Here is a 144,179-nt window from a genome sequence, read left to right as displayed (position 1 = left end):
GGGCGTCCCAGCTCTGGGGCCAATGCCATGGCATTATGGACCCGGCGAATATTATGACGGGTGGTCCGTTGTGGCATAAAACCAGAGTGATCTGGGTGGATGAGATCTTGGATGCAGGTCGGCAAGCGATCTGCAAGATCTTTTCCCAGTAGTTTGGGTTCGACATTAATTAGGGAAATAAGAAGGTATGAGGATGGATCTTCCGGGGGGCGACCGGGCTTTAAAAAGAAGACTATCTCGGCCTGGCGCCAGTTCCGGGGTAATATGTGCCTGTCAAGGGCCTTGTGTATTGTGGTCAGTAAGTGTGGGCCCAATGTGGACATATGGGCGCGGAGGAATTCTATGGGGATCCCGTTGGGGCCTGTGGCCTGGCCAGGTCGCATTGAGGTTAGTGCCGTTGTTAATTCATCTACCGTAATGGGGACGTCTAAGTGGTGTCTTGTCTGATCAGCTAATCTCTGGGGGGGAATGTCCTGAAGGAACTCCGCTATGAGGTCCTCTGAGAGCTGTTCCCTCCAGGTATATAGTGTGGAGAAGTGCTGTGCAAATTCTGTGACAACTTCTGCGGGAGATGTAAGTAAGACGCACTCGCTACCCATGGTGGTTGGGACTGTGGCTGGGGCACGCGCTGTTTGGCAGAGTCTGTGTAACATTTTACTCAATTTATCCCCCCACTGGTATATTCCATCTTGAAATGCCAGCCAGATATCTTTTGCCTCCTCCATAAGGTATTGGTGTAACTGTTGTTGCGTGAGGGATAGGTTTCGTTGAAGGGTTGGACTTGGATCCTGCGTGTACTGCGCTTCTAGGGATAGGCACTGGGTTTCCAGCTCTGCCTGCTGAGAGGAGCGTTTACATTTATCATTTGCCCTGTAGCTGATATCTACCCCTCTAATTGTGGATTTCAAGGTTTCCCAGAGGGACTCTTTGGATAGAGCGGAATCAGTATTCAGAGTAAGATACTCTTGGATCGCCGTGCTCAGGCATTCTTGATAGTCAGGGTCTCTGAGGTGCCAGGTGGACAAGCGCCACCTGAAGGGGGGCTTCTGGAAATGCAAGAGAAGGGACACTGTGACTGGAGAGTGGGCAGAGAACCCCCTGGGAAGATGGGAGACTTGGGAAAACCTATGGATATGGTTTTGTGGTGTAAACATGTAATCCAGACGAGACATGGAACCATGGACCGTGGACATGTATGTGTAGCCTATCTCAGCGGGGTGATTTTCTCACCATAGGTCAGTCCAACCCAGTGCACTAGCAAGTAAAGACAATTTAGAGGCCGCGGCGGAGGAACTCACACCCGATGCCCACTTCCTATCGAGCGATGACATAGTATCGTTCCAATCGCCTCCCAGGAGAGATAAACCCTCTGAAGCTCACTCCAGTGACGAGTGATGCTTTCTACGAATTTGTTCCCTAGAGGAGGGGTGCATAAACACTACCTATATTAAGTGATTCCCCATAGAGTGTGCCTGACAAGAGGACATATCTACCCCCAGGATCTATCCAGTGCTTGATATGGATGACGGGGACACGACGATGGATGAGGATGGCTGTTCCTGGGAACCCCTAGTGAAACCCGCATGATACACCTGCTGATACCCAAACCTGGCTAGGCAGGGAGCCTGGTTACACAATAAATAAGTCTCCTGTAGGAGAAGAATGTCTGCACCATATCGCTTCGCTTGCCAAAGAACTGCACCTCGTTTGACTTTATTAAGCAGTCCTCGGACATTCCACGTTACTAGTTACTACTGTTAGATCACCCACATGGGGTACAGCCGGCAGAGTGGCCATGAATCGATTTGGGGGTTAGTATTACTGCTCTGCCTAATGAAGAGTGGGATGTGTGTCTGCGCGTGTGAAAACTCAAAACAACATAACTCTAAACCCCCAAAACACCCCTCCCGTCCATCCCCCAAACCCCCAATACTGCCAAGAACTAGGAGCATCTGTCGTGGTGAGGAACCCCCCAGGACCCCAACCGGAGATCCCAGGGCTCCCCCTCCAATAGATCCCAACATTCCCATTGAACTTTAACATTGGGGTATAAGTGTCCGGGTCAGGTCAGCCACAATGTACATTGTCCACCTCTACTCGGTGCAGAGTAGATGGAGTAGTTCCCAACTACGGACAGTAAAATAAGGTCAAATGGAAGCGACGCCAACCGTGGATTGATCAAGATGCGCGCTCAGGACTGGAGGAGCGCCGATAGGAACCGGAGAGATGTCTTTGTTATGATTTCATCCTGCGCGATCTATTCGTTTGTGAGCCCCTGGAGGAGTCAGATTCCAATGGCTGCGGGGAGTGAGGTTTCAGTTGGGCCCTTTCATCTGACCAGGTGAAAACCACTTCACGTGAGTCAAATAAGTGAGTTTTAGAGTTATACACAACACGGAGCCTGGTAGGATAAAGCAACATATATGAAATATTAAGGTCTCGCATTCGCCGTTTCGCTACCGTGAAGGACTGTCTCTGCTGCTACGCCAGACGGGTGTAATCTGGGAAAATCATTATGGGCCTGGAGTCAAAGATGAGTGTATCCCTATGTGACCGAGCAAACTGCAACACTGCGTCCCTGTCTGCATAGTTGAGGAGCTTGGCAATGACCGGCCGTGGATTTTCCCCAGAGGGTGGTTTTCTCGTAAGTGGCCGGTGGGCCCTCTCGACCACAAAGCACGCAGAGATCATTTCGGCTGGTAGCAAGTCTTTGAGCCACAAGGGGAGGAAGCGGTTCTTGGAGTTACCCTTACATCCCTCCAGGAACCCAACAAAGCGGAGGTTGTTGCGCCTAGCGAGGCTTTCGGCATCTTCGACCCGGAGGATGTTAGTTTGTTGACACGCTGTTGCAGAGTCGCCATATTATCCTCAATGGAGGACACTTGCATCTTGGCTTCTGTAATACGGTCGATGGCTTTCCTCAGGTCTTGTCGCAGAAAAGAAACTTTGGTGCCCAATGCGCCAATCTTGGCATCCAGCGTGTCTCTTGCTTCCGTGATGGCCGCCAACAGACCCGCGTTGTCTGGTACGGGGCCGGGTGTAGAGCCGCCACTCGCTGTTGTGGCGTACTGGTCCAAGGTGTTTTGCTTCGAGCCCACAGTGCCAGGTTTATCTTTCTCCATTGTGGCACAACAAATCAATTACATCGAGTATGTCGGAGGAACTCTGTTCGGGGTTCAACGTGCCTCGCTGTAATGACAAACATTAGATCTCCCCTGGACCAAGGAATGTACCGTCACTTTCCCAGGGAGAGAATATCAGTTCCAAACTTATGGAATATAACATATACACAGCACTTCCTAAGGTGGGCAAACTTTCAACACTCCCCCAAAGGCAAGGCAAGAAAACAATATATACACAGACTTTGCACATCACTTGCCAGGATTAGACCAACTTCCTATAACACAATTACCTGCTAGAAGGGAATTCACCCATCCTTCTACAACAGAATACTTGGCCAAGAAGAGTCCACACCTCCTGCTACAAGGAAAAGACAAATTGGTATATCTGGGATGTATTTATTAGTAAATAGCACCACACAGTAAGCCAAATGCACCTAACATAGCAGACTCTAACATACCAATAGTATGATTGAAACACAATCAATGCAAATATATATATGTAGAAATATATATGTATGGATATAAGAATCAGAAATAAGAAGGAAAGGAGAGAATCAGTAAAGAATCAAGAGACCGTTAGTAGCAGAGACACCTCACCTAATGCTCCATCATTTCACCCCACTTTGTTCAAGGGGAGTCCATTGCTTGAACCGGGCGAAAGCTCAGAGGTGACACCACTTTCCGTGACAACACGTCTGCTCCACGGATGAACTCCCACCAGGCCAGTGTAGACTCCCCTTTTTAATACACATTCAAAGACAGCGAAGCTTCTAGCAAGCTCCGCCCCTATTTCTCATGAGAGCCCATACCAGCTTGCTCCAAGGTCACAGCAATGGTTGATCAGGCCCTTGCTATGGCTACGAGTCAAACCATGTACATTCCTCTGATAAGAACCAGTTCTCTCTAGTCAGAAAAATGCGAAAAACAGGAGAGAGCAGAACATGCCCTCTTCTTCGTGCAGGCACAGAAAATGGCTTCAGCATAAAAATGGAGTTAGTTAAGCCATGCACACAAAGGCCCAAAGCAAGATGGAATCAGAAAAGCAAGGATGACATAAAACCATGTCAAAGGCAGTAGTTAGCACCTATAATTCTCATCCACACAACTTACAAGCACCACTGTGCACACAGAAAAGTTTGAAGCAAGGTAAAGTCAGAAGGCAGAATGACATTAGACCACGTCAAAGCCAATAGGTCAAAGTCATAATTCACCTAACCCAAATAACATTATACACTTAATCCCTCAGTATGCAACATTGAGCACATGTGTGCACCACCACCCACAACACTGCACCTCAACATCCCATAACTTCTATTTTTGGAAAGACTATTCCACTAAAAGACAGAAGAAAAGCAGGCATATGCAAACCCATCCTACATTAAGGCTAAGGTAACATAACACACTTATGTCAGTACAAAATGGTGGTGGTTGAGGGTCATCATAGGGTGTCAGACCACAAAAGTGGCTCATTCACTACATTGCACCCCATGACCCTCGATCATCACCATTCACATATGTCAAAAACAAAATCCCTTAACTAAAGGCACAACTGTGAATGAAGCACTGCATCTCTTAACTGCAAAAATGAAATCATTGCAAAGCAAATAGCAACTGTATATCATAACTGAAAAACAAAGCTATCATTGAAGCACTGCATATCTCAATGGAAGCAAAACCATTTAAAACCACATTTCTAAATTAAAAGTCACAACTACTAAAAAGCACATGTTGAAACAGCAACTCATGTGTTGAAGTGGCTACACAAAAATACATAATTCAAAACAAATCATGACTAAAAAGCAACTATTATCGAAATGCTCCATTGCAAAACTGAAAAACTCATCAAAAGTATATGATAATCACTTTATAGCAAATAAAGTCTGCATTCTCTAAATACATGTAGAAGCAATAACTCAGGTGCATCTAGAAATAGCTCATAGATATCTGGATACATGTTGAATGGATACACAAAATAAATGAATCAAGCTTTTGAATGCTCCTAATGCCTCGTATGGTTAAACTGGAAACTCCACTGCCAAACTCATACATTGTAGCAACAGAAAATATGTACGCCGATTGCAGCAAAGAGTCTCTATTGGTCTCCATCCCTAAAAACAAAAACAGTCCTTCTGTGTGAAAAACCACACAGCCGTCTCCCATTGCATCTGAACTTCACGTTGATAAAACAGTTCTGGCAAAGCACATCCTGTAGTTCCTTCTTCTTCACTTTCACTTGTACATAAGGAGTTCCCTGTGTGAAAGACACACAGCTTTAAAGTCGGCCTCACGTGAAGGAAACAGTTCCACACTCTGCTGATCCCTCTTTGCTTGGAAAGAAGCAGTCCATCATTGGAAAGAAGCAGTCCATCATGCTCTCTGGCATATATCTGCATCTGTATCTCCTTGACAAGGGAGGACCCCATCCAGTCTGGTGAGTCACAGGCATCAGCCGCCACCGTCTGGCCTAGCGATCACTCCAGGCTTGGGGAAGGGGGAGGGGAGGGGGAAGGGGAGGGGGGAGAGGGAGGGCCCTACTCACACGGGAGAAGGGAGTCCCACACACACGGGGGGATTGGGCGAATCTGAAAAAGAAACAAGCATCACTCTTCTTGCAAAAAACATTTTTCAAAAGCACACTTTTTCCGTCTTGCATTTCTACATAGCTCTCCTCTAGCTCTGGGGAATTATCAAAGAATTCTACCAAAGCTTTAGCCTCTTAATTCTTGGTAAAATCTCTCTTTTTCTTTACACAGCAAGAAGGGCTGGGGCAGTCTCCTTCTCTCACTTCTCTCACTGCACCCCTCACAGGTGCTGCCCCCCTTCACAAGTCTCTGCGGACACCAAATGGCACCTCGCCAAACATAACAAGCAGAGACTTCTCTGCTGTCTCTAGCTCGCACCTTATCTCCCCCAAGGCCGAAGTGAACTGCACTCCTGCCAACTTTCGTCTGCTCCTATCTGCTCTGCGACTCTCCTCATGGGGGGGAGGAGAACCTGCGCCTTTGCAAGCCTCCCAGACATCTATCTCCAAGAAGCTGTCTCTGTCTACTGGGGAGAGGAGCTGGGATGACCCCTCCCGTAGGAATTCCTCCTCAGACTTCACAGAAAGCCTGAGCTCTTCTCAGCGTTGCTGGATGATCTCACTGCAAGCCTCCCAAACATCAATCTCAAAGACGCTTTCAAATGAAGCACCAACAGTGTATTTCATTTCTTCCCGTGTGCCAGATTTCTACGTAACAACTCTTTACATGTCTGAGAGGAAAAACAGCTTTAACCTCTCCTGACCTCCATCAAGACTTCACATTCTTTAATCTTAAAATGCTCCCCCATTCTGTCTAACTAATTCAAACACATTTTTAACTGTCATTAGTCTATCACCTCATGAAAAAAATAAAAAATAAACTGCTCTTGACATATCAAAAAGAAAAAAGCATTGGCAATATCAGAAGTCACATACCAAGTCCCATGCTACTGCTGTAACAACATCTGGGACAGCATCAGTCAAAGAAGGTATATATTTGTCCAATTCACAATAATCAACTGTCATGCGCCAAGAATTATCACATTTGTGCACAGGCTACACAATTAGGGTCACCACATCTGTCAAGCCCTGCATGATCCCACTGATCCCTTCACGCCCATCTGGCATTCTGTACTGTTTCAAATTAATTTCTTTTGTAACATGGGGCACCTTCACTGGGAAATCTTGTGTTTCAAACTCCACCTCTGGACCTTCTATTAAATCCTGTGCAAACTGTTTTTCTGTCTGTACATGCCACTTAATAACCATTGCAATTTCCCACAGGCAAACCACATTTTCTCTAACTCTGTTCTGTCCAGTATCTTTTGGTGCGCAAAAGCACAAAATCATCTGCATTTGTCTAGCATCTGAATTTAACAGTGGCCTTTTCTTTCCCTGCACTTTCCTGTAACTAAAAAGGGCACATTGCTCTTGAATTAACTCACCGTTGTTCTGTTTACTTTCCTGCACATTCCTTTCTGGCTGAAAAACCTCCTCAGAAGAATTAATTAAAACCGTCTGTGTAGGTTGTAGTCTGACTGCATTCTCTGTTATATTTATCACATCTGAATCATTCTGGCTGGTCAAAGTAAACAGCTTCACAGCCTGGTACACGTTTAATTCTGTCTTCAAAGATATATTTTCAAACTGGGCATCAACTAGCTCTGTTTTCAACTCACTACGTTCTTTTAGCAAATGCTCACATGTTTGATGCATATTAACCAACACATTTAAAATAACACCGCTGTCTCTGTCTAAAATGTCATAAACCTCCTGCTGATTAAAACACCCTTCATCGCAACTCCGGAGTCTGTAATCTCGAAGGAGTCCCACGCATCACTGTTATGCTCTGTTATTTTACATTCACTTTGCAACTGAAAACATTTTATATGCATTCCTTAACAAACACTTGAAAGGGATCCAGCCCTTTCTGCCTAACGTAGCAAGCTATTTATAAGCACTTTTTAAAAAACACACCTAAACACACACACACCAATTCTAACTCAGCACAATTAGCTCACTTCACGAGCCAGCACATCATATGGGCTACCCCCATGCAAATAAATCAATTGATATCTAAGAGTCTGCTTTCAATTTAAAAAAAAAAATAAACATATTTCTTCCCCTTTTAAATCAACATTCAGATCCTGCCGACTACGCCAACAATGTAATGACAAACTTTAGATCTCCCCTGGACCAAGGAATGTACCGTCACTTTCCCAGGGAGAGAATATCAGTTCCAAACTTATGGAATATAACATATACACAACACTTCCTAAGGTGGGCAAACTTTCAACACTCCCCCAAAGGCAAGGCAAGAAAACAATATATACACAGACTTTGCACATCACTTGCCAGGATTAGACCAACTTCCTATAACACAATTACCTTCTAGAAGGGTATTCACCCATCCTTCTACAACAGAATACTTGGCCAAGAAGAGTCCACACCTCCTGCTACAAGGAAAAGACGAATTGGTATATCTGGGATGTATTTATTAGTAAATAGCACCACACAGTAAGCCAAATGCACCTAACATAGCAGACTCTAACATATCAATAGTATGATTGAAACACAATCAATGCAAATATATATATGTAGAAATATATATGTATGGATATAAGAATCAGAAATAAGAAGGAAAGGAGAGAATCAGTAAAGAATCAAGAGACAGTTAGTTGCAGAGACACCTCACTTACTGCTCCATCATTTCACCCCACTTCGCTCAAGGGGAGTCCATTGCTTGAACCGGGCAAAAGCTCAGAGGTGACACCACTTTCCGTGACAACACGTCTGCTCCACGGATGAACTCCCACCAGGCCAGTGTAGACTCCCCTTTTTAATACACATTCAAAGACAGCGAAGCTTCAAGCAAGCTCCGCCCCTAGTTCTCATGAGAGCCCGTACCAGCTTGCTCCAAGGTCACAGCAATGGTTGATCAGGCCCTTGCTCTGGCTACGAGTCAAACCATGTACATTCCTCTGATAAGAACCAGTTCTCTCTAGTCAGAAAAATGTGAAAAACAGGAGAGAGCAGAACATGCCCTCTTCTTCGTGCAATGAAAGAACAGAAAGCAAGCCAATGCTGCGTGTCAATTTACCTACAATTCCCATGACCTGAATGAAACAAGAGCACTGACAACCGATTATTTCGTTGGATTTAATCCTGTGAAAAATCTTTTTAGTTCACGTTCAGAAACATTTAAAACTGAAACAGTACATATTCATTGCACAACACATAAAGAACTTATCTTGAAGGTGACAATATTGGAAACATTTAGACACCACTGTGTTCATTCATACACTCGCCCATAAGGCCAACATTCATACCGTTCATACTACTCATGCATCCACAAGAACATACAACATACAACAGAAATCTACAATTAATAATCTTTACACATAGGCCATCAAACCACTACTGTGCATAATGGTGGGGCTTAATGCTGTTTTTTACAAGATTGACCGTAGAAAAGACAAGGTCTACGCGTTTCGAATCCCTTAGTTGGCAGGGATTCTCATCAGGACCGACATTGGACTGCAAACAAAGCAGAGAAGAAAGATTTACTAAGCTGGCCCACTTTGTGAGTGAACAACCGCATGGTCAAAAAGGGAGTCTTACCTTAGTCTAAGGAACGGAGAACTCAGCCACAACTCTAAAGAAAAAGGAAAGCCAACTTGATTACCTATTTCTGTGAAGTCAAATCTAGATCGCCACCTTGTTAGTAATAGACACACCCATACGACATAAAGACGACACAAACACGTAGTCTAGTTATTATTAGAGAGGCTTACGGGTGTGTGGAGCGGTGTCTGGTTAACTGAAGGTGATTCTGTCTACAATCAAAAACAACCACGGGGTTTTTTTCGAGCGTTGATAGGTTCAGAACGATATCTGAAAGCAAGAGCAACATGAAATAAAGGCGCGTCCTATCGCCAACAAAGAGTGGATCCGAAATATTTTGAAAAAGGTCTTAGAACGCTTACCTCCGAAGGAGGGGAGAATGGAAGAAAGTACTGCTGCTCGGTCATCTGATGTCCCGAGCGAGGACTCGCACGGCGTGGGATTCGCCGGCCGTTTTAAGGTTCGGTCACAGTCAAGTTCTCTAAAAAAGAAGGGAAGGCTACATCAGGTAACTAATACCAGGGTAGTCCTACGGAGTTCGTAAGATCTGTTTGGAACGCGAGGAAATGTTACCTGGAGAACCGGCGTTGTCCGTGTCTCTGTTTCTCTGGGAGTAAATCACCCGTTAGGTAGCTGTAATCCTATTGGGGCATCTTTAACCCATACGCAAAAGGGCGTGATCAAAAGGCTTCTGGGAGTCGTAGTCTGACCAACGGTGTTTGAAGAATCGGTAGTTTGAAATGGGTTTTCAAATTGCAGAGGCGCCAAAGCTAGCGCGTATATTTGGTAAAGGGCGTTAGTCGGACTGTATCAAGTGCAAACGTGAGCGTGAACTGACTTGCTGCATAATGCCACCACTGCGCATATAACTAGAGTGTATTATAACAGAGGTGGAAGAGCGAAGTGGGAGGCGCTGGTTGGACTAAATCCAATCAAGTCGTTAATGTGGAGAATCTGCTACGTGGGGAACCCACTGCGCATATGCTTTTGAATGTTTCTCATCTGTGGTATAAGGACGAGATTTAGCTCAGTAACTGAATAGATGCCACTCATAAGTTGTATATCTCGGAGAGTTCATTCAGTCCGTCTACCGACGTATTAAATTTGATAATGAGCATGGCTTCTCTCTGTAGTAGTTTAGTGTCCAAGTCTCCACCTCTCTGGTCTTGTTCAACTTTTGATATCACTGACCATTTGAAATCCATTTCAGTATGTTTTTGCAGCACCCAATGATTCACTAAGGGTGCATTTAGAACATTTTTGCGAATCCGAGACTTGTGTTGCTGGATTCGGAACCTTATCTCCTGATTGGTCTTGCCAAAATAAAGTTTGTTGCATGGGCAGCTGATGCCATAGACTACGAACTTGGATTTACAATTGTAGAAACTATCATGTTTCCAATAGATCCCATTGTGGGCAAATAGATTTCCTTCAATGGTTGAGTTGCAGCAAATACATGTACCGCATCTGTGATGTCCTTTTATGGGCGGTAGGCACAACATATTTCTTATATCGGTGCTTTTGGTCTTAGGTAGTGCGGCTCGCACTACATGGTTGGCTATGTTTTTATCTTTCCTGAATGCAAATAGCGGTCTCTCATTGAATGTGTTGTCCAGGTTTTTGATCAGATGCCAATTTTGATTAATAGTTTTCTTAAACCAATTTGATGTTGGATTGAATGTCGAGACACAAACCATTCTCTCCGTTTGTGATTTTTCACGTCTTTCCAGTAATGTTTCTCTTGGAGTCCACCATGCTCTTTTGATAGCTCTTTTCAAAAGTTTTTTCGGGTAACCTCTAGCCAGAAGGTTTGCCTTAAGCTTCTCCGCATGTAAAAAATATTCGTCTTTGAATGAGCAATTCCTGCGGATGCGCAGGAATTGCCCATAGGGCAAGTTCTCTCTTAGGCTACGTGGGTGGTTGCTAGGATAATGTAGCGCTCGATTTCGGTCAGTTTCTTTCTTGTATAACGTCGTCATTAGACGTCCATTCGTAGGGTAAACCTCAACGTCCAGGAAAGGCATTTTGGTTTTGGAACAGTTCATACTGAATTTTATATCCGGAGTCCTGTTGTTGAGCCAATTGACAAAGGATTGTAGCTTTTGCTCATCACCTGACCATACCATGAAAACATCGTCGATGTATCGGACCCAGTTACTGATACAATCGGCGAATGGATTGTTATTATGGACAAATTTGTCTTCGTATTTGGACATATAGAGGACCGCTAGCTCGGGGGCGAATGGACAGCCCATCGCCACGCCTTTGATTTGGAAATAAAAGTCCTCTCTGAAGCAAAAATAGTTGTTCTTTAGAGCAAACGTGGCTAGCTCCATGATGAACTCTGTCGGGATTTTTTCAGGTTTGGGTCTGCTGTCTAAGAATGTTTTAATCACTGCTAATCCTTCATCTTGCGGGATCTCCGTGTACAATGATGTTACATCTAATGTCACTAGAAATTGTGTATTTTCTTCGAACTCCATTGTTTCCAATTTAATTAAGAAATCGGTGGTATCCTTCAGATAAGATTTTACTTCTGGCATGAAAGGTTTCAGGAAAAAGTCCACGAATTTTGAAATGGGTTCTGTTAGTGACTCGCACCCGGAGACAATTGGTCTCCCAGGTGGATGGTGTTGATCTTTGTGTAGTTTCGGGAGTAAATAAAAGACCGGGGTGCGGGGATAGATGTTTTTTAAGTACTCAAATTCTTTTTTACCTAAAAAGCCTTGATCAAACCCTTGTTGTAGTATGTGAAAGAGTTTATTCTGTAATTCACATGTGGGATCTTTTGTTATCCTTCTGTAGCAGAATTGGTTCGAAAGTTATCTATTAACTTCGGTGGTGTATCGTTCGGTTGCCCATACAACGATGGATCCCCCCTTATCAGCTTGTTTTATTATTATTGAAGGGTCACTTTTTAGGTCGAGTAATGCTTCTTTTTGAGCCTTGGTAATATTCGGTTTGACATATTTCCTTTTTTGTTTTTCCACTTCAGCTATTGCTGAAAGGATCACTTTTTCGAAGATTATAACCTCTTTGGGAACTTTTGACGCCGGGGGGCAGAACTTTGATTTCTTCTTTAATCCAGTTGTCTCAGTGCTTACTTGTATGGGGTTTTCAAGAAAGAAGGTTTTGAGCCGAATTTTGCGGCAGAATTCGATGAACTCTGTTTTAAGTTGTACAAAATTGGTCCCTTTAGTTGGTACAAAGGATAGTCCCATTTCTAAGATGCTAAGTTCTGCATCTGTTAAGACTTTTTCTGATAGATTAAAGATTGGTGAAACAGTTAGTTTTTGTAATTCTGACGTCTTGTTGACATTTCCCATGGTTGGTTTGTGTATCTGGATCTCCCTCGAGGTTTCCGTTGGCCTCTCCCTAAAAAAGGCGATTGTTGTTGATAGTTTTGTTGTAAATTGCCTCTTCTGTTGAAGTCTGAACGGTTATTCGAATTATCTACGTCACTGCCACTTGATGATGATGTTGTATCCGAAAAAGTGATGAAATTGTTTCTCGATCTACCCTGGTATTCGGGCAGGAATTTGCGTGACTCAGGTCGTGAATAGAAGTCAATCTGCAAATAAGGATAGACTTTATCCAAAGAAAAATTCCTTTTGTCCTTTTCGAATTTATTGCTCTTCTGGTTTACCGAATAGTCTTTAAACTCTAGAATTTCTTTATCGACTTTCTCTAGAAGGGATTTGGCATCCGAAATGAGTTGGTTTGTTTTAATTTCGCTTTCCAAAGTTGCGATTTCCTCTAGTTGATGTTTAGACAATCTTTGAGCCGTTTCTACTGTGAGAACCATGAGGTCCCTACTACATTTTGTTTCAATTAGACTGTATCCTTTTTTGTATATTGGATCGTCTGTAAAAATTACAGGGACGTTGCGAATCTGCAGCCCTCCTAGGATGGTTCCAGCTCTCAAGTGCTCGATTAGAAAATGGCCATGTAAGTCAGTCCTTATTTGTTTTTTCTTGAGCCTTATGAGTCTGTCAGATTCATTGTTGATTTTAGCTGTAGAACGCTCAGAGGTGACACCACTTTCCGTGACAACACGTCTGCTCCACGGATGAACTCCCACCAGGCCAGTGTAGACTCCCCTTTTTAATACACATTCAAAGACAGCGAAGCTTCTAGCAAGCTCCGCCCCTATTTCTCATGAGAGCCCATACCAGCTTGCTCCAAGGTCACAGCAATGGTTGATCAGGCCCTTGCTATGGCTACGAGTCAAACCATGTACATTCCTCTGATAAGAACCAGTTCTCTCTAGTCAGAAAAATGCGAAAAACAGGAGAGAGCAGAACATGCCCTCTTCTTCGTGCAGGCACAGAAAATGGCTTCAGCATGAAAATGGAGTTAGTTAAGCCATGTACACAAAGGCCCAAAGCAAGATGGAATCAGAAAAGCAAGGATGACATAAAGCCATGTCAAAGGCAGTAGTTAGCACCTATAATTCTCATTCACACAACTTACAAGCACCACTGTGCACACAGAAAAGTTTGAAGCAAGGTAAAGTCAGAAGGCAGAATGACATTAGACCACATCAAAGCCAATAGGTCAAAGTCATAATTCACCTAACCCAAATAACATTATACACTTAATCCCTCAGTATGTAACATTGAGCACATGTGTGCACCACCACCCACAACACTGCACCTCAACATACCATACCTTCTATTCTTGGAAAGACTATTCCACTAAAAGACAGAAGAAAAGCAGGCATATGCAAACCCATCCTACATTAAGGCTAAGGTAACATAACACACTTAAGTCAGTACAAAATGGTGGTGGTTGAGGGTCCTCATAGGGTGTTAGACCACAAAAGTGGCTCATTCACTACACTCGCGGGGTCGCGATCGGACCAAATCGCCACTCTGGGGGCTCACCAGGGAGAGCACCGCGAGCCAGCCCTCACGGAAACCCTCCACCGCCAGGCCACAAGCCACACTGCGCCTGGCTATGCCGACTCCACAGCCCGTGGTAGAGAGCCAAGCAGGCCCCTCTATCGGGACCTAGCTCGCCGGACCACCAGCTCGCCGCTCACCCCGACAACCCCCACACCGCAGGGCTATCTTTAAACATTGTGTGCGATTCAATTGCGCTGTGGGTCCCCCTGTCTGCATGGCACAGTATGGGGTCTCACTCCGTCTACCAACTAGGCGGTTCAAGGGTATTCCACATCGCCTCGGCCTTAGCAGCATAGCCCCTTGTCAATAGTAGGGAAGCACATGTTCGAGCCGCCATGTGGCCAAACCCAGCTCACAACGGTCCGTAGGGGTGCCCAGAAGATGTAGCAAGTACCACCTGAGTTAATGCAGAGGCATGAGCTGCTGCCTCAGGTCCGCTGGGTCCGATCTTGCCAAGGGCCGTGTTCAGCGCCACGAATCCTAAGGTAAATGCGGTGCTTCCCCTCCGCAGGCCTGGCAGCAATGCCTTGGTGCTATTCCCGATGAATTTAACCCAGGGGAGAGTTCGGCCAAGCTGCTAGGAAGACCCTGCGAGTACGGTGTGCCATGCCTCCCCTCCTGCAGCTGGAGACCCAGAGCAGTCACCCCCACCAGCCGCACCCAAGCCCGAGCGAGCCCCGCGACTCCAGCAGAGAACCAGGCTGGGCCGTCGGGGCTCCCCCGCTACCAGGACCGCGGCCAGAGGCCGAGATGCCACCCAGACAGGCCCCAGTGGGGGCAAGAAAACAGGCACACCGCTGCACCCGCCTTGGCTCCCTAGCACTACCTCACTCCTTACCCCAGCGCTCGATCACCGACCCAAGCCCGGCTGCATCTCTTCAGGGGACGGGCGGAAATCCGGCAGTGCCAGGCCCAATCCACGCTGCGCCCACGGCAGCTCTGGCATCCTCACCCGATCCGCCTCCGGCGATCGTAGCACGACACCTCACCAGGCGCCCTCGGCAAGCTAGTAGTTCTTGAGGCTTCGGATGAGCCGCACCGAGTTAGTGCAGGTAGGATTTACGGTGGATTATGGAGGTGGACGGGGGGAGCTCGTTCAAGTTGCGTCTGCCATGTTGGCTCGTAATCAATCTTTTTTAAATTAATTTTTGCTTCCAGTATCCAAGGAATTACAGAGTTATCTTCCTTTATTTCAAAGTTGCTCTTAGTTTAAATAAATGCAGCTCTGCCTCCTGCTGGTCTGCCTTTGGTTGTTTGAAGGGTTGTTAAAAGACTCAAAGCCAGGAGGGTTGATGGGTTCAAGTCTCCACATGACCTGGATACAAATATAGTTAAATCCACATAGTAGTTATATAAATAATTTTCCAGCCCTTCCTTTTCCATGAGCAGTCCCTCATTGTGGTGATTTTTTGTAATTTTTTTGGCTGCATTAAATTTTGGTATGTTGTTTAGTTAGGCTGGTAAGTTTCAAGTTTGAGTCCTTAAGCTGACCTCTCTATTTTTGTGAAGAGTTGAGGAGGGACAAGACCAGAAATTCATCTGACTGAGAAAAGGTTTATCGGCAAAACTACAATGGTGGAGTCCTTTAGATGTGATTATTGATAGATCTTCATTTGCATCAAAGATAGATGATTCAGGCCCTGGAGTTGCTCTCAATTCTTCCATGCGTTCCACCAGGTTTGCTAATTTCAGTGCATTCAGTGGTTCTCAATGAACAGGGTTCAGGTCAGGCTCCAGATTTGCTAATAATATGCCCCATTCTGTTAATTGGTGCTTGTCGCCCAAGAACAAATTTGCCTTCTTTTTGGTTGCTGAAGTTAATTTGGTGAGGTCATCCTTTTCTACTGGCATTGGCCTAACAATTGCAACACTAACAAGCAAGGAGATTGTTATTGCAGTTGACCGGGGAATGGCTTTTACCTGAAAGTTACATCTCTTTAGAATTTCTAAGGGGCCTTATGAGGTATGTTGTGGAGAAGATTGGGGTGCCACTCTGTTCTGTGGTGTGTATTGAGGCAATAGGGGTTTTGCTGGGGTTTCGATGTATGAAGTGTGAATTATAAATGGAAAAGTAGCCGTGCGATGTATATGGTTGTCTTACACTATTGTCGCTTGATTGAAAGGCTATTTCTGGGTCTTTATTGACACGTTCCAAATGCTAATTAAATTTATTTGTCAGATTTGTATAGCGCACGGCTACCCCAGCAATGGGGCGTTTGTTTGACTGCTGCCGCCTTCTTCTTCCTTTGAAGTAGGAGATCACTTAGAGTATGGCTTGCACCAGATGGTTAATTCATATGAACAGACATCAGTAGTGTAATTGACATTTGTGTTTGCACTTTAGGCATCAAGTGTGTAAGTGTTCTCTGTGGTCCTTGCAGGTTACCATCGTAATCAAGGAAGGTGGAACTGGTACACTGAGAGCCATACAGGTGGACTATTTTACAATTCTTCATGAGGCGTTCAACCGGCAAAGTATTGACGTCTTTAAAGTTTTTTAAAATTGCCCATATATATTGGAGTGATTCTATATGTCGCCGTCCCATCCCCCACGGATGACACCACCATGGCATATGGTCTGAAACGTCCGTTTGTTTGTTCTACTTTTTGCAACAATTCTTCTATACTTCCAAGCTGGCATGTTTTATCTCAATGTAGCATAGATGGTTCTTTGCTTCACACTTAATTTTTTTATAGCTGCCCCCTTCCTCACTTTCTCTTCTCCTGAAGGTGGTCTAATTTTTTATCTTAAGTTCTGTCACAACCAGCGTGATTGAAGACATTTTAATACCATGTGGGTCGGAAGCATTTCCATTGGAGTTAATAGATTTGTTTATCTTTTGTTGCTTTGAAATTACACTGCAGGGTTCAGAAATAGGGTAAATAGAGAGTCTGTTCAATACTTCCCAACTAGACCATGTTTTCTCGGCAACGTCCAAGTGTATGTTCAGTTTTCTCATTCTGTTCATATTTTTTTTTATAGATATGCCGCAAAATTGCAGACATTTTCTTGGTGGATGGTCCAAAGTAGCTACTGACTGCATTAACTTGCTTTCCTAGTCTGTTAAAGCTATCTTTTCCTTAAGGTGCCTGGGAATTTGTCATGGGAATGTGATAGATTTCTGCACTCACTAGGATGGTTTTGGGGACTTTGGGGGGGAAGTTTGATTCCTCTGATTGCTTTTAAGGGTTTGTTCAATTTTTCTACTTCATCATTTGATATTTGTTTCCTTGTTTGACTCTCTCTTAAGGTTTAAATATGTATTTAACGATTTATTTAAAAAAATCAACCTGTAATAACATTTGTATTTAATGTGTATTAAAATTAGTAAACTTTATTTATAAAATGAATTGCGAATAACAAGTTACATATATTTTTTAATTATACAAAGTTTAAGTAAATATATAATGACATTGTTTAAATTTGTTTACATATATATGTATATATACTTTTAATATTACATCAAATGTAATAAGTTAATGTAGTTTAATATTATTTTCTATGGAGTTTTAAGTCCCTTTCTCCATTATGTTCAAAGTAAGGGTGTTGCTATTCCAGTGGGTGGTCATATTTGTAAATATCAATGGGTTTACTCTTTCTTGGTGGGTTTCTGTCCCTCCCTCCTTAGCCTCCCTGAGAACCCGTTTACTCCTCCCAATACTCCTCCCTATACCCCTCCCATTTAGTAGTAGGTATTCCCCATTTTCCTGCAGCTCCCCTATGCTCCACCCACATGTACTTCTAAAATGTAGGCTTGCCTGTGGGGAGATCTCCACAGCCTGAGGAGAGATCTCCTCATGGAAATGATAGGAGCGGTGGAGGCAGAGATCCCTGTATGCAGGTTGGTGAATAGCATTTTGTAGAATGCGAGTAGTTCTATTGTAGTACTACCAAATGGACTACAAAGTGCAGTTTGTTAATAGGCCCCATATGTGTAACTATGTTCTGGTCAAAGCCCTATGAAGAAACAATACTCTCTTGTGCCGAACAGAGTACTGGCCACAGTTGGACTATATTAAATGAAAATCTATATTAACATTGCAAGTAAAGAGACACCAACACACCCTAAACACTATCAACAGCAGAAAAGGAATTCAATGTGTCACATTGGATTTCATATTAACATTTTTTGCTTCTGTAGCCTGCTATTAGAATCTCAAGATGGCTTACAAACCAATGGTTATTTTTAAATAGGCAGAAGATTTACTGCCGGTGTTCGTTTTCAGGCCCCTGGTATTTGTAATTGCAACCTTGGCTTTTGTTGACATTCAACAAGGTTGTTACAAGCAAATCCTAAATGCTGTGTAGTTCACATATAGCTTTATAAATGAACTAATGTGTGCTAAATCCGCAATTGTAAGTGTACCATTGACAGCTATTTAACAATAACACACTAAGCATTTGTCTTTCTTTATTATTACTTCCTTAAGATGGGAAACAGATGATGAAAGCATTTTGGGACCTGTCTTCAAAAGATTCACAGTTTACATCACAGTGTAGGAAATGAAAATATTTACAATGGTATAGAGCAGCAGAGCAATGAAAGTTAATTTGTACTTTATTATTGTCTCTAGAACTTACTTTTCAGCTCAAAATGAGTAGTAATCTGGTCATGATCAAACCCTTTATTAATGTTTCTGTATAACGCCTTAATAATAAAGTAAAAAAGATTTTGTTTTAAAGAAATATATATATATATATATGTATATATATATTATCTACTGGCATCAAATGAGTGTAAGTGTTTTTAAGAGTTTATGGGTGTTAAACATATATACTATCATACTACAAAAGGTAAATTTATATACTAGGTGCACAGCTACTGAGTGAAACCACTCACATATATTATGCGAGTGGCTGTGTGACTGTATGTATCCTTGTGTGTATGGGTGCATGAGTGGCTGCATGGGTGTATTAGTGGGTGTGTGAATAGCTATGTGCATGAGTGAGATGCTGTAGGATGGCTGCATTGGTGAGTGAGTGGTTGTGTCAGGGGCTGTATGGGTGAGTGAGTGGTGGTATGAGTGGCTCTATGTGTGGATACGTGGGGGTGTAGTGACTGTATGGGTGAGTGAGTGGGTGTCTGAATGGCTGTATGAGTGAGTGACTGGGTATATAATGTGGCTGTATGGGTAAGTAAGTGGCTGTCTCAGTGGCTGCATTAGAGAGTGTCTGTGTGAGTGGCAGCAGGAGTGAGTGAGTGGATATATGAGTGCTTGTATGGATGTGTGAATGGGTATGTAAGTGATTGTGTGGGTGTGCAAGTGAGTATACAAGTACTTGTATGAGTGAGTGAGTTGGTGGGTTGAGAGGCTGTATGGATGAGTGAGTGGGTGTGTGAGTAGCTGTATGGTTGAGTGTGTAGCTGTGTGAGTGGTTGTATGGGTGAGTGACTGGTTATATGAGTACCTGTATGCTTGAGTGAATGTTTGTGTGCGTGGCTGAACGAGTGAATGAGGGTGTGTGTGAGTACTGGTATGGGACTGTGAATGGATATGTGCATGGTTGCTTGGTTGAGTGAGTAGGCATATAAGAGGTTGTATGTGGATGTGAGTGGGCGTGTGAGTGGTTCTGTGGATGATGTCATCAGTGATGTCATTTGAGATGTCATCAGTGATGTCACTGACCACATCATGAGTAATGTAATATGTGATGTTATCAGTAATGCATTGCGGGGGCATACGTTATAGTTAGCTCAGATATCTATAACTGCTGAATTTCACGAATGAAATCTGACCTAACTATAATGTCCCTGTAACCTTTGTTTTTTTGCAGTGAATTTCTAAGGTTTTTTTAAGTTTATTTCCTAACTATGATGACCCTGTAACCTTTGGCTTTATAAGTGAATTTCTATGGTTTTCGAACTAGTAGTCACGCTTGCAGAGTGGTGGAGAAAAGTGGCAGGGCTTCCGACCAGCTCTCCGGAATCCTGCTGTGTTGGACTTACTGGAGTTAACAGGAGGGATATGTGCCGAAAGTGGGACCTTCCTGTACATGAACAATCATTGGCCTTTTGCTGTTTTCATGTGTGCTGCACAACGCAGCACACATGAAAACAGCAAAAACAAGGAGAAATGAAACATTTCTCCTCATTGCGCCAGGGTAAGACCAGGTTTTCCCTGGTCTTAATTCTGGTGCTGCCTCCAATTTATGCCTCCCTTGTAAATAGGAGGCAGCTTCAGAATCAATAGATGTTGCGGTGGAACGCCCACAGGAGCACCCATTGCCCTCCCCTTTCACACTAAGCATAGAGTGAAAGGGTGCGTTATTTACAATGCAGCAATAAGCAACATTAAATGGCTTAACGCTGCCTTGTAAATAAGGCGAGGCCCCTATTGCCAGCACAACGTCATTGAAAGTGACGTTGTGATGGCGATAGGGGCTTGTACATATACCCCTAATTGCGCAAATCACCCAAGCCTCATATGAAAGAAACATTGAAAGGCTTTAACACAAGCCTCTTTTTACAGCTCCGGATGGTTTTTACATCAAGGGAAAGCAATATCCCCAACGTCCTCAGTCTTGTAATAAAATCACATACATAAAGTTGCTAGCCCTTCCAGTCTTCAATGTTAATCCTCTATGGGCTTGCAGGGATGGCCAATCACATTGCAGGCTGTGTGATTATCACCTTGAGTCTTGGCTACACCTGCTGTGTTCCTGTCCCCACTTTGAAAATGATCATCGCCATTTTCTAACTCCTCTTTGCTGAAGTAATGATCTCAGACGCTGCAGGGAAGTATACGACTTGTGCTTTACCAATAATTCTGCACAAACTCTTGCAAGGTTAGGGAAATTCACCAACATCATCCAAGCCGTACTGCACACAGCCCATCCCTGCGAGAAGAAAATGGGCTGGAATCGTGACATTCTTGGAAAGATGATCCAAGTATTTACCAACAGACCCTGAGAGACGGCCACTGCAGAGCAAACCCACTAATTCAGCTAGCAGAAATACTGGGATGCACACAGCTCAGGTCAGCGTGCAGAAAATTAACAGGAACTTGACACCTTAGGTGAAGAACACTGAAGCACTGAGAATGGAAATCTTCACTGAATGAGTCATGCGAACTCCCGCCAACCTTATTTATTTTTGGCTTCATAACAAGATTTCTTCAAAATACCTTTCACCCTTATTCATCTTTGCAGTGGTGTCAAGTCACCGGTTCACTCGAGATCCATATCTTGATGTAGTTTGTCTGGTAAACTTCTCAAGACTCATAATTAAATAGGGGCTGCCCAGTCTGCACTTTGCACTTTCCATCTAATCCCTCTATTGATCTTAGTTGTTTTTATATCACAAGCCTGTAAACCTTTTATTAATTTTACTCTACTATCTTACTAAAATTACTTTCTGTCAACGGGCGTCGTGCTTCTTTAAAAAAACAATACATTAATGATTGTTTGTTATATTTTTAAAGGAAGTTTTTATCAATGGGTAACCGTCTAAGCCGGCCGCCCACACGTAATGATTTTAATTAATTGAACATGAATAAACAACTGCAACTAATCCTGCAGAGTCCCCATTGTTCCAGGCTACCTGTGTGCTGTTACCGAGCTGTGCAAGACAGTAGTCTCAGACGCTTAGCCCGCACACGTGTTCATGTGCCTTTTACCTTTGCTATGCCACAGCTGCCTTATCTTAACCCCTTCCCCGCTCATGACGGAGCCGCTCCGTCATGAGCCACGGTTGAGCTGTGCTCATGACGGAACGGTTCCGTCATGTCACGGCCGTTGGCGGCCGCTCCGCCTATGCGGCGCTGTTTCCCCGCCTGTGCGGGGGGACAACGCAAATGGGCGGAGTCATGACGGAACCGTTCCGTCATGAGCACAGCTCAACCGTGGCTCATGACGGAGCGGCTCCGTCATGAGCACAGCGCCACCGCGCTGCCCCCCCCGCACCCCCCAGCGCTGCGGCGGAATTCCCGCCGCAGCGAAAGGGTTAAAAGGCTGACACTTGTGGTAAACACATGCAGTCCGTTTGCCATGAGATTACAGTGGGTGAGACAAAAGTGGTGAGACTCACCCTCAGTAAAAGTTTAAAAAACGGGTTATCAGGAATGCAAAAAATCTGGGCGTACTGAGGAGACAGAGCTCAGTGCAACATCTAAGAACTAAGTTATAGAATTATAGCCTACTGACGATTGCTATACCAGTTGTTAAAGACTCTGAATCTGAGTTATATGTCTAAGCCACAGCAATCACAAGATGCGAACAGGAGACTGTAGGATTTTCTGCTCAAACAAGTATTCTTACGGTATCTTACAAAAGTTTTTTATACCAGGTGTGGGCTCCGATAAAAAGTAAGCGAAGTGAAATGACGACACATTTTATTACCAAAGCATAGTTTTTTGCAAATCTTCATGGATTTTCAGCAAATTTCGCAAGAATAAATTACACAAGTTCACCCAGCCACAGTAATAATTGGGCACAGAGGTGTCCCACCCAGGGATACAGCTCTGCCAATCTTGAAATTAGGATCTCAGAGCTAAACTGCAGGATCCCAGCCAGGGAAAGGCAGGATCTCGCGCCTAAAACAAAAATTATGTAATTAGACCAATGAACTAGCCAGAGTGATTCTCTCAGGTCAAAGAGCCATCATGTCACGTCAGCAATGTTGATGCATGTTCTGTCCCAAAAATAAGTAAAACATGCAGTGGGAGCTTCTATGTATATGTTGAATAATGCTTATTGATTTCCTTAATGATCCTTATGTGATTGAACATAAGGGATTAGTTGTAGAAACCAGGGCCCACTGATTCCTTGTATTGAGCAGAGTTGGAACCTTTGCTAAAGTTACATTATCCCTGTGACTAGTGAGTGTTTCCTACAAGAATGTCAAATAGATCACTGGGCAGTGTGCCAAGAACTTTAATTTTGATGATACCACAAGAAGATCAGGGACTCCCTCAGAAAGAGGACATTTAAGACTAACCCTAACCCTAAATAAGGCCCTGGAAGCAATATTTAGATTTAATTGTTAATGTGGTTTGAAACAGTTTTCTCTAGAGTAGTAATTTCACAGTTATTCTGTATTAATTTACTAAGATTTGTACAGCAGTTGTGCATTTTCAACACTTTTCCTATTTTATTTGTACATTTTTAAATTTTCTCATGACAAAATTGTTATTGCTCTTAAAAAAAAATGAGCACAATAGTGAAATAGCTAGGACGGTTCTATATCACTATGCTTTCTTTTTATAAACCTTTCTTTATTGCTATGAGCTCATAGTAAACAATACTATCAACGGACAGTGAAAGTCTATGGCTATACATAAGCATAACATTGACGTAATTTACGATTATCATGAGTAGTCAGTACCAGCAATAGTGAATATAAAAGATGGGTTAAATTGAAATAGGCCCCCCCTCCAGGTCTTGTTCTATGGGGTGGGTAGGCTTTGTGTAGCCATGGAATGTTGAGGTTGGAAATTAGTCGCGTGCCTCATTTCCTCATCTGTATTGTCTGTCCCTGAGGTTGAGGACATTTCATCTAGTTCGGAGTGTTGAAGAACTGATTGTCTGCAAGCTGGGCACCCCTTACATCTCTTTCCCTTTTTCAAATAATCGGATTGGAACAGAGCCCAAATTTTCCCGAATTTGAATGGAGTATCGTGTATTAGTGTCATAAGTTCTTTATGTGTGTAGACTGACCAAACCTTAGACCACCAAATATGAAGTGGGGGTTAGGGAAATGGCCCTTTTTGCAGGCTTATCCCAAACTTTGTTCTTCTACCTCCTATTTTTCCTGACCTGTTTTTGTTGGCTATAGAACTCTGAGCACTTTACCACTGCAGATCAGTGTTAAAGTGCATGTGCTCTCTGTGTAAATTGTTATAATTGTTTATCCATGATTGGCATATTTGATTTACTGGTAAGTCCCTAGTACAGTGCAATGTGTGTGCCCAGGGCCTGTAAATGCTGTAAATCAAATGCTACTAGTGGGCATGCAGCGCTGATTGTGCCTCCCACAGGAGTAACCCTGAAAAGGTATCTCAGACCTGCCACTGCAGTGTCTGTGCGCAGTTCTAAACTGCCATGTCGACCTGCAAGTGCACCCACTTGCCAGGCCTAACCTTCCCTTTATTTGCATGCAAGGCACCCCTCAGGTAGGCCTAAGGTACCCCCATGGGCAGGGTATAGTCTATGTGAAAGATAAGATGTATACTTGTGTGTGTGACATGTCCTGAAAGTGAAATATATTGTATTTTGTTTTTCACTATTGAAACACTATCTGCCCCTTAGGATAAAATAGGAGAGACTTTATAACATCTTACAAGCAGTGGTGGCTCGCAGAGAGAGTGCTGCGGGTGGTGGGGCGTGGTGGGGTAAGGGCAGGGTGGGGGTAATGGAGTCTAACATACGACGGACAGGAGTAAGGTAAGTAATTCAATAAATAAAAATATTTACTTTGCGCGTGATGCATCGCTGAGTTGGCGATGCAGCGAGCGTAAGGTAAATAGTTTTATTTATTTAATTACTTACCTTCCTCCTGTCCGTCGTATGTTGGACTCCACTACCCCCACTCTGCCCCTCCCCCGCCCCACAGCCCCGCAGCACTCCCTTGGCGAGCCACTACTGCGAGTATAACTTCCCATAGGGACAAGGTAGAGGAATAAAGTTTAGGCTCTCTGAACTCAGAATTTAATAACACATCTTTTAGTAAAGATGTTTTTTAAATTGTGTGTTTTGAAATGCCACTTTTAGAAAGTAAAAGACACACAGATGATGGACGGAATGCAGAGAAAATCAAACATTCACCCCCAGTCAATAGATCTGGGTTAAATCCATTGTCCACTCACTGTGCCACCCCAGTTTAGACCCAGCCATATGCAAATCAGTCTTGACCCTGTGCCTCATGGGAACAGTCCAGCCCAAACTGTCAAACCAGGTCCTCCCGGTACCTGAAACAAGCCTACTGGCACCAGTTTTAGGGCATCAACCCTCATCAGCCAGGCTAACTTGAATACAGTGGCACTATGAGACGGAGCTCACGTCTGGGCATACCCGGCGCACTTAGAGCGAGAAAGCAAAAGACGCACAGATGATGGATGGAATGCAGAAAAGATCAAACATTCACTGCAGTTAAGAGATCTGGGTTAAATCCATTGTTCTTTTGCTCACTATGCCACCCCAGTTTGGATCCAGCCACATGCAAATCAGTCTTGACCCTGTGCCTCATGGGGGCAGTCAAGCCCGAACTGCCGAGCTAGGTGGGATGGGTATGCCCAGACCTGGACCCCGTGCTCCTCTCCATGCCACTAGAGTCAAGCTAGCCTGGCTGACGAGGGGTCTAACCCCAAAATCATTCCCAGGATGCTTGTTTCCAGTCCAGGGAGGACCTGGCCTGGCAGTTCGGACTGGACTGTTCCCAAAGAGAGCAGGGTCAAGACTGCTTCTCATATGGCTGGGTTTAAACTGGAATGGCATGGGGAGCAAAAAATTATCGATTTAGGCCCGAATCTCTGTACTGGGGGAATTTATGATATTGTTCTGCATTCTGTCCATCAATCGTTCTTTTTGCATTTCTCTTTTTACTTTTAGAAAGTAGGCATTTTCTTGTTTAACCATTCTGTGTGCCTCTGCCTGTTTGTGGATTGACAGTCTTAGTTTTTGAGTGACAGGGGCTGGGGATGTCCATTCACTGTACACAGCCATTGGGAAGGGGTAGAGGTGTGCCTGGCCCTTCCTTGATGACTCAGAGCTAAGCTGAATAGACCTTTGCTGCGTTTACAGTAGTGGGAGGAGTTTCCCTTGCACCTGAATAGGGCCTGTCTCCCGTGCACAATGCTGTCTCCACCCCCTGCTGTGGTCATACTGCACCAGTGAGGACAGAACTGGTTTGGACTGGGCTCAGAGACCCAAAGAAGAACAAAGACAAAATAGTGTATAAGTAGTGGACCTTAAACCCAAGAACTTTAGATTACTTCTGGAATTAAGAAGAACCTATTCCAAGGAGAAGAGCTGGAGAGCTGTGAGGAGTACTACCCCTTGGCTGTGTGCTGTGTGCGTTGGCCTGCAGTTGATGATTCTGCCAAGGAAAGGACAATGGACTGGACTTTGCTGTGTATCCTGCTTGTGTAGTTTATCCAAGGGCTTCTGTGTGCTTGCCTCCTGTTAAGAAGTCTCAGAGACACAAAGGACTTCCTGCAAATCTGCTGGTGCTAATGGAATCTGCCATCTGTGAGTCCTAGCCTTGCGAGGTGCCTCCTTCCAGTTACAGGGCTTCAGAGGTAGGTTTTTGCACATAATCCCTGCAAGAACCAGCGAGAAGCATCGCAAAACCATGCAAAGTCTCTCTGAACCAACGCTGAATGATGTGAAGCCTCGTCGAGTCCCGCCGAACAGCTGCTAACCTCTCGGAACTGACGCCAGGCGAAGCGAAGCCTCGCCGATTCCTGCCGAGCAACGCAAATCTGCGCAGCCCCCAGCACCGACGCCGGACGGTGCAAAGGCTCACAAAGCTACGCATCACCTCCGGTGTGTCACGCATCGCACCTGTGCACCAAGTTTCTCTATGCATAACCCGCAGACCAGAATCGTCTTGGATTTTGACGCCTCACTTTCCCCTATAGTCCGGATTTGATCATCACTTCTCCTGCATGCAGCAGAACTGTTGCCTCGCCTCCCGAAAGACTCAGGAACTGACACATCTCTGTGTTTTGCAATGCTTCCTTTCTCTGCAGCTGTTTTGCCTTGTGAACTTTAAAACATCTACCAGTACTTTGGTGTAAGATCACGCATCCATAGTTTTCTATGGAACAAGTCGCTTAAAACCAGTCATATTTTGAATTATGTAGTTGGATTTTTGTTGTTTTGGTCTTGTTTTTTTTTTTAAAAGATACTTTATTTTTCTAAACTGGTGTGGTGTTAATTTGTGGTATTTTCACTGTGTTACTGTGTATTTGGGTGCAAATACTTTACACATTGCTTCGGGATAAGCCTGTCTGTTTGGGCCAAGCTACCAAGGGGGTGAGCAAGGCTTATCTAAAGTGTGTAATCCCCTTACCCTGACTAGAAGCAAGGGTCCCTACTTGGACAAAGGTACCTACCTCTGCCAATTAGAGACATCCCAGTTGTAACACGGCCTGTTTCCAGAATTGAGCCATTGTTAATCAAGCTGCTAAAAGCAAGTGAGTTATGAGTTTGCAAGACTTTGTTGACAATGGCTATACAAAGTTGTCCCCAAGAACCCCTAGCACAAGAATAGGGGATCCACTTGGAGTTTCATCTTCATGATCCCCTCTTTCTCTTGTATTATCTACTCTCAGAAATCGGGGTCTCTGATACATGACCACCACATGTGTATCAGTTCCCCTCTTTCCTGACATCCCCTCCAGCAGATATCCGATCCACCCATAATTACTTTTCGTCTAACATGCATGACATACCACCTAGCTAAACGTTTGTAGGCGTTTTCCCAACGTTACGCACATATAGATGATTTCACTGCCCTGGTCTATACCTTCCCCCATTTTTCTTCATATATTTCATAACCTAGGTCTCTATTCCACGTGGAAGTGTAGGTGGGGAGCTGTGTCACAGAAAGGTGGTTCAATGGCATGTATAGAAGTGAGGTCCTTTTTTCTTTTTTTTATTGTGAAACAGCTGTTCGAGCTGGATCTTCTCTCTAGGTGCTTTGTTTTGGACTACCCCAAACCACATCCAGTGCAGTATTTGAGTTCATCTATATTCATCATGTGGTTGAGGTTGCCATTTTTCCATTCAAGTGGGCTTATCCACTAATGTCCTATCTATATAAAACTCTTCTAGTCCTGGTGGGTTCTCTTCGTTCCATTGCAAAAAGCTAGGATCCAGTTGTTGTTGTGGTAACTCAGGTTTGTGAGTTAACGGAGTCATGGGAGACGGGAAGTAGGTCACCTCGTGATTCCCAATGGTTTAGAAGGATGGCTGTAGAGCGGATTTTAGTGTCCTCACTCCGTCTATGTTTATGTGATAGCCACATGATGGTGTGTGGTGAACTCAATGAAAGTCCAAAGCTGGGCGCATTTGTGCTGCCCATAATCAAGCAGCTATTTGGGTTACCCTGGACCTCCAAAAGCCTTTTTTTTCTTAAACATGTTTTACAACGGAATTAAGAAGTGAGTTAGTCCTAAAGTTTGTCCTTTAGTAAATATTTTGCTGTTGTTTGTTCAAAATTATAGCACCAATTGCTCCTACACCCGTTATCTGTAGACGAAAAAACAGAGTTCTGTAGAGAAAGGCAGGGCCACAGGAAGCCAGTGGAGAGGCAGATGAGTAAATTGCAAAAAGAAGGAAAAAAAAAAACTTCAGCTAATGCGTTAACCTGTTTAATGTGACTTTGCAACCAGTAATACTGCAGCTCATTCATGAAATACTGCAACTATGCAACAAAAGCCACAAAGCTGAGCGCCAACTTTTCAAACTTCGATCATTTTTGCATTTTTGTGTAACATATTCTTCAGTGGCGGCCGCTATTTACTGGGTGTGGCGGGCAGGGAATGGGTTCTAAATTAAAAAAAATACTTACCTTCAGGCCTGCCACCCAGCACGCCGTCGCCTCTCGATCCGCTCGCCGCTACCTCTCTCTACTGGAAGCAGGATTAAGTAGCACCCATAGTCCTGACTTCCCTAGCCAATCACAGCGCTGCTATGCAGCACTGTGATTGGTCTGAGCGCCGTGGATCGGCGCTCAGGCAGGGAATGGGATCCTGGGGCATGTTGTGTACCCAGGCTGCAATGCAGCCTGTGTGCAGAACATGCAAAGTGCGCATGGCGGTTTGGTCAGCTCGAGAGCGCCAGTCAAAGAGTCATTGCACACTTTGGAGTGGGCAAACCACTCCTCCCTTGCCCTGCTCTGGCAGCCCAGCCCCACCCCACCCTGCACCAGGAAAGGAAAACTGAAACGATAATAATGCCAGTTATTATCATCTTTAGTTTTCTTTAACTACTGCTCACAGAACGGTGGGGCGACGCTCATCCGCCTTATCGGAGGAGCCACCACTGATGTTCTTTACAAGTGACAATTGCACAACAGCCGCAATAACTCCGCCAGCAGCCCATCTGACCAGCCTCGTTGGGGGCCAAGCAAAAAGGAGAACGGGAGCCGGGAGGAAGACTAAACTCCCCAGCCTCCCTTGCCGTCACCTGAAGCTGCCGCCAACGCCTTCACTTCTCCCAGCGCCAGGAGGTGCCTACAAAAGCCAACAGGGGCTCCCGCAGCTCGGGCGAACCCCAGGCCAAGGGCGGGCGAAGGGCGCCTGTCAGTGGCCAAATGAGGCTGAGCTGGGTCCACCCACTTCGTTTGAGTTTCTACTGACTGAAGTAGACAATCATAGATGACAACAGATAATAGAAAGCCAAGGAGCGGAATAAGTTTGCCTTGCGCTTACATACCATTTTTGACTGGGGGGGAACATATCTAGTAAGATGGGAAAAAAGAAGTGGGAGGCACAAAGCAAGCAACCGAACAGCTTAGTACTCCCAAGCGCACCACCACCATTGACAGCTATCCGGCCCGTGCTGTTGGGGTTTTATCCAAAGAAATTGACATAGCGGAGCGGCGCCTGTCCATTACTTCACTAGGTCTTAATGGGGGGACTGGAGCTAGTCGGAGCGCCCAAAGCCCAACATCCGCACACCTATTGCTGGGCCTCGGTAATGACCAAGCTGATCAAGCAGGAGGCACAAGTGTATCTATTTGCCAGACTTCTACACCAATTAAATTAGAACAGAGACCAATACATACCATCCCGGATTCAACAACATCAAGGGCTGCTAAAGCCACAAATAAGGTCCACCACCCAGCAGCAAAATGGAAGAGAAAGTCCCCCGCCGATTCCCGAACCCCAGATTCACTTTTTCCAATGGGAGGGGGTGATGATGGACTCAGTTCTATGGACTCTCATATTTGGACACCATTTTGGAATAAATTAACATCTGTTATTAGTAATCTAGTAATCCCACTTAAAGAAAGGCTATGTAGGGTGGAGGAGGAATTGAAAAAAGCCAATGTGGGGACTCGAATGGAATAGGCTGAGAGCGTCTGACCAATAGGTACTGATACGTATAAGATCTCAGGTGGCCAGCCCCAAACTCCGAGGGCCCAAATTGCCCTAGACTAGATGTGACCCCGATTAGAAACATACCAGAGCCTAGTAGTAAAAACTTCTAGGATTGACCACAGGGTAGTACATAAAAGAGGTCCTAACCAACGCCCCTCTAATTCTGACATCGGTCTGCCCCCACAAGACATAGTCACCATCAATCTGCCACCCGCCAGCTGTCCATATGTGGTTGTTCTAGTCAATGTCCCCCCTCTGAAACTGGGGGTTAGGGAAACCACAGAATGCCTAATGAACAAGGTAGTTCACTGGCTTAGCAACATATATTTATTTTCCCCCACTAGAGCACATGAAATCTTGATCACAAGGAGGGTGGAGTGGGCCTCTGAAAAAGAACCTTGGGGGCGACTGTGTCATAATTAATTTTAAGAGCCCTAGAACTGCCAGAGTTATCCTCAAAAAGACAGAGGCACTACCGTTTGAGATATCAGATGTGAGTATACTCCCATTGGGCTTTTTTTATCGTCACTTGAGGGGCTTAGACTACTGTCACAGTGGTGTATTGAACTTTCAAACAGAGAGGGCCACCTTGTGGCCCAGAATTTGCAATGCCCAACAGATATGAAGTGCTGAGTAGACTAGACGACAACGAATGACTTAGCATTGAGTCATATCGTGTTGGGGATTCTAGGGATCACCAGTCCTGGTTTGACAAAGGCATCTTCTGCCAACCAGATAAATCAGCATTCTCCAAAAGTGTGTACTCTTACCGCGCAGGCACCCTCCATTCATGGGCTGGTAGTAGCCAATTGCGTCATAACTACTAGTGATGACAACCTTCGCATCCCTGAAAGTGTACAACCCACCAGGCAGAAAGCCCCCATATAGAAGGGTTTGAGTTTGCAACTTGGACCGTGAACGGACTAGCTAACAAGGCCTCAAAAAACGATTGGGTCAATCCCATCTCTAGCTATGATATCATATGTCTACAAGAGACCTGGTGTGTTAGCCTGGTACACGTGGAAGGATATTCCTCACATTTCCTAGCAGCTATAAGATCACAAGCTGGACGTGCAAAAGGGAGACTACGAATACTTATTTCCAGTACAATCCCCATTAGCGTTATAAAGGTTGCAACCGTGGGCCCCTACGCACAAATGCTGTGGTTAAGTAAAAAGGGGGGGAAAAACCAAACAATTGTACATTTTTACAATAATGTTTTTGACTCTTCACAAGGCAATGTAGTCGCAGCTCTTGACCATGGCCTAGAAACTTTTTTATCTCCAATTAATACGCAGTATGTTTTATTGTGGGCAGGAGATTTTAATATACAGGTATGTGGAGCACCCAACACCAAGGCATGTGGTTATATATATGAAAAGGGAGAGGAAAGGGATCACTTCTGTCATAACGATTATGGGGAAGCACTTAACCAGAGGATAGCCGAATACGATTTTCAACTTCTTAAGGGGTGCTGTGGACCGAACGGGAATTTAGACCCAACATTTATAGGGAGAAATTTATACTCCATTATAGACGATGTACTAGTATCTTCCCCTGCCATTTATATGTGAGGCCACCTTAGTGTTGTACCCTCTTTACTCAGTGATCATAATCTGTTAAAACTATCCTTTTTTTCTATGGGAAAAGGAATGATATATTTGATTTAGCAAACCACATTAATCCGGTTAGGACAAACGGTGTTAGAATTAAATGGTCGGGTGTTGACCCATGCTTTATAATGAGGAAAATAGTAGTTTCTAATCAAAGGGAAATAACATACTGCCTCCAGGATGAAATCATCCCACTATTAGTGACTGAAAATTTCTGTACCATCACAAAATTGATTAAATCACTTTTAACAAAGAACCCTGGGCCTTCATGTAATAAAAAGAAGGGGTGGTTCGACGGCGCTTGCACTAAAGCCCTACAGGGTTTGAAGCATGCCCTCTAAATCACCACAAGAGGATACTTAAGGATGAGGCATGGGAAAACTTGGTTATCTCTGCAAAAACCAAGATTAATAAACTTTTTGGGGAGACAGTAAATGCTACCTTTTCTGAAGAGTGATAACATCCCAGAATGTTGTTCTTTTGTCGCTTTAGATAACTGGGTGAAACATTTTTCCAAACTTTTTAACAGTAATGGGGAGATTATGATGGTGCCTGAAGGGTTGATAGAAGAGGGATGAAATCTCCCTCTGAATATCAGTTCAGTTCAGTTCAAAAACCTTTATTTCGGTCTTTAAGACCATAAAAGTTTGTGTACAATATAATCCAAATCGTGACAATATAATCCAAATCGTGACAATGTATATTTAAGACACATAGACCGGAGATATAAGAATCAAAGTGCTACATCTTCGGGTGCGGGAGAAGATTTGGCTGCACTGGCCAGTGGGCAAGCCAGTTGGTTCAGAAAAGTGCAAGTGCAATAATGAAGAAAAATAAAAAGCACAGGCATAAATACAATAGCAAACAAGTCAATTGCAAGGACCGACCAATGCGCAGGAAATTTGATAAAATCGGTAGAATTAAAAATATGCCTGGAGAGGGTTATACATTAAATACCTCAATTAAAAATAATCATCTCATGGTTAAAAATCTAAAACAATTTAAAATAATAAAAAACGTTTATTCCTCTCTCCTTATTATACGCAATAGAATAGTCTATACGCTAGCAGCTAGGGGGGTTATTATTATCTTTTTTTCTTTTTCTAAGACAGCCCAACGCCTGCGCCACATTGCGTTTAAAAAACGGGAAACAGCAAAGACAATGGGCTTAGAGGTATCGTACTTCAAAACTCTAAATGCCTCCTGGCAATGCACAAACCCCATGTTCCTACACAGCTGAATAAGCCAACACTGTCTTGCCGATTTATAACCTGGGCAGAAAAATAAAGCATGCAGCTCTGACTCCTCCTGATGGTTACAAGCTGGGCACCCACGATGGCCCGATACAGACCATTTGGAAGTGAAGGCCCGCAAAGGAAGGGTACTAAATCTAAACTGGATGTATAATTTTCTTGCTGAGAACGGTAGAATATCATCCAGAAAGGATTCTAATTTATACTCATCTTTCACAGTAAGAAATTCTACTGTCAGAACGCCTAGGTTCGGATTCCCATAGATGACTTCCGATTTGTGAGTTCGATAACTTCTCACCAGTTTAGTACGTGAAACTGTAGAACAAGTTTCTTCAGGGTTACTCGAGAGGGTTGGTTTGCCTATCCTTGTGCACTCTTCCCTTATATGTGCAAACCAAGCAATTTATTTTTCTGCCCCTGGAAGACCTAGTAGCTCTTTAGTTTCTGCCTGATAATCTACCAGTTCCGGGGTCACCCACATTCTGCGCCAGAAAGTTAGAGGTCTAAAGGTAACCTCATCTTCAATCGGCCTTATATCTAAATCTAGCCACAGGGGGGTTAACGGGGTGCTAGGGGGGAGACCCAGAATTTGTCTTAAAAAACTGTTCTCAACTTTACTCAAAAGGCTACAAGAACAATGTCCCCAAAGTTCAGCCCCATACAACGTGGCTCCCCTTGCTTGTGCCTTATATATTTCAATAATAGGCCCAGTTGGCTTGTAGGTGGATTCCCTCAGTAATTTAGCAATCCCACCGGTAGTCTGTGCCAGTTTAAGCTTAGCTTTGGCTATTTGTGGCCCCCAGTCCATATTTTCAGTAAGGGTGACACCCAAATAGTCAAATACAGGAAACCTTTCCAGTGCTATACCATCTAAGTGGGGATTTGGACGTGTTTTCTTGGCTGGGTTAACAACCATAACTTGGTTTTTGTGGTATTAATCTCCAGCCCCCTGTTATTGCAAAAGATGACAAAACTGTCCAATATCCTCTGGATTCCCATCGGTGACTTGGACATCAAAAGGGTGTCGTCAGCAAACATTAATGCTGGAACCTTTGAGTTTGCTAACTTGGGGGCATTGTTGTCCTTAACCTCAGTAAGTTGGGCAATAAGTGCGTTGACAAAGAGGCAAAACAGGGTTGGTGCAAGCACACAGCCCTGCCTCACTCCTCTGCCAACTGGGAGTCTTGGAGTTAATTCTCCCCCTTTTCCACATCTTACTCGAGCATAATTGGCTTCATGCAGCTTAATAAGCATGCTTAGAAGGTAAAAGGGAATACCCAGATCTCTTAATACCCCCCATAGTTTGTCTCTGGGCACCAAATCAAAAGCCGTTTTCAGGTCCACCAAAATTAAATAGAGGCTGCCACCCTCCATTGTCACCGTTTTCCAAAATATGAGTTGGAGTCTATATATTTGGTCAACGGTGGAAGTGTTCTTCCTGAATCTGGCTTGATAGGGGCTTATAATATCATTATCTTGCATCCATCCCTGGATTCGGTCTAGAAGTACCCGTGCAAACAATTTTTGGGTGACATCGATCAAACTGATCGGTCTATAGTTTGCAGGGAGTAGTGGAGAGCCCTTTTTAAAGACTGGGACAATTTCTGCCCCAGCCCAGGTATCAGGGATCGGCATGCCGTTCATTATAGCATTGAATAATACCCACAGGTAGGGACCCCAGATTGTTGGTTCTTCTCGAAACAAATCCACTGGTAGCCTGTCTAATCCAGGTGCTTTACCTGCAGGAAGTTTCTTAATTGCTTTGTAAACCTCCAGAAGGATGATCCCAACAGGCACTCCATCAGAATACCTAGGTGAGGGAGTAATCACCTCAACTACCAGGCCTCTGTCTACACACGAGACCCCTTGAGTGGCGATGTGGCTGCCAATATGGGTGCCAGGGTCGAATTCCATTGTGTATAGCGCCTGAAAATGGTCTGCCCATTTTTCTGCTGGAATATTCGGCTCTAAGGCTGAATTGCCTTCCCGAGTACCTGTTCTAACTATGGCCCAGAATTCCTTCATGTCCCAGTTCAATAGGGCAGTTTTTATGTCCTCCCATTTATTCACTTCCCAGGAGTGCTTTGCTTGGCAAACAGCCTCTTTATATAAAGCCCTCCTAGATTTCGTTAAAAGCTTATTTTTTGCTTTGATAGCCACTATCAATGCCCGTTTTGCCTTTCGGCATTTATCGCTAAACCATGACTGGGTTACAATTTTTGTTTTTTTGGGGCGCACTATCGGGTAAAATATATCAGCTAGTTTAGTTGAAAAGCTCTTATGGAGTTCTCTAACTTGGTTGATGGGGGCTAAGTTATCCCCGTCAGCAGAAATACTGCTAAGTTCTTGCAAAACTGGTATTACTACTTCATATAGAGCGCCCAGCTTCTCAGGTGTTTGCTTTATTACCCTCCACTTAATTCTTCTTCTGTTGTTAGTAAGTGATGGCCTGTTCTCGGGGGGGGGGGGGACTACTAACCAGGGCAATGCCTGAGTCCGGCACCTTCAATACCAATGCCAAGACGTTATGGTCACTATCATGCCGTGGTAAGACGGCAAGGTCAAGGACCCTGTGTCATGATCTGGTCTCCACTAGATATAATCCAGAAGAGAGGCTTGGCCAATTCTATTAAATGTTAATTTCCCTGGCCTATCAGAGATTGTGCGGCCATTACATGCTCTCAGCGAGTGGTTTAGCAGAGTGGCATTTATTTGGAGTACCAGGGGGGACCAGGACTTAATCGGCTGGATTTGCGGGTCAGGAATAGTCCACTGGGAGTCCTCCTCATTAAAAATTAGATCGTGAATGCCAGGAAGGGGCTCAAATTGGCTGTTAAAATCGCCCCCAACGATCAACCTCATATTGAACGGGACAGTGGGAATAAAGGAGTTTAATACATCAAGGGTTAGTGATTCCTTGCTCACACTTACAGGTCGGGAATAGACATTAATAAGGGCAAACTTCATCTTAGTAGGAAAACTAAGCGTTACACATTGCATATCACTGGAGGAAGTGTACAGGGGACTAGCTAGACAGCCCACATGTGAGCCGACCCAGATAGATAAACCCCCAGTTGGTCTACCCCTCTCTCTTGTAACAGCTGGTATATTAAATGTCGCAAATCCCACCCTTGTGCAGTCGTCCCTTGCCCATGTTTCCTGGAACATACAAATGTAATACAGGTCCACGAAAAGTCCCCAATCAGGGCAGGAGAGTTTACCCTTGATGCCAGCCACGTTCCAGGAGAGGATCTTCAGCTTACTACCTGTATACTGGATTTCTCTTGGGGGATCAATACAGTGTGCAGTTACAATTGGGGAGTTTGCCCCGTGTGCGATGTTATTGGGAGGGGCAGAAGGATTGGGAGATATGGGTCCAGGAAAATGACATGGACCCACAGGACCCTTAATCCCCTGAAAGGTGGCTACTGCCCGGGCCCGCAGGTCTGGGCCTAACTATGGGTGGGAGAGCTGGTTTATACCCCCATGATCTGGCTCCACTCGTCCTTTCGTGTGCATCATAGTGCTCTTTGAATGGCCCAGTCCCACTATCCCTGCTAGTCAGTCCACATCTTCCAGAGCCCAAAATCGGTTGTGTACATGCAAATTAAAAAAAAGAGGTCTAATAGTAGGGTGCCTGTAATCAGCGTTCTGGTGGTCAATCGGCTGCCTATCATACCCTGAGATTACCTCTACCCTACCAGGGTTATAACAGTGAGAGTAGAAATGGTCAAGCGAGAGAGCTCTCACCTCTCTCTGGGGCTCTGTGGGGCTGGATTTATGGGTTTTAAGCCTGCGTACAGTCTGAGGATTTTTAAAGTTGATAACCACACAATCCCCTTGGATTGTTTTTTTACTAGGTCTCACCCAATCAACTTTCCGCACCATTAAGATTTCCCCAGCCCTTTCATAGGGGAACTGCCTATGCTTTGCTAACCAAAACAAACTCTTGTTCCTCAGTTCTAGTTGTGACTCCCTATGGGTATTATTAAGTAGTGGGACCCCTGTCAAGATAATTATGTAGGGTGATGATGCTGGTGGAAGGTTTATGGTTGGCTGGGTAGCTGCTTCCAGCATACCCACTGGACACTCTTCCCTCCTCAACTCTTCTCTGCTTGTGCTTGGCCCTGATACGCTATTGGTGGTTTGGTGGGTTCTCCGCATGGTATCGATTGTGGCATTATTCTCAACCGCACAGTGAGGTATCCTCATCGTTGTGTTCACTGTCCGTTCTTGTGCTCACTGTACGTCAGGGTGCTGAAGGGTACGACTGGTGTCTTGGCTAGTGATCGGCTGTGTATTGGGGTCGTGAGTCCTAGATGTCACCTGATTGTCTAGAGGAGCCCGGCTGTTAGAATCTATCTGGCAATTGGGACCACCCCCCCTCGATGTAGCTTGTGTTGTATTGGCGCTGACTTGCATTTGCCTTGGATCCCCCAAAGATGTCAAATTATTTAATTGGGTGACTTCTTCCTTTAGAATAACTCTAAATTGAGTCAGCAGGTCTGCCAATAGAGTCTGAGCCCAGGGTGGATATTTTGGATCTATACTAGTCGTACCAGTGCATTCTAATGTTGGGTTTAGCATGGGTGTACATTCTACACTTGCCTCGTTCCCTACTTTTGCTTTCTTACTATTAGGTGCCCTCCCAACTGTTTGCTTACATTTCCCATTTTTACGAGTGCCTACACCCTCATCCCCCTTTCTAGTTACAATTGTCGAGACATTTGCTTTTTGTGAGGGGGCGGGGGGCGGGGAAGCATTTCCAGTAGATAAAGGTACTGCGGGAGTGATGTTGGGAATAGGCAAATCTACTATTGGAAAGGAGAGTTCAGGGGTAATTGACAACCGCCTTTCAGTGCGTTCAATTTCGGTTGTGACGGCACCTATGGCCCTTTGTAACATTTTATCAATTGAAGTTGGAAGGGGCGGGGAAGAGGGGTTGACTTGGGCTCGGGTCTTTTTATTAGCACAAGTGCGTTTCCCCATAGTGTATTTTTAAGAGACAATCCGCACTATAACCGCCCTTTGGATAAATCTAACGATCCGACGGGCAATAGGCAAACAGACAAACCTTTTAGCAATATAATAATGACCCAGAAGAGTTTGGTATACTAATAGGTAGAGATGACCGTAAGGCTAAACCCCTTAAAGTCCACATAAGTATAGTCAATCGACCATGAGCATGCAGCATATACAGTTTATAATGATGAGGGGGGCGCCCAAAGGGAACCAGTCTACTTCCCGAGGCGGGGTGATTTTCACAGTGATCCTACAATAAGATATTGGGTACCACTCTGCCGCATTCTCTGGAGAAGATCTTTAAAGTCCACTGCTGGGTGGTTAGAATCAAGTGGGGTGGCCCTGCCCTGTCTCTTCCTGTCAATGACGGGCAAGGACGGGCCTGCCCTTGGCCCGGGCTTCACCCGGGTGCGGCCCGCGCGTGGCCCGTGCCGCGGGAAAGAGGGCAGCGCTTTTGAGTGCGAGTTAGGCTCCTCCCCCACACCTGAGGCCGCCGGATTGGATTGTAGGGCACCCTGGGACTTGAAGTCCCACCAGGGTCTGCAAGGGATGAAGGTTGCAGGGCTGGAGGGAGGTGAAGGTCAGGATACTACACCCTGGGACAGAATTCCCACCAGGGTGTTACTGGAACCACAGGCTGACCCCCGCAAACAAGAGAACGGCTTCACAGGACCCGCTATCACTAATGAGGCAGTCACCCAGGCAATTCGGGTGAGTGCCGGGGGGCAGACCGGCTGGTGTCCCAGCTGATGCGTTTAAATCAGTCCCTGTTTTATGGGGACCCATCCTAACTAGAGTGTTTCATTCAGCTGCTACTGATACAATTCCAAAGACATGAGGAGAATCGATCATCATACCCATATTTAAAAAAGGGGATAAAACGGATCCTAGAAATTATCCCCCAATTTCACTCTTAGACACTGCCTTGAAAGTGATGAGCTGGGTCCTGCTGTTAAGACTTGAGGAATGGGCATTTGAAAATTTGGTTTTAACCCCGGCGCAGTTTGGGTTTAGAAAACGAATAGGGACCATTGAGCAATGCACAAACTTAGAGCTACTTATCGTCAAGTATACCAGGGCAAAGACGGGCACCATATATCTATGCTTTGCCGATCTAAGTAGTGCATTTGATCTGGTGGATCATAATTTACTCTGGCCAACCCTAATCTCTATGGGAGCACCAAGGGCGCTTGTCGGGTTTCTCTCTCGTCTGTACGAGAACCTAACTAGCCAAGTTTGGTTTTGCCCTGTGGGGGAATGTTTGTCTAAATTAAAAGTGAGACGGGTGATATGGCAAGGATGCGTGCTAGCACCAATATTATTCTCCCTCTTTATTAATGGGATAGATATTCATTTGCAGACAATACAGGCCGATGCCCCCATGGTGGCAGGTCGTCCGATACCCGTCGTATTATATGCTAGAACTTTGGTAGGCCTCCAGAGATTGATGGACGTATTCTCAGTTTTCATGACACAAAGGAAAATGGTTATAAATAAATCTAAAAAATATACTATGATCTGTGGGCACAAACCTAAATCCCCAAAAACTTTTTTTATTGAGAATAGCCCTATCAATACCGTTAATTCCTTTTGCTATCTTGGCATTTTATTCACGGATAACGGCTCTTGGTCCCAACATATTTTGAACACCAGAGCCAAAATGAGCAGGGAATTTTATAATTTTATAATTTTATAATTTTATTCAAAATTGGGGAATCAGCCAACCAATGAGATGGTAGCTATATATAAAGCTAGAGGAGCAAGTATAGCTCTTTACGGGGCAGGGCTATGGGGCCATGCAAAAAGCAAGGCCCTGCAAATGCAAGAAAATTCTTTCCCGAAACGTTTGTTAAATGTGCCGCCATCTGCTTCAAACACTATTGCACACTACATGGTGGGTCTCCAGTTTTTAGAAGATCTACTACTGGTCAGACCACTGTTATTGTGGGACTCAATTTGGAAAAGGGAAGAAACCGCTTTTACTAAATCAATTATTTTAGATTGTCTTAAACTGCACGATGCATAAACAATTCCGTGGCTACTATAGATCAATTCCTCTTTAGAAAATCTGTATAAAATATCAGTATGGTCAGAGACATCTAAAATATTGTCCCACACAAAGAAGGAGATCAGAGACACCGATCTACAATGTAGGTTGGATCTGAGATCTAAGGCTGAGAGGGGTAAATCTACTGTTGCTTTGTACATATCGTATAGCCTAGAGGCGAGCGCTAATAATTATTTGTCATATGTGACCTATGCCCAGCACCGCTTTGTGCTATTAAGACTGAGATGTGGCATCGCTCATCACCTTGTAGCCTTCCCAAAAACGAGGACTCATCTGTCTGATGAGGTATCATGCCCATGTGATAACAAAAGTAAACAGAGCACATTGCACTTTATGTTGTTTTGTAATTTTTATAAGAATTTTAGATGTTTTTATCTCAAACCATTGTATGTCACCCATAATATTAGTTGAGAAAAAATAGTAGCAATGACATTATTGTTGACAATAGGTGACCACCTGATATGTTACAGCGTTGCCCTGTTCAATCAATTAACGTGAGGGAAAATATCCGAGTATGGTAGAAAATAATTTATTTTATTTTATTAATCTCGTACTTGATTTTTATCTAAGCAATAATAATGCTATGTCTATTTTGAAGCCTATTAATGTGAGAATGTGTTCTGATATAATATAAGAAATGAAATGATTTTAACAATTGTGATTGTATCTGCCTTTTTTACTCATTTGTTAAATGTAATACGATTGTACTTTTATGGCTACCTCTTTTGATAGTCGAAAAAAATGTAAACTAAACTAAATTCCGCCGGCATTGTACTAGAGTACTGATTCTACTCATGTCGGTCACATCCCCGCAATTGCAAGGGAGTGAATTGTCAGCCACTGAAGAATTATTGACCCGCTCATTGATTTTGCAAATGGTTTGCAATTTTGACCTCACCTTTAAACATTTTTGTGTTAATTAAGTTGGATCTGAGCATGATGACTTGGTCATGCCTGGTAGCACGCTAGGAATAAAGCAGTGTGAGTGCATCTAGATGTTGGCTAAGAATGTATGACGTTACAATGCATACATTTACAACGCATGCCTTTACAACGCAGTTTTTACATTGCAAAATCCTTTACAATGCATTCTTTTACATCGCATGCCATTACATCAGATTTTTAGAAACTACCTTTACAACGCATTCCATTACATCGCATTATACCATTGCAACGCATACCATTACAATGCATACCATTACAGCGCATTTAAGGTAAGTGTTGGATAGTGTAGAGGTAATAATTACTATTCTAACTCCAGTGAGTGCAACAGTAGGGTAAGTGTTGAATAGTGTAGGGGTAAAAATTACTATTCTAACTCCAGTGAGTGCAACAGGAGGGTAAGTGTTGGATAGTGTAGGGGTAAAAATTATTATTCTAACTCCAGTGAGTGCAACAGTAGGGTAAGTGTTGGATAGTGTAAGGGTACTATGCATTGTAATGGTATGCGTTGTAATGACTTGCGATTTAATGCCTGCGTTGTAGTGACATGCGTTGTAATGACATGCGTTGTAGTGATATGCGATGTAATGGCTACGTTGTAATGACATGCGATGTAAAGGATGTTGCAATGTAATGACTGCGTTGTAAAGGTAGTGCGATGTAATTACTGCGTTGTAAAGGTTGTTTCCCGTTGGCTAAGTGTCACTAAGAAACCCTGCCATGTTATGCTACATGTTATTGTAAAGGAACAAAGAAGAGGCGCCCTGACCTTCACCCAATTTGTTTACACCCTCCCTTCCCACCTTTCTCCATTATTTCACGACAGACAAGGAAGTTGTGGCGGCACGACCTTGGGTAGAGCGTGGATCGTACCTTTTCATTCCAGTCAGACTGCATTGATTTAAGTTGTGTTTTTTTATCTTAGTGACTATGTGAACAGCTGTATAAATGCAGCCCCACATCCTATTGTGATTTTTAATTTAATTGGGAAACAATCTGTACATCTAGCGATCATATATGTCAACAATGTATGCGGTATAACATACCCGACAGGACATTTAGTGTGGCAGCATCATGTAGATCGCTTAAATGAAACCTCAGAATATTCCCAGTACTCATGCCCGTCCATTAAAGAAAGGAAATAAATTAATCCATTACCCGAACCATTACTGTTCTGTGGATTATTCATGCTTCCAAAAATCACTTTTTTATAGTCAGGTTAGATGGTGACTATTGGTTGCACAGTTCCATGTGACAGTCCATCTCAAATGGCTGCCCTGCTGCATCAGTTCTTCTGCTGTCCACCTCTCCTTTGCCTGATGTCTCTTCTTCAACCACCTCCTTCATCAAAACCACAATGCTCATGAAGGGAGGAGTCATATTTGAAACAGACCAGTTGTAATAACTGGCACATTAACATTGCCTTACAATAGACCACATATTATTTTTACATCAGGACCACCCACTAACTTTCTACATCTCCTGCAGTGTTACATTTTGGAGACCCTTAGCTGACTCTATGTCCATGGAAGCCAGCATCTTCTCCTGGAAAACCATAAATCCTAAATCAAGAGGGGGGTCCCATCAGCAGCAGGGCTTTGTGTATTGCCTCCTACTTTTTTTCTTTAACATTTATTTATGGAAAGAGGAACAACAAATGGTCAGCAGGAAACAGTACAGGGCATGAATCAGTCACATCAACTGAAAGAGCAGATATTTTACCAACACTTGAGATATGAAAGCATTTCATAAAATTATGATGGGAGCTGCACATGAATGCCCAGTGTAATTAATATCAGAAAGAAGAAAGCCCTCTTCAATCTTGTAATTGTGACATCAGTTCTCGGGGCGCTCCGCTCCTCATCACATCTTTTAACACTCACTTTGGCATTGGGTTTTACGAAGACCGTGGATCAGATCTCATTTTCAGCATTCAAAAAGCGATTTTTAGGTCTCGCCTGAGCCAGCGCTTTAGCGCTGCTCTGGTGAGAGCTTTAGTAAATAGGGGATTTGGAAGTGCAAACTAGTGCTTTTCAGGCCTCCAAATACAGTGCATGTGCGACGGGCGCGTGCACCATTTGGCAGCCTGCCTGATCACTTTCGCGGCCGCTTTGATGTTCTCAGTGAGCCGCGCGGCCACTGAGAACATCAAAGCGGCCGCGAAAGTGATCACCATTTGCCACCCCCTCCCTTATCCCACTTCCTGCTTGTCTTTTATTGGAGTGCTTGATAGCTTCAGTTTGTTACTGCGCCTCTCATTTTACTTTAATCCACTTTTGCACGTGTTATTTAAATGTATTGCTTGCTTCAAGATAGGCATTGGCCATCTTGCCTATGCATGGTAAATAAAGTTTAGACACATATATGCCATCATGCTGCGGTGGCTTGTTTTCTAAAGTTACCGATTTGCACGCTGCAGACACTACGCCAGAAACATGGAGGTTTCGCAAATTAGCCATCCTGCTGTTTGTTTCTCTCAAGTTACTTATCTGCATTTCACACATGCTGCTGAAGAAAAGATCTGGATCTTTACAACTACGAGCCTAACAATTCACTCATTTTGGTTTCCTTTCACAACTGTGGGGGGGGGGTATGGAGAATTCTAACACTAGTGCAGACTTATAGGCTCCCTTACTTTCAACAAAGCAAAGGCCACTGATTTAACTACATGAGTTAGCGTACAAACTACGTACTTATTAACAAAATTATAAGACTATTTTTATTATGTCCATTTTGGTTAACACCAAAAATTACGAGTAACGTGGCTACAGCTGCATTCTTAATACTTAATTGGTACATATTTAACTGCTGCGGCTCTCATTACGCGTGAGTTTTAAATACCCTTTTATTTACTCTTGCACTGTTAGAACTCTTTTATTATAATCCTGTTTGTAGGCAATTTCTACCCAGTGCCACTTTTCAGTCAGTCAGTCAGTGATAACTTTATTTCGGTCATAAGACCATAAAAGTACACATAAGTACATCAACAATTACAATAAGACAATAAATAAGCATAAAAGATTAAAAATAAAATAAAAAAGAATTAAACTACAAGTTATCAGTGAGAAGGAGATAAATACAAAAATTAATTTAAAAAAGTTCGTCTCCTACGCCACATGCTATGTAGATAACGAGATACTGCGAAGATAATAGGGGGATGGGTGTCATAAATTAAAGACCTACAAGCCTGCATAAAATAACGAAATCCCAGGTTCCTGCAAATGGGAATCAACCAACGTTTTCTAATTACATAATAGGCAGGACAGAAGAACAACACATGTACAACAGTCTCTGTTTTATAATTGCATGCAGGACAAATTTCCTGGTTCTGCGTCTGCCACTTAGATGAGAAGGACCTAACCGGTAGGGTGCCATGTCTTAACTGAATGTATAATTTTCGGGCAAGTGGAGGTTCAATTTTGTCCATAAATTCCTCTAGTTTTGGGTCTGGTTTAACTATGAGGAACTCTGAAGTCAACCTGCCCACCACTATAGAACTCAAAAGTTATAAAGAATTCTGTGTACATATCAGAGAGAGAAGTTCTTTCTTTGATAACCCGGGACAATAAGTTTCCGGGGTTGCCCACAATTCCGGCAGTCCTAAACGAATACTAGCTGCTTTGATATGCAGGAGCCAAGGGATCTTTTTATATTTAAGGGCAGGCCAAATCTCAGCAAATTCTGCTCTATATGAGGCCAGTTCAGGGACTGACCATAACCTCTTCCAATACAAAATTGGTCTGGCACTTATGATCTCCTCTATTGCGACTAAACCAAGGTCGAGTCTACTTTTCAATTACACGGGAGGCATTGCTTTTTCACTTTGGTAACCCGTTGATATTTATCGGCTATAAATGCTGTTTGTTTTGTTACTAAACAACACATCGCACGCGAACCATGCGGGTTTAAAATGCTTATGCTTTACTTTCGTTTTTATGGCTTATTTCGGCTATGGCAATTTTCAACAATAATGGAAGGATTTCAGTACCAAAACTTTACTATCCCGTAACTATTGATCGGGTATCTATGCAGTTCACTTTGCTTACTCAACAACTAATTTCATGTGAAGGGAACGGTCTTAACATGCTTCAAGCCTAATCACGGGTGAAGTGCAATTGGAGCTTGGGTCGCATTTACTTAAAGTGAAGGCTTCCAGTACCAGGACAGTGGTAACCCGTAAATATTAGTTGGCAAATGAATGTTAATACTTTGGTTTTTTAAATGCACTTTTACGTTTTATTATGGAAAAAAAAAAAATGTAATCAGGCCCCCATTTTGTTCTACATGGTATGTAGGTTCAGTGTTCTCTCCAACATTTTTTATTAAAGCGACACGTTTACAAATTCATATAACCTCTGGGCAATCTGCCTGCTTTTGGGGCCCCGCGTTTTACACTACCATGAAAATGGCATGTCAAATAATCAGGCTTCTGAGAATTAATCAACCTTCACAGTATTAAGTCCGACACACTGCTTATTGTGGAGATAAAGTTGAAACGTTAACATTGCACACCGTTTTCTGCAGTATCTGCTCAATTCACTGAGCTATCTTACACATGCTTCCTGATGTCCGCTGTACTGTGGGGCTTTAGGTTTTATCTCTCAGTAGGATTTAAAGCTATTTTGATCAGTAGAATGCATATTCTCTTTTGGGCCCTAAACACACAGGAGTAGGGTGAACTATGGGTTTGCGCAGCAAATAATTACAGTTCTACTGTTATATACAATCCACTGTATTATGGAGGGAAAACTAAATTAGAACCTCAGACACTGGATAGCTTTTTTAACACTATTTATTAGCTTTTATAAAGGACATTTAACCAGTCGAGTTTCAAATAATTTCAATATTTTCACCATTAAAAAGGATTTGCTATTACTACTATGGCACTTATTATCAGTGGTCTAGTAAATTGGGCCACAATATTTTCACTTTTCCATTCTCTCACTTACATAACTGTACGCTAAAGTTGAGAAATCACTATTACTGTAGATATATGTGTAAGATCACCATCGCTGCAGATATAGGTGTGAGATCAGTATCACTGCGAAATAAGTGTGAGGTCACCATTACTTCAGCTATATGTGTGACATCACTATCACTGCACATACAGATGTGAAATAACCATCACTGCAGATATTGGTATAAAACACTATCACTACACATATACGTGTGAGGTAACTATCACTGCAAATATAGGTGTGAAATCACCATTACTTCACATATAGGTGTGAAATCAGTATCAGTGCAGCTGTGATTGTCTGCTGCTCAGGGAAACTTTGACCTAGTTCACATTTTATTCTCCAACATTACTCTGTGCCAGGGGCTAAAAAGGTTGCACCACCTTAATCACATTGATTTTTTTTAGTCATTAAATCTGCATGTAACTTTGTAGCTTATTGTGCCTGTTGCAAATCAGTGTGTGTCTCATATTTTTTTTCTTTTTGTGCATAGGTTTAAACAGTCGTTGGGGGTCAACTTCTAATTTCTCCTGGTTAAATATTTATAATAGCTCTGGTAACAGCCCATAAACAACCTGTGTTGTTACTGGGGGCTTATTCTCGCGTTTCAGCTAGTTTTCAAAGAGCCTTTGAGGAAGGCGCTTCCTCGAGATAAGCACAAGTTTCATAAGATCCCTTTGTTCCACCGTAAACATTCCTTGTGTTCACTTTAGAAGTTAAGTGGGGGCGTGGGTTTTATCACTCTTCTGTCCGTTTGTCTACAAACCTTTTGCAGAGGTTAGCTGCATCTGGTGCTGTGTTACTAATGTTGTGGTCAAAGATTTACTGTGTGCGATAAATCTAGGGTTTGTTTTACTGTGTCTTTTAATAATTGTGTATGCTTGTTAATTTAGTATAATATGGCTATTAGTGCTTTAAATGTAAAAAAAAAGTGTTACAACTTAAAAAAAGCATTTGCAATGTAATAGGTCTCGCATTTACGCGAGTTTGAGCTATTGGCATTGCAAATGACAATGCCTTTTATTTTTGTTTTCATTTTTACAGCATAAATAAAAGGCATTGTCATTTACAATGCCAATAGCTTAAACTCGCGTAAATGCGAGACCTATTGCATTACAAATGCTTGTTGATCTTTTGGTTCAAAGAGTGGTGGCAGGTTTGGTCTGATTTCATTATTATTATTATTATTAAGAAACTTGTAGTGCACGCAGCTGCCCTTGGGGGTTTCCGGCGCAGACCGGAAGTAGGGGGAAATCAGAAAGGAGATCTGAATAGCAAGTAAGAAGAGCCAGGTCTTTAAACTCCTACGGAACGCCAGAAGGGATGTCGAGTCTCTTAAAGAGGCAGGAAGGGAATTCCAAAGTTCGGGTCCTAAATAGGGGAAAGAGCGGCCTTTCGTGCGGGACAGTGTGAAATATGGTAAACTGAACCGAGTCTGCAGAGAAGATATTATTATTATTAAGAAACTATTTAATTGAGACATATCTCAAGGTCATGACACAAGAACTATGACTTCCACTCCTGCCCAGCCAAGGTGCAGAACCAGCATTGGGAAATACCTCAAAAACCACAAGACCCCCTTGCACTCTGGTTGCACTCGTTGGTCCCATGCACTCCTGCAACTTTTATGGAAAGCACATAATTGCTCAATGTGGTGTCATTGTGCAATTTGTGGAATTCCACAAAACAAGCAGATTGAAAAATTGTGCAAGATTATGCTGAACTAATGAAAATTTCATTCAGGCCAGGTACAGAAAATAAATACCCTGAAACTTGCTGAGTTACCCCAAGTAAATTAACATCATCACTCCATACATTCTCATACGTGCACAATCTTTACACTCTGTTTGATGTCTTATGTCTCAAAGATGAAACACAATCATTTTCCCAACATATATTTGAATTGATAACTTACGTATCCACTTCAACACCAACCTTATCTGCTCATGTGATCCTAATTTTTGTAGCATTACCCACATATTTCTTTTAAAAACTTCCCAGAGAGGTAAGAATGATGTAGCCCACCCTCACACAATTCCTCGAATAAAAGTCCCATTGTTTACCGTTCCCAATCCCTACTCCTAATCACAATAAAACTGCATTTTTTTTCTTACCTTTTACCCCTCCTGTCTGTATCCCTCTTTGGCTTCCTTAATTAGTGAAGGTCAGAATCTGTGTCATAAATATAGCGGGCTATATCAGTGGTGTGTGACATTTGCATAATTTGCTTTTGCGTGCTGGCACAAAATTTTGGCAAAAATGTGCAAAATAACCCTTAATTATGTGAAAACGAAATCCAGCATTTACACTAGGCCTGGGCAGTAAATTCCGTTCCACTCGCGGAATTTGGGTAATTTCGCGGTCCGCGGAGAACGCGGAATTGCCCAAAATTCCGCGATCCGCGGCTTCACGGAATGTTTTGCTTGTTCGCGCTTTCAAAATGCGTGTTCGCAAGATATTTCTTGCCGAACACGCAAACAGTGTTCACGAACAGGAAAAGAGCATTGCGAACGGGCAGAACAAGCAATTCCGCGTGTAGAGATTTTTTACCGTTTCGCGGAGCATTGCATAGCGCAACTACGCAAATTCTGCCCACCGCTAATTTACACCATATGTCAGCGCAAAATGCTCCCTCGCATCTATTTTGGGAGCGACGATTCGTTTCATAGCAAAAAAAGTTCTAAAAACAAAGGGACAGATTTACAAAAAAGTGCAGCAGCGTGGCATCACAAGCCCTTTGGCTGCGCCACGCTGCGGCACTTTCAGAGCACAGGAATGCAACATATTTCCAATGATATGTCACATTCCTGTGCTCTCCCCTGCGCTGGTGCACAAACAGCTGCCATGCGCCAGCGTAGGCACCCTTGCACCATGGTGCAAGGATGCCTGCGTCATGGGGAGATTGCTTTTGTGCAGTAAGGGGCACCTTCCTGAGCGAAAACAATCACTACAGGCATTTTCCTCTTTCAATGCATGCTGTAGAATGCAGCACACATTGAAAGAGGAAAAAAAATAGGAGCAATGAAAACATTTCTCCTCGTTGCACCTGGCTGCGCCACCTTTATGATGACGTAGCATTCTGATGCATTTCCAGGTTTACGATTAAATATGGAAATGTGTCTGGTTCCATGGGTGTTGCGCGGGAACACCCACAGCAACACCCATGGAACGCCCCTTTCACGCAAAGTTCTGCGTGTAAAGGGGCTGTATTTACAAGGACCGGAAAAGCCACACAGGGTGGCTTTTCTTGTCCTTGTAAATATAGGGCAGAAAAATGCGCTGCTGGTGCGTCACAATAAGTGACGTACTGGCAGCGCAAGGGGCTTGTACATTTGCCCCAAAATTGGTATGGATAACTGCCACTCGTGTTATGGTCGTTCATTATTCCCACACTCCTATGCTAGAATTTTGTACTATCTCAGGGGCTTATTTAGAAGTCCCTGGCGCCGCCAGTGCAATACTTTTTCCCAATTTAAAAGTGAGGCAGCAACGGCGCAAGGAGCTTGTAAATAAGCCCCTCAGTGTAATTACATGATGCAGCGTAATGGCGTCATTTTGGGAATTTAACTTAACAAGTGTGGAGGCGAAATTCAGAAATTGATGTGTACTAAGCAGTCCTTATTGAAATTTTGCCTGGGCCTAGACCAGAGGTCTTCAAACTTTTGGATGCCAAGACCCTCCTGTCAACATTTTCAGGTGTAAGGACCCCCCTCCTGACAAATATTTCTAAACCTGTAGGCAGGGCTACTGGAATTATGAGGCAGGTGAGGACCAAATTACGCGGCAAGCTTGACTAAATAGTGTGGGAAGAATATTGTAATAATGTTATGTTATGCCGCGTATTTTGGGATAGCATTGCTTCATTATTTTGACAGTTTTTACACACAGTCACACTGAGGAAAGATTTCACCCCATCAGTACCAGTTTATAACCAAAATACAGCAATTAACATCAGAATGATATCTAGTCATCCTTTGTGAAGAGCATTCCACTCTGCAGGAATACGTGCTGCCACATTAGAAGCTCACCTGGCCCTGGCCATGAGCAGCAGGGGTCCCTTAAAACCTTGGCAGTCTTGTGCAGAGTTAAGCAGTTCACCCATGCTGCTTTCCTCTCACCCCCTCCCTTCCATCCCTCTTTTCTCTCGTTTCCTAACCCTGGTTCCCTCTCTCACCTTGCAGGCCATTTTCTTTCACCCCTTTTTACAACTTCGGAACTCTCCCCATGCAACCTCTCACTTCACCTTCAATCACCTCTTGCCAACCTGTCTTTTCACTGCCCTCATCTCTAACAGACTCTCACATTTATCTCATGGCCTCTCTGGCCCCGTCACCTCCCGTGTCCCTCAGCACTTCTCATTCACCTCAAGTCTCTCCATTCAATTTTTGTCAATTTGTATCTTACATCTCTCCATTCCCCTATTCATCTTTCACATCTCCCCTTTGTTCTTCCACACCTTCTTGAACCAACGTCCCTCTCCCCTGTTACTTCAGCAACAGTGCCTAATTTGAGCAGGTGGTTTCCGGTGCTCCGCACTGGCACCTAACTGTGCACACTGGCACTATGACAGACTTCCACATGGTGGCTCTATCTGTGTAATTTAGAGATCAGCAGAACAGCTGTTTATTAGTTCAATATACATTAATAACAATACATTCCTGAAACCCATGCCATTCTTATAGCTTTGGGGGCTTGAAATAGTCAAACTTGTACAAGTGTTATGGTTGGTAGTTGCATAGGTATTGTCATTGGCTGCACAGGCAAGGCAATGGGTGGGTGGTTAAAGTTGCAGTGGCCTACTGGTGAGGGCCCTGGCACATGTTTTATTACAAATTATTCACTGCTCAGCACCCGCCCCAGTACTCCCTCTCTTCCCCTATCGCTGCTGTCTCTCACCCATGTTGCATCAAATTATCTTTTTAGGTCACAGATCATCTCTCAGCTATTTTCTCTCACAGTTTAACAGTAGCCCTCACCTTTAGCTCACACTCACTTCTTGTGTGTCAGCACTTCCCTTCGGCACTTCACATTTCTCCTCATCCCTAACCTCTTCAATCAAATTCTCTCACTCCCTTGCTGTCCTCTCTCATCCTCTCATCTCTCCTCACCGGAGCATACGGGTTGGACCCGTATGCTCCTCTCAGCCTGTGCCACTCTGCTTATTGTTCCCTAGTTCAGGAAGGCATAAATTGTCTGTCTCGCTGTTTTGGTGCAGGCCACGCAGTTATGGAACTTGCACCCTCCGTTGATTCGCTCCACCAAGAATTTATTATCCTTTAGGAAGATATAAAAACCTGGCTCTCTGCTCTGTAGGTTACCCCATTTGGCTGGTTCTCCTTCCCCTTCAGTGTGTTTCTCATTTGTCTTCAGGCAGCAGATGGTTATTAGCCCCAGGACACCTTTGGGTAACAGTAGCGCACTACAAATGTAAATAATAATAATAATAGGCAGAAGCAGGGGAGCCACTAGATCTGAACTTTGGGGGATGGGGGGCGCTAACACTCCCAGCCAGGGCTGGCCCTAGCACTGGTCGCACACGGTGCAACAGTCGTTTTTTGGTGCCCCCCCCCCGTTTCCTCCTTCTCCATGAATTCCCTCACTACCACTCACCAACAATGCGTCTCATCTCTCTATAACACCTTTCTGAAAGACATTTCATTTTTTTAATAGCGGTACTCATAGTTTACTCACAATCAGTTCTGTGATCTACATGATACATGTTCTTTGTAGCAGGCACATTAACCCTCGGCACTGTGTGGGTGACAAGAGTGCACATGTGAGTGCACGGTGAGTGATGCAACAGTGTGAGTGTAGGGTAAGAGGAGTGACTGCAGGGTGAGTGAGATGACAATATGAATTTGGGTGCAGATGTAAGTGCAGAGTGGGACGAATTAATGCATGGTTAGTGATGGGCTTGTTTGAGTGAGTTGCAGATTGAGCAGTAAGGGGGCAGGTGAGTGAAGTGTCACATGAATGCAGGGTGAGCAGTGTGCGCATGTGACTGCAGGGTGAGGTATAGGGTGAACAGCGCAAGTGTATTGTGAGTGCAGAGTGATCACTGTGAGTACAGGGTGAGCATGAAAGTGAAGGGCGAGAATGAGGAGTGAGTTGTCTGAATGCAGGGTGCATTCCCAGACACTTAAAGTAACTAAGCATGTTACTGATGGTGGTGTAGGGCTTAAAATATAAGTTAAATTATTGTTATTATGGCATTAATCAGGGATCGAGGGTGGAGGAAATAAATCATGTGCTGATCCTGCAACAAACTTCCAGATGTCACAGACGGTACAAAAATAAGCAGTCACCTAAAGCCGTATTTTCAGCTCTTATGTGTGCATACTTAGAACAGCAAGTATAAATAGAAATCACTTTTAATTGTGTTATAGGGTTGCCTTAATGATTCATGACTGATAATTAAAGAGAACAAAGACAGAAAAGTCACATAACGAATGAATAAATACTTTTTTATTAATAACTCTATTTAATGTCAAGAGGAGTTCTTTGCAGGTTCTTTAAACAACACATGGCTGGCATTTTTCTTTTAGCAACGTTACTTTATATTCCTTTTCATGAAATGCATCCTTACACTACAACAGTAAATATAAAATACAAATGTAAGGAAGTGGACTTCTTTGACACAGAGAGTGCACCTAATCTCCAGAAGAACAAGGCTTCTGTGGTCAGCCATGTATCCCAATGGGAAGAAATGGTGAAAAGGTGTTTGGGAGAGCTTACTGAACTTTGCAAACGCCTTGGTAAAGTCTTCAATGTCCACTTCTTCAACACAGCAACCATCAAAAGAATTGCATAGAGCCTTTCTGCTGAACCTGAGGTTTTGCTTCAGATTGATGGTGTTACTGAAGACAAACTGGGAAAATATGGAGCAGGGCTGATTGACGTCTTTCAAAACTACTTGGAATACACACTACCAGCAGAAGATGACACTCGGAAATCATCTGGGACTGCCGTCAGCGCTTCGAGTCAAAATGCAAGTGAAAGTGAAGAGGAAAGCAGAACCTCTAGCTACTTCAGGGCTGGAACCAACAAGGGCACCAGGAGGAAGAACATCCAGTTCTACAGGAAGTCGAAAAAGAGGAAAACGAGTGCAACAAACCAGCAAACCCAATCCAAAGGCGGATACAGTTCCAATTATTCCAGGACTTCATCTACATCTAAATCTGCAAATTTATCAAACTCCAGCTCTGGCCCAGGCAGCACAACAAGTTTTGGTTTTAGAGCAGGAGTGGGCAAAAAGCCCGGATTCATGGCTCTGCCAATGCCGCAGGTTAACAAACGGTTCCCTAAGCCTACATACTCAGCGCTTTAAAATTTTTACAACTCCAGCACATCCACAGGACCAAATTCTCACGAGTTGGAGTGCCGAGATGCAATGGGACTTGTATATAATGTTTTTATAAGATAAATTATTCTTATAATAGAATTTGGCAAAAGTGATAAACACTTTGTGTACAGAAAAAAACCTTTTAAGATGTATGAATGTTTTTTATGTTCTTGGTTAATTTTATTTGTTGTTGAACTGTGACATTCTTTTCTTCCTGGAGTTTTATTCACAGCTGTGTTTCATAGAACAAATGTAAGTTATAGGCAGAGTGGGTCCTGGAACCAGAAAAAAACTAAGCCTCGGTAACCTGTTTACCAAGGCATGTAAATATGCAAATAGTCTTTAACAACCTGTGAAAACCTCGAGCGTGCCGGAAACAAGACTCCAGACACTGCCGAGCCGAGCCCACAGCTGCAGCAGCCCGGGTTGAGACACACGACGGGAAGGAGGGGGGGGCTGAAGCCCTTGTAGTTCTATGGGTCTGGGCAGAAGCGTGACTTGGAATGCGCGACCCCCTTTGTATCACTCCATGCCCCCCGAGGGGTTACGCCCCACAATTTGAAGACCCCTGGCCTAGACTCATAAAACTATGTCTCCATTGTGTGCAGAGCTTCTATTATTAACGCGTAAGATATTTTTTGCAATAATGTTTAGGACACAATCTTTCTATCACACGATACTTGGCCATGATATTCTGGAAGTTATCCCATATTTGGCAGTTCCCTGCCGGCCTACTTTGCTCCCTTTTTATTAGTCTTTTGCACTTGTTCCTGGAGTCCTCTTTTACTCCTTGTTTATTTCCTTATCATGTGTTTGCGACCATCACTCTGCTTACTAGCTCCCATCATGTAACATCCATAAAATCTGTGCTTCCATTGTCTTTCACAAAACAAACTCCTGAGCCTTATCATCTTTTTTTGTTATAATGTCTGCAGGCCGCCCCTCTTTATTTGCATTCTTCTATTTGCTTCACAAATCTCGTCCAGCCTCAGCACACTAACTTGACTACACAGTTATGACTGTGCTTGAGACATTCTGATGTCTTTTCTTTCTGTCTTTATACATTTTGATTTGCACGTGCAATAACCTTAAATAAAAGATTTAAAAAACAGACATTATAATGCGGTTTAAAACCCTTGGGGCTTAATTACAAGCCCCTTGCACTGCTGATGCATCACTTTTTTTGACGCACTGTTGGCGCAGTGTTCTGGCCCACATTTGCAAGGCCATGCAAGTGGCTTTTTATGGCCTTGTATATGTGGCATGAAAGTATTAAAGGGGTGAGCAGTTCCTTGTGGGAACAAGGGAGGGGGTAGACACGTCTGTCTTCGTAATGCCCTCACACACCCCGAGAGGTGTCATGCTTCATCATTTGGGCATTTGCCCCTCGTCAGGCTGGCGCTGCAATGCCTGACGGGCTCCTGAGACCGGGGCTCTTTATCGGGGATCTTTTGAAGAAGCCGTAGGGTGCGTGCGGGTGTGAGGGCTAGGTAGTGCACAGGTGAGCTGGTTAAAAAGGTTTTGAGCAATCCTACTGAGTGAAGTTTAATTTTTAAGGTAGCTCTCGCCTGGTTAAAAATGTGAAAACACCCTTATGTTGGAGCAATGTTCCTAAAGGGTTGGTGTGGTGTCAAAGGTCAACATGTTTCGTGCCCAGGCTGCCCGGAAAGGGTCAATTGGCACTTTGTCAGGACCATCAAAATTATATAGTGTGTGCACTACCGTCTGGCACGTGCAATAGAAAGTGCCAGCGACGGTAGGGAGTATACTAATAGACTAGTGCTAGGGTATACTTGTCGACCTGTAGAAAAGGGGGTAAAATAACGACAGACAACCAAAAAATTAAATTAATAAATTGCATTAAAAATTCATTAGTTACTAGCAACACTTCGGTGATAAACACATAAAATTGCGTTTGTGTTTCCCATATGATATGTGGCACAATCTTATTTATTAGCATACTCTGAATGATAGATACGTCAATTACTACTTCCTCAAGTTGAGAGCGTGAGGCAAAATACTTATAAAGGATTCAGCAACTTCTGGTGACCAACGTGCTTCCCCAGCGGATGGATAGTGGGGAGATGGCATGCATAGTTTGTTTGTGAGCGCAATGCCTGTTTCAGTATCCATTATTAGGGATAGTGCGGAGATCTCTAAACTTGTGTGGACAAGGTGAATGATTATTTTATAAGAACCATATAGAAGTGTGTGTCGGCCCTAACGGGACTGTTGTTAGTAGTCTTATTGCCCGATAGCCGACATTGCGTGCGTTGCTATGGTATCAACGGGCTACGTGCTCGGAGAAAAAGCCTAACTCATAGTCATACTAGAGTGAGAGCTGTGGAATCGGCCTGTGGGTACACATCAGGATAGTTAAACAGGGTGAAATAACCGAAGTGCAAGTGGAAATCCGGTGCGAAAGGTATTGCCGGTGAACCTCATCGGGGCAGTAGCTACGAGAGGAGATTTCATGACGGATACCGGTACAAGTTAACATGAGGGAGGTGTGTGCGGCTAACGCCCATGGAATAAGGTAACGACACAAGCAGCGCGTGGGGTTGTTGATCATGATACACTCACCCCTGGCTTACTAGTCAAGGTTGACGGGGATCAACCAGAGCACGTCGTTGCTCCGGTTGCTGTGGAAAGACAAACAAAAACAAAACAAACCAAGGGGGAGACTTAGAAGCTGTAGTTAGCCAACAAATTGCATCTGGAGGACGCTTCTTACCGGTTGTCTTGGAAAAGCAGTGGGATACTCACAGAAGTAGGCGGGCAACTAGCTGTCGTCCTACCCTTGCTCAGGGCCCCGTATGGAAGTCTTCCATCCGGTTGCTTAAGTACAGCAGTGGCGTTATGAGGGGAAACGTGGCGGCCATCTTGGAAAGGGATGTGTGTTTGAAGAAAACTTTATTGAGAGGGAGCGCGTTGCTGTAGTGGAGAACACTAGGTGTGCGCTAGCTAAGGGGACAAACTGATGGGGAGCTAATCTAATGTGGTTGGCTCTCTGTGGCAGGGAAGCTCGACTTTAGTTTAATGGTGTAAACCTCATAACCAGGAAATAGCTTGTGTCCTTTGAGTAGTATTGTGAATCAGAATGTTTTTTTTGTGTCCCTTGAGTAGTATGTTACTCATGACTGATGGTACAGCATGGTAAAAACAGGAAAAACAGGACAGAACAGGTGCGGAAGCAACTTGGTTCTGAGAGTTCTGAACTGAGTGGGTGTCTCATGGGTCCGTGGGAGATGTGTTAGCCCAGAGTCCCCTCAGTGTAATGGAGTATGTATTAGAAAGTCATTCAAATGATTGCAGAATAGGTAATATGTCCACTTGTGGTGCTGATCTTAGTGGTCACTGGTGAGCGGAGGAAACATAACAGGGCTGTATGAAAATAAGGAGTGCTACTGGTGCAGTTCTGCCCATGGGATATCATCGTTGAGTCCCCTTATGTGAGCTCCCAATTTGAAAACCCAGCGTTATTCTTTTCTAAACAGCGCCTCCTTTGTGATTGATGGGAACGCTTCCAGGATCGTCCTCTGTAGATCGTTAGGGGTATGGTTGTGTTCTACATAGTGTGTACACATTTTGGTGTTTGTTTTTTTGCAGCGTAGGTTGCTCCTGTGTTTGGTTATTCTTAGCTTCACTGCACGTGTGGTCATTCCTATGTATTGGCAATGACAGGGACATGTAATGAGATAAATACAATTGCGGGTATTGCAATTGGTATGTTTGTTTTGAGTCCAGCTCCAGTTGTGGGTGAGTTGAATTGTCTTAGTTGTTTGTGTTAAAGGACAGACTACGCATTGGCCACAAGGGTGGTGACCGGTGACCGGGGGTAGATTCCATAGAGTGGTGGGTGTTGTGTAAGGTAATTTTTTAGGTCTGGTGTTGATTAGTAGATCTTTAATATTGGACGTTCGTTTGAAGGCGAATCTAGGTTTTTCAAGGGATAGGTCACCTGCATCAAGTATCTTCCAATGTTTGTTTATGTATATGTGGCCCCATTTTACCCATCACTTTGTGTGAAAAGTAACATGAGTGTTGCTGTGGGTGTTTCCACAAACACCTATTGATTCCTCTGCATTTCCAGATTTACAACATGTCATAAACCTGGGAGTGCATCAGAATTCTACGCCTCCCCAGGGGCGGCACAAGGAAGTGCAACGAGGAGAAATACTTTTATTTCTCATAATTGTTTCCTCTTTGTATGCATGCTGCTGCACACATAGAAAGAGGAAAACACCATCAATGATTGTTTTTGTGCAGGACGGTATCTCTTCCTCTACAGAAACAATCATCCGACAACGCAGGCACCTTTGCACCATGTAAGGGTGCCTGTGCTGGCGCATGGCGGCCAATTGTACGGCATCACATGGGAAAGCACTGGGTTGCGTCATATTGTTGTAAATATGACACATTCCGTGCTTTTAAAATGATGCCTCTCACTGCAGCAAAATTGCTTGCGGCGCCGCACTGCGTCATTTTGTTGTAAATGAGGCCCTTTGTTTTCTATATTGATTTTCAGTTCAGTTCAGAAACCTTTATTTGATTTTAAATAAAATCCTACAAGAGACATCATCCATTGAGGTATAAAATAGCATTCCAGGGAAGGTAATAAAGGGCCTGGCTTTTTTTTTACTCTGTGCATTTTATATGCAGTAGAAATACTGCGAAATAAAGATAATTGACCTACTGACTGACTGGCTAATAAAGTGCATACATAATGTGCAGCTTAAAAGTGCGGAATACATTGGAGTTGATAGTAACAACACAAACAAGCATTTGCAATGCAATAGGTCTCGCAGTTGAGAGTTTGAGCTATTGGCATTGTAAATGGCAATGCGCCTTTTATTTACGGGTTGGTTTTTAAAACATAAATAAAAGGCATTGTCATTTACAATGCCAATAGCTTAAACTCTCGCAAATGTGAGACCTATTGCATTGCAAATGCTGGTTACAGTCTTCCCAATGCAACTCAACTCGGACTATTTAGCCCAGTTTTTTCATAGCACCCCACGATCACCTCCTGTAGCCAGTCACATCCGAGACCAATTCAAAACAGCCCATGTCTCACGTCACACAATGTGGTCACTGTACGTCCGCGCCCAGGACCCACTCGATGCAAAATGGCTGCTTAGTGCAGTGAGAGCTAGACATTGGCCACTTAAATACGCCCTGGCTGGTTGTGTTCAATAGGACACATTATGCGTGTTGTATTTTCAAGTCTGTTTACTATTTTGCACAGCAAACCTTATAGCACCCACACGGTCTCCTGGTACACGTTAGACAGCTTCTTTTTGTAATGAACTTCAAGAGACTTCCTGTGATCGATTTAAAACAATGTTAATTATGGTAAAGATTATTTATGTGATTCTTTTTCAAATTGTCAAAACAAATATTGAAACTTTAATTAAAAATTAAATCAGAGTGCTACCAGTGGAGTTTACGATCGACGTTGTACATCCCAGAACCCACTTGTCAAATATAGTGTTCCCATTTATGTTCTTTGTGCAGTACATTTTAAGCATTTATGACGGTACTGTAATGCAAGATGGTGGGGACCCCCAACGGAATGGAAGAGGGTGCTCTCGGTCCCTCATATCACAGATATTTATTGGTGTTGTGCTGAAGGGCTGGGGGCTCCCTGTGCGCAGGGCTGTGTTACATCTCTGGTTGTATCTTGGGTTTCAGGTGGCTAAAGCACAGCTGCAAAGTGGAACCATGTCCTCTGACATAGTAGCCAGTCCTTGCTTTTTAAGCCAGTGATGCACTGTATTTCAGGAGTTGCAGTTTCACTTTTGACATTACTGATATATGCTTACAGCGTGCAAACTACTGTTGCTAAAAAGGAAGCTATGATTAAGGGTGCCACACACGACGTGAAGCCTCTTGTCGCCGATGGAAAAATGGGAACCCTTAAGGTGTAACTGTCCCCACGTTTGTAGGATTACCCGTCACTTTTACGAAATAGTGCGCTGCACAGTGGGGCTGAAAGTCACGCGCTTATAATGAGAAGCATCGAAACCCAAGTCTCAAAATCCAGGGTCGTTGGCTACCTATAAGACCTGCCGGAAGGGGCTCCAAATGACATGGCACCAAGTAATAATATTGGAAGATGGCGCCAGGGATGTGCTATAAAGAGAAGTGTCATGTGTGCATCTTCTATTAGATGGAAGCAGAACACGGACCCAGTCTTATCTGAAGTGCAAAGAAAGTCGTTATTCTTTTTTGGGAGATTTGTTGAAAAGGCTGGGATCTGCGACATCACTGGATCACCAGAAAAGCTCATGAAGATAGTACATGAGCTGGGTGGGTTAATGTGCTTTTTGCAGATATATATGTACAGCTTGGAGGCCAAAAGCTACAATTCCAGCAACCTTCAAAGATTGTTGATGCGCCTTCTGCAAAAATCTGACATGTGCATGTGCCCTGAAGCCTCAAGCGGCAATAGCATGGACTGTAACTGGGGGAACAGGTTTGAGTCCGTTTAGTCTCTTAGGCTCAATATCCTGTGATTCTGGGGAAACCACTTATTCTGCCCGGGCCTAAAAAAATCTGACCTCGTGTAATGTAAGCTGGTGCTGAGGCAAAGCGCTCCGATGCCTTTAGGACAAGTTAAAATGGGGCAGTCACAGGGATACAAATACAATAAGTCACCCGACTGTTTTATTTTGCTAAGCACAGAAATAAATGCGTGAAGGCTGCAGTTCACATATTCCAGTTTGAATGTGTTTGATAGTTTAGGGCTAGGTGAAGTTGGAGAAGTCCGCCATAAAAGCGGAACAAGCTATTTTTGTTAGTTTAAAGTCACACAAAACATACGAATCTGTGGCCATACTCGCTATCTATGCCGGAGCACAAAAGGTTGAAAGGGGTGTCTTGCCATGACCATTGTTTTCCGAGGGGAGATTGTGCATTCTGGGGAGGGGGGGGGGGGGATGTCAGTCAACTTGAAGCACTGGAACAAGATTGCCATTACCAAGACGTAGACCGGTGGCCCATAGCGATGGAAGAAACCGATCGAGGCCGTGAAGATGGTGGCCCCAATTCACTGACCCATATACCTCAGCACAAAATAGCAGGCCAGCAGATCGATACAAACCGACGCCCAAATTTATGATGAAACACTGAACAGACCCACCTGAGGGAGCTGAAATGGGTAGAGAAGGCAGCCACGGAATCGGTAGTGCGGAGGACCAGAAATCGCTGATTTTGCTGAAGTTATCGTGACCAAAGCACTCCGGAATGCAAAAGGCAACAGCTTGTCAGTGACGTCGACTCAGGTATCCAGGCGAAGGCAGGCACGGGGAGGGGAGGAGAATGGGGGAAATTACAATTTACTGAAAAAAAAAAAAGGCAGTCGCTTGTGTTTGACACAAGAAGTGCAGCGGACCGGACGCAGAACGGGAGGGGACGGACCGCGCATTGCGCACTAAACACACAGCAAGGTAAAGAGCAGAGGCAGAAAACCATGCACACAAATGCAACTGAAACAAGCATTGGCCGTGCAAGCATTGGCCGTGATCGCGATCAAAGTGGCCGTGCGGCCGCGAAAGTGAAAGTAAGCGCGGCGCGCGCGCCCGCGCACATGCACTGTACCTCTAGGCTGGCCTGGTAGCACTTTTTGGAGCCCACATACAAAATGTCTCTTCGAGCCAGCGCAAGCGCTGGGGCTCAGCGAGACCTAAAAAACGGCAGAAACCGCCAACGGCAAACAATTCTGGTAACAAAACCCTGTAAGGGTCCAGTATGAACAGAATTTTAAAAAAAACTTGTATAGGAAGTTATCTGATGGTACAGACATAAAACATTAGCTCAAAAATCGAATAGCCGGTTATCCTTCCATACATTTACATGCTTTGGCCGCTCCTTTCAGAAGGGAACTAACTTTAAAGCACACCTAACTGCTTTAAAATAGGTTTTAGAAATAGGTTAAAATACAGCCTAAAAAAACGTATAAAAAACATAAAATGTAATAAGGACTGGGGAGACGCAACACCACTAGGGCACTATTGCTTTTTCAATTTGTCTTCCTGTTTATCTGTCACTTTATCTGCAAATTATGGTTTTACAAGAGACAGACGGCCCGATCAATATATCTAAGTCGAACAAATACTCCAGAAAAACATATCCAAGAAGTAGGTTTGCTAAATATCACCATGAGATCAAACCTTCGAACCAGGGCACAATCTAATACAAACTTCTGCAAACCTCTGCCCTACTCGGACAGGGGGGAGCCAGGAAGGATTTTTTGCAGGTCAAGCTCTATCTCAGCATGGATGCCACAGGGTGTACTTATCTAAACAATGCAGCACACAGGATAACCTGCCTTCAGGATGACATGAGGCGTCTAAGCAGTTAACAGAATAACAGGGTCACATGTGTTTGAGAGGTGGGGAATGAAAATAATGCGGTGGGAGGCACTGTAGACCGGTAGTTTCAGAAATATAACCTGAAGGAAAGAGAATTGTCTGCTTAGTAGAGTAACACTAACTGCTGACCTATTAGTAAGCTCTGCTGACCTATTAGTAAGCTCTGCTGACCTATTAGTAAGCTAATGCAAGATCAATAGAGCATAGACGAAGAAAGCAGGTGGGCAGAGAAGGAAGCAGTAGACAGCTCCCCTAAGCAATGTTTGGAGAGCAAAGTTGTCAGATGTTTGTTGAATGGAAGTAGACCAAAGTCAAATAAAACAGGTAAGACTTGTCCCCATTGTGGAAACACGCCACACCCCCTTCAGGGCCATGGAAAGCAGCCTTTTCTTTTTCTAGGGTGACAGAATCTGTGCTTTTGGGACTGAAGCTCGATGCTATGAAAGAAACCCACCTAAACTGGATTCAATACTAGGTATAGGAAGACGGTGGGCATAGTTCACTATTAATATGAAGGCAACTGATGAATGATAGTACTTACTTAATAATAATAGCATTTTAATTTTCGTTCATACATGTCGTATGAAAAAAATATTGTTTACAATGTTTTGTACTTAGCCAATGTAGAGCCCAAAAAATACAAAATTAGTCAACCACTGCAACTTATCTAAGATGCAATATCCTTCGTTTAAGACCAATAAAATTAACACTGAAAAACACAGAAAAAGGAATAATTTTGTAATGATCAGGTCTGTCATAAATATAAAAGATATTAAAGTTTAGTCAAACACAGTAACATCTTTGCAACATTACAGTGAAAAACAATTTTGAAATATTTAATTAGTACATTGCAGAATACTAAAATTTAAAAAAACACTTGCTGCAATCAACTGGTGATAGTAGCTTGGCACCGGTTCTTAGAGAACGGTGGAAAAATAGTCAATATTGATCTTTGTATGGACTTATTAAAGCCGTTGACAAAGCATCTGGTCAGCAGTTTCAATAAAGCACTCTACTAATATTCCTTGCATCTTTAAATTGCAGATATTGTATATATCGATCGGCTCCATATTCAGCTTTTCTGAGCAACTCACTCAACAGACTCGTAGAGGTGTAGTCACCACAGAGACCCCAAATGTGGGTCCAGTTAAGGGTTGTGGGTGTCACTGAGACTGCGTGGGATTATGAGTCGAGAAGGGTGGTAAACTAGTGTGTCCAGACACGTTTCCCCCAGGGCTCCAGCTGCCTAAGTGGTCAAAATCTCAAGGAAAAAACGTGGCCAAGAATGAGGACTTACTGGAAGGACAAAGGGGCTAATTTAGGAGAGGGTTGCATCACATTTCCACCATGCAACACGATACATAGTTGAGGCAAACGTCTAAATCAGATTTTTGAAACCACGCAAAGCAACTTTGCGTGGCTCTGAGTGGCTTAAAAAAATCTGGAGTAACTCAATGCAGTGCAAATTGCTTTGTTCCGTTCCTTTGCTCTGGGGAGGTGTTCCCACGCAACTCCCATGAATTTTGACACATCGCCAGATTTACAAGAACTTGCAAACCTGGACATGCACCAAAATCTTACACCTTTCCAGGGAAGGTGTCAGGAGAAGAAATATCTCCATTTCTCCTTGTTTCTTCCTCTTTGTACATGTGCTGCAGAATGCAGCACATGTACAAAGAGGAATATGCCTCCCTGGATTGTTTTTGTGCCAGAAGAAGCCCTTTCCTGCACAAAAACAATCCTGCATGCAACACAGCCAACTTTGCACCATAATGCAAAGGTGCCTGCGCTGGCACTAGGCTGCCAAAAGAGCACCAGCGGAAGGAAAAGGACAGAAATGCGCCATGTTGCCTTAAATACAATACATTCCTAATCTTTCCCTGTCACACAGTGCAGGGCAGCAAGGTAACTTGCTGTGCTTCACTGTGTGATTTTCACGTTAATGAGGCCCTAAATGTGGATGAGAATTGGCCCTTTTTTTGTGGAGGCTAATGGCCATAACCTGACCTCTGGAATTCATATACAGCCTGTAATGATAAATCAAAGAGACAGAATTACCAGTCCCATCAGCGGGACATTCATAATGTGCACCTGTCTGGTCCATGTGTGTTGAGCTGGAAGTGAGTGGTAGCTTCTGTTGACTGTCTGTGACACCTGTAAGAACTACGTCATCAATGCAAACGATGTAAGCTCTGTTAGCTTCATATTACTTTTATATGCAGATTTGAAAATGATCATTAAGATGCAATTAAGTTTGTTCAAAATCATGTCAAATGTTATTGGCACTTTCACATGAGGATCAAAATAGTGCAAATTATTTACTACAAAAATGTACGTAATTACAGTTCACTGTTTAGGATGGAGACCCAGACCTGGTCTGTGGATATGCGGTAATTTAAGCTGCGTCTTCTAACTAATATTTGTCAACCATTGCAACTCTATTTCCCCTGAAAAGGATCAAGTCTATGTGGTGGGAGCCACCTCAGGAGGGAAAAAGCCAGTGTCATCACTTACACTGTACTGTGGCTACAAAACTGATCTGTTACCACTTATGTAAGTCCTAGAGATGGACCCTCAAGGAAATCCAGGATGAAGGATCATAGGGCCGACAAGGGCTACTTAAGGGCATGTGACACCCCCCCTAATAAATGGATTCTGGAGGGTGTAGTTGGGTGCAGAGGCATTTAATTGGGCTAGCAGAGTCTGTGGTTGGATTTCTACTCGGATGAGCAGCCCTTATAGCACGTACACGTCTCCATGAAACTTTGCAGTGTTTGCATTCACCTCTTCCTTCTCACATAAATTAGGCTGAGAATAAACAAAGGACTGAATAGCTCTTATACGGTGCAGAGAAGCCTTTTAAATGTAATACTATTTTCATCTATTTTGCCTTTACAATGGCAGTGATGGTTGATAAATCTCCATTGCACCCATCCTATTCTAACTGACTAAGCTACTCCCCAGGGGGCAGTGGACCAAAGTTGGAACAACTGTAGGTTTTTCAGTACTAGTGTCCTGGGTCTCCCACACTGCAGATACCAAAACTAGGAATTAAGTACTTATTTTTGGTACTCGATTCTTAGGGTAATGAGGTGGAGTAGTACACGGCTTAATCTAGGGAGGGTCTGTGAGCTAGAGATGCATAACTCAGTAATGCACCAATCAACATTTAATAAATTACTTCTGAGTCAGTGCTTTTTCTTTTCTTGTAAAAAAGAAAAATACTTTATTACACACATTAATAAAAACTACACAGAAATTCATCAATTTATTTTTGAGTGGGGATCCAGCCAAGAAGCAAGATGACTGCCCTGTGATGAGCTTCGGGATCTTGGAGTACACATCCACTTTCTGGGAGGCTGTCTTATCTCAACATGACTCTGGAGGTGCTTTAGGTGGTTCCCACCCACCTGAGCCAGAAATGGGAGCATTCACCTACCTCCTCACACACTGACCGTAATTTGAAGGAACCCCCCCCCCCGGTGAACGTACCAGGTGGTGTGTTGTGACAATTCACAGGGCAAAGTGCCAAAGGATCAACACCTCCCTGAACCACCTCAGGGAATTCCCTCGCTGCAGTCCATGTCCAAAGGCAAAGGCGAGGATGCCAGACAACACTGCAGCTCTTGTTGGACTGGCACAGTGCCCCAAAGGACATTGGTGAGGGACAAATGAATTCCTGTGTAAACTGTCACAAATGGAAGGTACCGATAACAGGATTACCACCAGCAGGGAGTGAGGTATGAAGGGGAGACCCTTGAAATCCACCAGCTAACATTGAGCCCCAGATGGTAGATAGCCCCGATGTCAAGTCCACTGCATAACTTCTCCCTATGAGGGAGTGGCCATGCCTTGATGTATATGGAGTGCTGCGGCAACAAACAATGGACAGAATGTTGAATAAATCAGACATTCACCCCCAGTCAAGAGATCTGGGTAAATCCATTGTTCTTTTGTTCACTAGGCCATCCCAGTTTGAATCCAGCCATATGCAAACCAGTCTTGACCCTGCTCCTCATGGGAACAGTCCAGTCAAAAATGCCAAGCTGGGTCCTCCCTGCACCAGAAACAAACATCCTGGGACCGGTTTTGGGGTATCACCCCTCATCAGCCAGGCTAGCTTGAATCCAGTGGCCCAGCGAGAAAGAGACCCACGTCTTGGCATACCCATCCCACTTAGGGCGAAAAGTGCTGCTGCAACAAATGATGGACGGAATGCCAAAAAATCTAACATTTCCCCCCCAGTCAAGAGATCTGGGTTAAATCCATTGTTCTTTTGCTCACTACAACACCTCAGTTTGGACCCAGTCATATGCAAATCAGTCTTGACCTTGGTCCTCATGGAACAGTCCAGCCCGACTGCCAAGCCGGGTCCTCCCTGGACTGGAAACAAGCTTCCTGGGACCATGTTCGGGGTTTCAACCCTCATCAGCCAGGCTAGCTTGAATTTAGTGGCACAACGAGCAGAGGACCCAATTTCTGGGCATATCCATCCCACTTAGGTTGAAAAGTGCTGTGGCAATAAATGATGGACGGAATGATGAATAAATCAAACATTCACCCCCAGTCAAGAGATCTGAGTTAAATCCATCATTCTTTTGCTCACTACGCCACCCCAGTTTGCAGCAGCACTTGATGTATATGGAAGCATACCACTGGGCGAATGCACATACCGACTACCACAAACAAACCTCAAGCTTAAAGTAAACCAGATGACTATAGGCTGAAGACCTACGCTAGAAGGGCCCTATAGCAAGCCGTCTAGGCCTCCCCGGGGAAGAAACCTATTGACTGCATTAGATTTGAAGGCCTACGATAATCCTGTAAGATCTACTGCATCTTGTTTGACCACCTGCTGGAGACCAGTTACAGCTCATACTAGGTCACGGGAAATAAGTTGTCAGCCTCCTTAGGGAGGTACCCAATCTGCTGTCTCTAGGCCTGCAGAGTCTAGGGCACCCGGATTGCCCCCGTCTCACTTCTCCACCGCACAGCTTTACAACAGGGTAGATTCCCTGCTGTTGAAGGGCAGAGAAGTAGGCAGCACAATGCAAGTGGAGCCTGATTAGCCTAATCCACAGCACTCACTGCCGTTTAGATCCAGGCATGACAACTGGGCGCATCTCCATCAGCCCAACGTCTCGACTAGATGAGGCCACAGAACAGCTGAACTACAAACCTCCTGATCATATCAAATAATCTACAACAGGTAAAAAGGTCGGAGCCACATCAAAGCAAAATGCTGTGTCAGCGATGGTGCTAGACACTATCCTCAAAGAGATCTCTACTCTGGGCTCCAAGATGGTGGGCTTCAACTCCACTCTCCCTGGCCTTGCAACAGACATAAAACATATGTGCTCTGACTTTGCATCAGTGCACAATTGACTAGACAGAGTGGACATCAGGATGGAGGATGTTAAAAGGCAAGTGACTCATTAACCAGTCTAAGGGCAGAAATCTGGTGCCTCATGCAGAAGGTCAGAGACCTAGAAGACTGTTTAGAAGGTCAATGTAAGGGTGGCGAAGGTAAACAAAAACTCTGTGCTTTACAAATGCCAGGTTTAGCCATTGGCAAAGGAGGGTTGTGCAGAGAATTCACACTCTGCGGCACCCCCAAAAAATATAATGGCCTGCAGGTAAAGTAACTCAGAGAGACCCAATGATGAGGGGCTCAAAAAGAGTGGAACCTAACAGTGTGGAAACACCTGGATGAAAACATTACAAAACTTATGGCAAAACACATGGCTACTTTCAGACCATTATACAGCACCAGCTTCAGCTGGAGGAATTCACCCTCCATAACCCACTATACCAGCAAGACAGAAAATGCCTTGACAAAATTGAAATGTGCCATTATGAAATGCTTCAGCTACAACAGCAGGTTTCTCAGCTAGTGATACCTGCAGCACCTAATGGCTGGGGACACCTCCTCATGCACCCCGAAGTTACCACAGAGGCATTTCCATCTTATTAGGAGCCCTTTTAGAAAGCATCAGACACTATATTCAATCTAAGGCAGATACATTCTTCAAATCCCTCCCTCTCTGCTTTTTCTCTCTCAGCAAAAATTAGAAAGCTTTTAGAGAGAGGCATCTCATCTCAGAACTCACAACCTGCAAATCCCCTGCGAAAATCCAACCCTGAGTGAATTCTTTAAATGGCACAAACCACAGATTATACTCATGCTCTACAAAGACTTCAGAGGCTGAGGAGTCCAGCTCACTTGGAGCTCTTTCTAGAAAAGCTATCATCATCCTAATTCCAAAGAAGGGAAAAGATCTGTTACAGTGTGGATGTTACAGGCCTAAATCCCTCATAATTGTGGCATTACAATTTTTTGCCAAAATACTAGCGACCAGGCTAGGCAAAGTAATACTTTCCTTGATATATCCCTCCCCAGTTGGCTCTCTCCCAGGCCAATCATCCAGGAATCATATGAGGATACTATCACATCTGCTTTCAGTATCCAGAGACTCGGACCAGGAAGCACTGAAAAAGGCTTTCGACCAACTTAAAAGGCCCTATCGATTCAAAGTCCTGGAGAGGTTTCCATTGGGGCAACAGTTTATTAACAATGTTTGACGGCAGGATTATACACCAGAAGCACAACTAAGTTGTGGGGGCTTCCTCCCGCATTGCCTCCCTATAAGATGGGGCACAAAAGTCAGTTACCTTCTCTCATCACTTTTGTTGTGCCTTGCTGTAGCACCTTTGGCGTAGGCGCTTAGACCTTCTCACCACACCAGTGGTGTGACAGTGTAAACATCTATTGTGAAGATACTACTATATGCTGAAGACATACTCAAGGCTGTCACCAATCCATTACCTGCCCTCATAGAACATCTGAACTCCTTCTCTCAGTTCTGTGGGTATAAAGTGAACTGGAATAAATGCAAGGTGATGCCTACATCCTTAGTCCCCACTAGGGCCTGCATTGAGAGCTTCCACTTAATATGAGTACCAAATGGGATGACGTATCTCAAGATCCTCCTCAACAGAAGTCTTCCAATATGGTAGAGGATAACCTAATGGCCCCAGGGCCGGACTGGCCGTAGCGGGCACCGGGCATTTCCCCAGTGGGTTGAAGGGGTGGGGAGCGGGTTTGCAGCCGTGGGGGGCCTTTTTTTTTTACTGGGGGACAGTTTTACAGCAGTGCTTCAATATCGCCCCCCAGAAACAATGCAGCAGTGGTACTTGCAACAAGAGCGTCTCTGGGCCCCCCCCCCCCCCACAGGGTCAGTCAAGTGGAATTGCCAGGGCTGGTTTCCCTTCCCAGTCTGGCCGTGAATGGCCCTCTTGACTAAATCTCAAAATAACTTTGACAAGGTTCACCTTCCAGCAGTCCAGATGGTGCCAAGCCCAGGCGGGTAAAATGGTCATCCCCAGATACAACTACGTGTTTGGGATGCTCTCACTATTAATTCCCCAAAAGCTGCTAATGCAAAAAGACACAGTCATTAAATCCTTCACTTGAGTGACCAACCATCCACAGTTGAAAATTGACAAACTGTATGCACACACTAAATTGGAGGTGTTCAGATAGCCGCATATGGCTTCTTACTATGCAGCACATCACCTGTCGCAGTTGGTGCACTGGCTTAACACTTACCTCAACCCTGTCACTTAGGTCACCATAGAAAGTGATCTACTTCTATGCAACAGAAATCTTGGAGCCCTCTACAGACCCCATTCTCCTCCCCGCGAGAGGCAGATAATCCAGAAATTAAAGCCATGCCGACATTGTAAAACCATGCACACAGCCTTCTGGCTTTATACCACCGCTCCTATCTCAGGCATACAGATAGGACACAAGCCTATGTTCTTGCCAGAATGGCATGCCTGTGGCATTACTCACATAGACCAGCTGATCACAGCAGACACACTCAAAACCTTTCACTATCTTCAAACTGAGTTTCCTCTGTCCCAATCTCAGCAATGGCCATATCACCAACTGTGGCACTACGTCTGTAGTCGTCTGAGGGGGGATACCTATAACCTCCCACCTACCCTACCCGTTATTTTTTAGAGACCTGGGGTGGCTACAAAGGGGTGATATCCAGCTTGCATAACCAACTGGTCGATCATCTCTTTTCAGCTCCCATAAAAGAACAGTAAGAGTACACTTACAGCCTAGGTTACAATGGGAGTACACCCCGGAGGCCTGGACAGAACTCCTTGTCAACCACAACACAATGCTTCAAAAGGCCCAACTGAAATTTACATATTTTAATACTCTTCATAATTAGGATTGTCCCCCCCCCCGAAACTTCATTGGGCTGGCCTCTTACCGCACAATATCTGTTGGAGAGGCAGGGAGTGTGGTTGTAATCTCCCAAATGTCCTCTGGCATTACGTGCCACTTACTCCTTATTGGACTGAATTAGGGGACATGCCAGGTCATACCCTTGATGCACCTTGCCTTCCTTCATGATACGGTGGCCTGTACACTTCACAATACGCACTACCAAAAATGTCTAGTGACCACCCTGGCCGCGGCCAAGGTGTGCATATTACGCCATTAAAGAAAAACAACTCTCCCTGTCCTTTCGGTGTGGCTAATGAACCTGCTAGGGCTGCTGAGTGTGAGCGTATTATTTACAGAGTTAATGACCATATAACACTCTCTGAAGCAATATGGTAACCCTTTACCAAACCATCAACTAGATCAGGATGACTACCACCTGTAAGATATCATTAAGTCCTAGGGGTAAACACCTTCCCATCCATTGATGGGAATGCCTGCCCAAACCTACTTCACACCCCCACTATTCCTCTTGTCCCCTGAGGAGTCATAGTAAATACCCGCTAAACCACATTAGGAATGAGAAAAAAATCAGACGTTTGTATCAATAATTGGCATAGGGAGGAACCTTTTCCTTGGACCCCCTTATCTCCTGGAGGGAGGTCCCCCTGAGATGGCAAACATACTGTTAACACCTCCTCATTGACTGGGGCGAAATATACTACTCGCTAGAGGCACCCCTTTGTGCTTGCCATAGTTGATTGTATCATACTGTGTGGGCTTGTCTGTTCATATGTTTGCATACTACCGCAGTTGGCATTGCAAATTGGACTGTAAAGATGTGTTACCTCTATCATACCCAGTAAAATCTTAATAAAGAATTGTATAGCAATAAAAATATGTGTACTGACCAGCAGGTGGAATTATTGATAGACAAAATATTCCATTCCATCGGCAGAATTTTGGCGGCTCCGTGTTAATCTTGTAATATGGAATTTAAGCCAAATTCGGGCAATCACCAGGAGGCAGACTTTTTCTCACGTGCTCGCCAAAGCAGTAAGTTGGTGAGTGAGGTGTGGCATCCCCTAGCATGATTTTTGGTCGCTAGGATGACATTCGGCGAGATTTTTCTCATTCGTGCAGTTGCAACTATTCGCTGTCAGAAGGCTGCCACTAGAGTAGAAAATCTACTCGAGCAGAAATGAAATCAATTTGAGCAGCTGCGCCCTCTGGCGCACCACATTGTGTCGTTTGCGCTGATTTTTCAGTGCAGAATGTGCTGAAAGACAAATCGCAGCATGAGCAACGCTATGTTCCTATTTCCCCTCATTGGCAGAACTCCGTGGAATCTCACTGGGTTTTTTGTAACACTGTGGATTTCCGCTTAGTCAAATTCCCGCGAGTTCCGCACACTCCTAGTGGAAATGCCTATGGTGACACCCTCTAAAGGGTCCTAGCAAGATACAGGAGAGACACACTAATGACATGTCCCAGCTTGTCAGGCAACCCCTTAATTGTATCTTGGACTGCCTATAATGGAGGTATCTTTAAGTGTACACCAATTAGCCCACCCTAACCCCTAGTCTGTAGAAGCAAAGTACCTCAATGGGCCTATCACAAAATGAGAGACACATATAATAAAAAACAGGCCTATTGGCTTTGTCAGAGTGCCATCACAATAACCAAAAGCAAAATACTGAGTCCAGCACAGCACCATTCAATGATGAATCACTTTCGGATCAATCCACATTTTTAAGACATAAGACGCCAAACACAGTGATTCCCTAACAACAATGCATATCTAAATAATGTTTTCAATATTCAGCATAATGTGAGAGTCTTTAATCTACCTACCAAATGACCACAAAATCTCGTCACAACAGTTTATCCGATGCAGATCATACAGGTAGGAGTAACAGACACAGAAATAAAGCAAAACTTAACAAAACTGTTGCAGGTTCACACTATAAGTACCACTTAGGAGAATATCAAAATTGGAAAACTGAAAGTGTGCTTCTGTGTGGGATGCCACTCTCCTTGCAGCCCCCAGAATCCGGCACCATGCTTTATTTGGCCGCTGTTCGTCTGAGAACCTTCTGGTGAAATGTTCAAATGAGTACCACAATGTACTAAGGGGCACTAATTTAGCCTGGTGCTTTCATATTATTTCCTAGTTGGACTTGCCAGTAAATAGTTCCTTCATGTCTATTTTATTTTCTTCTCATAACTGCCCCATTTTTGTTAAAAAGGTGGAAACAGGCTGTTAGAGATAAAAGCAGATTTTCACAAGCTTACAGTGAGTAGGATCAAAATTAAGTAGGACAAAATCATAAAATCTAAGGGTTTAATAGGGTCAGAACCCACTTGCTCACAGAAACTGAAAGTCTGTTTCCAGAATTCAGATAACTAATTTCACCCACTTTGTTTCCAGCCTGTGGGGGACATTTTACAATGAGTATTGTCCAGGACTACATTAGTTTTAATGGGAACATTAGACAAAGAGAATACCATTACCTTTAGCATCAGATCCAGCAAAACTGTTGTTAGAATGGGCATCTTTGGCATGGTTCCCCTGACATTTTGCCTCTACGTCCTGTATTTTTGATACTGTGCTGGTTTTCCTTTTTGCTGACTTAGATGCTTTGGGCACTTTGCCACTGCTGATCAGTGTCAAAGTGCAAGTGCTCCCTGTGTAATTTTTTTTTACAATTGGCTCTCCCTGATTGGCACATTTAATTTACCGGTAAGTACTTTCAAAAACTCACAGAGTGTGCCAGGGCTTATAAATCAAATGCTATTAGTGGGCCTGTAGCACTGATTGTGCCACCCACATGAGTAGCCCTGAAAAGGCATCACAGACCTGCCACTACAGTGTCTGCGCAGTTTAAACTGCTATGTCAACCTGGCAAGTGCACCCACTTGCCAGGCTCTAACCTTCAGTTTTCTTACATGTAAGGCACCCCTCTGGTAGGCCATGGTACCCCCAAGGGCAGGTTGCAGTGTATGTGAAATGTAGGACATGTACTTGTGTGTGACATGTCCTGATAGTGAAATACTGCCAATTTCATTTTTCAGGCTCTTTGTCCCATAGGATAGCATGGGAGGTAATTTGTAACATATTACAAGTATAAATTCCCATTGGGACAAGATGGAGAAATAAAGTTTAGGCTCTCTGAACTTAATAACACATCTGTTGGTAATGATGGTTTTTAAATTGTATGTTTGAAAATGCCACTTTTAGAAAGTAGGCATTTTCTTTTTTTACCATTCTTTGTGCCTCTGCCTGTTTGTGAATTGACTGTCTGGTTTTGGAGTGACAGGGGCTGGGGATACGCATTCACTATAGACAGCCACTGGGGGGGGGAGTTAAGGTGTGCCTTGCCCTTCCTAAATGACTCAGAGCTGAGCTCAATGGGGCTTGGCTGCATTTAGAGTCGTGGGAGGGGTTTTCCTTGCCCCTGAATGCAGCCTGTCTCGCTTTCAGAATGCTGTCTCCACCTCCTGTGGTCATATTGCACCAGTGGGGACAAAACTGATTTGGACGGGGCTCAGAGACCCTTGCACAAAGAGAACAAAAACAAAATGGGGTAGTGGACCCTAAACACCAGAACTTTAGATCACTTCTGGACTCAAGCGGAATCTCTGCCACGGAGAAGAACTGGAGAGCTGTGAGGAGGAGTACCGCCCCTTTGCTGTGTGTTGTGTAGGGTTGGCCTGCAGTTGCTGCTTCTGCCAAGGAAAGTCCAAAAACTGGAACTTTGCTGAGAACCTGCTTGAAAAAGAATCTCTAAGGGCTTGGGTATTCTGGCCTCCTGTTCTGAAGTCTCAGGGACGAAAAGCTTCACCCCAGCTCCCCTGAAACCTATTGGTGAGAGGTTTGACCTGTCAGGGGGTGCCTATTCCAATTTTGAGCCTCTGGAGGTTATTCCTGCTGTTGAGAGCTGGATGTAACTTGAAAGAAGCAAGAAAACCTGTCTCGGATGGCATCAGTGATGCCGCTGGGATGCCACAACCTGCACCAAGGCCAGTGGCACCGCTCATTAAGTGCACGACGCACTGCCCGGCCTGCACCGCAGCTCTGACGACCTTCGACGCCTGCAGTTATCGGCATTCCCAACGCCAGCACTCGCACCAACTCTGTCACCGCCAGCAGCTGCATCCTGTTATCGCGGCACTGATAACCGCCGAGGCTGACTCCCCAAACTCGCTGACTTCGCACCATCACCAAAACCGATGCCTCACCGCTGATGCAACCATCTTCCCCTGTCCTGGACTTGACATGTCACCTCCTCACAGACACGACGCCTAGCCTCCCTCATGGCAACCGGCAAGCCGGCCTTGACCTCGGCAGGGATGCCTCACCTCCACAACACATGCATCGCCATACACTTTGTTTGCAAGGTACTGTTTGTTTGGAGGCCCATCTGACTCCGTGCCCGATGCTGCAATCCTCGCGGTCGGCGCTGTACTTTGGATTTGTTGCTGTCACGACATAGCAATAGCCCCAGGTGGAGCTATTTGTTTTCTACAAGTTTGTTTTTGGAAATAACTGTTTTTAAGTGCAATTCTACTACCTGTATGTTGGATTTTTGTTGTTTTCGTCTTGTTGAGTTTAGATAAAGATATTTCCTAAACTGGTGTGGTGTCCATTTGTGGTGTTATCACTGTATTACTGTGTGCTTTGAGTACAAATACTTTACACATTGCCTTTGGGATAAACCTGTGTCCTCGTGCGAAGCTACCAAGGGGGTGAGCAGGAATTCTCTAAAGGTTGTATCCCCCTTACCCTAACTAGAAGCAAGGCTCCCTACTTGCACAAAGGTACCTACCTCTGCCAATTAGAGACCCCCATTTCTAAGAACTGTGTTTCTGATGATGAAGCTGGCACCATCATCACAAACACCATTAAAAACAATGCAAAAAAATGTAGCTGGTTGGGTAGCACAACTGGGAATGTCTGTTGGATTTCCAGTTACCCCCACCTCTAAATGAGGTCCCGCAAGAATTCCAGAGCCTTTGATTTTTGAAGTAGTAGTAGCAGTCCATAGCTGAGGACACTGCCAGCCAAACCAAGTTAAGGATTTCTATATGGGTTTAGCTGTCTTATGAGTTGGATTTAGAGATGATGGAGGAGCATTTCAGCAGTGCCAGCATGTGGTGATAGGGGTCTTCTCTAAACGGTTTGGGGTTGGATGGATGGAAGCCGACGAGTGTGATGTTTGGTCAGTGGGAGATTGGCTGTTGATTAGTGGGGCATGAGCAAGTGTTTTAAAAAATCAAAATCAGATCAAGTAAATTAAGAGAGTGGCCAGAGAGAAATTGAGTGAATGGGAGTCTGTTGATGATTGTTGGGTTGATGCTGAGCTCTCCAAGAATGATTGATGGGAATTGTGATTTAAAACTTCAAGATAATCATCAGATCTGATGCTTCCTGGTGGGTGGTTTGAAACAAGTCAGAGTAGGAGCAGACTCGTGGGAAGAAGGCTAGTATTGCGGTGGGCGTAGTTGTGAGTGACTTATTGATTAGGAGACCAACCCTTCCTCTTTTATGATTGACCTGTGACATGAAAGAGACTGTATCAATTTTTGTATGAAGGACATCTCTTGTGGAAAATTGCTTTTTCCCTACTTAGATACATATTTCCCAAATTGTACTTTGGTACTGAAATCTCGTTGTCGGAATATCATCTGGCATGAATATTGTGTACAACATCTACACTAATGGGATGATATTTTTGTAAACTATATTTAGGTCACTATATTTATGTCAGATGATATTTCTGTATACATATTCTGACAAACAACTCAAATTGTGGACGAGATAAAACTGGTTATGGGCACAACCAGTGCAGAACTTTGCTTCTACACATATTAACCCTTTGCACAGCACTCTAAACCAATGCCTAGGTCTCCTGGAAACCGCAGATCTGGTGTTGTCCAGGGAGTATATACGCCCACCAGCGTTGTCACTGCTGAACTTGCACTTCTACAGAATCAATGCAGAAAGGACCTGGTCTCAGGGCCTGGGCACTCGGTGTGTGGCAGCATTGGGCTGGCTCAAATATGTTTGGGGCCCACCTGTAATTCCACAGAGGTTTATGTAATGCAGTGATGGCATGGTGCCTTGCACGTGGATTACCTGAAAGGTTAAGTGCATACCCTCAAGAATTTCCATGAAAATATTAGTATTTGATGCCAAATCATGTCAGTCTCCACTGAAGTGGCCACACATCCTCCAGTAGTTGTTTTCTGGATGAGAAACCCGACCTCTACGTTTTGGGAAATGCTGTAAAACAGGCAAAATCCTACCCTCTGAAAAAAATTATTAGCATAGCTGTGAAAGGTGTTCACACCCTGACCTTTCACCAAGCCCACCTATGTATTTTCAAACCAGATTTTCGACAATTTGAAAGTATAACAATCATTTTAGAAAAGAGCTCATAAACTACGGAAGCATGGTAGACATTTTTGGAGCTAGGCCCATCCCTAACTAGAACGAGCCAGAATGGGCCAGCACGACGACTAATCCCATTTGCATACATCCAGTTGTTTGCACTCTCGACCACACCCTTGCATGCGTTCTACAATTGCAGGAAAACAAGTGTGGTTAATTTCCAGTCATGTCACGTATTTGCCCTGCGGTTTTCCCTATTTGTGTTGCAACCCATATTCTTTACAAACAGCCTAAGGGGCCGCTGATAAGAGGAATCCTATAAAAGGGAGAGCTGTCGTCTGCAACCCTGCAGTCTCTTTGACGGCTTCCGAGACAAGCTTCCGAGGCAGAGGTTGTCTCAGGCTAGAGCAACGTTTCTCGTGAAAGGAGAAGCAGGTAATTGGAGGCTGTAACTTTTTTGCAGGGTCGTAAATATCAGTGGTGCAGCTGGTGCAGTGGCACCGGGGTCTAGAGGTGAGTGGAGGCCCAGTCTGCCCTGTACAGGCTGCAGATTACAGGTCATCCGCTCTAAATGCTTTAAACACAGAGCCTGGCACCGCGGAGAGGCGGGTTGGATGGCCTGGAAGAGGGGAAAAGGATAGCGGAGAAGAGATGAAATTAATAACGAAACTTAGAGAAAATGGAGAAAAGAGAGCAATAGGTAAAGGAAAGTGATTGAGAGGAAAGATAAGAGAACGATGCTTAAATGGAGAAAGATGTAGACGCGCAAAGGGTGATGGGGAAGTGGGAGAGAAAGTGGCTTGAAAGGGGACGTCCGTGAAAGAACAGGCGAAAAAAAGAGTGAAAAGAGTTAGGCGATGGCAAGATATAGGTGTAAGAGGTCAGAAGGAAGGGGATGGAGAGAATTTGTAGATTAAGAAATCGAATGGTAGGGAGGAAGAAAATTAGGGCACTGCTAAAAGAGGCGATGAAGGACAATGATGGAGAATCAAAAGCGGGAGCGAAAGAGAGGAGATGGTTGAAGGGGAGCGAGGAGGGAAAAAGTGAAAGACCTGAAGGTTTCGAGTGAGAGACAGGGCGGGAAGACAGACAGAGGAAGGGATAGGAAGAGCGGTGAACGGAGATGAGACAGCACAGAGATGTGGATGAGATAGGGAAAGTCGGGTACAAAGAGGAACTAATGCCATTAGTGCAGCAGGTTCAGTGACACCCGGGCCCAGCGGTATGAGGGGCCCATTGAACCCCAATTATAGCTGTTTTTTTAATTACAGACTTGTGATGCAGCGGAGCCACTTTACTCTCCAGAATTAGGTTCTGTGGCAGTCTTGCAACACCCTGCTTTTTTTAATGGTTAGGGTAATGCGCTGGTTTCAGGTTTATGAACAAGTTCTGAAAATGTAATGAATTGTTAAACATTCAAACATCTCCAATAAGCAAACCTTCAAATGATGCCCAGGGTATTGAAGCGCGTCTCAGTGGCCCAGGTTATTGAAGCTCGTCTCAGTGGCCCAGGTTATTGAAGCGCATCTCAGTGGCCCAGGTTATTGAAGCGCGTCTCAGTGGCCCAGGGTATTGAAGCGCGTCTCAGTGGCCCAGGTTATTGAAGCGCGTCTCAGTGGCCCAGGTTATTGAAGCGCATCTCAGTGGCCCAGGTTATTGAAGCGCGTCTCAGTGGCCCAGGTTATTGAAGCGCGTCTCAGTGGCCCAGGGTATTGAAGCTCGTCTCAGTGGCCCAGGTTATTGAAGCGCGTCTCAGTGGCCCGGGTTATTGAAGCGCGTCTCAGTGGCCCAGGGTATTGAAGCGCGTCTCAGTGGCCCAGGTTATTGAAGTGCGTCTCAGTGGCCCAGGTTATTGAAGCTCGTCTCAGTGGCCCAGGTTATTGAAGCGCATCTCAGTGGCCCAGGTTATTGAAGCGCGTCTCAGTGGCCCAGGGTATTGAAGCTCGTCTCAGTGGCCCAGGTTATTGAAGCGCGTCTCAGTGGCCCAGGGTATTGAAGCTCGTCTCAGTGGCCCAGGTTATTGAAGCGCGTCTCAGTGGCCCAGGGTATTGAAGCGCGTCTCAGTGGCCCAGGTTATTGAAGCGCGTCTCAGTGGCCCAGGTTATTGAAGCGCGTCTCAGTGGCCCAGGTTATTGAAGCGCGTCTCAGTAGCCCAAAATATTGAAGTGCGTGTCAGTGGCCCAGGGTATTGAAGCATGCCTCAGTGGCCCAGGTTATTGAAGTGCGTCTCAGTGGCCCAGGTTATTGAAGCTCGTCTCAGTGGCCCAGGTTATTGAAGTGCGTCTCAGTGGCCCAGGTTATTGAAGCGGGTCTCAGTGGCCCAGGTTATCGAAGCACATCTCAGTGACCCAAGGTATTGAAGCGCGTCTCAGTGGCCCAGGTTATTGAGGCGCATGTCAGTGGCCCAGGTTATTGAAGCACGTCTCAGTGGCCCAGGTTATTGAAGCGGGTCTCAGTGGCCCAGGTTATCGAAGCACGTCTCAGTGGCCCAGGTTATTGAAGCGCGTCTCAGTGGCCCAGGTTATTGAAGTGCGTCTCAGTGGCCCAGGTTATTGAAGCGGGTCTCAGTGGCCCAGGTTATCGAAGCACGTCTCAGTGGCCCAGGGTATTGAAGCATGCCTCAGTGGCCCAGGTTATTGAAGCGCTTCTCAGTGGCCCAGGTTATTGAAGCGCGTGTCAGTGGCCCAGGTGATTGAAATATGAGACATGTCTCAGTATTCAGGGTTATTGAAGCGTGTCTCAGTGTTCTGTGTTATTGAAACACATATCAGTGTTCTGGGTTATTGAAGCTCGCCTCAGTGGTCCAGGTTATTGAAGCGCGTCTCAGTGGTCCAGGTTATCGAAGAGTGTTTCGGTGGTCCGGATTATTGATGCGCGTCTCAGTGGCCCAGGATTTCAAAGCGCGTCTCAGAGGCCCAGGTTATCGAAGCGCGTTTCAGCGGCCCAGGTTATTGAAGCACATCTCAGTGTTCCGCAATATTGAAGAGCGTCTCAGTGTTCCAGGTAACATAAAATGAAAGTTATAATCGATCCTTAAATTGAGTCATTTTAATCATCAGATTTTGATCTGGAGCAACAGGGAAAAAGACAGAAAAATGAGGGAATCAGAAAAAGATATGAAAGCTGTGAGAAATGGAGAAAACAGGGATGAAAGAACTGCAAGAATGAGATAAAGACGAGAAGCGTAGGGGGTGGAAGATAAAGGTATTTGGTGGAACCAAACCAGCACAGCCCGGGTATTCGCCAATCCTGGCATCCACGAACACTGATGAGGCTTCTAGGAAAAACATAGAGACCCTGTCATTACGGTTTGTCTTTTACAAAGTCAGCACTGAACATAGTAATCAATAATGTTTTTTCACCTGATTAAAAATACATGGTTCCAGAATGGGGGACAGTGAGACAGACCTAAGAGGATCCCTCAGGGTATGTCACATGGCAAAAGCAGGACACTTGGAAGCATGTGCCTGGTGCATCTTTCTAGGCATACTTCTCAAAATGTTTGTAATTCCAATGACAAATTATGCTTCCTCAACAATATTCCTTTTTCTCCCTCACCCCCTCAGGGAGAGCTGTACAATGAAGATCCTCTGCCTAGTGCTTGTCCTGGTCTCTGTGTCCTGGAGCTCAGCCGCAGGTAGGAGTTTTCATATTGGGCACTTGGGTTTTGTGGGTAGAGGGGGCAGGGAAAGGGGTCAATGTCCTGAAGCCATGTTCCATCAAAGGCCTGGTAAGGGTGGGCTCAACTTGAGATCTTCAGAGCTGTATATTACTGGTTCGCTATGAGGGGTGACGCCAGAGAGGTTACTTGGTTCTTTCGACATTGTTGACTCTCTGAGCCATAAAAACTTCAATTCCTCTTTCATGCTGCACCCAGCCTTGGGAGCTATCTACAGTCCACTACTGAGGGCCTCATCCAGGTGCTCCAGTAACCCTGATGGTGCTGGTGATGGAAGGTATTGGCCCTCTCGGGATCATCATTTGTAGGAAGCAAAATCTCTGTGTGATCAACAGGACTGAAACTTGAGGGAATAAGTGTGGAAATCCAGTGCCCACTGACTATAAGCCCACTCATGCACATACATCTGTTTAGTGCTTTGCATTATGACGTCTGAGGATATTGCATTTGTTGGGTGGAGGCCGTCACTATATCACATGCAACATATCGCATGTTGATGATATTGCATCTACTACATCAATTTACAAGCCTGTTGCAAGGTAAGTATATAATAAACTTTCTTTACCTCACTTATGCTCTGTAGCAGCTCGCACAGGTAAGAACCGTGGTGTGGTGGCGGGGTGGAGTGGGGTGTGGTGGAAGTCGACACGGAACAAGTAATATTAAATAAATAAATGAGACCATACTTTGCGCTCGCGGCACCGGCGCGTCGGCGATGCCGCGAGCGCAAAGTAAATGTTATTTATTTATTTATTATTACTTATCCTGTTGTCAATCGACTTCCACCACCCCTACCCCACCTCAACATTCTTACCTGTGCAAGCCGCTACTGCTTATGTTTACCTCCCAATGTAGGCATAGGTGAAGTTAAGAATAAGAACTACGTAGTTACCTTGTGATTAGTGGAAGACGGTATAGCAGATGAAATGGCTGTATAAAAATTGTTTGTATGCCAGAATGTTGAGGACAGGAATATTATGATAAAAATGATTGTGGCCTAACTATTGACTGTCAAAATCTGGTGAAAGGAGGTAAATGCAGGTAAACATAGTTTCCCTTTTTCTACCTCCATATTCAAGTACTGGATGATAAATACGTTGCCTGGATACCTATATATGGAGTTTTGGATAGTAAATGTATACTTATTCATGTAGACTTATCCTCACAATATTTTGAAACCCATATCTGTTTGTATATCACAATATTTCACCTGCACTATTCTGGTCAAACACCATCCTCTGCTTTTGTCACACATTGGGTTAAACTTTCCTTGGAGATGGTGCCAAGAAGTAGTGAGTTTTCTGAACACTATCTGTTTCTTTCAGATGAATGTGATGCCAATGATCTTCCTTGCAAGAAGCTGGCCATCCTGGACCTGTTGGCCAAGTGGAACGCAGATGAGTGCGAGCAGAAGTATGATGGCTACACTCCCATGCAGGCAATGAAGCTTATGCGCAGCTGCCAAGAGATCAAGTCGCACGATAAGACATCCCAGGGTAGGTAGAAAGAAGTTCCCATCACTTTAAAGGGAGGGTTCCCGGTACTCCTTTCCAACACACATTGGACCTCATTTATGGGGTTTTTGCCCTATGGCAAGAGAAAAGGGCAGGAATGTGCCGTATCTATTAGATACTGCTCATCCTGTCTTCTTCCCCAGCGTTGGCCGAGAATGGGCTGCTGTGCACCAACGCAGGCAGCTTTGCACCTTGGTGCAAGGGTGCCTGCGTAGTGGGTATGATTATTTTTGTGCAGTAAGGGAAACGTTCCTGCACAAAATCAATCTCAAGAGGCATTTTCCTCTTTTTACACATAGACAGTGGAAAAACGAGGAGAAATACCTGTACCTTCCCTTTGCCTCCCCTGGGGAGGTGTAAGATTTTAACGCTGCCTAAGGCTTATGATTTCTCGCAAATATGGGGCAGTGTCAAAAAGCCATGGATGTTGCTGGGAAAGCTTCCAGCAACATCCATGGAACGCCCCTTTCATGCAGATTTCTGTGTGAAAGGGGCACATATTTATAAGGCCATGAAAAGCCACATACCATGGCTTAACGTGGCCTTATAAATATGCCAGTGGCACATTGCTCCACCGGAACATAGAAAAAGTGACAGTCTGGCAGTGCCAAAGTGCCTGTAGGGCCGGATAAATGAGGCTCAACGTTCTTTTCAGGACTAGAATGTTTTTTCCATGACCCGAGCTCACAGGTTTGCCTGGTGCATCTGTGAGTAAATTATCCTGCCCAGGTTTTCCACTGTATTCTGGGATTCATTAGGCTACAAAACTCAGAATGCAGCGAATAAGCCAGCTCTAGATGAGCTACTCACACATGGGCCAAGGAAACTTAAGAACTCTGCATGTCAATCATAGATCCTGGGTGGATGCTTCATGACCACACCACAACACCGCCCTAATATTTATATGTTTATGCCATGGAAGTGAAAATAAATGTGGCCTGATAACACGTTATTTAGAGCAACTTTCCTAATAAAAGTACACTCACACTTATAAACCTAAAGTTCAAAGGTCAAATTAAAGTTTATTATCACAGTACAGCAAAAGTGACATTGGAAAAACACGGATTGTTGGCTCACAGATTGCCTGCAACCATTAAATTACACTGGGAAACAAATCTTCAAATAGTCAGGAGGACTCTGCATGTTGCATAATTGCATATTACACTTCACGGAGCTGCATACCGACAGCCAGGTAGTAAATAGCATATTACACTCTACACAACTGCATAGACAATTCACTTGCCGGGGGAGGGGGGATTGCTTCTGATATTATAGGGCTGTAATTTAAAGGAAGCAAGGAAGGGAAAGCCATTTGTTTTAAATGTACTGGGTAGCAGTGTCCAATGCAGATGTCTAGAATTGCGCACCTTCACAACCAGCCCTGCACTTATTGTGATGGCCTCATCATGAGCTGTCAGTTACTTCTGAAGCAGCCGGAACTGGAGTGACCACCAGGGCCATACCGGGCATCGGGTTGTTTCCCTGGTAGGCTGGATGGGTGGGGGCTAGTTTTGCAGCAGCGGGGGCCGCTTTTGTTACTGGGGTCCAGTTCTCATCAGTGGGGGCTGGTTTTGTAACTGGGGCCCGGTTTTGCAGTGGTGGGGGCCGGTTTTGTTACTGGGGGCCGCTTTTGCGACAGTGCTGCAATGTCGGCCCCAGTAACAAAAGCAGCAGTGCTTCCAACTTGCGCCCCCCCCCCCCCAGGCTCAGGGAGGGTGTCTGAAAAAATTGCCAGGGCTGCTTTGAGTTCCAAGTCTGGCCCTGGTGACCACCTCCCTTCAGATCATTTCAGACACTGTCCCCGGTTCTGAACTTTTCACCTAGAAATCCTTGATTTAAAATGTGCTAGTCTCATAAGTTCAGTGGTAGAAGAATAAAATACAACTCCTAGAGTGAATGAGTTGGTGGCCAAAAGCCCTGCCCTGGAAACATTGTCCAGAATGACCTTGTCACAGATGGCCATCCTAGATGAGCATCAGTTTGTGCATGCGTAGTCTGATGTTTATGTTTGTCGTAGTTCCTGTGACTGACATGAATGTCTTTGATAAGCTATTTCATTATAGTTTAATTCCTGGGAGAATCAGTGCTTAATTTGAGCCTGTGGTTTCTGGTTCTTGGCACCAGCACTTAATTGTCAACACCGGTACTCATGACAGCTGACACATAGTGGCACTGTTGGTATAATTTAGAGATGAGTAGGACAGCAATCGTTTATTAATTTAGTATACATTAAAAACAACTAATTACTGCCACCCAAGCCATTTTTAAAGGCTTTTAGTGGCAATGGGTGGTGCAAGCTGCGGAGGCCTCCTGACGAGGGCCCTGGCACTTATTCGATTACAAATTAAGCACTGGGGGTAATTAGTAGAACAATCCTTGCTACAAGGTCGTACTGGCCTAAAGGGCAAAGAGGCAGTGCCAGAGGGGCTGGTCTTACAGGCCATTTTTGGTTGTGATAGGGTCTGCATATGTATGGTGGGCCGATTTAATTCTGTTGACTTCCGTGATATTACCAAAAGCTGAGCAGGGCGGCTTATAAATGCCAATGCTGCTTCAGTAGATAGGCAGCCACCAGGGCTTTAAGTGGGCCGGGTCTCACCGGGTCTGAGCACCAGCAGTTTTTTAAAGGGGGCCTCAAAACGGGTCTCTATCGGGCTCTGTTTTGTGCCCTGGCACAGGTGGACCATTTTTTTCCAGACTGCAGTGACAGCAGGCACATCATGTGCACTGCTCACACTGCCTACTAATTGTGGAGAAGTCACGTCATGGCAGGTGAGCGCTGTAGGGGAAGGGAAATCCTTAGAGAGTCATTTTCTCTTTGGATTTCCTTTCTCTTTTTGAAACTCAGGAGCAGCAACATTGTCGTGGTGTCACCAGGGCTTGAAGTGGAAGATTTTTCAATATTATATACAACAAGCCATGGTTGCTGCTTATTTATCTTATGCATCTAACAACCACTGACAAAGCCAATAGTCCTGACTTGTTGTAGGTTTGATGTTACTTGTATCACATATCTGGATACACTGACAGAAACAGCAAAATACAAGTCAGGCGGCACACCATGCTAAGCACAGAGTTTTAGCTTATGTGTTTTAAGCCACGCTCTTAATTACATTGGGCACGCCCCTTTGAGAGACCCCCCCAGTTTTTACATCCCACTTAAAGCCCTGGCAGCCACACATACATCTCCCAAAATAAGTGCACCCGAGGGCTCCTCTCATTTTTAGACAGGTTGCAAAGACCCATAATGGGCTACAAACATGCATAGTAATACTGCGCTAGGCGGTACCAACACGGGCTAGTATTTCTGTCCTTTTACCAAGTCATTAGGATACATCTGTAATCAGGAATAATATGCCAAAAATAGAGTTTCCTTCCCAGTTTCCACAAGTTTTCTCGACTGGACTTTTGGTCTGAAAGGGGCATGTCGGATCACCAATGAACCTTATGTTTGAGGGACGCTCCCTTCTGTATATTTACCATGTTCTGTTGTCTCTTCATCTCTTGGTATGTGGAGGAGGCTAATGCACTGTGACATCCTGAGGAACCCTGTGTGTGGACTGTCAGACCCCCATCTTTTTCAAATCGTGGATTTATCTCACAATCGGCCTAAGAGCACGATGGCCACAATCTAAGTGGGTGCTGCTTCCTTGATGTATTTATTGTTTTATTTCAGGCTCAGAATCCAGCACGCTTTGCCTGATAGAAAGGCAGCAGAGCCACATGTGTTTTTGTTGATTGCCCACCACCCAAGACAATTGCTAAATAATGCTACATGGCCTTCCTCTGCTCTTCCCCCCCCTCCTCATTCCTGGAGCTGCTTGTCGAGTGGGGAGAGCGGAAACCAGGCCTGCGTCGGTATTTTCTTTCAGTGATTCCAGAAGGTGACAGATGTATACTTGTTTTTACTAGTCCCGCTTCACCCACCCCTCTGTCCGTTCCTTGACCTGCTCAACTAAGGATTATGGAAGGAGAACTAGCCCGGGAGCCGCAGCCAAGGGTCAGCTCTGGCTCTACGAGCCCGTTCGCGAGCCGGGCCCTGGAAATATTTGGCATGTAAGTCATGCAGCAACGATATGGTTTAGAATATGACAAAGTGTCTTCAAATGCAAAAAAAGTTTCACCTTGGTTTCACCAGATTTAATCTCTCCTTTAAGAATTATTGATTACAACTGAGAGTTTTAACATGCACTGAGAAACACTCCTACCCCCGCCAGGAGGACAAAGATACTAGTGACCTATGAGGCAAGGTAGTGTGTCTTGTGTTCCCTATATGTGGCCTGGATTCTTATAGATAGGGCAGCATCCTTTGGTCAGGAAGGGAAGCTGGGATTGACCCCCCCCCCCCCCCATTTTCTGTCTGACATCAAACTTTAATGCTTTGACGTTAAGTGTGGAGGATGAGATTAGAGCGAGGGCGGCAGCTGGACTCCATATTGTATTTCTGGCGGTTACATTGTGTGACCGTTGCCCAAGGGCATAGGAGCTCGAGCTAAGGCCAGAATGCAAACCTGGTTCTCCATGTTACATGGGCGGTAGCTGTAACCTCTAGGCCGCACCCCCTTCTGGTAAAGCTCTGCTCGTTTTGGGCTCGAGGTTTCAGGAAGGCATCGAGCTGAGCCGGGTATCTGGTTCAAGCTTTCAGAGGCTCGCCCACCTCAGTCAGGGGTCCCCTCCGCTGCAGCGGCAGTGGGAGCAGTGAGCGTTATGTGCCACAAGGTTTGAAAGTATTGTTTCTTTATTTTTACACAAATGTAGTGACTTTATTCGAGCCTTTCCTGTCATTGGCGGAGGGGTGTGCTGCTTTTTAAAAATATCATTGCTTCATCCTCAATTCTCAGCCCTGCTGTCTCTTGGACGAGGAGATGCTTCGACGTTTCCTCTCATTTATCCTCTCGTTTATCAAGGGAAATCAAAACAAGGCAAGGCCTGAAGAAGGGATGCGTTTTGGCCCCAACTTTATTTAATCCGTTTCTCCCTGACCTTACTGCTTTACTAAATGAAGTAAACTCTCACTCGCCCGCATTGGGGGGTTTCCAAGCTATCGAATTTATTGTACGTGGGTGACATAGTTCTCCTAAGCAGAACCAAGGTTGGCTTACAGCGTCTGTTTGATGCAAATCTCGCCAACTCAGCAAAAAATGGGCTGACCAATAGGAAAAAAAAGAACAGTACTAATAGTGCAAGGAAAAAAGGCACAGAAGCACGCCTGGTCTCTTGGACGCAAAACAATCAAATCAGTAAAAAGCTTCAGGTACTTTGCAGTTTACTTCAATTGTAATGGAGGATATAGTGACCTACTGGAGGAAATAAGAAAGAAAGGTAATGCACTTGCTTTTGGCCTGAGGTCTCTATACAATGAACTAAATGACTCTACACTCACACCACTTTTGCAGGTGGTGCAAGCCAAGATCCTCCCTGCTCAGACCCATGGGAACGAGGCGCTCTGGAGTGGGGATTTTGCCACCTTGGATAAAACGATTCTCAAAATATACAGGTTGATCTTTCAACTACCACCAAACACATCACCTGCACAAATTAGGCTGGAGCTTGGCATTGTCAATCAGTCTCTGGCTTGGCAGGCGGCCTTTGAGATTTGTTGTCATAGACTAAGGATGACACCGGCAGGTTCCTTGGGTTGTTACCTTTGGCACGAACTGGAAGTTAGGCCGTGCTCTCTGGCACAGGCCTACTTAAATCAGGCCTTGTGCTCTCTCGGCCTATTCAGTGCCTGAGAATCATTTTTAGGTCACCTGGGATTAACAAACTAACCAAATCTAGCACACAGCTGCTGTCAATACTTGAGGACAAAGACAGACTGTACAAGCACAGTCATGGGTGGATGACACTTCAAAAACACGCCAGGCTAAACCCACAGGGCTACCTAAGTGAAACATACAGCAGCTGGGCCACTGCACAATTCCTGAAATATAGCCTGGGACTATTACCCCCTATTAAGACATCTCCCCCTATGGAGAAGGAGGCCAGGGCAAAACGTCTGTCGGCTATGCTAACAAGTGCGGGAGAACATAGTTCCCGTATTACGCCTGTGACGCTCAGGCATGGAGGATCGATGTGAGCTCCTGTGCAGGAAGAGGACAGATCGGGGCATTAGGTCGTGTAGGGAGGCAGTGTGGGCTGTTTTGAAACAACGGACATTGGTGTGAACTGCGCAATGGTTAAGTTCCTACAGACATTTGATTAAAAGTCTGCGATCAAGGACATAGCTGAAGGCAGGAAGGCGGGAATTTGTTTTGAGAAGATAGCATTGTTCCTGATTTTCTTACGAGCATCCACACCTCAAAACGTATCAAACTCCTCAATTCCCAGCTGCACCCATTGGCCGCACTCATGTCTTAATTCCATAATGCCCATCGCATGGGTTCCTAAGGAGTAAGCACTTGCACTTTAACTCTAAAAATGAACCACCTCAGACCTCTTAATGGGCGTTCACCCTAGATTTTACCATAAGCATCTGCACACTAAATTTTTTTAAAGCTAGATTTTATTAATTAGCACTTGCACCTTAATGTTTTTATAATTCATTTCCCTAGAGAGCTCAAATGAGCATATGCACTTTCACCTCAAAATGGACTCTGCTTTTGTGGTCGCACTGCTTTCTTAGATTTTATCTTTCTTTGAATATAAAATAAGCACTCACATTTTAAAACTAAGCAGGACAATGACCTCTTAAGGCTTACTCTATCTGTCCCTGCACCTGCTCTGGTTTCTAAAATGAGCATCTGCACTTTAACCCTTACTACGCAACAGCACCTTTTGACACAGAAGTACGTGGAAAGGGAAAAGGGCTCCTTAGGCCCGAGGAACGGGTGTTAATGGATTTTATTGCAATGGCTTTATGATGACGGTTCGATTGTATGTGTTACTGTATAGGTGTTTATTATGTGTTACAGTGCAACGGTTTTTATTAAGCAAGCAATAAAGAATTACTTAATTACTTACTCCTCTCACTTTGATCCAGTAATCTCTGTGTATGACAGTACAGAGCTCCCCCCCCCCCCTGTCCACTTTCAAGAGCGGATAAGCCAAGCCTGACTACATGGGATAAGGTCATGATCCACAGCCCTCTGGAAGCTGGACTACTCTTCTAATGCACAGAGTGGTGGCGTGGAGAAGGGCTCCCATGTACATCCTGATCGTCTGCTAGGGAGTGGCCTGAACAGCTGATAGCCCCTCAGCTTCTTCCTGTGTGTCAATCTGAGCTGAGAAGGCAGTTCAGGGTGTAATGCACCTGTCACTGAGATGTGCATGAAACCTACCTACAGGTCATACATTCCAACGCTATTACAAGATAACACCAGACTAATGCATGTGCTGCATGCACAGAACCTGCAATCAAATGGCCCCACTTCTAGTGAGATAGTTTGTTCATTGGGTGATGGGTCCAGTAGTCATGGTTACCCGTAGAGGATTGAACTGTTGTAAGTGCATGGAATGATTTTCTTAAGAGCACAAGACTATTCACAAAAACCAACAAAATCCACTGGAGTAACTTCTACGATTGGGATCCTGAGTAGTGTCCTACTCGTCTTAAAGCTCTTCAATTTCTAGTGAGCTGTAGTAAGAGCTATATAAATGCTATACAATTTCAATGGAATCAATTGGACCAACACAACTGAAAATAGTGATTACTAAAATGAAAGCCCAGCACTGGAGTACAGTGTCCCCAATGGCATGGCGTCATTGGGTAACTTTATGTGTGTACAGACAAAAGTCAATCACTTAGGGGCTGTCGATAAACATGAACTATTTAAGTTGCTTAATGTTTTGATGCAAAATGTATTAATCTATGACATATTGGTCGTTATATTTCTTCATTATGCTTATAGATGCTTATAGATGTTTAGCAGTCACATTTTCACAGTCCACAAATAAAATGTGAACACCATCTGCATCATCTCAAAGGTCCACCCTCAATCACAAGTTAAAAGTTTGCACAGCTATTGAATTGCACTACAAAGAATACTATAGGGTATCTGTCTCAAACCAAAATATTAGGCTCAAATGTATGGACCTAATCTGCTTTAAGGACAACCCATGGGTCGTATGCTTCATCATCGGGCTCTTCCTCTCACCGGCACCCACTGTGGGCACAAATAAAGTTTGGGATTCATCTGGAGGTATTTTCAGCAGTTTTGCATCATTCCTTTCCCCCTCTACCCTTTCTCCTAATTAGACTTTGACACCCACACCACTCCTCACCACTCCTCATCTAGGATACTCTTCCAAACATTTAACACCTCAAGAGCTCCTCTCCACCAAGGTTGTGACCCACACTGGTACCCCAACATAGTGTCACTGTGAAGACAAGTCCTAAGTAGTTGTGATTAGGAGAATTTACACCATGGTTTTTTCCTCCAGATTCAATTTTTATTAGAACATAATGATTGAAGGTCATGTAAATAAGACGCCACAAAAATGCTGCAAAAAACACAAAATTGTGCCACAAAATTTTAATTTATTTTGGCAAAAAATGTCAATTCAATTGCCTCAAAATTTCGATTTTTGTGCCACAAAATGTATTTACTAATCCCTTTGCAAAATCTTGCTGTGTCTGGGAAATGTTGTTTTTTAGAACGGGTGACATGCTGCAAAGTGGTTCACACCAATCTCAAGTGGTCCCCAACCTCAGGTGTGAAAATATTACCCTTTACTGTTTATTTTTTGCATTCTGGGACTTGCAGTCCTGCATTTCTAATGGAAACAGCAGAAAACAAAATGACAGAGCTCAAAGAATAAAACCAAGACCGAAAGAGCTATTCATATCAGTCATGCCAGCGCTCAGACAATCTGGAGCCTACTGCTGCGTGTCTTATGTGTTCAGGCTCTGGGCAAATAATACAAGCAGCTGTAGCTGCTACTGTAGAAGACAATAGGGCAATTCATGTGCAACATTTGTGTTTTTTAGTCCCCCATTTATGTGATCCTGACGTTACTCACTGCCAGTGACAAGAACAGAGCTAGAAACATCACAATTACTGAGTTATTAAGTATAATATGCCCAACACTTATCTAGTCCTATTTGAACAAGTGTAGAGCAAGCGACTTGTGTACAGGTTGTCGTAACCATGATGGTTAAGAGGGAAGCTCTACTGCCTCAACAACATTCACTAAGCCTCCAAGTAGTTTTCACCCCTTTGGTCTCTGTGTATTGGTTATACTGGTCTACACATGCACACAGTGGGTGGCTCATTTGATCCCCTACAAGATACATTCAGTTCCTTGGTGTTCTTATGGTAAACAACATTTACCACACATCTTTTTCCCCGCAGGGACTCACAACGCGGTCGTTACAACGACAGCGTTGTGATTCCGCATACCATTACTCCGCAAGTTGGAACAACGACTTGCGGAGGGGGGGGGGGGAGGTGTTGGATTTAAAATCCAACACCTTCCCTCTTGTCTGCACAGACTGGAGTTGGAATAGTAAATTATAATATTCCAGCATCCAGCGCCCCCCCTCCACAAGTCGTTGTTCCGATTTGCGGATTAATGGTATGCGGAATCACAACGCAGTCGTTGTAATGACCGCGTTGTGATTCCCTGCGGGGAAAAAGACTGCGGGATAAGAACATACTTTTGTTCTTATTCCAGTCCCATTGCTGGCATACATTACATTGAATGTGCTGGAAACAAGTACTTAAGTAGTAGATGTAAAGAGGTAAGGCAGGGATGGGCAGAGAACGAGGCTGGGGCATAGGCTGGTATTCTGGGTAATGGGTGTGGGGCTTACACAAGGGGACCTTGCGGGGGGTACATTCAGTGTGAGAAGTTCCAAGAGGTGTGGGTGGGACAGAGGATGTAATGTTTCTCTGACTGGGGATACTGGTCAAGTGGTGCCAGTCTGCCCACCATCCTGGGCACTTGCTGCATTGACAATAGTGGCACATCTTTAGATCTTGAGAACCAAAGCTTAAAACCCCTGGAATAAATGATTTCCTGCATTGTTGAAGACATTTTAGGAAAGGATAATAAAGAAAGTAATTTTTTAAACTAGGGTTAGAATGGATTGGTGGTGTCAGGAAAGGCATGGACAGCTCTTTGCTGAGATGACTGCTGTTGTCACTGGGCACTCTATCAGCTTTGCTTTTTTTCTTGATTCATTCAGGTGATCAAGAAGAAAACCCAGCAGGATAGACTTTGGGGGCGGTGCCACATGGCCTCCAGTGACAACAGCTGATCAACTTCCTCATCCCCCTAAATCCTGTGACATTGAGTACAAAGCATGACCTGCAGCCCGGAACCAGATTAAGGCACTCATCTGCAACTCAGCTAACTTCCTGTAGGAAAACGAAAGTCTGCGGCTTTATGATGGACCCGGATATCCAAAATGACTGCATTCTTGAAGTGAACTTTTCTGTCAGCATTTACACAAGCCTCTATCACAGCACGCCAGCTCCTGGTCTGCTTACCTCTCCATACATCCATAAAAACATGAACAAATATCAGAGATTTTCTTTTTGTGAAAATACCATGACCATGATCACAAAATTCCTTTAAGTGGCTCCTGCTTGAATAGGATTTGAGTCAGTCCCGCTTCTAGATAAGATTGACTGATGGATGCAGTATTTTGTCTTCAATATTGTGGTGATGAAGCGAGTACATGCAAGTATGGAATTCAACATCAGATAGATTAGCAAGTCCATCAGCCACCCCCTTCCTACTTATTCTATGTGGTTTTCCATCTGTACATGTAATTAAACAGCTTTACTATCCCCCGTATGTTCAAGACCTTTAATATGTTAACCTACTGTTTTCACTCTAGCAGCTCTGATTCGGGAATGTTGATCTTTTCATAACTAAACTTTGAATGAACCTGGCACTGTAGTGCCCAGAAGCGGACCTTTAGATCTGACAGTACTACTACTGTTAAAAGAACCAATTATTTTGCTATTTTGTTAGTCCTTTCTCTCTGTTTAGAAATTTGATTGTATTCTGCAGAATATTGAAGGCAAAATGTCATGGAGCCAAAATATTGAAGCCAAAATTTCTAGGGCCAAATATCGTGAAGGTAAGTATATGTAGGTAAGTATAGGTTTACTATTCTTAACTTCACTTAAATTCACTTTGACCATACACAAATATCTATGGTATGTAGATGTGGAGTTAAGAATAGTAAATCCATCCTTGCATGCATTTACCTTCACAATATTTTGGTCCTCAATATTAAGGTCTCGAGATTTTGGCCCCATGACTTTATTTGTCCTTGATATTCTTAAATACAATCAATTTTCCTGTCATAGTTCCCTTTTATTTACCTCCATTATAAATAACATTCAATAGTTTAACCTTTTCTTGCAAGACATGCCATGCACTATATTGGCAGTCCTCTCTAAATTCTGTCCAGTCTCTCTTTGTTCTTCTGGAAATGTGTATTCTTGGGCTGAGTTTACTCCAGATGAGCCACTGCTAATTGTAAGCACAGCAGTAACACAAACCTCTCTGCTTCTCAGAGATCCCCTAAAGCATGCCAACACACTGCATGATGATTTGTGCACAGCCTCCCTTTGAGGAGTGAACTTGACTTTCTTCTTCTACCTGCCACCTCTTGCCGATGTTACTCGCATTTTAGTCTCCTTGCGCTCGCCTTTTTGCTCACTCACTGCTCATGTAACTGGCTGCCTTTCTGCTGTCTGATACTACGCATGCACTTTTCTCCACTACGCCAAATTTCATACACCAGATTTATGCCACAGGTTACAGTTTCACTCCCCCTCCTTCCTGAGTATTTTTATTTTAAATCCATTGCTGTTTTTTACTCCTTTCTTTTTTATAGATGTTTCAATAAGGAAAATAAAAAAACAGTGTAAAGAAATATCAGTTCTAGTAAGAAACACACATTTCCAACATACATCTTGTAGTACCCTTAGGGTAATGGTCCCTCTTATAACTTCCACTCTCCCAGCCAACACACCCTCTTGGGGTGTGTTATATTGTCACCTGTAAACAACCTTCCTAACCAGTACACAAGTAGCACCAGGCATTTCAGAGGTTTTTACAGGGTACGGGTCGCTCACCATCATCTAGTGGCATTAGTCATGTTGGGGGGCTTCTCAACAATGAATGGAGCAGCCATGCCTTAAAATCTATAATGTAATTAAATATCTCAAAATGAGCGTGGGGCCAGGGACTATTGACTCCTGCCTTGCCATGCTCCTTCTGGCTGGTCCGCTTAGCATATCGTTAACACACCCATGACTTCTGGGTTCCTGCCTCACTCTTCAAATCCCTGCACATTTTCTGATTTTTACGTCCAACATTAGCCAAAAGTCTAACTCGTATACCTCCTTCGAAACATACCTGTTTGAGACTCTATGGAAATGATAAGGTATGCAACCCAATATAAATGAGAGTAAATAGTAAGTACACCGAGGCTCTTTGTCTTCTTATATAGTGCAAAAGTGATGTTTAACAGCTATATTCTAATGCTTTTATGACAAAACAAATCTTTGTCTGCCCTCACAATCTCCTTACCTGCTTCAAGGCCTTTACATGGGTTATGTAACAGCATTGTCATCTTAAAATTCAAACAATTTATGATTTGTTCAAATAAATTCATTGTTGAGTCAAAATATGCCTGAGTCTGTGCCACATTGACTAATATGATAGATTGACTTAATGTGTCACGAACAATTAGGGATAACTTGAGAAGACCATCACTAAACTCCCTGAATTTAACTCCTTAGAGCAGCGATTCTTAACATTTTGACTTCTGATGACCCTCAGTGCATCATTTCTTGAATTTGGGGACCCCCACTGACTCATTACTGGAAGCTGGAGACCTGGTTCTAAGCAATTTCTATGAGTTGAACCTCAAAGAATGCAAACAAAATAGGAACAAGTAGACATGAAACAAATTTAGAAATGGCAAAATATTCAATATATTCACAAACAAGTATTGTAAAATAGAAACTTTAACTTTAATGGGAAATTTGGACCTTTCTAAAGTTGAATTTTAATTTTAAAAGGATGCAATATGTTGGACTTAGCATATAACTTTGTCTATTTTTGCTTCTAATGCATGATCTCTATTTGTTGGTTCTTCGTTGACACTACCCTTCGTCCTTGCTACATTCCGTTTGCTGTACTTGTGCCGCTCCCATGAATCAAGCCAAGGATTCCCGCGTAGAGCTTGATTTAGTGTTTCGCAGCTGTGTTACTCTATCACAAACTCGATGGATATCTTGTCCACCTTATTACAAGTGCCATAGGATAAAATGAAACTGTCATACGGTGGATGGGATTTGCATGACATTTTTGACGGAGTAACCTGTCCTCCAAACTCCAAGTCAGACTCTTAGTTTTTAGTCCTCAATTTCAAATCCCTTCTTAGTTATAGAATGTTTTAACTGTTACATTTTACCTTTTGTTTCAAATGTATATATACTTTATTAATCTGCTAATATTATTTCAATTTCTAAACAGTCACAGACCCCCTGGATAGTCATCGCGGCTGCACAGGGGTCAACAAACCACATGTTAGGAACCACTGCATTAGAGGCCAAACTCTCGATGAGGGATATGGGGTGCAAACCAGTCTCCACACTTTATCATATCTGTGGTGATTCGCACGACACGCAATTGAAGCTCTGAGGCATGCTTAGGAAAGGGGCACCAGTTGAGCTACAGGTGATGGTGTGGCCACAGTCACTCAGTACAGGAGCATCCAATTTAATTAAATATCATCACTGTGCATATATCAAATGCTATAAACTCTGGTGAGTCGGCAGGGCAGATTCTTCCAACTGCCCGAGACACCTACGATGACCCGGGGACTTTACTCATACCACATGGGAATGCCTGCAGATCAGACTGTTCTGGAAGGGGTGGATGCGAATATTGAGAGAAGTGACAGAATGGCAGTTGGAAAAGGACCCCCCAAACTCTTCTTGCATCACATACCCTCTGACCAAGATACAAATTGGCGGTGCTACATCTGGGCCTGGTGGATGCAAAAAGCAACATAGCCAAAACATGGACAAATGCAAACCTGCCAGATCTAAAGAACAAGCATATGGTTCACAGCTTGATTCTAGAACAACCAATACAGAAAGTACGACCTATGCAAACATTTAATTAAATCTGGGGGAGTGGGTGGATTTTAGGGATATAGAGAGAGCTTTATAAGAGGAAACTGCAGTAGTCTAATTATAAAAAGGGGATGAGGGCTTCAGTGGACATGATCAATGCACTTTGTAATCTTATGATATGGTTGGTGGGTTATCAGGTCTGCTTGCAGAGTTAATCATTGTGATGTGACGTCATTTAGAGCATGCTATGTCACATTGTGTTTATGTTTACTAAAAGTTAACATACTGTTTTAATGGGGAACAACCTTTACAACGCAACTTTTACAACGCACTACACTTACAACGCATTTTTTACAACGCACAATCCATTACAACGCATGACATTACAACGCATGACACTACAACGCATTTTTAAAAACTACCTTTACAACGCATTCCATTACAACGCATACTACCATTACAACGCATACCATTACAACGCATAATATAGTAATTTTTACCCCTATACTATCCAACACTTACACTACTGTTGCACCCCCTGGAGTTAGAATAGTAATTTTTACCCCTATACTATCCAACACTTACCCTACTGTTGCACCCCCTGGAGTTAGAATAGTAATTTTTACCCCTATACTATCCAACACTTTCCCTACTGTTGCACCCCCTGGAGTTAGAATAGTAATTTTTACCCCTATACTATCCAACACTTACCCTACTGTTGCACCCCCTGGAGTTAGAATAGTAATTTTTACCCCTATACTATCCAACACTTTCCCTACTGTTGCACCCCCTGGAGTTAGAATAGTAATTGTTACCCCTATACTATCCAACACTTACCCTACTGTTGCACCCCCTGGAGTTAGAATAGTAATTTTTACCCCTATACTATCCAACACTTACCCTACTGTTGCACCCCCTGGAGTTAGAATAGTAATTTTTACCCCTATACTATCCAACACTTACCCTACTGTTGCACCCCCTGGAGTTAGAATAGTAATTTTTACCCCTATACTATCCAACACTTTCCCTACTGTTGCACCCCCTGGAGTTAGAATAGTAATTTTTACCCCTATACTATCCAACACTTACCCTACTGTTGCACCCCCTGGAGTTAGAATAGTAATTTTTACCCCTATACTATCCAACACTTACCCTACTGTTGCACCCCCTGGAGTTAGAATAATAATTTTTACCCCTATACTATCCAACACTTACGCTACTGTTGCACCCTCTGGAGTTAGAATAGTAATTTTTACCCCTATACTATCCAACACTTACCCTACTGTTTCACCCCCTGGAGTTAGAATAGTAATTTTTACCCCTATACTATCCAACACTTACTCTGCTGTTGCACCCCCTGGATTTTGAAAAGTAATTTTTACCCCTATACTATCTAATACTTACCTTAAATGCAATTTAATATTATGCGTTGTAATGGTATGCGTTGTAATGGTAGTATGCGTTGTAATGGAATGCGTTGTAAAGGTAGTTTTTAAAAATGCGTTGTAGTGTCCTGCGTTGTAATGTCATGCGTTGTAATGGATTGTGCGTTGTAAAAAATGCGTTGTAAGTGCATGCGTAGTAAAAGTGTGCGTTGTAACGACATACATCCTGTTTTAATAATTTTAAAATCAAGTATGATTTTATTGTATTTGCTTTTATGATCATATTTAGTGGTCAAATAAAGCTATCTGATTGATTGATTGGGTTTACTAAAAGTTAATAAAGGTCTTCCCTGAAAAGCAAATGAAAAGGCTATAATTACATATTTAAAAAACTGAAAGTGTTTTACTTTCAGGTTGGTTCTAAGCCAAGCCAAAACGTTTTTCACGCCGTTGCAATCTCGTGAAATTCGCATGCTTCACAGTTTTGTTTTTCATTTTACATCCTGCTACTTGACATGTTTTTTGCCCGTGCGATACTTTGTGAGTACAAAATATCTCACAGCAACGGAAAAACAGATATCTGCCAGGGCTGAGAGACATTTTCTTCTCAGCCACTTTCCGCTAGTGATTGAAATTGACCTACATTAGAAATTGACCTTGATTAGGACATATTTGGCGACTTGTGCCTCATGTAAAGGTGTGGAACACATGTTTGCCTGTGGACAACGAGCACTTACAGTGACAGTTCCTGTGTTGTGCCTCTCTGTTCATGTTGGAAGTAAACAAAGCAATACCAAAGGGGATGATGGACGGAGCCCCCGTCAACTGATCTGGGTTCAATCCATTATCATTCTTTAGCTCACTCCACCACCCCAGTTCAGACATGGCCATGTGCAAATCAGTCTGACCCTGTGCCTCATGGGAACAGTCCAGCCCGAACTGCCAAGCCATGTCTTCCCTGGACCGGAAACAAGCATCCTGGGACCGGTTTCAGGTTCATAACCATCATCAGCCAGGCTATCTTGAATCCAGTGGCAAAGTGAGCAAGGGACCCACGTCTCGGCATACCCTGCCAAATTAGAGCGAACAAAGTGATACCAAAGGGGATGATGGACGAAGCGTTTGAGCAAATCAAAAACTCACCCCCAGTTAGCCAGAAACCGGTCCCAGGATGCTTGTTTCCGGTCCAGGGAAGACATGGCTTGGCAGTTCAGGCTGGACTAATCCCCTGAGGCACAGGGTCAGACTGATTTGCATATGGCCATGTCTGAACTGGGGTGGCGGAGTGAGCTAAAGAATGATGATGGATTAAACCCAGGTCAGTTGACTGGGGGTGAGTGCTTGCAATGTTCAACACTCCGTCCATCATCCCCTTTGGTTTTGCATGTTGGAAGTAAAGGCAGCAGTATGGTTCGTTTGCATTGCCGTTCTGTACAAATACATCCGGTTACCCATTCGGTCAACTTGCAGCCTCCCTTTTCACGCTCCCACTATTGTGGAAAAAGATTATGCCCCACTCTCCTGCTATTTATACCGAGCATAGCCAGTGCCACATTATACTCTTGCACCATTTACATCAAGCATAGAAGATGCCACATTATCCTCACACACCATTTACCTCATTACAACTAATGCCACATTATATAACATGTTGTCCTGTCTACTACTGTTCAGAATTTTAAATTGAGCTTTTAACAAGCATTGGCAAAGAACACAAGTCTGGCTTTAATGTGTTAATATATGCCAACAGCATTTGTTCTTGCCTTTCTTTTCATGCTTTAACACATTAAAGCCTGAACAACTGGCTTTGTCGGTGCTTGTTAAAATAAACTCTGTTTCAGAATTATCACACATCTTTTTATAAAAGTTTCTTCCTTTAACTGCATTTTTTGTAACCCAACTGTGAGAAATCAAGCTGCCTTTATTTTCCATCATCTCCACCGAAAGACTTTCACCACCTCACCAAACACCTACACTCGGCCTTACTCTCACTCAGACACACTTCCCGCATCTGCAAATAAAGAGCCGAAGATCATTTTTTCTTCTACATCACACCCAAAACTTGGAATAGCCTCCCTCAACACATCAGAGCCTCCTCCTCACTTCTTGAGGTCTGCAAGAAGCTGAAGACCCGGCTTTTTGAGTAAACACAGAGGTAACCACATACCTACACACGTACCCAAGCGCCCGGATACTCTCACAGGTGATTAATATACATCCCAACCTAACATAACATAACATTCACGAGAAATGTTCTAAGATCCAATATATTCTTGAAAGATAGTATGTGAAAGACCGATTGATTGGGGTAGTAGCATGTCTCATGCTCCCTCCTTTGGAGTGCCCTGGTAACCTTTAGCTCTATCTTTGGAGTTATCGATACCTGTGGTACCGGTTATTATGTGGTGAGAGTCACAGTTAATGGGTATTGTAAGTGGGACCCTGAAGAACCTCTTACAAATGCTGAATTTACATGAATCATAAATTCTGCTCATCTGAATCAAGTAAAGGATACCAGCTTAGAGCCCGATTTAGAGTTTGGAAGATGGGTTACTGTTTCACAAACGTGATGGATATCTTGTCCACCCTATTACAAGTGCCATACGATATAATGCTCTTGTAGTAAGGCGGATGGGATTTCCATGACATTTGTGATGGAATAACTCACCCGCCAAACTCTACAACATGACCTCAATAGATATTCCTCATAGCATGCCAGCTATTTTATCTGAAATTATATCTGCTTTCAGCAACCATAATCTCTCGATGAAAGTCACCAGGGCTGTGTTGTTAGTGCAAATTCACATTATTTCCTCTGTTTCTTACAGATGGACTTTACACTCTTGAAACTGAGGATGGTGTTCCATATCAGACTTATTGTGACATGACCACCAACGGAGGTGGCTGGACCTTGGTAGCAAGTGTCCATGAAAATAACATGTATGGGAAGTGCACTACAGGAGACCGCTGGTCCAGCCAGCAAGGAAGCAACCCAAATCTACCTCAAGGAGATGATAACTGGGCAAACTACAACACATTTGGGAGTGCAAGTGGAGCTACAAGTGATGACTATAAGGTACAACATGTACTTGAATTTCAGACAGTGTGCATTGAACACTGGTTTGGTCAGTTGCCTATGCTTCTTAAATTGCATTGATGCTTTTTCATTACGGTCAGCTCTTACAGTTGGCAGTACAGCTGTGGGTGGACCTGGTGTACGATTCATGCCTTCACTTCTGCATGGCGTACTGAAGTGCTATGGAGGCAGACCTTTTATTCAGTCTACCCTACCATTTATGGCCAAGCTTTCTCAGAGCAATCAATTGGTAGATTGGGTTCAGTAACAATGAGGGCCAATGGCTGCATGGAAACGCACCTCCTTGGAATACAAGAGGGTGGAGTGTATTCTGTTGTTAAAAATTGTACTTAGTCCTACATTCAAATGTTTAGGACAAGAAGTTATAAAATTCTAATGCTGACATTTTGGAGATCATTTCAGTTTTTGGGAGGGTAAGCCTTAAAATTCTACCATTAAAATATAGGAAGCTAGTCTACTTTTGGAAGTGCAGATATTTCATGCCTACAATTTTGTAAGTAAAAAATGCCCACAATTAGAATATTGTTGGTTAAGGTCCCAGGTGGAATGCTTTCAATTCCTAATACTCAGTTTTCAGAAGAAAATGGAAGGCAGACAAAAGAATTTGTAAGAGACCCATTATTTGGCCACAGAGAACAGATAGAGGAGCTCAGGAAGGCACTGAAGAGAAAAAGTTCTGCATATCCACCAACATAAGAATTTTTCAAGATTTCAAATCAGGAAGTTATAGTTTAAGCAAAATACAATAAATGGAAGACTCCCTACTTCATATTTTTGTTGATCTTTTGATTTCTTATGGACCCGAAAATAAACATGCAAAAAAAAAAAAAAAGAATTGAGCAGTGAAGTTGCTGCTTTAGAAATTTACCAAGATAATTGTGGTTTAAAGGGAGGCTATATGATGAGTCTAGTTTCTCAATAAGCAAGTCATGCAGGGCAACAATTGAACATCAATGACCTTTATATATTGGTCTACAAAAAATTCTATTTGTTTCCCTAAAAAGTCTTTCAGGTATAAGCGATTGATTAGGAGCAGTTTGGTCACAAGTGAAACTCAACTATATGTATTTGATAAATGTTTAAATGTATTCTTTGTTGACAGAATCCTGGCTACTTTGATATCAAAGCAAAGGACCTAGCCGTGTGGCACGTGCCAAATGTCACACCGATGAAAGACTGGAGAAATGACGCTATACTGAGATACCACACTGAGACTGCCTTTCTCCCATCTGAAGGAGGGAATCTGTTCCATCTTTTTGAGGTAATGTCAGAGGTGAAAGGTCTGTGTGGGTTTTCTGGTATCTTCATTTATAATAAAGTTGTAGCTTTTTCCAAGATAGAGAAATGCACTTCAGTTTATTGTTAAGTTGTCCTGCAAATTTTATACATAGCCTTTCATTTCATCTGTCTCTTAACAAGTAGGAAGTGACATCAGAAAGAGACTCAAATCACAGAAATAGCTGTATATCAGAAAGATGGTGGGATTGGAGGTTAGAGCCAAAATATTTGGATTACCAGGAAGAAGGTGGGCTTGGATGTTAGCTCCCAACCCCCCCAAATATTGCCATACTTTATTGAATTGACTTTACTGAACACACCAAAGCAAGGTAGTTATTCAGGTAAATTGATTAAGATAAGAGTAAATGGAAACATCTTTGAATGTGATCTTATGGATTGGGATAGGCAGCACTCAAGGAAGGAATTCCATGGAGTTACAAAAAACACTGCGAGCTCTGTGGAGTTCTTCCAACAGGTGAAAATATGCCCATCACACTGGCTGTACTGCGATTCAGCACTGGTGGTGGCACTAAGCGGTGCGCAAAAGAGCGCAGTGTTCTGATCGCAAACACATGTGACTGTCCGAGTTAGAAAATGTTGTTTGAAGTCCTCCTAGTGACCGGAAGTCACTCTAGGGGTTTGCAAATCTTGCTCACACTCGACAGCTCACATTTCTAGAGCCTTACATGAGAAAACGTTCAGTCACATGCCGATTTGCGGCATTTAGCTGGAACTCCGCATTACAAGAGTAACACAGAGTTTCAAAATTCTGCCAATTCTGCGAGTGGAATGAAATTTTCCACTTGGGAGAATTAATGGAAACTGAAGTTTCTTTGACTGACTTTTGATGAGGAAAGAGTTGTGAGATAGGGAATCAACCTGGCACTTCCTCCCTTCTCAGAGTTTATCTGTGATATGTTTGTATGGCTTAGGTATTGCAAGTACCTCTTCAAGAAACACTGTACACACATCAACAAGCTGTACATAAAGGTCTGTAACAGATCGACTACAATGGAGTTGCAGTGTAGGGATACATGATTCAAGCAAAATACACCAATGCTTATTTACAAAGAAAATATACTTAAATATTTTCAGTGTGATCCATAACTTGAATGAGATTATCTAGAGTTATATTGATTTTCAGGATGCTCAAGAGCCCTTGAGTGCAGCTTTGTGGAATGCTTTGCTGGGGAGTATGCTCCAATTTCTCATGGGGAGCAAATACTGTGAATAGTGCTCATACTGTCAAACAGGATAAGATGAGCTTAAATCAGAACCCTCTTGGAGAAAGAGGTGGTTTTTGGGAATGACTCTGAATGTAAGCAAGGAGGTGATATGTCTTAAATCCAAGGGCGGTTGTTTTATTGAAAGAACTTTAGGAGACAAAGTTTTGTAGTTTAATGAGGACCCTAGGGGACTAAGGCTTTGTGAATGGAAGGGCACTCAAAGTGTAGACAGAGATTATCAGACTCAGAGAGAACATGCAAGCTAAAACCTGATTTGAATTCTTTATAATTGAATGGAGAGACAGGTTGTCTGGAGGCGAAGCAGGAGTTGGTGGTTGCATGTGAGCGATTAAACAAGGTAAAGGTGAAAGAGTTAAGGACAATCTCAACTTGTAGGAATATGATGTGTGAGAGGCCAATGCCAACACTCTTCCAAACATTTAGGTTTCTCTGCACCAGGGAATTAGTCACAGTCCAGGCCAGGTAGATAACTGGTGACTTGGATCATGCAGATTGTGAGAAGGTGAAAGATGAAAGATAAGACTACTGTGTTCTAAGAAAAAAAGCAGTTAAGGTACTTTTGTGGGTGAAGTAAAGGAAGATACATGAAGCTTCATGTTTAAAAGGATATGCTGGAAGAATGAAACATAATACGTTCACCAATCAATAATGAGTAACAGTGAGGCAGTAATGTACTTCGACTTCACTGAGTGAGCTTAGGGATCAGAATTACAATGATTCAGATACCAACACCAAGCAGAAGGTAGACCAATTCAAATGAGGATGTGAAATCACCCAGGAAGGTGGTGTACAGATGGAGGACCAGAGTCATCAGGACAGAACCTTTGAGAAGGCCTATATGATGAGGAGTAGATGTGGAGTTTAAGGCTCACCAGGGCACAAAGGATTTACTTCAGTTATTATTCTTTTTGTATGGCACTGCTTGGCAATGCTTTTTGCCACTCCATAGTCCTTTAAGGGTACAAGGGAAATGGGATTAATCAAAATGAGTGCATAAAGGGTTCACATAAGATCAGGTTTGAAAGCAGTCCCTACTCAGTATAAGCCCCTTGGTGTGTTGACTTGATGATGAAGCTTTAGGGCATGTTGGCCTGCTCTCGATCCCTGGACATCTTCTTAATAGCAGAGGTCAAGCCATGCCTAAGGTGCATGGCCAGGCCAAAGTCTTGTACTAAAGAAGGAAATGTAGATACTCTTGCAATCAGAAGCATAATGGAAGAGGTGGATTTGTACTGTTCTCTGAAATTGCAAAAGCTGACACCAGAAAATAATCACTTGGACATGCAGGGATCTCTATTAGATAACTCACATCTATTTGGCTAAGGGGAATATTTTGTGATCTAAAGTGAGGTTCTTTGGCATCGCAACATGACATGGGTCCCCATTATGGCAAATTAGACAATGCCGCCGTTATGAAATTTGTGTATGGCAGTAATTTTTGGAACTTTACACCCATAATATACCTTGGAGCTTTTACGCAAAGATCCGATGTTTGGTGCTGCTCTATGGTGCAGTTCTTGATTTCTAAAGCCTATGACTGCATTGGAATTACTTTTCATGAGCCCTTCTCGCCCTGGTCCCAAGCAGCAGCTCCCCATTGGTCAGAGATTTGAGTTAATCTATACTGGGCTGGGAACATTCAAGGACAATCGTTTGCACACTAAAGTTCCTCCACGAAGAACTGCCATCAATTGCTCAGAATTATGCCAGAGAAACACTGGGAAGCCCGCAGCAAGTTCCATTTGGGAAAAGCTTTCTGGGCAATACATGTTAAAAAGACTGTCACCAGTACAATTCCACTGTCTACTACAAGAACACAATGGGCCTCATTACGATGTCGGTGAGACCAACACCGACAACACGTCGGTGTGGGTCCCACCGACATCTGCAGCCGCTGTCAGACCGCCGCATTACGATGTGGTAGGTTAGATCACATTGATGAAGGGACAGACTGGCAGTTTCGGGTGGGCTCAGGGAGTCCTTTGGGTGGTCGAATCTCCTTCCCCACAATGGAGGCTGTACCTTCTCAGGCACAGTCGTGGGGAGAATGATCCATCTTTCTGCCAGCCTTTTCATGTCGGTTCTTCTGACAGGAAAAGGCTGTCGGAAAGGCTTTTTTGGAGCCCCTGTGGCCCTCTGGGCCCTGCCACATGGTACATGGATGTTTTAAAAGTGTATATTTTATATTGAAGCTTTTGCTGCTGCTCACAGCACAAGCTGCAATGGAAAGTACATACTTTCTGACCGCCACAAAGGTGATTGCATCCAAATATTGGAAGCAGGACCGCCAACTCCTTGTCGGGCGGACCCGCTTCCCCTCTGGTGCCAGTGGGAAGCTTGTCCGACCGGCATCATAATAGGGCCTTAAGCCTTAACACCTGATTCCGCTCAACAGCAAAATCATGACTTGCAAACCTGCCAGTCATGTTTTATCTAAGGCAGTGGTGCAAGCTGATTTGCCTAGTAAACTGTCTACCCATCAAGGATACTAACCAAGCAGCCACTGTGTATAAGAAAGCATCAAAATGATCTTAAACAGTTGAGGATCTCATTGGTGACTGGCTCAGGGGTGGGACAATCCATGTCGGCAAGAAAAGAGCTTCTACCATGTAGATCTTTTTAAATCTCCCACCCACGCTCTCCTAACTTGCCCCTCTACAATTGAGACTAAAGACGTGCCATAGACCAATCAAATGAAGCTCTGGAATCTACACCTGTAGTGATGCAATGCAATTCATCCTAAGCCAGGTGAACCACAAGATCTCCATAATCATCTATTTTATTTCTGAGAGCCTTCAGGGCAATAGAGATGCATTCCACATGTGATGTACAAGTTCCCCTCTGTAAAATTACTTTGCACCCTCCCTTCAGTGCCCCAACAAGAGTACTCTTGAGTTTTCAAAACTCTTAGGAGTGAGAACAAATTAGATTTATTTTAAAAAAATCTTTTTATTGATTTGAAAACAGGTAAGTCACATTTAGATTATATACATTGCAGTGCAATGACATGCTTCATACATTTAGTAAGAATCAGTAGTAAATCAGTCATTCATTCCCATACCATCTCCAATATTTTTCATCATCTCTATCTCCTTGGTAGGTGAGATATACAGTTCACCACGGTACTCATTCCATTGAGTCCACTTTTTGTCCCACTTCTTAGGACAACCTCTGGATTTGAACACCTCTTTTCCTGCTATCATGCATTTGTCTAATTCCTTAGCCCAACCCTTTGGTGCTGGCATCTCCTCCACTCCCCACTTCATTGCAATTGCGCGTTTCACTAGTGTGTATCCCAGGGTGGTCATTTGTTGCTGTACTTCTGTAAGGTGTGTAGCCTCCCATACATTAAGGAGTCCCAGTACAAATTAGATTTTTTATGATTTCAGTCACAGGACCATTGACAGTAACAAATTCACTGGAAATTACATCACAGAAATGAAAAAATGCTCAAAAGAAATGCAAGATGAATAAACTAACCATAAACCCTCCCTGAAGTGTCCACACAAAGAAAACTGAACTGAATGAAAAATACGCATTGGTGTCCAGGTTAAATGTGGAAATTATATTATCCCCAAAATGAGGATCATAGATTTGCAATGTGCAGACAACTGCTTTAGGTTGGTTAACACTATACTAGTAGGGCTTACTGGATGATCACCTCAACTTGTCATACGTTGCTCTGAACACAACAGAGGGCTGAAAAAAGCTACATTTGGAGTTCTGATTCTGGTTCTCCTCAGCAGGCATCTCCTCAGTGAAAGAGTATCCCAGCAGCCAAACACTCTATCAGGCCCTATATATTCAACTGATCGACCAATGGCGGCTGGCAGGGAACAGGGGTGTTGGGGGGACGGAAGGACAGGCAAAAATAAATTTTAAAAAACACATCATTTGAGGGCCGCCGGCCGCCAGCCCTCCTCTGCTGCGGTCCCTTCCCACGCCGCCTTCTCCTCAGCTTTGGCAGAAGAAGGAAGCACACAGGCTCCCTCCCCTAAGCCAATCACAACATGGTGTTGTGCTTCGTCTGAGCCCTATGGTTCAGTGCTCAGACAGGGAATGGGAAGCTGGTCATGTTCCTCATCAGGCTGTGTAATGCAGCCTAGTGGAGAACATGCAAATTGTGCATGACTGTTTGGCCAGCCCAAGATGGCCGGCCAAACAGTCATGCCAACTTAAGAAATGCAAACCACTTCTCCCCCTGTGACCCCAGCCCCACCCGCCGTCCTAACCTAGCCCTATAGTGAAAAATAAAATGATAATAGGGTAATTATCATTTTATTTTTCCTTTCTACCGCTCTCAGAGCAGTGGGCGATGCTCCTCTGCCTCAGTGGAGGAGCCACCTCTGTGAGTGACTCATATGGCAGGAAGGCATTTCTGAAAATGCTCAAATTTAAGAGTAGCAGTGCTTTACCAATTGGCTTTGAAAATAGCTGCATTACATGTTGAACATTTTCTGTGCAGGTTACAAGCACTCTTTTCACTCATTAACTTACATCTCAAATGTCAAAACATTTTAGGGGCAAAATAATATTTACAACTGTTTATAGAGAAAGAACTGTCCTGTGATGGCTATGTTTATTTTTTTCATTTTACTCCTGTCTTGGTTTCCAGAAATACCCAGTAAGATATGGCATTGCAAGCTGCCCATCTGGCAATGGCCCAGCTGTGCCAATTGTTTTCGACAAAGGCAATGCCCAGAAGGTCACAGATTATTACTCACCGAATGGGCGAGGTATGATACATCTTTATTCCTTTTTATGTTCTGTGGCATGGTCTGCAATGCAAAAGAATTGGGGTAGCTATTGTAGTAAAGGCTACTTTAGAGTTAGAGCTATTGGCGTTGTAAATGACACTGTCTTTTACCTATGTGTTTTGGTTTGGAGTGTAGTGGATGTTTGAACAGAGACACCGCTGCAGCACTGCCTTGAGGACTTAGAGTGAGGAATTTCCACTGGGACAAGATAAGCAGCACGGTCTAGAGTAGTTAGAATGAGGATTCACCAATGAGACCAGAGAAGCAGCTAGCAGCATTGTCTAGAGGTCTTAGAATGAGGAATTACTGACAGGACCAAATATGCAGCTGCAGCACTGCATAGACCACTTAGAATGAGGAATTACTGATGAGACCAGAGAGGCAGCTATAAGTATAGGTATAAGCTATAAGCATTTAGCCAAGCAGCAGCTCTTTTTAAAAAAAATATATTAAGCACCTTTAAATTTGAAATAAAAGCAAAATGCTTCAAGCTCCTGACCCACTAAGCCATTTACAAGTATACGATCCAAACAAAACACGCTGCTTATCCGGAGAATTCGAGGTAGTCATAAACAGAGTGCTTCACTGCTCCATCTTTGGGACAATACATTTTGCAGTGTACATATCATAAGCAGTTTCTCCAACAAAGAAGGAGTGTTGATCCAACATTGGTGACGAAAGTTGAATGTGCCAAGCCGATTGGTGGCATCTTTTTGGAAGTGTACACATTGTAGCAGGATCTATGCTGCAAAGATAATAACCAGAGTATTTTTAACCCCTGATCATTTATTAAAAAAATTAATTAAAAAAATTAAACATGTCTTCAGAAAGAACTGGAGCAAGTTAAACTTCTGTGAAAGCTATGGAAAATATGTGCTGCAACACTACTAAACAAACGTGCTGCGTGACTCAGTTTTCTATGTAGTCTTGACCGGAAGCTATTGGAGCCCTTTAAAACTCATTTGCTCCAGAGTCAGTTTTTACGTGTTGTTTACTTTTTCACCATTTTCAATATAGCCAGAATTTTTGTTTAAACTGGTTACTTTGATTAGCTTGCTTCAGAAACAAATGCGCTCCACTGACGTCATTTTTTTTACCACACTCAGCATTCACGCTTTATTTTTTGTGTGAAAAACACGGTGATTACTTTGTCTAATCTCCTAAACAAACGTGCTGCGTGAAGGCATTTTTTTTCTTTTTGACACACACGGCGTTCACGTTCCATTTTTATTTACAAAGGGGAGAACAGATGCCGATACCTCGTTGCCACTCATCGTGAATGAGAGAAGGGAAAGGATGTGGTTTAACGACTAGAGTGGCGGACGATAAAGCCAGGGACCCAGCCTTGAGTCTGGCCGGAGGCTCAAACATCCTGTGATTCTGGGCAAATCACAATCTCCCACTGCCTAAAAATGAATGCGTCCATCTGTAATGCAACTATTGCTCATGTAAAGCGCTGATACCCTAAGGTCGAGTTTGCGCTATATAAAACTGCAAAAAGAGACTTGCTGCAGCTTTCCATCCCAACCCGCTAGCATCAGCATCCCATTCTGCGCTTTTACTCCTCCCGCCTCACTTGCTCCAGAGTCCGTGTTCATGTGATGTTTTCCTTTTTTTCAGTTTTCTATATAGTCTCGACCGGAAGCTATTGGAGCCCTTTAAAAAATAGCACTTACATTGCACAAGAGCACGTTCATTCTGCTTTAGGCACAGGGAGATTACGTGACTTGCCCACAATCCCTCATTGGTTGTACTGTTTTTTGGGGGAGACGGCACATGTTCCACGTCCCTCCGTGCACAGTGCCTGCCTGCTGGCCAAACAGACTACTTCATCTTCAGCCACTTTTCTTCAGTCGGCACTCGTTGAAGCAGCCAGCTGTTCACAGAGCATAGCAGAGCATAGCACAGGCTGCCTCTGTGCACCGTCTGGCACTGCACTCCTTGCGGCAGACACTTGTTGCAAGCTGCCTCTGCGTCTCGCTTTATTAGGAGATATCATGAAATCAGCACGACTGATGACTGAAAATGAGATTCCGAAAAATATCAAGTATTTTTGGAGGTATGAAGTTGTCTTTGTCTGTATGATACTTTTTTAATTAGCTTTCGTCCAGGAGGGATGTTTTTGGACACCTATCTCCTGCAACAAAAATGGGCCTGGTAAGCTTTAACTTACGCTGCCAGCATAAGTCATGTCCGAAAAGTCCCACATTTAGACCCGATTCCCTTCAGAAGGAAACTTGGAAATGAAAAGTTATAGCCCCATCATAAACTAAAAACAGCTAACTGACTGGCGTGGGTTCTCCTTGTGATACTGCGCAGTCTTGTTAGTAGACTCTGGCTTAAGGGACCACAATGTCGGCCTACCCCACATGAAGACATGGACAGGAGGCATTAATTTCTTAATGGCTGACTTCAGCCAATTCTATCGAAAGCATCACAAACCTAACCTGCCACATAAAGTGCACATCTCACGCCCAAGGGCACAGTCTTATTCCAGGGCAGTCTCAGTGGTCTGTAGTGATTTGTCACTTTGAAATATAGAGCTTCTTCTTCAAACATTAGCTTTTGGTACACAGACGACAAATATCATATGTGGCTCTTGGACCTCGAGATCTTCGTACAGTGAATCGAAGCTTAAGCTCTAGGTGGGACAGGACCTGCCTGCTATGTGCAGTGGAAAAGAAACAAACATTTGTAAGGCAATAGGTCTCGCATTTATGATAGTTTGAGCTTTTGGCATCGGACATGACAATGCCTTTTATTTATGTGTTTTGAAAACCTGCAAGCAATGCGTAAACACGCACTTTGTGCTTCTAGTCCTTGCTTACCAGAAGCAAGGCTGGCAGTAACTGCGCCTCTTTTACTGCCAGCCTTGCTTCTTGTAGGCAAGGACTATAAGGACAAAGTGCGTGTGTATGCACTGTTTGCAGGTTTTCAAAACACAAATAAAAGGCAGTGTCATTTACAACGCAAATAGCTCAAATGCTCGCAAATGCGAGACCTATTGCATTGCAAATGCTTGTTACATTAAGTGTTTGGATGACTCTTTGGTGGGAGCTCACTTTCTTGCTGCCAATTCACATTTGTTGTCACTGACTGAATTACAATTGTGCCCAGTAGCAGAACACCGGTGAACATTTAATTGGAGAAAGTCGTTTTTTTTTTTAACCAGATCAGAGAACATCGATTAAGAAATGTTAATTACTCTGTACCATTCCTGGGTTTTGAAGACACAGAATAGGAGCACAATGTTAGCAAGTTTTCTATCTGTAGCTTTGCCATGACCGCACGACCACAGCACATGGATGTAATGTATGCCCTGCATTGCACTCGAGCACAACAAGCCTAGGTGGTTCTGTTCTATTCATAGGAGATTTTTGTTTGCGTCAAGCGTCAGTTTTCATGAATGTGTCTTTGGATAAACAAAGTGAAATACCGACACCTGGTCAAAAGGCTGTCGTTTCTTTTATCTCTTTCACGTGTGACCGCAGTTCTTAAAAAGTTTATTTCTGTATTTAAAGAGACATATATTTCAGTATCCAATGGTGCTTAGAGCCCGATGAAGTTACGGTGTTTTAAATGTATACATTTATTAAAAAGGTCAGAGAGAAACAAAATTGACTTTGCTGGTTCGTGAATTGTTTGCATGGTAGGTTTTTAGTAGTTTACCTTGTACCAGCGCTGTTTACTTAAGCGCTCTGATGCCCGTTTTGGGTTAGTTTAGCATTTTATAAAAATACGAGTCTAACGAGAGCTACATTAAAAGAAAATGGTAGAAACCAGAAGCGCGGCAGGGCTGCTAAACCAAAAACCGTGTGGGCTCAACAAACTCGTATGCTTGAAATCTGAAGTCAGGCCCACGGAGGCTGTACTGCTCAAATTAAACAGATGGCCAGAGATTTTTTTTTTTTGGAAAGGTTTTATATAGCGCTGGTTAGACCCGGAGGTATTAGAGCGCTTTACATGAGTATCAGCAGGTTACATCGTTTCAAAGGTTACATAGTTATTAGAGCATGGCAACAAAGTTACATGTTAGGTCGAGCAGGCAAGGGGAGAGATTCGGGGGAAAGGGGGTAAGCACGGGAAGTAGACAGAGAATGAAAGGAGGGAAAGAGGAGGGAAGGGTGAGAGACACAGCATGAAAAGAGGAGGGGGAGGGTGACGGGGACACAAACCGGTAGACAAGTCAAACCTGCTTCCAAAGTTCAGTAAGCTGTGATCCCAAGGGAAGTGGTATCATTCCCCCATCTCCGTTGCGAGAGGCTCCCTTTACGCAGTAAACTCTCTCAGAGGTCTCTGAGACTCCAAGGCCTACCTACTGGATCCTTCCCCAAAAAGGGGAGAGGGAGTGCTTTGTCAAGGGGTGCCATACCATACCTCAACTGTGAGTGGCTCCCTTGGCGCTGTGGACTCTCTAAGAGGGTTCACTGAGACTCCAGAGTATAAATATTGAATTTTTCCCCAACAAGGGGAGAAGGAGTGCTTAGTCAAAGGGCACAAGGGACAGGGGGATAGGCGGCGTAGCAGGCATCTCTACGTAGCGGCGTAGAGATGGCCACAGAGGCTGCACTGCTAAAATAAAACAGATGGCCAGAGATGGGCAACCAAAAGAAACAATCGGTGATGTCCTTTGGGAGGGAACCAAGCACCCAAAGGTGGACACTATTGACCAACCGGAGTAAAGCAATTTTTGAAAGACAGGCCAACCAACCAGCCACATAGGCTTGTTGAAAGCCCCTAAACTGAAAACAGCTTGCCTCGCAGAGCAGTGCATCCCCTGCCCAGGCTTGACCTAAAAAAAGATAGGCCAGATTCACAAACCTGTAGGTTTAACTTACGCAAGCAAATAACCTGTTTTATGTGTGTGAACCCCTTTGTAAGGCTGATTAGCATTCTTAAAAGTGTTTACACTCACAGCAGTTTCTGTGGAGTGGCCCAGTATTTTGTCTGTTCTAGTAAAAACGTATCCTTTGGATTCTAGAAGGTTTTACCATCCGAAACTTAACGTACGCAATACAATCTTTATCACCACTTGTAAATACTATCCATTGCACAAAGTGTTTGTGAATGGATCACAATTAAAGGGCCCCTTGTAATGAGCGCCTATATCTTTTATGCAGGTGGGGACTGAGCATTTCAGGGTGGGAATGCTTTGACGTTTGTAAAAAGCAATAAGCTTTTAACCAATATCACAAACCATTTTCCAACCCTTTTCCACCCTCGAAATACTGGAAGAGCAACGCCCGAGAAGGTGCAAATCACTTATTCAGAAAGTTAAGTGAAAGCAAACATCCTCCAAAAATAGGGATGGGAGCTAGAAGTAAGTCTTCTCTGCAGTCACAAATAACTTTACATCCGAGATTTAAAAAGAAAAGACCATGACCATTTTTGTTTGTGTACACAAGTGTATTTTCTCAAATGAAAAACAAGAATTTACAGGAGTTATCCAGAAGCACACCAGAAAAAGTACGATTGTCTCAGATTTTCAGGCATGGAAAGCTCTGTGAATGTGTGCAAATCGTGAATTCTGTGCCCATGCGATGTAGTCAATCTGTTGGTGCAGATGTGTAAATTTGCACAGCCGCGGTCTATGCAGGTAACAGCTGTGGGGCCGGGTAAGGGTGTTTTCGAGGGATGATGCAGAGAGAAAATTCATTATTTATTTAATTTTCCCTCCGCATTGTCCATCGAAATCCCTCCTTAGCTGGCCCCACCGCTGTTACCTGCACGGACCGCGGCTGGATTTGGAATAGTGCCACAAATTAGTGGCAGGGTTCAGAATAACCCCAACACCACTGAATATGGCTTTTATCAATTTTATTTCACGTTCTGCAAACTAAGCAAAGCTCAACCAAGAGAATGAGAAATTTCATCCAAATTATAATGTGGAAAATCCTGCAAAAAATTGTTCCTCTATGTAAGCCCAATTAGTGCATGGTCAAAGTCCATCTCAAAGTTTAGTGCCTGCTATACTGCATGTAGCAGGTGGTGGTATTTTTCTGTGTTTAAATGGGCGTAGACACTGTATAGGTAATACTTACTGCTAAATGCAACCTTTTTATGTGTAAGGTTACAAGGCTATTCGTGTAGTAAATAGGTTGGCATCTACGATATGGCAACATTTAGTCTTTTCAACATTAATAGAACTCTAGTCAAAGTAGAAGAACTGTTATCTGCTAACCTGGATGCAGAAGTGGGCATTCCTTCAATATGTAGAAACAAATTGCCCTAGTCATAAGACTGCCTTCTATTAAATCTGATAAAGTAGGCAGCAGTCTTCCATGAGTACAGACAAAGCTAATAGGGCCGGCTTTAAAGTGCTATCACGTACAAATAGCATTTGTGCCAGCTGTGTCATGCTTGTTTTTGTGTTTACAGACATCATGTCTGTAAACAAAAATAGGGAAGAGGTGTGGTGCAGCGGCCAGAGCGGCTGGCTCCGGAACATGGGGACTTACGGTTCGATCGCCGGGGGCAGGTTAGCTCAGCACCTTGTGACACTGGGCAATAGCTCGCTTAATCTTCCCGACGGCCCCCAGCGCAGGTACACCTCTCCGGAGGTAGCTGTGCGCTTTACAAATGCTTGTATTTCATTTATATTTCATGTGAGAAAGCTACATATTTTCTTTTTCAGGGACTATATAAGATTAGTGATCCCACCATCGAATCACTTTTCAGCTTGGAAAAATGGGTCACTCAAAGTGTCTCTGAAGCCATGCAAACGTCACACAGGCACACACCACAAACATTAGAGTGTAACACGTATGCTTGCAGAACATTTGGCACTTATGTATGTGCTGTGGTGAGTGTTTCTGGAAAGGTGCCATACGACTGGTATTTAAAATTTGATGATGTTGCTATGGGACGTGTTAGACAATTAGTGAGCAGCCGTTTCAAAGAGCGGACATAAAAAAGTACAAGTTGTCTACAAACACTTTCAAAGTAGTACATTATTGGTTGTCGAAAATAGTTAATAATCCCTTCCGGTAGAAAAAGTGGTAAATGTGAAGTTGTTAGAGAGTGATTTCGGAATTTGAGATGGGCCGCCATATTGAAAATGTCTGACGCAGACTCATTCATATCGAAACGTGTGAACTACATCAAGCTAAGGTGAGGACATAAAACCAAGCCACACTTTCACATGGGGAGACTGACAGGTGGAAAATACTAGGCCTGGGCTAAAATTCCGTTCCGCTCGTGGAAATTGCGATAATTTGACATTTTCGCGTTCCGCGCAGAGCGCGAAAATGTCAGCATTTGCGCAATCTGCATTTTACCGGAAATGTTTTGCTTGCTCGCGCTGTAAAATAATACATTCTCGCATGCGCGCGATCACCTTACCTGAATCCCCGCGTTCGCCGACAAGTTTTCCCGATCCGGTCGCGTTCTCCACGAGATGTTAGATTGTTGGTAGACATTTGCGCTGTCTCGCGACAGTTCGCGCCCGCAGTAACATCATTAGTCGCGCGATCACGTCTTTCTTCTCGCGATCATGCACCGCGAGACAAGTGAAAACAAGATGGCCACGCCCGCGAGCAACCGCATGGGTAAGTTGGCGAGCCGCGACCACGCAGAAAATACCGCGAACGGGGAGGAAAAAAACTTCTGCATCTTCGCGATATTTCCGCGTGTTTGCGGAGATTTTTAACATTTTCGCGATAATTTGCGAAAATGAATTTCGCAAATTCCGCCCACCCCTAGAAAATACCTGGTTGCGGGTTCTTGGTGGCTGCAGTGCCCCAGAACTAGACACAGCTGCCAAACAGGTTAGGGTGTGACAGGGACCCCAAGGCCAGTTTTATAAAGCGCAAACGTGGCCCATAGGGCATTGGAGTGCTTTACATGAGTGCTAATTACATAAGGTCAAAATCCTTTGATTTATTTTTTGGCAGGGGGAGATTAAATGATTTTGTCCGGAATCACAGGATGTTGATCCGACTCCTGGGACTTGAATCTGGTTGCTCAGTGCCAAGGTCAGCAACTCTGGCCGTTACACCACATCCTCTATCCCCCATTGCAAGCAGACTATACAGTGGAAGGCACCCAGGGTCATATATACAAAGGGTTTTAGCATTTGCAGACCCTCCAATTCAGAAAATTAGAGGGTTTGCGAAAGCTTAAACCCTTTTACTTATGTATTAAACGTACTTAGCGATTTCGGGAAATATTTTTCGAATCATTAAATGTGTTTTGAAATGGATACCTATTCAGTACCCGGAAGAGGCGTGTTGTAAGCGTCCCTTTCAAACACTGATTATCTGTCACATGTATCAATGCTTTGCAACTGAAAACCGGCCGTAAAACATTGATTTTTTACCAACCCACCAAGTTTGGGAGGTAATGCACAAATGGGAAGGGGACTCATTGGGACCCTTCACCTTTGCGAGTGTACAAAAAAGGTTGTGGAAGAGGTGGCAGTGGTGTGTTTGCTTGTGGACCGCTGCCTCCTCTTACTCAAACAAAAAAAAATTAAACTTTTCTTTTAAAACGCATTCTGGTTTACTATAAGGAAAACGACTGCATTTAAAATAAAAAACTTTGATTTATTAAGAACAATCACAGACTTGATAGTCTGCTGACCCCAGCAGGCTACAATCCGTTGGATGGCTATGGATAGTAGATGGTCTCAAATTTCAGCCTACTGCATTAATTAATATTCATGAGGTGAGTCGAACTGTGAACCGACCTATTAGTACATAGGTCATGTCACAAAATTCCGCACCAGTTGCAAAATTATTGGTTGCATTATTTTATGGACAGTGCATGGTACATGTAGCCCTCATCTATGAAAACTTTGTAACTGCGCATTTCAATGCACCCCACTGACGGAACTTTGTCCCTGCACAATCATGTGCTTCGTAAACTACACAGAGACGCACGTGATAAATTCAATGAAAAACAAGGCTTCTCGATCTGAGACTTAAAACACTGCTTGCAACAAGGGCCGGACTGGGAACAGAAATCGGCCCTGGCAAACTGCTCAGCCGGCCCCCCCTGGGGTGAGGGGGAGTGCAGCCGAACAGTTTGCGTTGGCCGGTTTCGGCCAATTTTGTTACAGGGGACCGATATTGCCGACCCCCGTTAACAAAAACAGACCCCCCAGGGGCCCAAAACCGCCCCCCACCCTAGCAGCCTACCGGGGAAACGCCCGGTGCCCGCTATGGCCAGTCCAGCCCTGCTTGCAACCTTAAGTAAAGGCAGTCTAGAAGAACAAACAGCACTCTAAACTATGAGGGCATTAATGCTAAGCTTAAAACGCAGATGCTCTTGCCTCATGGTAGTTGTAATACACGCTGATGCAACAGAAGTGCTGTATACTAACATGAAAACATCAGAAATCTTTCTGCAACAGCTCTGGGATCCGTGGTCCACAAGTAGCTGTAACCCCTTATTTTTTATTTACCGATTAGAGATGGTGAATTCCACTTGGATCAGTAAATTAAAAAATAAAGAATTTTTGTGTGTATTTTTATCTAAAGGACGGGGTGTGAGTTAAGGAAGGGGGAAATGGGGGAAAGCATGGGGTCAGGGGTGTAGCTTGGTCAGTATGATTGGGGGGTTGGGCTCCAGATTTTCCGATAATCAGGCGGTCATATAATGTTTGTTAGATCTGGGGGTCTCTAGTTGGCAGAGGTAGGTACCACTGTCCAAATAGGGACCCTTACTTCTAGTCAGGGTAAGGGGGATACACTCTTTAGATAACCCCTGCTCACCCCCTTGGTAGCTTGGCACGAGCAGACAGGCTTATCAAAGGCAATGTGTAAAGTATTTGTACCAACACTCACAGTAACACAGTGAAAACACCACAAATGGACTCCACACCAGTGTAGATAAATAAAGTACTTTTATATAAACTACACAAGACCAAAACGACAAAAATCCAACATACACAGTTCAAGAATATGGTTTCAAAAAGAGTTCTTAGCTTAGCAACAAAATCATTCACCTTAGCGTCAATTTTAGCCAACAGTACCTGGTGATGCAATAAAAGTTCTTAGCGGTGCTCAGGCGTCGAAAAACAAGCAACAGCGTCAGTCCTGAGACCCTGGGGAGGCGAGGTGGCAACCCCGCTGCACGCAGCGGGCGTGGGCGACAAATCTGGTATGTATGGGGAGTGAGGCGATACTTGTATGGATTCCAAGGCGTAGCTTTTCCGGTAGAAATGTACTCGCTAAGGCACGATGCGACAAAATTCGGCCCGCTAACGAGCAGGGCGACAATTTCACCAGCGATGATCTGGGTTGGCTCTGTGACGATATTCGCAGCGATAAAATTCTGCCCGCTAACGAGCGGTGCGATGATTTTGGCTGGCTCTGCGACGATGTTCGAAGCGATAAAATTCTGCAAGCTAACGAGCGGTTCGATGATCTTGGCTGGCTCTGCAACTATCTCACCCAGCGGCGGCAGGTTCTGCGACAAAGTTCGCAGTGATAAAATTCTGCCGGCTAACGAGCGGAGCGGGGATCTGGACTGGCTCTGCGACGATGTTCGCAGTGATAAAATTCTGCCCGCTAACGAGCGGAGCGGGGATCTGGGCTGGCTCTGCGACGATGTTCGCAGTGACAAAATTCGGCCCGCTAACGAGCGGGGCGACGATTTCACCAGCGATGATCCGGCTCAGCGGCAGCAGGCTCTGCGACGATGTTCGCAGCGATAAAATTCTGCTCGCTAACAAGCGGAGCAACGGAAATTTTCTTGCTATGCCGGCTGTGCGTGAAAAAGTGTAGATCTTTTGCTTCTTTCTTCTTGGTCAGCTTCCCAACAGCAGGCACAACTTCCAGAGGCCCCACAATTGGATAAATCACTCTAGGAAGGGCAGAAGTCACTCAGCAGAGTTCAGGGGGAAGCTGGGGGTGAAGTCCTTTTGTTCCTGGGACTTCTTAACAGGAGGCCAGCTCTTCTCAGGCCCTTGGATATCTCTTCAAGCAAGGGGACACAGCAACAGCAAAGTCCTTCCCCTCTCCTTGGTAGCAAAGCAACTGCAGGTCAGCCCACAAACACACAGCAGGACAGTCGTTCCTCTTCAGTCTTCCAGCTTTCTCCTTGGCAGAGGTTCCTTCTTGATTCCAGGATGATCTAATTTTCTGTAGTCTGGGTCCCAATACTTATACCCCAAAGTCCTTTGTCCTCTGAAGTCAGAGGGGCCTTGGCCTAGTCAGAACCAGTTCTGGCCAGTCCTGGAGCACTCTGTTTACTTGGTTTCTTCTTTCCTTTGAGAGAGAGGGGCAGGGTCGTCAGCCGCCCAGCAGGGGGTGGAGCTAGTATTGTGGAAGGCAGGCACAGCCCTATTCAGGCCCAGGTGCTACTCCTCCCACCCATCTACAGGGGAATTTCCCTATTCAGCCATGGGCTGACTCATCCAGCCTCTGGGAGCCACCCCTGTCCCTGTCATTCACAAACCAGACAGTCAATTCACAAACAGGCCAAGGCACACAGAAAGGGCAGAAAAGGAAAACAGCCACCTTCTAAAAAGTGCTGTTTTCACACACATGATTTAAAAAACATCCTTCCTAAAAGATGTGTTATTAAATTCTGAATTCAGGGATACCAGACTTTAGCTTTCGATCTTACTCCTATGGGAAGATATGCAGGTAAACATTATACTCAGCATTCCCCATTATAGCCTATGGGAAAGTTAGCCTTTCAATAGTGAAAAACGAAAATGGCTGTTATTCACTACCAGAGCATGTCAGCTACACCCATACATGCTCTACCTTTCACATACACTGCACCCTCCTCAGGGGGGTACCTAGGGCCTTCCATAGGGATGTCCAATGTGTACAGAAAGGGAAGGGTTAGGCCTGGCCAGTGTGGACACTGGTCAGGTCAGCATGGCAGTTAGCAACTGCACCCAGGCACTGCGGTGGCAGGCCTGTGACACCATTTTAGGGCTACTCCTGTGGGTGGCACAATCAGTGCTGCAGGCCCACTAGTAGCATTTGAATCACCAGCCCTGGCACACTCAGTGCACTTTACTAGGGGCTGACAGGTGAAACAAATATGCCAATCAGGGATAACCAATCAATATAACAATTTACCTAGGGAGCACTTGCACTTTGACACTGATCAGCAGTGGCAAAGTGCCCAAAGCATCTAAACCAGCAAAAACGAAATCCAGCACAGCGTCAAAAATACAGGAGGTAGATGCCAAAAGTCAGGGGAAACCACACCAAAGATGCCAGGTCTAACACGGTTAAAATTCATTATCTGACAATCAGGGTGCATGAGAGGGTCGTGAGGGACAACAGAAAGGGAGAGGATTGCGGATTGGTAGGAGTACTAAGTGAGAGAAACACAATATTTTGTAAAACAATCAACATTTTTAGGAGTTTCAAAACATAGATGAGAGTGTGTGTGCGTTTTTGTTAGTGTGTGCATGCAAAAATCACAGGTGAAATCCAACAGACACCCCACTATACTTGGCTGAAAGTCCCTTTACCCAACTATTCACCGGGAAATACATTTATTAGGGGGTGTAACACCCCAAACACCCCCCTGAAGCAACGCCCTTGCATGGGGTGAGGACGGGAAAAATGCAGCATAAGGCGGAGAGCGACATAGAGGTGGGGGAGACACACACATTAGGAGAAATATACAGGGCAGAGGGCTGAGGGAGAGCAGAACACAGATCACAGGGGTAAGAGAGAACAGGCAAGTGTGAGAATGAGAAGCAGACACAAGTAACAGCAATAAAATAAGCTTCCCTAAAAGTGAGCAGTGGAAGGATGGATGCCAGCCAATCAGAGAGATGGTAAAGAGTCTATGCTACAGAGAACGGATAAATACAAGGTAGACAAGTTCGAACAAGGAAAGCCATTGAATGGAAAGTAAGCAAATGAGAAGGGATCTACCTCATTACATCTAAGAGCTGCGCATGGTGTTTTGGAATATTGCTGGATAGGATGCAGGATATCTGGAACTTTCGTGCATATAGGGTGGTAGTGTATCCACATCCGGTATTTCTGGAGAGAAATGATGTCACTTATAAAATCAAACATAATTATGGAACTGCCTTTAGAGCCTGAGATAATACTGTTGGCAGATTCAGGAGAAGAACATATTTACCAGCTTACAACCATAACAGATCAACTGATTACCCACACGTTATTTGCAGGCATGTAAGATGAAGGGTTCCTCATCAGTTTCATTTTGGGGTGCGTGGTTGTGTACTATGTATGTGCCATTGTAAAAAAATTAACGCCATATACAAAGTTGAAACAAAGTGACTAGACTTTGAGACATATCTCAATGGACACATTGGTGAAATCAGATATTTTCAATATTTATCTAATAGACAACTTGATATTTAAGTGTGTCATTTATCCTCGTCGTTATATGACCATGGTCGGCTTGCAAATAATTGATTCTGTGAATATATATAGATTAGGAACAATGATTTTATGACTTTCATTACTCTGCACATAAACTAAAAAATTGAATGAAGTTGCTAAAAACAATGGATTGGGTACTTTATAGTTGAAAATGGAATATGAGTCATGCTGTACATTCACATTTTGTGTATTCTTTGAGTGGACTCAAAATCAAATACATTCATCATATTGGATAAGAAATTTTGGAAGAGGTTGTATGCAGTAATGTATTCTCATGTCTATTTCTCTGTCACAATGGTAATCAAAAGGAAATGTCGTTGAAGAAAAACATCACTGACAACTGCTGTACTGATACAAATATTTGTGATTAACTAATTGTTGTGGAGTGGAATACACCAATGGTCTCATTATGGACCACTGGTTGTTGGAAAACAAACTTCAGCTCAACCCCTCTAAAACATAAATCATGCTATTTGGACAAGCCCAACTTCTTTGGGCTCCTGACTGGTGGGCAGCAGACTTGGGCCCTGTCCCTATACCCAAACTGGTAGTAAAAAACTTGGAAGTCCACCTTGACCAATCCCTCTTTATGACAGAGCACACCTCGGCCACTACCGGCTCTTGTTTTCATATGCTGCGTATGCTGAGAAGAGGTTTCCTTCTATTACCAGTCTCCTCAAGGAAAACCCTTGTCCAGGTCCTGGTAATAGTCGTTTGGATTATGGCAACTCACTTTTGGCCTCCATAAATGAGAATTTGCTCTCTAAACTTCAGGTTGTCCAGAACACTGCCACTCCTCTCGTATGTAACCTCCCCCCAGGCACGACTACAGCCACTCTTCTTCAGTCTCTACATTGGCTACAGGTGAGAAAGAGAATCATTTTTAAGCTATGGTGTCTAACCCGCCGCGCTCTCGATGGAAAAGGTGCCTCATATTTAGCCTCCAAGCTTCTGCTCTACACTTCCTCGAGTCTTCCTAGATCAGGTGAGAAGGCCTTGCTCAAAGTCCCTAGGTTTAAGAAGGCCAGAGCAGGCTGTAGATCTTTCTCTTTCCTTGCCCCTCATCTCTGGAACAAATTGCCTACGCAATTACGCTTCTGTGAAAATCATTATTTTTTCAGGAAGGCGCTTGAGACCCACCTATTTTAGGATCGCTTTCAGCCTGTTCGTATGTCTTGGCCCGTGCCGAGATATCCCTTTGGGGTGATTCGAGCGCGAATTAAATTAAAATGACATAACATTATGAATGCCCTGGACATTTCAAGTAGTGAAAGCAGGGGAAATGGGGAATTTCTGCAGGAATCTGGTGCAGTATTCCCAATTCTCCTGGTAACTAGTAATTCCCCCTTTTCGTTGGGGACCACTGCGGTCCTACTGTACATGAGAAGAAATCTCCTCCCCCACCCCCGGAATTTCAGATGACCTGGTATTGGTAATTACATGGGATGGGGAATGACCAGGTTGATTAAACGCCACCTCCTAATGGTGCTGAGTCTTTTTTTGTCATGGTTTAAGTTGTTGGAAGGAGACGTGCACTTCCTCATCATCTTAAGATGTTTTGCGTCTACACAAGGATATCAATAGGCAACACAAGTCTCCTTTCTGTTTCAACTGAAGAGATAGAAAGGATATATGTGAAGTACTGCCCATGCAGCAATGGAGAGCAGACACGTTCCATTAAATTACAAAAGTGTGCCATGTGCTGTATTAAAAAGAAAACCTATAGAGCTCTCCACAACACTGGACCAGAATACCTGAATAACCGCCTGACCTTCCACTGGCCCACCAGACACCTGCAGTTTGCCGCCATGGCCCTCACTACCGTCCCATGCATCTATCGCACTCAAACTGGAGATCGCTCCTTCTCCCACCTCGCAGCCAAAGCATGGAATTACCTCCCCATCCACCTCCGAATATCAACATACCTCCCCGAGTTAAGGAGCGGACTCAAGACCTGGCTGTTCGAATAGACTCACATCACTCTAGCGCCTGGATACCCCACGGGGTGATTGGCTAAGTATACGAAATTCTGATTGATTGATTGATTGATTAAAAGTGTGCTGGTGCATAACATTCATCTTAGGGTAGGTACCTTTGCCCAGGCCATTGCATTTTTATGTGACAGCCTCATGCATTTCGATTGCTGTAGTTATGTTTTGCTTCCCCTGAACAAAAAATAAGACGAACATTTCTAGAATCAATGATTTGTGGGCGAAAGTTCAGGAATTCAGACAGAGTCCGTCATGAGCTGATGTGAGTTAGTAAATAATTGGTGTACACCCCTGCTTGCAAAGGTGCAGCCACATTTTGGTGACTTCTACACCTTGTTATCAGTTTGCACAATGCCAACTTTTTGTGATTTTGTTCTTGTCAGAAAATGTGGCAAAAAAAAGATTGTGACATATTTTCATATTTCTTAATGGAACAACTTAATGAAATATGCACTAATGGATGAAAATGTAATCTGTAATGCAGGGCATGTGCCCAAACTGGCAATTTGGCGTGTGAAGCACAAATTAAACAGCACACACACACTTTTCTAACATGGATGTTGCCAGTATGCACACCTATTGATTGGCCTAGTAGTCATGATGTACAGTATGGAGAGAATTCTAATTTCTGTATTTTTCCATTTAAAAAATAATAACGACCCGGCAAACAGTTGATTTCTGTTTATATTAACGTTTTGAAATCTGTAGTCAAAATATTTTATTTCCAGGAATTCTCACTGAAATATTGCACATTTCCCAATTCATTATTGCAAACAACTTCTAAAACCTGTAGAAATGTGTATGCATGAACATCTGGGAGCCCTAAATATTTCAGTTCAGTATAAAATAAATGACAAACACAGATACCGTTGTATCTGTCTGAATTATGCTTGTAATTGCAGTTGCATGTGTGGCTCCTTTTCAGATGCATCAATTTTGTCTACCTACAGATTAATACCTTTTTGTCTTTTTTTCCATCAGGTCAATTCACTGCCGGGTATGTCCAGTTCAGAGTGATAAACAACGAGCGAGCTGCCCTTGCCATGTGTCCTGGGGTGAAGGTCAACGGTTGTGACAGTGAACATGTGAGTTGACAATCATCAGCCAGATGTTCATTCGAAATGGACAGAGAGAGGGAGCAAGGTTTCTTTTTAGGTTTGCCTCAATGTCACATCTGGTATTCTCACTCAATATATTGGAGGTGAAAAATCAAGGCACTGGGAAGTGTAGGTGGAATTGTGAAATAGTGCAGCAAGACAAGAGGGCCGTGTAGTGTCATGCAGGATGAAAGGGGTTTAGCTGCTGAAACATGCTAATATGGAATCTGTTTTTTTCCATTAGTTATGGTATTAAAAAAAGAAACCCTTCCTTCAAAGAATACATTCTGGTGCCAGGCATTTGTACTAATGCCACGTGGGTCATACTGAATTAAGGTGTCCATATCAGGTGTCATGAAAAATGGGAGCCAGGCAGATTCAAATAATTTATATTACAGAAGGTTTTCTATTTTCATGTATGTTGTTGAAAAATGTTAACACGGAATACACATGAAATTCCTCTGAAAAGAAGAAAACAAATAGTTGAAACTCTCAACAGAATAAAAAAAAAACTGAGTGTCCTTTGTATAAAAATATACCGAGTGAAACTGATGCATTCAGACAGCCCTTTAACTGGAGTTGCCGGATCAGGTCAGAAAGTCCTGGCCTTTCATATATCAAATTAGTGCATTGCTTCAATGCAACCGATGGGATTAGCGAGCCTGGTCCCCCAGAATTGTAAAAGGAAATGTCAGAACAGTATATGTCATACTGGGCATCCATGGAGCTATCTGACACTCTCAGTGTGACATTTGTTAGTGCTATAAATGCCGGAGGTAAATTGCAGTGCACGGCTATATCCAAGAGGCCAAGGAAAGTATGGGTATGCAATGTGCACTGCACTGTTCCAACTTGAAGCAGAACAAGATTTGTAGGAGCATGAACTGTGAAGTTTCTCTGAGTCAGGCCAAGGACCAAATTAGAGGTGACATTCAGTGCCTTTTTCTACCCAACAATGTTTCCTCTAATTATTTTTCTGTCTGCACGGTAGCAGAATGTCTGCATGAACACTTTGTTAGCTAGATGCACAGGCCAGGGGAGTGACGAGCTAATTATTAATAATTAGGCGAGTGTGCGGGATTAAAAACCTTTGCACTGACTCAACAATAATAATTAACATGGTGACCATTTGGGAGAGGGCAAATTGCATCGTCAGAGAGGGGGAAGACCCACTGGTGTTCGGGTCGTCCCAAAGAATTTAGCTGATGGTAGAGCATAGATTTACAAGTGGGTCAATATGGGGTAAAGCAGTCATGGCCCCAGAGCGTATGGACAAGTAAATGTGAGCGAAAGACCCTTACCACTGGCGGAGTGAGAATCCTAACTAGGCTGGTGGCATATCTCATCTCAGCAGCCAGCTGAGAAGTCTCAGTTGCTCCACAGTTGCATCCAGCGGCGGCCGGCACAGGTAAACGCGGTAGGGCGGGGTGGGGGGAATAAGTCGACAGGCGACGGAATAGGTATAATTAAATAAATAATACCTATCGCGTCATCTGTCTGTTCCCGCCCACCATGTACACCTGTGCTGGCCGCCACTGGTTGCATCCAAGGCTTTTTGTTTTGCCTTTTTCCTGTTGTGAGATGTGATTGTGTGATGAAGATGTGTGAAGTGAGCTGAGCCATGGATTTGCTTAATTCTATGCACCATAGCATGAGCTAAGCCATCAAAACATTTAGGGTCTCATTTATGAGGTTTTGGGACAGCGCAGTGCTGCAAGGAATTTTGCTGCACTGCCCTGCATCAAACAACAAGCATTGGCATAGCCAATAGGTCTCGCCCTTGGGACCTTATAAGTGTTAAGATTTGCAACCATTGATGTTGTTGCACCAAGGATATTGTGCTGGATAACTAAACACTTTTAAAGGTGCCATAGGCGAGACCTATTGGCAAAGCCAATGCTTGTTTTGTTATGGGAGGCATACATAACAGGAGGCTGAAGCTTGGGAAATAGTACCTGTGTAACAGTTAGTGTGATAGTTAGTGAGTTAGTTAGTTTGTTAATGAGAGAGAGAGTTAGTTAGTTAGTGAGAGAGTGAGAGAGTTAGTAAGTTAGTGAGTTAGTGAGAGAGAAAGTTAGTTAGTGAGAGAGAGAGTGTTATTTAGTGGGAGAGAGAGATAGTTAGAGAGGTAGTTATTGAGAGAGAGAGTCTATGAGAGAGCGAGAGTTAGAGAGTTCGTTTGGAGAGAGAGAGAGAGTCCGTGAGAGAGAGATAGTTTGAATTAGTGTTTTTCAAGAGAGTTAGATAGTGAGAGAGTTAGTGAGAGGGATTGAGATAGTGACAGAGTACGTTAGTGAGAGAGTGAGTTAGTGAGAGAGAGAGTGAGTGAGAGAGCAAATAACCAGGCAAAGGGAGAGGAGAGAGCAGTGCATCAGTGGAGCAGGACAGGGGGGGAGAACATGGGAGCAAGGCAGGAGAAGAGGGATCTGAGGACATAGCAACATCAGGGCAGATGGGGAGGGATCTTATGGGCAGTTTACCAGGGGAGAGGAGAGTGAAGGGCAGAAGTGGGGCAGGAGTGGAGCGGGCATGGTAGCAGTGGGGTAGAAGAGAAGAGGAAGAAGAAGATGGAAGAGGAAGGGGAGGGGTAGGGGAGGATGAGGAAGGGGAGAAGGAGAAGAGGAGAGAGGAGATGAGAGGAGCAGTATTTAGGAGGCATTATGACGGTGGAGCAGGGCAGCAGGAGGAGGGGGTAGGGGCAAACAATCGGGGGTGGTAAAGCAGGGAAGGAGAGAGCGGAGGAGGTGGAAAGTGTGGCTAATGGGGAGGGGAAAATGAAGTGGGGGTCAATGGAACACAAACAACTATTTAAGTGGGTGCAAGCAAGAGGGAATGACAGCTGGGAAGCCTCTCAAATAAGAGCCAGGAGTAGTTAGAGTGGGGTGAGGGCCACAAAGAAGAGAAAACGCCTCAATTTGGTGCAAGAGAGCAGTGAGTAGAGGGACACGAGCAAGGGAACATTAGGAAGGGAGCAAAATAAGTGAGCCGAGATCACTCTGCAAATAAATTAGGGCTGAGCTGAGACCACTCCTCATATAACCCAAAGAGGGAAAAAAGTCTCCGTCCATATAAATGACAGTCGAGATTGGGGACCACCCCTGAAATGGGACAGTGAGGCGGGGGTCTCAAATCGAGGAGAAGATAATGCAGGAGCCTCTCCACAAGTAAACGAGAGGACGACGGGGAACGTTCCTTTAGATTACCCCTTTAAATGATGGGAGGAGGGTGCAGATGGGTGAAGAGGGGAGGGACAAATGAAGTGATTGGGAAAGAGACAACAAAAGACAAACGGGTAAAGTGGTGTGTGGTGCCTGATAGGAGGGTTTGTGAGGCTAGGTGGTGGAAACATGCTTTATGTGAAACATAGCTGAAGAGGGTGGTTGGTGAGCAGGTGGGGCGGTGGGGGGTATTGTCTAGGGTACAAGGGGAGGGCAGGTGATGGTGCAGTGCAGGGATACATTGTGTGAGGTTCCCTGCAGTGGCTGGGTCACGTGGTGGCATTATTAGGAGGTGGCCGGTGGGAGGGCAGGTGGGAATTGGTGGAGTGATGATGCATTGTGTGAAGTGCAGCTCTAGTGAGGGGGGGCGGCACTTGTCTCCTGGAGGTGAGAAGAGGGTGGGGCCTGCAGCTTCTCTGCGTGGCTTCCAGCAACTAGAACAGTCAGGAACCCTGACCTACTTCACACCAAGGTGTGCATCACTGTCTGTCTTAGTGTCTCATGATGGGTGCAGGGCTTGCACACTGCATTAGTGTGTCCTGGATCCGTGCAGGGCATGCACACTGAATCTCCTGGCTGCACACTGCCTCTCCTGGATCAGAGCAGACCGGCACACTGCCTCCGTCTCTCCTTGAGGTGTGCAGTGCGGTGTAAACGCCTCCTCTCTATTTTGTGTTCGCCTGGCTTTAGTGTCCGGAGAACCAAGAACGCAACAAACCTACGCAGAAATGAGGCCCGACGCCGTGTGAGACGCCGTGGCGCAGTTTACAACTGTGATCTAAGCGCTATTCTGCCCCAGTGCTGGACACGGACAGACACGATTTAACCAGCAGTTTATAAACGAACTTCTCCGATGACATTAATTGTAGGTAAACGTAAACAAAAAGCTGAACAAACGTACACGTTCTAGACAATAGGTCTTAATCTAGAACGCAAGGGAAGTACTTTGTGTATAGGTGTGCCCCTTCTGAAAGCTTGATATGAGGCACAGGGGCGTCACCCACACTGAAGTTAGCCAATGGCGGAAGAGGGCCGATCCTTACCTTCATTAGTGTGTGAAAAACATTTAAAACGCAATAACAGATGAATGGATGGATGAAGAGGGCTGGCTGTAAGCCCCTTTGACTATATTCTATAATTTATTTAGGTGACTTTATGGGGGGTCACACTGCCCATCATTCAGTGTTTCCCACTGCCAGCTCCAGACAAGTACAGGAGTAAATGTGACTCAAGGACGGACATGGAGTGAGCGGCAGAAGAGCACAGTAGGAGTGACTTCATGAGGGTCACACTGCCCGGTATTCAGGGTTTCACACTGCCGGCTTCAGACAAGTACAGGAGTAAATGTGACTCAAGGACGGACCTGGAGTAAGTGGCAGAAGAGCACAGCATGAGTGACTTCATGAGGGTCACACTGTTCAACATCAAGAGATTCACACCTTCAGCCCCATCCTCAGGCAGATGATGGAGTAGGTGTGACCCAAGGACAGACATGGAGTGAGCGGCAGAAGAGCACAGCATGAGGGACTTCATGAGGGTCACACTGCCCGGCATTCAGGGTTTCACACTGCCGGCTTCAGTCATACACAGATAAAGGAGTAAGTATGACCCAAGGACTGACATGGAGTAAGAGGTATAGCTGAGCGTATGCAGGTCACACTGCAGTCAGAGAATGACACTCTCTTTTCCAAGCCAGGCTGTGTGCACCGGAGGGCCCTAGAATGTGACGTCAGCTTGTACACAGTCACCTCTCTTTTGGGAACAAGTGTAGGCCAGTGGCCACCAGTGTGAGCGCGCCACTTGCCACGGGGTTTGTGGACAAGTGGCAGTCTGTGCGAGGGTGGACGGTGGGCTACTGCAGTCAGGCAGAAAGGAACGGGTGCATGAGATGCACATGACAGAGCCAGCAATGGAGAAAGGTCAACTCAGGGAGGGCCCCTTTAGAAAACTACACCCCACATTCCTACCGAAAACCTCTCACGGAACCAGAGACCATTCTGTAGAAAACCTGCATGACCAGAGAGGGCATTCAAACAAAAGACGTAAATCTTATGAAGCAGACAAAACCCTGCTGACTCGACCCCTCCTCTGCCGTCATAACAAGCAACAAAAAGACGCACGGCCCCGAGACGCTCTCTATGGTGGGGAGGGGGGAGCGTTGAAGCGCAAGACGGAGAGGCGGAGCGAGGCGTGAGCGCTTGTGCGCGTAACCACACGCTCTATGGCTCTCAAAAAGATGTGGTCGGGCCCTTTTAAGCCCACTAACTAAAAGTCTCGCCAGAGCAGCGCATGCGCTGGCTCAGGCGAGACCTAAAAAAGGGCAGGAATGCGCCTTGTTTATATGGAAATACGGTGCAGTCTTGTCCTTTTCCTCAGCGTTCTGCACATTAGGCTGCCATGCACCAACGCACGCTCTCTTGCGCATGGTGCTAGGCTGTCTGTATTGTAGGGGGTGATCGTTTTTATGCAGGAACAGATACCTTCCTGTACAAAAACAATCATGAGAGGTGTTTTTCTCTTTCTATGTGTGCTTCTCAATGTGGCACACATAGAAAGAGGGGAAACGAGGAGAAATAAGGATAGTATATCGTTGAGCCTCCCTAATACCACCCAGGGGTGTTGTTAGAATCTGACACATTCCCAGATTTATGGTTCATCGTAAATCTGGGAATGCTTCAGATTACATGGGTGTTGCATGGAAACACCCATGCAATACCCATGGAAATCCCCTTTGACGCAGCGTTCAGCGTGAAAGGGGCACCTATTTACAAGGTCATGAAAAGCCACTTATAGTGGCTTTGCGTGGGCTTGTAAATATGCTGCGGCACAGTGCGCCACCGGAGCGCCAAAAAAGTGATGCTCCTGTGGCGCAAAAGTGCCACTAGGGTCCTGGTAAATAAGGCCTGTAGCATCCAAACACCCATCCAGCATTCGTCCATCCTCCCATCAGTCCATCGTCCCATCCCTCTATCCGTTCTTCCAATACACCAATAATTTGCACCAGTATGTGTGTTTTCTTTTACTCTTAGTTGGCCTGTACATGGGCTGTGGGTGAGTATATGTTCATCTCTTAATATGGCTGATAGTAGTTTAGGTGTGCTGTTTGCCTGTGCATAGGTGCTTGCAAGGGCATGGCTACTGGATGTCTTTCGTTCTATGGTATTGATGCCTGCTTGTGTGTATGTTGGTCTGCGTGAATGGATAACATCACGTTTATTACTCTACGAGCACCTTCACATGCTTGTTTGTCCTTTGCATGGACATCTGCGTGTCTTTTGGTGGCAATGCAGAGTTGATTGTACTGTTGGTCAGTGTCTGTTGGTGTCTGTGTGACTGTTGGCCTAGGTGCACCTGCATGCTTGCAGGTTTATGCTCAAGGGAGTCTGTCAGCTTGTCGGTCTGTGTTTAAGCTTGTATAGTTTGCTGTGGGGGTGTTATCTGTCCATCTATACTTGCATCCATTCATTCATGCCATGAAGATGGCTGAATTCGTTAACCCTGGAGCTGACAGCTGTTGTAGTCTGGAGGTCATGAATTAAAATCATGACAAGGCCAACTCAGCCTTCCATGATTCTAAGGGGAGTAATTTGAGTACCTTTAAATTAGATAACAGAAGCACGTGACATATGCAGTGCATATCAACACCTAAAGTGCAGAATGACGTGTTACTGCTGCAAGAAAAAAAATATTAGCCCTCTACCATTATTTATGCCCCTTTTGCTGACTGTTAATCTGTGTGTTTGGTTCTGGTGATGCCAAAAACCATTTTATGTTTGAATGCATGTGTGACTAACACTATGGGTGAATCTGTATGTCTGTTGTTGTGTATTTGTGTGCCTCTAAGTCTGTTGTTATGCACGTGGATGCTTGTATGCGAGATAACCTGTTGAATGGTCTCCAGGTCATGTGCATGGGTTTATTTATTTCTGGTTATCTGTGCTCTTAGGTGCATATTTTCTATGCTTGTTCGCCTGTGTGCACAAGTGGCTGTGAGTTTCAGTGCCAGTATGTCTGATTTTTATTATATACAGGTGCCTGAATAGCTGCTGATCCGCATGCATAGGTGCGTTGGCCAATTTAATTCTGAGTGTCTTCTATGTGTCATTGCGTGTTGTGTGACGGTATGCGCATGCGCTAGGTAAAAGCTAAACCGGTCTTGTCTTTGTTAATGCCTGTCCATAAACTTGTGGCGTGTTTTCATGAAACTGTGTGGTTGATTCTCTTAGTTATTTATAGGAGAATATAAGTATGTAAACAATTTACTCCTGCACTTTGAGTATACATAATACATTCACAAACTTTATAACTTCAGTAAACAGGGGCTCTGAAGTTAAGTATCATTTGCATGGTTGCCAGATTGCTTCATTGCAACAGAATACCTGGTTCCAGTGATGTGCCCTTAATCAAAAACTAGGCCTGGGCGAAACTCTGCGAAGTGCCCCACTGTGCTACGTGGAGTTCTGCAAGCGGCGGGGGGGGCTCTACCTCGCAATGTTCGTGCTGATTTTTAGCGCCGTCTGTTTGCCCCCCGGTGTCAAATTAGCATGAATGGCATCACCTGCAGCGCAAGAGGGCACTACTTCCTTCTACAACTTTTCACCATTTGAGAAGAGGTTCTACTTGAGCGGCAGCTTCCTAAATGCAAATGGAAGGTTTGTCAACATGAGCTGTGGTGATCATCTGTGACCGCCCGTGTTGAGAAATCTCGCTGAGAAGTGGTCTAACATTGGATTTTCCTCCCTCAGGCTCGCCAACTTAACATTGGCGAGTGCAAACGGGGAAAAAACTGCTCCGCCATGCGAAGCAGAGTTTTTCAGGACTCCGTGAGCTGCGCGGAGTGCGAAAATCTCTGCAAAACCCGCAAACAGAGCTGAGTTCATCGCTCAGGCCTATCAAAAACATACTGCAATTTGGAAACTATAGTCTTGGTTCTACTAAATTAAAGCATTTAGGCCTATGCACTTCACGGTAATCATTGGTACCGAAAAAGTCCATGCCTGGAATCATGAACCCAAATTTACTGCAGATTATTGTGAACAACTGTGCAATGCAAAGCGGCACAATTGTCAACAATCAAAGGAATTGATGGGACCACATGACCAAATGAATTTGCGCTGTGCAGCACCAAATGCCTGATAACCTATGAAATGAGAATGCAATAGAGCAGGAAAGCACAAGCAGTCCTCGATTTTACTGCACATAGAACCTGGAGCCAAATCACGATGGGCTCAGCTGACTCGGCACAGAGATCCAGGGCCAGGTTTATCATTCTTTTATGCGGTGCAGCAAGCCACCTTGCTGCGCTGGGTTTAAGAGAAAGGGTAGGAATATGCTGTGTTTACATTTTACAGTGCTTTTGTGACCTTTCTGTGGGCTGGCTCACTTTTAACTACCTCGTGCCAACGCAGGCACCCTAGCGTCATGGTGCAAGGGTGCCTGCGTTGTAGGCAGGATTGTTTTTGTACAGGAAGGGATGCCTTCCTCCACAAAAACAATCCTGAGAGGCATTTTCTCTTTCCATGTGCGTTACAGAGTGCAGCAAACGTAGAAAGAGGAAAAAACAAGGAGAAATAAAGATATTTCTCCTCGCTACACCTCACCTGGGGTGGCGTAGCATTTTAACACATTCTTAGGTCTACCACTAATGGTAAATCTGGGAATGTACCAAAATCCATGGGTGGATGTGCGGGAACACCCACGCTCCAGCCATGGAACGCCTCCCTGCTGCAGAGTAATGCAGTGCAGCGATTTACTCTGCCTTGCATTACGCTAGATTTATGAAGGCACGCAGGGCCACACAATGTGGTCTTGCGTGGCTTCATAACTCTCACTCAGGTTCTCATTGCCCTTGCACCAAATTGCGTGGCACAAGGGCGGCACAAAACCTTGATAATCTGCCCTATTTTTATGCACCTTCAGTGCATAAACTCTATTAATTTAACTTGATATGGCTCCAGGTTAGTCTGTGGTTTTAGACCGCACAGCTAACTCCTATTCCTATTCCAGCTGTGCAGAGTTTGACACATAGAAGAGCTTTTGAGCCTCTCACGCAAGTGCTGGGGTTGTGTTCTTTGTTTTGTCGGCGGGAATCAAATGAAAACTCTTCCCCGAAACCTCTAGCAAATCTTGTTGTGTTCTGTTCCCCTTCCCTTACTAACAGGGGAGAAACATAAAATTCGGAAGTTTTCCAGATAGGAAAGGGTTGGGGCAGAGTTTGGGAATACCCACAAGCATACGTTTGTGGGAGTTTCCAAACTTCCAAATTAAGCCAGATCTTGGGACGCCCACTTCTCGCCCATTGGCTGGATTTCCCAGTAATCATAGAAAAGAAATCTGCAGTAGTAAATGTTTTTACGTCCTCCAGGTGTCCATTGTGAATTCCTGGCAGGCATAAAAGAGGTATATCAGCCGGAAACCTACCTCTCAACAAAATGGCACATATTACATCTTTTTCAATTGGGCAGTTGTAAGTGTGAAAATCTGTTCTTGAGGTTGTTCCTTAAGTACAATTCGCAAACTAGACACCTCTCACTCACCTATGTGTTATAGTGCAATGTTTAGTCTGATGAGAAAATTGCATTATTAGCTTGAGCGCATCTGGTGACGTTAGCGAGCAGACCTTAAAAAATATGGTAATGCATGATGTTTTTCCATTCAAGCGGTACTCAAATAATTCATATTATGTTAAATAGGTGCCTCCCTCTTTGTCTTGTTTTGTATCAGAGTTGTTTACTGTGTAGCTACATACCCTTTATTAGGTTGCCTATCTATATCCAGACATCAAAATGGTGAAAAATAACACAAAAATAAAAGACCCCATTGGCAACCCATTGCAGACTTGTCAGAAGGCGGTGCAAGGAGGTCACTAGAAAATTCACTAAATGATTTTAAAGCAAGTGTTCCCTATTTCTTAATGATGAGACCGCTAACATAACTAATATCACCAGATGACACAACGTGCTGACTCTGCTGTTTTTTCATTTTTAACTTTGAAGCTCCACTTGAGTTTGTTGGTTGTCCCAGGCCCCACAATAGCTCCTGACATGCAGCAGAATGTCCATTAGGTTAGAAGGAAGGACAAAGGAACACAACATGTGGTTAGGCCTACAGAAGATATCTTCGTTGAGGTAGGAGTTGATGTATTTTGGCGCTGGGGCACATAACAAAACACAGGTTAAACATACCCTCTTCAGGGATAATTGTTTTCTCGTATTCAGTCACTTTGTGAACGTAGTTTTACAAACCTTGTACATAGTACTTATTTTACAAAATACCAAGTAATCATCTGTAAGTGGCCATTGTTTTAGTGTTTTTCATTCGATGGGTATAACTTCTGATGTTTTATCTACCCCTGCTTTCTTTCCAGCATTGCATTGGTGGTGGAGGACACTTCCCTGAGGCTGCCCCTAAGCAGTGCGGAGACTTTGCCAGCTTCGATTGGGATGGTTATGGAGCTAGTGCAGGCTGGAGTTCAAGCAAAGCGATAACAGAGGCCGCGGTGCTGCTGTGGTACCGCTAATCAGTGCAAAACAGGAAACAGCACTGCCCATCTATTGGGAAATATTGAGTTCCCTTTATTTGCAATTTAACTCAATCCACATCGTTATGTGAGATTGAAAATTAGGTAGGAGGTTCTGTTTTGGACAAAGGCGCCAGTCCACCTTAAAACAACGTGGATTTCTAGAATTATATACTGTGGTACAATATATACAAAAGTCAAATGTTATCACATGAAAAATAAAGAAAAATCAAGGTAGCAAAATATGGACTGCTAGCATTGAATGCTTTATTTCTATGCAATATAATACAACGTTTTTATCATATGAAAAATAAAGAAATCAACTGAAAATGTTCAGTTTGTATTAATCATGCTGTCAATTACATCCAAATGCCTCAATCATGTTTAATCTATACTAGTCTTCATTTAATATGATTGTTTTTGGATTTCCTTTTTAGGTCTTTATTTAAATTTGAAATGCTTTATCAAAGAAATACAAAACTTGCATTACTAGGAGTACAACATAACTGAAACGATCTTCACTAAACTACTGTAAATAAAATTGTCATCATAACACAACCAGAATCAATGTTTATTAACCCCTTTACCGCGGCGCAAATTCCGCCGCGGTGTGGGGCGTTCCATTGAGTGGGCAGGGCCGCGTCGGCCAACAGACGTGCGCAGCACTACCGAGGTAGTGCTCGCGGCGGCCGTTGGCCGACGAGCGCACTTAACGGGTTAACCGCTATATACAAAATCAACAAACAAACATTCTAGTAACAACTAATTAGTATAAATTAGTATTTTCTCATTTCGCTAATAGGAAGAAGGGAGGGAAGGAGAAAAGTGGAGGGGAGAAGCCCATTAGGAGGAACAGAAGGGAGTAAGCTACAACGTATCATATTGACGATCAATGACAATGGAAGAAAGAAATAGTTAAGGGGGTTGAACAGATGAGTATTAGTAGGGGAGGTAGACAATTTTTGAGAAAGAAAGGAGGAAAGAGGCATCCCCAGAATGTCTCACTTGATTAATAGCTTAGTGAAAATGATTGTGTCACAGTCTAACCTATGGTGACTGTAGAGCATATTCCACCATATAAGGAACGTAGCCTCCTGGGCATTAGTCCAGCTGGACATTATAACCTGAGAAGCAATTGCAATTCACACATCTGCAAACTTCCCCAGCATAACAGAGTTATTCCATATAGGAGAATTAATGCCCATCAAAAAGTATGCATTTTATCAAATGGAGAAGAAATCATGGGAATATCAGTAATGGTAACCCAAACTTGTATCCAGGATCGACTGATCGGAGGACAGTCAAAATACATATGAACAAGATTACTCCCCTCTGTTTGGCAAGCCCAACATTTATTGTCTGTGGATAATTTGTATTTATGTAAACGTAAAGGGGTAAGGTATAACCTGTTATAATGATAAAATAGCGTCTGTGTGGTGGTTGCCAAGCTAAAAGTGGTGTGGATTTTAGACCACATTTTTTCCCATGACTGAACAGGAATGGATTGTTGAAGATCATCTTCCTACTGAGTTTTGGTAATCATTTTTGATCCGTCTATGGAATTGTGGAAGTAATTGTCAATGCTTTTATCGATGAAGGAGGCTTTTGTGGGAACTGTGAAGTTGAATGTAGGGAAATTATTGTTTGTAGTGAATGGGGGTACTTCACTTGCTGCAACGTTTTACTGAACTTGCTTGTGGATGATTTAATACTGTCACTTAAGATGATAACTTGACAGTGGCCTAAATAACTCTCAGAGGATCTTCTTGCATAAACATTATTGAGAAAATTTGAATATGTCAACAAGACACTGCAGACGCCTGGCAGTAAGTGAAGCTCAATTCTTTAACTGTAATGAATGCATATCTTTCAGTAATTCTTAAGACACAGTAATTACTTTGTAAGCCTGGGACATCCCCGTATTAAACATCTTTGTGTACTGTCAGCATGTGGGCTCATTCATTTGGAAGAGGATGACCCTAACAACTAAATAAAACACAAAGTAGAATACAATGTAGTACGCTGATAAAATTCTGATTATTAATTGGTAGTTATGGCAGCAGCAACACCCTTTCTTCAGAGAAATGTGTGATACATACATGCACCACCAAGCAACATCAAAGTTCAGAACAAAGCACAACAGAGCTCCACATTAAAACAAACATTCTTAAAAGTGGCTGAAGGGAACTCAAGTTATGACTGTTTAAAGGAAAAGTTAAAAAAAAGCCCATATGAACAAAGGAGGGTATACAAGTCACAGTTAGCAAAGTTGTGTTACCCCAAAAGACCACAAGAGACCACTTTTGTACCAATATCAAGAAAAGCTTTTTGGCACACAATTCTGCTGTGCAGACAGGAATTCACAAGCGGAATCAGAAATTTTCCAGGCAAGTGCAACATAATGTTCTCAATCTTCTTGATGATTGTGAGAATCCTGCAGCAGCTCCAAGGGGGAGATAGATCTCTCAGTCAATACAGCCAAGAATCACAATTTTAAAGATGCTGGAAGGGCAATTCTCTCTCTAGCCAGAGTGAACACTTGGTCAGTGCAGTCCACACCCTACTGTGTAGCTGATTCTCCCACAAGGATAAAGCAATCATTTAGTATTCTTCAGTGCCCCTAAGGTAGTTTCACAAAATCAGTCAACTGATCCCTGAAGAGTAGTTGCAGTCTCTGGGTTCAGGGGAAAAGTAGATGTTACCACAGGCTTCTTCATAGGAAACTTAGGTAGGAGTCTTCCATCTTCTGGTGTTTTTTTCTAGAAATGTTCTGAGGGCTGATGGTGGGGTGCCATTTTTATTAAGTGTGCTGGTCAATGATTAAATACATAACCAGCCTAATTACTGCAGAGTTTTCATCAATATTCTGTCCTCTTTTTCAGTAATTCCTTTCTTGCATAATTGAAATTTTCTCAATGACATATATCTTAAACGGTCGAAGCCAGATTACCCTTTTGGGAGCTCTATCAGATCTAGCCCTAGCGAAATACGGTACCACACTCCCTAGCTGATCTCAGAACAACTTCATCTCCTGCTGGTGGCAGAAAGGAATGACTGAGGGACACCTCTAGCTAAATGCTTCTGTCACTTGGGCATCCTAGGATCCTAATTTTAAAATGAATAGGACATCTTTGGTGATGTGTATCTTTAGAACTGACTGTATTATTACCTGACAGGAGACCCCTTCATACCTTCTGCATGCCGCTGAAGGGAGGAAGGCCAGCAAAACTGGTGAACCTTTGTCGGGCCTTTAGTAATCCCAAGTAAAGTTACCTTTCCACAACAGATAACAAACTTCTTTAAGTTCTAATCTACAGGTTTAAAAAAATATTATTACTAATAATTAAAAAAAATTATATGATAATATTAATATATATATATATATATATCTATATATAGCAGTACAAGTGAGGAGCGCCTAGTGCCTTGCACCGGTGAGGCAAGGGTGGGGCTTGATTACGTGACTGGGAGTAGTCACGATCGGAACAACTACAAGTAAGGAACCCCCGGAAGAGCAACAACCAATCTGGATGGGCACTGATGAAGCCATTAAGGCGGTAACACGTCTGCCCTGCGTTTCCAGAGACTCTTTAATGCAAGCGCTGTTTACAAATAAAGGCGTTCCTGATTTACCCCCGGAGCAGTGTCACACTCTTTTTCGTAAAAGAGGAGAGAGTCTGGTTGATATATATATATATATATATATATATATATATATATATATATATATATATATATATTCTTCATCATCTTACTGCCAAAGCTTCCCCCAGGCCTGCGACGCTGGTGCCGTCAGTGGTGGCAGTAACCACTTCAAATAATTATGATCCCGTTCCCCCAAGCGAATTCCGGAGGAGAAAGGGACAGCACACCAGGAAACAGCACAAAAAGACTTTTATTTGTGCACTAACTTAATTCAGGACGACGCGTTTCGGCGTTTAGCCTTTGTCAAGTAACTTCCTGTGTTTCCACAAGCCGTAGAAATACACGGACATGGTTAATAGACATGGAAAAAATACTGCCATTGTTTACGGATAGCGTTACAATTGTACAAAATCATTCTGTTAATTAATTTACGTCCATCATAGGTAATCTATTCCCGAATTCATGGACCCCAATGGTTTAAATGATAGCAACTTATTACCATGATGAAATTCAATTACGTACTCCAAAAGCCCTTGTAATCACGGACATAGTTCATAGACATGGAGGAAATACTACTATTGTTTAAGCATAGCGGTACAATTATACAAAATCATTCAGTTATTTGATTTACGTGCATCACAAGCAATCCATTTTAAAATTCATGGATCGCAATTGTTTAAACAATAACAAATTATTGCCATGATTAACCATGATGAAATTCAATTATGCACCCCAAAACAGACACTACATAATGAATCCCTCATAATCACAATATAGTGTGATAAGAATTACAGCGGTGGTCCATATCACAGAATTTAGCTGAAATGGCAACTTATACAATTGCAAGCTGTATCTTATTTGTTGATCATCCTTTTTAAATAAAGTTGAACAATTCAATCGAACTCGATTTTCACGTTAGTACGTGTGCTTGTATTTCGTAGCTCCTGTCACTCCTAGGGATTGGTGCCCAATCATTACTTTTAGGTGACATGGAGTATCAATAATGCAATACAGTACATCTGTAAAGGAGGGCTTCTCCAATGACAATAAATAGAGTATATGACTAAATACCGGTGTAGAAGCGCAATTGCGCCTACATCATACCAACGGTCATTTATGAAAATTCATATGAGTGAGTGCTCTGTAATGGTGTGTGCTATGGGGAAAGAACAGGAAGAGGCCTTTATTTAGTGCTAAATAGGAAAGAAGTGATGAGGGAAAATGGGAGTGATAAACATGATTACCTAGTGACACAAAAGAGGGTAGTAAGACATACCATCAAGAACATATACCACAATTGTGGTTAATTAAAGCATGTTGTCCCGATAGGGGTGAATTGTAAATTCATCGGTATCCTAATACCCTAACTAAATAAAATGTGTGAGAAATAAAAATGATAAGATATCGAAACCTTAAAATCCCAGCCTAAATAGGTTGGGAAAAACATTACTACTGATTCCGAGATTACAGGAAAGGCGAAAATGGCAGGTTATAGCCCTATGTGGGTCGCAAGTTCTTCCCCACTATTGAGACCCTTTGGTACCTTGCAGTCTAGATCGATGATAAATTTGGACTCGAGTACTCTTAGACTTCTTTCCCTGTCACCCCCCCGTGTTTGTTTCAAGATTCGTTCAATGCCAAAGAATTTTAAACTGCTATTGTCACTGTTGTGAAATTCTGAGTAGTGACGTGCCACAGGATAGTTGTGATCACAGTTCGTGATGGCTCGTAAATGCTGTAAAATTCTCAATTTAAGGGGCAGCTTTGTGCTGCCTACATACCGGAGGCCACAAGGGCATTCCAGGACGTAGACAGTAAAATCGCTAGTGCAATTGATAATGTGTTTGATGGGACGTGCTTGTCCCGAGCCCGTAATGTATTCCTTGCAGTTCTTGCCATTACGATCAGCTTTGCACATACCACACGTGGTAAAGCCATTGGGCATTTTCAACCACTGTGATCTCATGTCATTGTTTTGAAAGCTGTGGACCAATCTGTCCCGCAGTGATCTAGCCTTTTTGTAAGTTATCTGTGGTCTTGTTCCTATGCGATCACCAATGATTGGATCCGCAGTTAATAAATTCCAATGCCTATTCATGATTCTCTCTAATGTCCATGCACCCCTGCTGTATTGTGTTATCATTCTAGGTGCATTGGACTTGTTCTCCTCATCCTCTTTTTTTCTAGTACTGGTTCTTGATGGTTTAAACAATAGGTCATGTTGTTTCAGGTCTTTGACCTTGTTCTTAGCTGTTGTTAGGGTTTGTTCCTTGTATCCCCTTGATCTGAAGCGGGTCAACATAGTCTGTTGTTCCCGCTGGAAATCATCCTCAGTACTGCATGTACGGCGGGCTCTCAACAGCTCCCCATATGGTATGCTGTTCTTTAGTGGTGTTGGGTGGTGGCTTACGGCGTGCAATAATGTATTTCCAGCAGTTTGTTTGCGGAAGAGACGTGTAGTAATCCGTTCCTCCTTTATCTCTACTGCAATGTCTAGAAATTCACAGTAGGTTGTGCTCATGGTATGTGTGAACTGTAAGTTTAAATCATTATTACCCAATTGCTCAATAAATTCCTTAGCTAAATTCATGGTGCCGTTCCATATAAGGAACAGGTCATCTATATACCTGATCCATACAAGTATGTGATCAGTATATTTCTGTAGATGCTGTGTCCATACCACTTGCTCCTCCCACCACCCCAAGAACAGGTTAGCTAGACTGGGGGCAAAGCATGTGCCCATCGCGGTGCCAGATCGCTGTCGATACAGCGATTTCTCAAAAAGGAAGATGTTGTTTTGGAGGCAGAAAAGGATCATGGTTTCAAGCATTCTGTTGTGCTCCCAAAATTCAATGTTTCTACTTTTTAGAAAGTACATGCAAGCTGCTACCCCTTTGTGTTGGTCAATACATGTATATAGAGAGCAGACATCCAGACTGATCATCATATATCCTTCTTCCCATTGTACATCGTATAATCTACGCAGGAAATCGGAACTGTCTTTACAGTACGACATTAGATTCAGTACATATTCAGACAGATATGAGTCAAGAAAAATAGAAGTGTTCTCCAAAAGTCCCCCATTTGATGAAACAATTGGACGCCCTGGTGGTGAGGTGGCATTCTTGTGTATCTTCGGCAGAAAGTATATGCACGGTACACGCGGTTTTTCGGTTCTTAAGAAATTGAATTCATCACTGTCAATTAGACCTAGAAAATACCAATTGCTTAACAGACTGTGGTAATCCGTAATGGTTTGTTTGTATCGGCTCCAGTCGATAAGTTCATAGCATGTTTCGTCTGTAAGTTGCCTCATGGCTTCTGATCTGTAGTCTTCTATATTCATTACCACGACATTGCCCCCTTTGTCTGAAGGCTTGATGACAATCGCAGAGTCTGATTCCAAAGCCTTAAGTGCATTCCTCTGTTCGGTTGTTAAATTGTCCCATTTTGATTTTTGAAATGTGTTTCTCATCCGTTTTAGTTCGGTGATGACAGCAGAGCTGTATGCTTCAATGTTGTCGTAGGGTACATTGGGATTAAACTTGGATTTCCTTTTCAATCCACTATGTTCATTCAGTGCTCCACGTGTTTGTAGTAAAGCATGCTCATTCTTGTCGTTGTTAGCGCCCATTTCTAAATCACGCATGACTTTCAGTAATTCCATATCCTGGACTTGTAAATTATACAGTTCCTGATTGCCAAATGTAGATGGTAATGGTTTGGCCTTGGTTTTCACATGTGTTTCATACATTTTCATTAATTTGAGTTTTCGGATATACAAGAATAAGTCAATTCTAGTATTGGTATAATTTAGATTACTGTTTGGACAAAATGACAAGCCTAGCTGTAGTACTGAGACTTCCGCATCATTGAGATTTCTGGCAGATAGATTTACAACTGATTTGTTTGAAGCTTGATCACTGACGTGAGGGGATAATGTTTGTGGGATTCCACGTTTGTTCCTTTTTAGTCTTTTTCTTTTGTTGTCCCTCGTCCTCTTCCTCTTCTTTGCCCCCTTCCTCTTGTCTGTCCTCTCGTTTGGGGTTTGATTACCTGATTTTGTTCTTTCTTCTGCTTCAATATTTGAAATTCGTGAAGAAAGGTGAGAGGACGTGAGACTAAAGGGGCCACAGTGCCGCGGTCTTCGGAATCAGTACTTATGTCGGAACTTGATCCTGTTGATAGTAGTTCGGTTGTACGTTCAGAGGTCGCGACTTTTAGATTTCTTTGGGCCCCATCGTATTTTCTCGCGTATGTCAGAATGCGCCCTTCCGCGTAGTCCCGTTTATCCCTGAGAAATTTGCGTTGTTTCTTCTGTTTTATAGCGTCTTCGTATTCCTTTAATCTTTTAGGGAGTGTTTTCATAAACTCCACTGTGGCACTTTCATCGGAGTATTTCTCAAGGTCAGCTTTAAGTGTTGTCAGTTCCTTTCTAGTTGATTCAAGGTCTATCTGTGCATACTTTATAAGCATTTCCAGCATGCCTTTACATGTTTTGGCCATGAACAGGGCCCATTCCGTAAGCAAATCCTGATTTGGATTATCATATGTTGGTACAATTGTAATTCTCAGGCCCCTGGGTACACGGCCAACTTCTACGTAGTTCGTTAGGGAGGCAACTTCCCACCACTTGTTAATTTCACGTTTGCTCAGTTTTTCCAGTAGAAGTAATTTCTGTTTGAGAGACGAATCGGCTCCCACGGGGGCTGCACCGGTTGTTGCTTTAATTACTGGCTCATCCTGCTCCTCATTAAACAACGAGATCGCCTCTGCTCTTCTCTCGTTCTCCCAATTGCTCATAATTTGTCAGTTTCCTGACGCCGCACTTAGTTCTGCGGCAGTCGCGTCTGTAACCCGTGCCACAAATATCGATGCTGGACTCAGCAGACAGGGCAGAGGCTCAGTGTCGAGCATCACGAGAGATGCGTTTGGCCCAATATTCCCCGCTATCGACAGGAATTATTAACTTCACACAAAACTCAGTCGTCAAGACACAGGCTTACCCGTAGTAGTTGCTGCAATGTGGATTTAATCGGGAACGGCGGGGATCACCAATCGTCATTCTTCATCATCTTACTGCCAAAGCTTCCCCCAGGCCTGCGACGCTGGTGCCGTCAGTGGTGGCAGTAACCACTTCAAATAATTATGATCCCGTTCCCCCAAGCGAATTCCGGAGGAGAAAGGGACAGCACACCAGGAAACAGCACAAAAAGACTTTTATTTGTGCACTAACTTAATTCAGGACGACGCGTTTCGGCGTTTAGCCTTTGTCAAGTAACTTCCTGTGTTTCCACAAGCCGTAGAAATACACGGACATGGTTAATAGACATGGAAAAAATACTGCCATTGTTTACGGATAGCGTTACAATTGTACAAAATCATTCTGTTAATTAATTTACGTCCATCATAGGTAATCTATTCCCGAATTCATGGACCCCAATGGTTTAAATGATAGCAACTTATTACCATGATGAAATTCAATTACGTACTCCAAAAGCCCTTGTAATCACGGACATAGTTCATAGACATGGAGGAAATACTACTATTGTTTAAGCATAGCGGTACAATTATACAAAATCATTCAGTTATTTGATTTACGTGCATCACAAGCAATCCATTTTAAAATTCATGGATCGCAATTGTTTAAACAATAACAAATTATTGCCATGATTAACCATGATGAAATTCAATTATGCACCCCAAAACAGACACTACATAATGAATCCCTCATAATCACAATATAGTGTGATAAGAATTACAGCGGTGGTCCATATCACAGAATTTAGCTGAAATGGCATATATATATATATATATATATATATATATATATATATATATATATATATATATATTCACTGAAAAACCATAGGTTTCAGGGGCGTTATAGTTAGCTGGACATTTCCCTCGTACAAAACCCTAGAAATTCCCCTGTTATAG

The 144,179-nt window shown here is 43.8% G+C and overlaps 1 protein-coding gene across 1 annotated transcript; it reads left to right on the top strand.

Moving 5' to 3' along the window:
* Positions 1 to 76,627: 76,627 nt before the first annotated feature.
* On the top strand, positions 76,628 to 134,924 carry LOC146772871 (intelectin-1-like). The gene is made up of 8 exons (XM_085638583.1): positions 76,628 to 76,865; positions 79,997 to 80,067; positions 81,435 to 81,605; positions 99,888 to 100,135; positions 101,259 to 101,417; positions 107,297 to 107,417; positions 123,742 to 123,845; positions 134,442 to 134,924. Exons 2-8 carry the CDS (start codon positions 80,010 to 80,012, stop codon positions 134,592 to 134,594), a joined length of 1,014 nt encoding a protein of 337 aa, XP_085494709.1. The 5' UTR covers positions 76,628 to 76,865; positions 79,997 to 80,009; the 3' UTR covers positions 134,595 to 134,924.
* The last annotated feature ends 9,255 nt before the right edge of the window (positions 134,925 to 144,179 follow it).

The sequence above is a fragment of the Triturus cristatus genome, chromosome 12 (genome assembly GCF_964204655.1).
Source record: "Triturus cristatus chromosome 12, aTriCri1.1, whole genome shotgun sequence".
Taxonomy (NCBI): Eukaryota; Metazoa; Chordata; class Amphibia; order Caudata; family Salamandridae; genus Triturus; species Triturus cristatus.
Note: the sequence above shows the minus strand (reverse complement) of the source record. Positions and strands in the feature narration are given on the sequence as shown.

What these genes read in the sequence shown, in the direction of transcription:
- LOC146772871 (XM_085638583.1), top strand. Translation starts at nt 80,010, where the DNA reads ATGAAGATCCTCTGCCTAGTGCTTGTCCTGGTCTCTGTGTCCTGGAGC. An exon ending in CTACAAGTGATGACTATAAG is followed by an intron (nt 100,136 to 101,258) that starts GTACAACATGTA and finishes CTTTGTTGACAG; the next exon opens with AATCCTGGCTACTTTGATAT. An exon ending in ATCTGTTCCATCTTTTTGAG is followed by an intron (nt 101,418 to 107,296) that starts GTAATGTCAGAG and finishes CTTGGTTTCCAG; the next exon opens with AAATACCCAGTAAGATATGG.